The sequence below is a fragment of the Prosopis cineraria genome, unplaced genomic scaffold (genome assembly GCF_029017545.1).
Source record: "Prosopis cineraria cultivar Desert tree isolate PC_DT_omini unplaced genomic scaffold, ASM2901754v1 PC4, whole genome shotgun sequence".
Lineage (NCBI taxonomy): Eukaryota > Viridiplantae > Streptophyta > Magnoliopsida > Fabales > Fabaceae > Prosopis > Prosopis cineraria.
Genome location: NW_026555335.1, coordinates 40,446,415 through 40,589,421, shown reverse-complemented (window position 1 = coordinate 40,589,421; position 143,007 = coordinate 40,446,415). Strand labels below are relative to the sequence as shown.

General features: G+C 32.9%; 13 protein-coding genes across 18 annotated transcripts in view; 6 read left to right on the top strand and 7 right to left on the bottom strand.

The window, feature by feature from the left end:
* The first annotated feature begins 2,044 nt into the window (after positions 1 to 2,044).
* On the top strand, positions 2,045 to 3,263 carry LOC129309706 (dof zinc finger protein DOF5.6-like). Its single transcript, XM_054951388.1, has 2 exons — positions 2,045 to 2,217; positions 2,313 to 3,263. Exons 1-2 carry the CDS (start codon positions 2,191 to 2,193, stop codon positions 3,051 to 3,053), a joined length of 768 nt encoding a protein of 255 aa, XP_054807363.1. The 5' UTR covers positions 2,045 to 2,190; the 3' UTR covers positions 3,054 to 3,263.
* Positions 3,264 to 5,778: 2,515 nt separating this feature from the next.
* LOC129309701 (pantothenate kinase 2) lies at positions 5,779 to 18,526 on the bottom strand. Its single transcript, XM_054951382.1, has 22 exons — positions 18,150 to 18,526; positions 17,516 to 17,728; positions 17,306 to 17,358; positions 16,939 to 17,055; positions 16,156 to 16,275; positions 15,953 to 16,047; positions 15,773 to 15,866; positions 15,491 to 15,622; positions 15,265 to 15,377; positions 14,986 to 15,178; positions 13,097 to 13,305; positions 12,570 to 12,614; positions 12,412 to 12,460; positions 12,111 to 12,193; positions 11,857 to 11,973; positions 11,651 to 11,714; positions 11,196 to 11,342; positions 10,940 to 11,098; positions 9,849 to 9,932; positions 9,435 to 9,629; positions 9,271 to 9,342; positions 5,779 to 6,071 (listed from the first exon to the last, which is right to left on the bottom strand). The coding sequence occupies exons 1-22, from the start codon at positions 18,436 to 18,438 to the stop codon at positions 5,982 to 5,984; spliced, it is 2,733 nt and encodes a 910-aa protein (XP_054807357.1). The 5' UTR covers positions 18,439 to 18,526; the 3' UTR covers positions 5,779 to 5,981.
* A 17,698-nt stretch (positions 18,527 to 36,224) lies between these two features.
* LOC129309703 (protein TORMOZ EMBRYO DEFECTIVE) lies at positions 36,225 to 46,189 on the top strand. Its single transcript, XM_054951384.1, has 14 exons — positions 36,225 to 36,601; positions 36,686 to 36,868; positions 37,388 to 37,558; positions 37,957 to 38,174; positions 38,305 to 38,587; positions 39,977 to 40,111; positions 40,290 to 40,408; positions 41,399 to 41,555; positions 41,792 to 42,038; positions 42,119 to 42,195; positions 42,591 to 42,710; positions 43,768 to 43,898; positions 43,968 to 44,142; positions 45,625 to 46,189. Exons 1-14 carry the CDS (start codon positions 36,305 to 36,307, stop codon positions 45,961 to 45,963), a joined length of 2,652 nt encoding a protein of 883 aa, XP_054807359.1. The 5' UTR covers positions 36,225 to 36,304; the 3' UTR covers positions 45,964 to 46,189.
* A 1,047-nt stretch (positions 46,190 to 47,236) lies between these two features.
* On the bottom strand, positions 47,237 to 49,269 carry LOC129309708 (uncharacterized). Its single transcript, XM_054951390.1, has 3 exons — positions 48,824 to 49,269; positions 48,515 to 48,569; positions 47,237 to 47,770 (listed from the first exon to the last, which is right to left on the bottom strand). The coding sequence occupies exons 1-3, from the start codon at positions 49,113 to 49,115 to the stop codon at positions 47,611 to 47,613; spliced, it is 507 nt and encodes a 168-aa protein (XP_054807365.1). The 5' UTR covers positions 49,116 to 49,269; the 3' UTR covers positions 47,237 to 47,610.
* Positions 49,270 to 54,544: 5,275 nt separating this feature from the next.
* Positions 54,545 to 57,823, top strand: LOC129309707 (GDSL esterase/lipase At5g62930). Its single transcript, XM_054951389.1, has 6 exons — positions 54,545 to 54,767; positions 54,899 to 54,976; positions 55,619 to 55,759; positions 56,590 to 56,666; positions 56,981 to 57,145; positions 57,473 to 57,823. Exons 1-6 carry the CDS (start codon positions 54,669 to 54,671, stop codon positions 57,639 to 57,641), a joined length of 729 nt encoding a protein of 242 aa, XP_054807364.1. The 5' UTR covers positions 54,545 to 54,668; the 3' UTR covers positions 57,642 to 57,823.
* Positions 57,824 to 59,469: 1,646 nt separating this feature from the next.
* Positions 59,470 to 63,778, bottom strand: LOC129309191 (transcription factor MYB98-like). Of its 2 annotated transcripts, none has more exons than XM_054950607.1 (3): positions 61,087 to 63,778; positions 60,818 to 60,974; positions 59,470 to 60,544 (listed from the first exon to the last, which is right to left on the bottom strand). In XM_054950607.1, the coding sequence occupies exons 1-3, from the start codon at positions 61,719 to 61,721 to the stop codon at positions 59,873 to 59,875; spliced, it is 1,464 nt and encodes a 487-aa protein (XP_054806582.1). In that variant the 5' UTR covers positions 61,722 to 63,778; the 3' UTR covers positions 59,470 to 59,872. The 2 variants fall into 2 exon arrangements, with proteins under 2 accessions (XP_054806582.1, XP_054806583.1); XM_054950608.1 differs by having other exon boundaries at positions 60,848 to 60,974.
* Positions 63,779 to 66,426: 2,648 nt separating this feature from the next.
* Positions 66,427 to 74,116, bottom strand: LOC129309192 (triose phosphate/phosphate translocator, non-green plastid, chloroplastic-like). Of its 3 annotated transcripts, none has more exons than XM_054950612.1 (10): positions 73,618 to 74,116; positions 72,915 to 73,037; positions 72,657 to 72,809; positions 72,287 to 72,372; positions 72,072 to 72,156; positions 71,796 to 71,915; positions 71,609 to 71,677; positions 71,134 to 71,263; positions 70,938 to 71,020; positions 66,427 to 66,667 (listed from the first exon to the last, which is right to left on the bottom strand). In XM_054950612.1, exons 1-9 carry the CDS (start codon positions 74,011 to 74,013, stop codon positions 70,944 to 70,946), a joined length of 1,239 nt encoding a protein of 412 aa, XP_054806587.1. In that variant the 5' UTR covers positions 74,014 to 74,116; the 3' UTR covers positions 66,427 to 66,667; positions 70,938 to 70,943. The 3 variants fall into 3 exon arrangements, with proteins under 3 accessions (XP_054806587.1, XP_054806588.1, XP_054806584.1); XM_054950613.1 differs by lacking the exon at positions 66,427 to 66,667 and adding an exon at positions 70,436 to 70,797; XM_054950609.1 differs by lacking the exon at positions 66,427 to 66,667 and having other exon boundaries at positions 70,436 to 71,020.
* A 2,433-nt stretch (positions 74,117 to 76,549) lies between these two features.
* On the top strand, positions 76,550 to 84,164 carry LOC129310061 (uncharacterized). 2 transcript variants are annotated; one of them, XM_054951897.1, is made up of 6 exons: positions 76,550 to 77,183; positions 77,333 to 77,446; positions 77,912 to 77,992; positions 78,419 to 78,591; positions 79,240 to 79,336; positions 82,490 to 83,586. In XM_054951897.1, exons 1-6 carry the CDS (start codon positions 76,902 to 76,904, stop codon positions 82,547 to 82,549), a joined length of 807 nt encoding a protein of 268 aa, XP_054807872.1. In that variant the 5' UTR covers positions 76,550 to 76,901; the 3' UTR covers positions 82,550 to 83,586. The 2 variants fall into 2 exon arrangements, with proteins under 2 accessions (XP_054807872.1, XP_054807871.1); XM_054951896.1 differs by lacking the exon at positions 82,490 to 83,586 and adding an exon at positions 83,618 to 84,164 and having other exon boundaries at positions 76,554 to 77,183.
* Positions 84,165 to 85,159: 995 nt separating this feature from the next.
* On the bottom strand, positions 85,160 to 91,368 carry LOC129310060 (uncharacterized). Its single transcript, XM_054951895.1, is given in 6 exon segments — positions 85,160 to 85,666; positions 86,314 to 86,426; positions 86,429 to 86,455; positions 86,677 to 86,902; positions 87,154 to 88,136; positions 88,934 to 91,368. Coding segments are annotated over 6 exon segments (3,627 nt in total). The 5' UTR covers positions 90,960 to 91,368; the 3' UTR covers positions 85,160 to 85,414.
* A 9,094-nt stretch (positions 91,369 to 100,462) lies between these two features.
* LOC129310090 (uncharacterized) lies at positions 100,463 to 102,691 on the top strand. Its single transcript, XM_054951930.1, has 3 exons — positions 100,463 to 101,573; positions 102,262 to 102,321; positions 102,418 to 102,691. Exons 1-3 carry the CDS (start codon positions 100,754 to 100,756, stop codon positions 102,468 to 102,470), a joined length of 933 nt encoding a protein of 310 aa, XP_054807905.1. The 5' UTR covers positions 100,463 to 100,753; the 3' UTR covers positions 102,471 to 102,691.
* Positions 102,692 to 103,988: 1,297 nt separating this feature from the next.
* On the bottom strand, positions 103,989 to 108,489 carry LOC129307911 (anthranilate phosphoribosyltransferase, chloroplastic-like). The gene is made up of 10 exons (XM_054948864.1): positions 107,979 to 108,489; positions 107,722 to 107,865; positions 107,411 to 107,572; positions 107,201 to 107,284; positions 106,501 to 106,689; positions 105,638 to 105,728; positions 105,464 to 105,523; positions 105,184 to 105,302; positions 104,300 to 104,434; positions 103,989 to 104,163 (listed from the first exon to the last, which is right to left on the bottom strand). The coding sequence occupies exons 1-10, from the start codon at positions 108,174 to 108,176 to the stop codon at positions 104,128 to 104,130; spliced, it is 1,218 nt and encodes a 405-aa protein (XP_054804839.1). The 5' UTR covers positions 108,177 to 108,489; the 3' UTR covers positions 103,989 to 104,127.
* A 2,288-nt stretch (positions 108,490 to 110,777) lies between these two features.
* LOC129308080 (glutaredoxin) lies at positions 110,778 to 113,955 on the bottom strand. The gene is made up of 5 exons (XM_054949076.1): positions 113,661 to 113,955; positions 113,468 to 113,570; positions 112,456 to 112,544; positions 111,288 to 111,386; positions 110,778 to 110,988 (listed from the first exon to the last, which is right to left on the bottom strand). Exons 2-5 carry the CDS (start codon positions 113,566 to 113,568, stop codon positions 110,903 to 110,905), a joined length of 375 nt encoding a protein of 124 aa, XP_054805051.1. The 5' UTR covers positions 113,569 to 113,570; positions 113,661 to 113,955; the 3' UTR covers positions 110,778 to 110,902.
* Positions 113,956 to 127,468: 13,513 nt separating this feature from the next.
* Positions 127,469 to 143,007, top strand: part of LOC129308334 (homeobox protein knotted-1-like 6) — a 16,772-nt gene continuing 1,233 nt past the window's right edge. The window contains exons 1-3 of one of the 2 annotated variants that reach the window (XM_054949418.1): positions 127,469 to 127,937; positions 128,494 to 128,607; positions 128,738 to 128,867. In XM_054949418.1, the coding sequence (XP_054805393.1) occupies positions 127,602 to 127,937; positions 128,494 to 128,607; positions 128,738 to 128,867 (580 nt within the window). In that variant the 5' untranslated portion in view covers positions 127,469 to 127,601. Of the gene's footprint in view, positions 127,938 to 128,493; positions 128,608 to 128,737; positions 128,874 to 143,007 lie in introns of both variants that reach the window. The other variant, XM_054949417.1, reaches the window with a different exon arrangement.

The following is a 143,007-nucleotide window of genomic DNA, read 5'->3' as shown; positions in this document are numbered from 1 at the left end:
TTTCTTCATATATTTACATGATAATTGATAATACTCCATGACTCAGAATCCTATGCATCTTTAAGACGCGCGATGAATAAAATCTTTAATCATCTTCTGTAAAAGAATTATAATACTTATTTCCCATAAAAAGGCTCCAGACACACTTACACTATCATTAACACTGATTAATTTTATTCCTCTCCTGCACCAATTTTCCCCCTAAAAACACATGATTACCTTAACGTACGTATAGAACAAATCAACAGTTATCTAGTTAGTTCGCATGGATGAATCTTTGGCTCGATATATGTGTTTGATCCTTACGTGAATAAGGACCCTTCACCAACCGGCAATAAGGCTCATTACACAACAAAACTAAAGCAAGCATGCAAAGACCAATGGAAGACAGGAACACTAGAACTAAACATTTCAATGATATATACATATATACACCACACTTATGATTGAAACAATATTATTAATTCATGATTCATCAATCTCTGCGCGCGCGCGCGCACTCTATTCAAAGTAAATGATCGTCAACGAAGAAAAAGGAAGGAGTAGACAACTCACGCAGTACTGAGGGGTTAAACGTGGGCACACAATCACTTTATTCTCCTGGCATTCTTTTTATGCAATAATTAGTCAACAATTATTAAGCAAACTCGTAATTAATCAAAGGTCATATATACATTTAATAATTAGCGTGGATCGCTCTACAAAAATGTTTCTACGTACTTTGAGTGAATTAGTGTGATGGTCACGCCAAGTATCTCTCCCACATGTTCTCTCTTCTGAGTGGATATAAAGCAGCCTCTCCTCTCGCTGCGCTTTAAGGTGTCACTCTTCTGATGAAAGCTTTTCAGCTCATTCCCTCCCATCAATTTGCGAATATGAGCAAATAGCTGCTAGGTTCCAAAGTTTGAATTTATTCAGCAAAGCTATATATGGTTTTAAGTTTCAACTCCTTCTGGCACCAGCATCCAAGAAACTTCAAATATACATAGTTTGATCATGATAACGTAAATAATTGTATCTAAGTTCAATCTTTTTCACACAATCTTCTCGAAAGGTCGAGAGATGAAGGTAGGGCATGCATAAATTATTTTAATGAAAAAAGAAATACAAAACAATAATCGAACTCTTGTACTGGTAAGAAGTTAATCTTCTTAATGAGGGGTCTTTAGATCAAATCCTAAATTTTTATTATTGATTAAATTTTTAGTGGGACATGCCTCACCAAAAGTACTACCTTCAAAAGTTGCAAATTGAATTAGTTTAGATCAAACATCTGTATACATGATAAATACTTGCACCAAGGAATTCTTGAAAAGAATATTGCAGGATGGGAGATGACCATGAGGGCGGGGGTGTGGGTCACTAGCACCATCATGATTGGCTTTGAAAATTTTGGTCCAAATAATAATTGAAAGGAAAAATAAATTATTTTAAAATTAATGAACAAAATAGAGGCACGTGAGAAGCGTGTGAGAGAATAAATCCCTTGCTTGAGGGAGGAGGGTGAGTGGGCCCCTCAAGAAGAGTGGTTTAAGGTAAGATTTCTTTCACAAAAAACATAACTTTGATTTATGTGCTATACTCGAGTTTGAATATAGATTTCTGTAATTTTTTTTGATATCTTAAATCCTTGTATTGTTGTTTTTTGTGGTTTAAATCCCTTCATGAGTTGTTATACGAACTTATGGTACCAAAAATTAAAAATTAAAAATTAAAAAAATTAAAAAGCAAAGATATAGAGATCTATGATAAAATTAGAGTAAAGTGTAGGACCAAAGTTATGTTTATCATGGAGGAACCCAAATATTACCCCAGCTTCTCTCACTCCACGACAAAACAACGTTGTGACTTATGTTGCTGCCACACCTCATCTCCCATCCAATGCTTCTCATTCTTCCACGCTGACCATCCCCCGAATCTCACCGTCCCTTTCGCCATTGGCCATCTAATCCAGATCCCGCCATTCGTCACCGACACGACACATTTCCCTGCCTTCTTATTCACTGCCCCTCCCTAACTAACACACACAAACCGCTTCTCATCCTTCGCATTACAGTGGCACAAGAGGTTCGAAACAGAAGGGTTCAGCGAAAGCTGATACATATATACATATTATCTCTCTTATCAGATCAGTCGGGTTTTGCTGTGAAAGTGTGAACGGATTTTTCTCCTCTGCAAGAGCACGTCTGCATGGAGTCTTCGGACCACTGGCTTCAGGTGTGTAATGTCGTTTCATGAATATATTTGCTTCTGATCATTTTACGTGATTTGAGCATTTCTATATTAAATGGAGAGGAGGGTACATGTTTCAGGGAGCTGTTCAAGAGGAATCTGGAGCAATGGATTCTTCATCTTATTCTCCACCATTAATGGAGAGGAGGGTAAGGCCAGCCCCAACGGACCAAGCTTTGAAGTGTCCGAGGTGTGAGTCCACAAACACCAAGTTCTGCTACTACAACAACTACAGTCTCTCTCAGCCGAGGTACTTCTGCAAAACTTGCAGGAGGTACTGGACCAAAGGAGGCACATTGAGAAACATCCCAGTAGGTGGAGGTTGCAGAAAGAACAAGAAAGTCTCGTCCAAGAAATCCAACGACGTCGTTCACCCAGTACTGTCAGAACCCAAAGATCCTCATCTCACAGCTTCTAATTTCCCAGATCATGCAATTAATTTTCCCCACCCAGTGGGACTGATGGTGGAGAATTCGAGGCTCATGGAAACTAAGTTTGGAGGGATAAACAATGTTATGGGAAATTTTGGCGATGCTGGGTTTTCAGATCAGATAAATTGTAGCCACAATGGGTTATTGGCTCAGAATTGCCAGGGTTTTGGAGGAAATATGCGTTACTTTGATGGCTATAACATTAATGGCGAGACTTATAGCACAATGGACTCTTTTTACCATGGCAATGAGGATCAAATTACTGTTGGTGCAATTCATGATGTGAAGCCAAACCCTAAGCTATTGTCTCTTGAATGGCAAGACCAAGGTTGTTCTGATGCTGGGAAGGAGCCTTTTGGGTATATCAACAGTCTCTTGGGCTTCTTTTGACCTCACACGAATATTTAAAGAGTGTGTGAACGAGAGGCTAGAGGGTCCCAAACGGAGGGCTGGCTTGGTGCGTTACTTTTGGTTTTATATATATTCGTGTTTGTGTGTGTAAACGCATTACACATTTGAAAGGTTTAGGATTTTGTTGTAACTTCGAGGAAGATATTGATAGTTCTCTTATAAAAAGAAAACGCACTAGTTATCTGGTACCATTTTCTTTCAAAAGCTCGTATCTAACGGGATTAATATCATGTCTCTGACCAAAGCTACAGTGCATGCAGAGAAACAAACACAGACACCAAGTCGAAACCAACATTGTGCTAAAATCACAATAACGAAGGAATGTTGAAGGCATTGTAAATATTTTTGGCAACTTTCAGTTTGGCACGTTTCTGCGCAGACTAAAAGTAAACTTCGCTCAGAAAGCAGTGGAATTATGATATAAGTATTAATAATATATGGATTTCGATATGGATAGTGTTTGAAACTATTCAGTGCAAGTATTGTAGCATATTATTTCTGGCTAACTGACTGGCGACTGGCTGCGACAACAGCAAAAAGCATCAATTCAATGGGGGGCGTTCCGAGAATCGACCTCGGGACCTCTCGCACCCAAAGCGAGAATCATGCCCCTAGACCAAACGCCCTTGTTTTCCATTAATTAATTTTAAAATTTATTTCTTTATCAAATGATTGGCATGGTAACATTCTTCGTTTAACATGTTTTATAACAATCGTGGTCTATGCATCTACCATATACGTTTATCTCCCCAATTGCTGTCATTAGTTACCTTTTTTTTTCCCCTAGTGTAGTGTACAAGAGTGGAGATAAGGGTGACTGGTAGGAGCTATGATCCTCCCTAATTTTTTAATTTTTTTTAATGAAATATAGAAGTTATATATTTTCAATTCTCATAAGTTGGTGCATTATATAAATTTTGAGATACTAAATAAAATTTTTATTTCAATTATATAATAGTCTTTTACGCATGTATAATGTAATTATTTTAATAGTTTGAAGATAATTGTTATAAAATCTATTTATTTCTAATAAGATAATGTTACAATTGCCCTTTAAGCATTGATGTCATTTAATTTTGCTTTCATTTTATATTTGATGAAAGAAATTATGAAAATTATTACTAAAGTATTGCAACAAAAATCTCAATATATATTGAATGTCATATGCTTGATATCTAGCTATTATAAAATTACTTATTTAAAAGTTAAAAGGTTATGATTAAGATATGTTTTTTTAGGAAAAAATTACTTTTTTTTTTGCAATAACCAAGTTATTGAAATTTATTATATGAATAATTTTTACTATAATATATTTAGATCTAATCAACATAAAAAATTAAGTGTTGATATAGAGTTTTTTAGGTTGAACAAAACTTTGAATCTCAATTATATATTTAAATTATTTATTTTTATTTTATATATATTTAAAATTAAATATAAATATATATGTTAAAATATTTATATTATGTTAGTGATATATATATGAATTTAATTTTCTTTTGATTATCATATATGCTTTATTATCTCAGCCCCTTTTAATAAAATCCTCCAGCTCTACTCCTGATAGTATAGTAACAATAAAATTATTGTCTAAGTTTGTGTTGTTATGCATTAGTGACAGAAAAATCACCTTATATTGGATCTGTTTGTTTTAAAAGTAAAAAAATAAGTTATTTTTAAATATTTTAAAGATTTTATTTACAAAAATTATTTGGTAAAGATTTAATAAAAATAAGGCATTATTTTATGTTTGAACATAATAATAAAAAATTGATTATTAGTTAATTATTTTTAAATTTTATGATATCCTTTTTATTTTTGTTTTAAACAAATGATTTATTATTTAATAATTTTAAAATTTTATAATATCTTCATATATCCCACCTTTGTATTTTCTCTCATCTACCGTATCGAATTATTTTCAGAAACCACTCAAAATAGCTTGTTAAAATAATCAAAAATTTATTTTTTTTTCAGATTTTGATTATTTTTAAAAATTTAAACAAATATTATAAAAATTCACAAAATAAATTTTTTCAAAGAATAAACATGTCGATTATATGATTCCAAAAATCAATGCATTGAGAAAAAAAAGAACGCTAAACTAGAAGTTAGCTGACAGAGAAACAAAGTTGGCGCCAGAAGGGAAAAAACCTGAAAATAATGCCCTAATTTCTGAAGTCAATGGTGGTTGGATATAAATTACAAAGGTTTATTATATGTATTTAGTTAATTTGTTTAACTAATTAGCTCAACAAAAATTTAGATATGTATAAGATTAAAATTAGATACTACACGACAGTAAACCATGATTTTTTTTTTTCGGTGACCAAAACGACAGGATGCCATGATAGATATCTAAAATTATTCATCAAATCGACAGACATTTGTGCCAATGTTATTTAAAATAATTTAATTAATTTTTTTTTGAATAATTAGCCAACCAAATATGATTTAAAAAAAATTTTGCCCCACAAAAGTCAGCCTAACGCACGCTGCATTCAACAATATAGTATATTTCAATTTTTCAAAACAATTTCACAGCAACTTGTGTTTTTTTTTAAATTGAAAAATCCGGTAACCTTGTTGAAGTTTCAAACCAAACCAAAAAAAGTCGAGAGAGAGAACACATTAGAAGAGTTCATCAATTGCGTAAACATTTTTATCATACCGTGGTGGTAGAATGACGACTGACAATAATATCAAAGAGAAGTTCATCACCCAAGTCAAACTTATTCAAACTTAGTGAAGTAAACATTTTTAGTTATCTACTGAGAATTATTCAAAATTATTTCTGGTAAGAGGAAAACCAAATTATTACCACAAAAAAATCATTATTTATTCTAACAAAGTTACAACCGAAGACTCTTTAGAGTCAACTATACTATTAACATTGCACAAGGGAGTTCAATTGGCAGGCTCATATTTGCAAATGCAGTCGTATAGTTTCCCTTTAATCAACTTTTCAGCCAACCTCTGGTTTTTCACCATTGCAAGCTGCCAACAAAGTTAAAATAAAGAAAGAGGAAGTGTGTTAAATTAACCTCTTAATTCCACATCATTAACAGTGGCATGTATACATGTAGGAGACCAAATAATTATATGCTTCATTTTTACATATGCTTGGAATTTGGATAGAGAAGGACAAGATGGCAAAGGAAGGTTCGACTTAGATATTTTCCTCGGTTCATACCTTGACTTTTCATTCTCTTCCCTTCTCAATCCAAACACATCCTTAGAGAATTTATTGAATGCAATTATCGGTGAAAGAAGCAACAATCAACATGAAATATGTTTATATTTGGTCACACATAATTTACTGTCAACAATAAGCAACATTGACTATGATGTTTTGTTCAAGCACAACGCTTAGTAGGGAGTGGCAAAGATGAAAACACATGAATGATTGAGTGTCAAACTGAAATGAGAGCCACGGTCCAAGCAAGGAAGCCTAATGAGTTCTAAGAATCCATGTGATAACGAGTCTAACAACGAGCTAAGTGTTTAAAAGACAAAGAATAGGGAAGGTAACCAACCAAAAAGCATAAAAAGGAAGACTTGGTAAGCCCTACACTGAAATCCCAACCAAAATGCCATGTTTGGTTGGGATGAATAGAAAGTAAAGGAGAATGTGATCACGGAAAACAAGACTAGCTTTTTCCTTTTTATTGTAACATCTATTATACTCTAGTCACCTAGTTTCTATTAATTTTTAAAATTCAGGATCATTTCAGCCCAACTTTAGCTGGAAGATCACTAAATATCCTAAACTCAACTGTGCGTTGTTTTTATCCTTGGACGGTCAAGAATCTTATGTCAGTATCCCTACCGTTAACACGCTTAACTTCCGTTATGTGGATCCCACTATTTGCATTTTTTTAATATTTTTTTATCATAAAATCCACATCATCGACCTCCATAGCCACAACCCACCATCTGCAACAACCCACACACTGCCTTCTCTTCCCCTTTGCTCAACTCAGCCTTCTGCTTCCAGAAACTGCCACTTGCCAACATGCCCACGCGGTGGGGCCCGACCAGTGCTGCTTTGTCATCATCCAGTCCATCAATGCCCCTGTCAACATCATGTGGTCTGGGATCCGGCATTTCGACAATCCCTAGGCATACAAGCACATTGTGAAGAGCTGCCAGGTCGTCATGGGCAACAGCATTCCAATGAATATGCCACGAAGTGCCCAATAGTTCCTCAGCGTGGATTCTCAAAGTGGAAGGTCATGATGTGGCAGATTCTCAAAGTCGAATTAGTTTGGCCCTTTCTGACTCTGGTCCAATCCCATCTAGATTAAGAAGTAATCTCCATGAAATTGCAGATCTTGGTTTTGTTGCTGTTAATTTTTTCACTGTAAGTTATCACAAGTGGAAACTTGGTCTGTTCTTGGATTCTGGAATAAAGGTCACTACAGAGGTTGCTAGTAATGTCACTACGTCTGCTTGTAACAAGAAGGTCAACGCTTCATTCGGTTTTGGTTGCATTGTTTCAGGTTCAACATGTTTTTGCTTGCTCCATGATGATGTTTTCTTAAGTTTACCATGGCTTAATCTTGCCGAGCTATGGTACTCAAAATCCTACTGGAGAATACTCTTCGAATAGAATCCAGTAGGATTTTGAGTACCACATTCGATTCATTCACCTTCTTACTGAGCTTTTATCAATCATCAGTGAACTGGTGTATTCCTTGGTTCCTATCATCTACAAAACGAGTTCAAAACGTCAACATTTGCATGATTAGGATTGGCATTTCTCAGGACTTCAGTATTGTTCTAAGTTGCAAAGAGGAGGAAGAGGAACAAGAGAGTTTTAACTTTTAAGTTGTGGGGCATGGCTAGCAATAGAAGATCGTTTGCCACCGAGGAGAACACTATAGAGTGCCCAAGCTGACCATCTCAACTATTATGTCCAGCTCCGTCACAAGTGCTATAAGCCTTGCATGGTTCTGGGTCGTGGATGTGGGGAGGAGAGGGGAGAGGAAGGGAGAGAGAGAGAAAGTGGGGGGAGGAGAGAAAGAGATGGATGGGGAAGGGAGAGTGAATATTTTATAAAAAAAAAATTATTGTGGAACCCACTAACAAAATCTCTTGCCAACAAATGGACGAGAAAACGGCAGGGTACTGATGCAGCAAAATTTGACCGTTGAAGGATAAAAATGACTTGCAGTTGAGTTTAGGGTGTCCAAAAACTTTCGAGTAAAATTAACCCTAATTTTTATTTTTTTTTTAATCCTACCTAAAAGGATAAAGCACATAAGTCTTTCTTTAGCACTTGGCTTTGCTCCTCCGACGCTTTGCTAGGAGGAGCCTCTGCGGCACCCCCAACAAAATCTAGGGTCCAGATTTAATTTTTTTTATTTTTTTATTTTTATTGAAATAAAAAAATTATAAATTATTTTAATAAATCTTGTTACTAATGTGGACAATCTAGATTTAATATTAATGGTCCAAATTTAATATTAAATTTTTTTATAATTTTTATAAGTTGTTATTCAAATATACAGTTTGATGTGAAATATTTAATTTGTAATTTTTTAAATATTTTCCAAAAATGTATTTTAATATATGTTTGCACTGTCCAAAGAATATCTAGATAATCAATTTATAAAAAATGTTAACATTAAATTTCAACCATTCATATTAAATTTGCACTATTTAGAGTACATCTGTTTAGATAATCAATTTACGGAAAAAAAATTAAATAGGGAGAATGACAAATAAAAACCTTGTAAGAACATTAATGTCAAATTAGAAACTTTAGAACTGGAACATGGTAGAAGGAGTACTGAAATTTGGAACATCAGTGTTGAAAAGTCCTAATTTGACATTAATGCTCTTACAAGGTCCTTATTTGTCAATCTCCCCAATTAAATATTAAATGTGGACCATTAATACTAAAACTTAGGCTGTCCAAATTGATAACAAGATTTATTAAAACAATTTTTATAATTTTTTATTTTAAAACAAATAAAAAATAAATTATTAAATCTGGACCATCCAAATTAAATCTCGACAGTCCAGATTTTGTTGGGGGTGCAATAGAGGCTACTCTGAGCAAAGCCTCGGAGAAGCAAAGCCAAGTCCCTTTTTTCATCCCAACCTTACATTTCCCTCCTATTTCAGCAGCTAACTTTCCATTATACCAAATATAACCAAATGACGATAGCTATAAACCAGTCCACCTTACCTTCAAGGCATCACACTTAAACCGGGCATTGAGGTTGGTATGAAGAGCTCTACCCATCCCTTCCAAAATTATCTGCATAGTACAAAAAAAAAAAAAAAGCTTGATTAAAATATGACTTTTTGGCTTTCATTAAACTTCCCAAATAAACAGTATGAGCCTCTCACCAAGTCAGCATCTTTAGCAGCAGCAGCCAACTCAGAGCTGACCTGTCTTAAGTCTATACAAGGACTCCCACACCCATTCTCAACAACCATCAAGGGAACTGAAGTTGAACTTTCTTTAGAGCTGTCTGAAGTGCTAATCATTGCATCCACAAGTAAGCCTCCGGCTTCAGCAGCTCGCCTAAGAATGTCACAATGCTGTAGGCTTAAAAGAATTAGTTCTACTTCTAAAGCTTTAACTAATCAATAAACACCATGGATGCAATGATTAAAGTCAACAAAAGGACAAGAAGAATAATGTGGACAACATTGGGATCTTCCAACAAGCCATATAACCATATATGAGAACATACTTGAATTTTATAAGGGTTCTTTAAACATCACAAAGATCAGAGGTTGGAGTTCATGAAAACAGACCTTAGCAGCCTCAGCTATGATGTCAGGAAGTTCTATTGCAGTTATATCATTTAATGCAGGGAGGGAATTTGCGACCAGAACCACCTGCAAATATACCCTTTTTCATATCTTAAAGTATATCACAAAATTCAGAAGCAAACAAACAAGTGACTGAAAAGCAGCTGAACTGACAGCCAGAAAACATTCATTATTTTTTTAAAACTCTATCATCAATTAGAATTGTCCGCCCTCTGCATTGCATGAAGATAATTAAACATCTAAAAGGACAGAAATCAAAGATACACAGTAAAGTAAAATAAAAAGACACGAGAACATTGTTTAGAAACACTGTTAATTGATGTGACCTTAGAAATAGAGATCTACAGTAATAAATGGTGTCAACTGCCTTGTATACAGATCCAAAAAATGTCAAAGGTTGGTATCAATCCCATCAATTGTAGGAATGATTTGTGTCTTTGATTGCTAATTGTTATATTTTTTAACCTCCTAATTTTTCTGTTATCTCTTGTATTTTGGGATTTGAATAGATAAGCGTTTTATTGGAATTGAATCCTCTCTATACTTCCCCTCAATACCTTTCTCCATACATAATCTCGTCTATTTATTCCATTATCCATTTAGTTTAACGGTGTAAGATCCCTAATTATGGCATTAAACTAAATATATCATTTATTTAATTACTACCATAAAGAAACATTATGATCTTGTTTTCACAAACATTTAAGTGATGATAATACAAGCATGACAATTAAATCAAATGGATAGAGGAGATTGCTAATGGAGAGATATATTGAGAGAAAGTATCAAGAGGATTTAAATCAACGTTTTATTTCCTTTTCCTCTCTGTCTTAATGTCTTGTGTAAGCCCCTGTATCATAGAATGGGCACCAATAGAGTTAGAATCATCTTGGTATCTCCTCAATTTTTCAAAAAATAAAAGAAGGGTTAGTTAACATATGTCTACTGACTAAAAATACAACTAGAATATAATACCTATTTATTCAATCAAATACCACTTTGCGAGGATCAATAGAAGGAAAATTATCAAAACAAATAGTATAAAATATTAGTGAGGAAGAGAGAGAACTCACTTCAGTTCCACGCCGAAGGAACTCTCTTGCCAGGGGAAGCATCCCTAGAACAACATCAGCACCTGAATTATCCACAAAGAGCAAAGCTCTTCTGTGTGAGGTAGGCTTTCGATCCCCACTCCCCAACATTCTCTCTTTGAAGTCATCAAAATTATCCACCTAGATGCAAAAGATTGGTTTATTATTTTACTATCAACTATGATGAATAAATTCAGAAACCAAGTACCCTCATCAAGTGCAATTTAACTCCACATACCTGCCAAGGTCTCTGCATTTTGTTGCGGCTCATTCTATAAATTTCAATAATTGTTCCTTGATGATAAAGATCTACACATGCACGAGATCCCCAATCAAAAATGTTGGCAGCAAGAACACCTTCAATTAGTGCAAGTAGTCTTGTTTCCTGAAACAAAGGATAGTTTCAGCTAGCTTACAATGCCAATTTATGAGATGCTAACTCATCTTAAGCACCGCATATTTGCAACTTGTATGAGTTTAAGAATACGCATTGTATCTGATTAATCCAACTTCCCTATCCAGATTTACATCTATACAAGTTACTAATATGTCCAGGACATGTTTCTTTCAGAGAGGAGTAAAGTGCCAATGGGATCATCCGATCATGAATACAACAAAAGAAAGATCTGATATCAAACTCCTTACTCCTCCCAGCATTCTGGTTTACAGGATTATAGTATTATTCAGGCATACCTCATCCATACTATCAAGCTCCACCAGCAAGTCGGGTAAAACAGCAAGTGAAGCCTCATTTTCCCTGTTACATATATAATTTTAAAATTTTAAAAAAGTATAGATTATAACCAATAAGGTAACTTTTTAAGGCTAATGAGAAAATTATTGACCAGCAAACTCCAAGTAAGTATCTCAACTTCACAGCTTGATGAAATAAAAATTACCTCTGCTTTATACTTCTATAGGCGTCAACAAACTGGAATTCTCTCAAGCACTCTTCTCTCATTTCCAATAGATTCGCCAAGCCTAATTTCCCATATGCAGCAGGTTCTTCCATCAATCTATTTAATCAAGGCGGAAGTTGATCAGAGGAATAATTTTGGAAAATTATGCATTGTCACACATAAAAATAATCAAATAAAAAACCTAAGCTTCAATGATGAAAGTAAGCCCAGACAGGAAACTCATGCTAACCTACCTTGCCAAGTGAGCAGAAAATGCACGAGCAAAAGCATCACCCCTTCTTTTGGCATCATCAGTTCCACCTTCACTTGCGACTGCCTACCATAGTTTACAAGAAGATGAGCAAGGAAGTGCAACCAACAAATGAAAAACCAAATAAGCCAACAGTTTTCATCCAGTGTACACTGTGCATGGATATCTCTGATTGTACACTGTCACAGTGTCATCAATACTCACATTGATATAAATTGCCATATAAAGAACAAATATAAACACCACGCATTGAGGTCAAGAGCTTTTTAGAAAATATGATTTACCTTGTCCACAAGATCAGGCAAGTGCTCTGAAAGAATTGTGAACCAATATCTACATTATAGTAAGCAATGTGTAAGCAAAACATGGGAAACTACTAAATCTCTGCTTTAAATTAAAACGTTTAAATATAGAGCTAGACAATTTAAACAAATCTACTCACTCTAATTCACTGTGATCTGAGAGATCAATAGTATTAGGCTCATACCTGTAGAGATGAAAATTTGATAGTCAAGTTAAAAGGAAAAAAATGGTGATAACAGATAAATACCATTAAAATATATATATATATATATATATATGATAAACTACGTGAAAAAGCACACAATTGAAAGAGCAATAACTAACAACACACTTCTTAGATAGTTTCTAGTTATAATGTTGGAACTTGGAAGCAATGACCCTGTAACAATTGGAAGTGTATTTCAAAACCAAACATTTGAGTAAGAAAATAAAAGTTATCTCTGCCAAAGAGCAAGGTGATGATAAAGGGAGGGAAACCCCTCTGCTGCTGCCGACTAAGATAGTCACCAATCAGCAACTCTACATGCATGTTCACATAAGCAAAATTTCCAATAGAGTCATCTTATAAGTCAATGTTATTTACCAAAATATAAGATCATAAAAGCAGCAAATGAAGATGAGGATTTTTTACACTCAGAAGAGAAAGCGTCAAATAATCGTGCATACGTTTTAGGGTCAGCTAATAATGGAAACACCTCCAATGTTGGTACTAGGTGGAGTACACCAACATTTAGAGCACTGGCATCAGACCGCAGAGTACTTCCTTTTGACAAAGGTACTTCAAAACCCCCAAGTCCTGTAGTTCCAGGTGGAATCATTGGCACAGGTGCAGTTATCTCAGTTCCCTTTTGCAAAAACTTCTCCATCCACGAAATCTGTATTGGAACGACAAAAATCTGAGTGAAATTTATAAATAAAAATATAATATCCTAATGGATCAAGCTGCAGCCATATAAAAGTAAAAGAACTAAAAAGTAACTCAAGATTGAATATTTGTATCCAAACTTCTCAGATTTTACTACCACAAACACATTCAATCCATCAACAATTCAGGACATGGACATGGGCTTAGGAAATACGCTGAGGAATATTACAAATTAGGTATAATTTAGGCACGTCTCTGTCTCTCTTCATTCTGGTTGAAAATTAGCCTGCAACCAGTATTTGAAATCAACTGCTCCTATTGTTCAAATCATTAACCAAGAAATGGTTGCACTTCAAAGGTATAATAAAAAAACCCCTCACTAATAGATATTGCAACACAAGATAAACAAGCAACTGATGAACAAAAGCTGATTGAATCAATGTGCCCATTGAAGCAGGTAGTAAATAGCAGCGTTAGGGTCTGTTTGTTAGCAAGAAACTGGCCCCTTGGAAAGGGAAAGAACAGTCCATTCTCTCCATAATGCACTTTTAGAAGGCTGAGTCCATATATTGTAGCTTTGATGGAGGAATGAGCTTTCACCGCAATTAAAGGGAAATCCTTCAGCGACTGGAAGGAAAGGGGAGGGCACTGAAGGAAAGACAGGATAAAAGACCAAAACAGTCCTGCATCGTTTATACACAGCTGTCCAAAGCCTCGAAGCCCCAACAGGTAACCTAACAATTTGAAGGAGGACTCAGAAGCTTCACCCACTACCACAAATAAAAGCCGTTGAAATGCAACCAGAGGCAGTACCCATTGATTGAACTCAGCATCTTCAATTGTTTAGGAGGTTTGCACTAGATCCAACCATCAAATTTGTGTGGGTGTCAGAAATGGAGGCTTTCAATCAAAAAAGGAAGACCGGTCAATTTTTTATCAAGCTGTCAAACTTATGTGGGTGATGGAACACAACATCTTGGATTACCAGGGAATTGCTTTCTGGTGCTTTTTTGTTCGATCAAATATAATAAATGTCTTATTTTCCAAGGGTAATACTGATATTTCAATCTATTCCCTTTCTATTCTTACTCAATTATGAAACCAAACATTAAATAAGTACTAAATTTCTGTTCTTTTACATGACATAACAAAAATGATTGTAGTATTCGTCAATTTTTCCCATTCATTTTTCCCTTTTTTATTCTTTTCCATAAAGCCCATTTCCTACAACCAAATGGATCTCCATAGATACATTATGTATTGGAGCATTTTACATGTTCAACTTTTAATAAATCTTCACATAAATAACAAGGATGCTGCTCTGGTTAGCAACCTTCACTTCTCTCCTCATCCTACTACACAATACTTCATATTATAAGCTTTGTACAACGTTCACTTTTGATTCCACACTTTCTATCTTTAGTAGCCATCCAAATTGGTGTAGGCAATTATCTCAATTCAATTTACTACGATTCCATAGAATCTCAATAATGGGTAACTATTAGCGATTTAATACAACTTCAAAAGAAATCTTTGAGATGATGAAGTGGGACTGTGGGACCTCTTTGATTGTTTCAGAACTTATAGCTGGGGAAAACTTCCCAAGTTGACTTCCAAGTTTCTCAATGTTGAGAAAATAAGCGGAAACACCTGAAATTTATCCATTTATTAGCAGGACGCTAGCACTTGCCTTCTCGTTCAAATTACCAAGTGGAGGGCCATGAATCTTGCCTCCAGTATACGGGGCACCCATTGGGAATCTTTCAACTAACTGGTGCACCATGAGGTCATCTAGACCATGCTTTTCATAGCTCATAAATGCTCCGAATGCTCCTAGGAATCCTTCATGTCGCAAGAACATTGCTTGTGCTGTCCCTTTAGACCTAAATCACAATTTACAAGTAATTAAATCTAAAGAGTCACCAAAAGAAATTTAGGTTCCAAGTGAAGTCATCAGTAATCTATGCACCAGAACTGAACAGCAAAAGAAATAGTGTCCATGGTATATGCATGACCCCGTATAAAAAATCCTCCAAAAAAGATACGCTTCAGTCCAAATCGCAGTGCATTCAAATAAGATATCTACACAGAAGAGAAGAAAAGGATACAGATTGGTTGGGTACTCTGGGAGAATAGATATTGTAATAGAATATGAAAGCTGCTGAAGTTCCAGCTTGCCAAAAAAGTCAGCCTACCTGACCAATATTGTATGAAATCATTCGTAAAAGAGACAAGGAGATATCTTCAGGTCTATAGTCTTCAAGCTCCTTTTTGTCTGATATAGCCTTGCCAAAACTTGAAGCTATGGTTGAAGCTGATAGGCCAATCTAGGATTATTTAATGTCAGTGAGTATCCAGTCACAACGAAGAATCAAAGGATCAAATGATACAAATCTATCTAATCAATAAACTAAAGTTGATTTGAATCTGTTTTCTCCATAGGATTGCACAACAAAAAGATCAACCCCAAAGTTTACCTTAGAGTAGTCCATACCACCATAAATATCCCCAACAAGCATATCAATGGTCCTATTATCTCCTTTTTGACTCAGCTCCAGCAACTCATCAAAACTGAAATTCATTCCAACAATTACTTCAGCAATAATACCAAAATAACACTAAAAAAAAATTAAAAGTAAACAAATATAAAAGATAACCTCTTGCACTTTGTCAAAAGCCTTCCCAAGCCCCAATATGTACCACCACCAACATTCGTGCCACTAACCCTCTCAAATTTCCCATCCCCATCAACCTATATAGACTCAAATTTAACAAGTATACCACAATTCAATAGTATTTACCACATCTAAACGAAAGAGATCAGAAGGTAATTAAATGAGGAAAGAAGGGGCAAATATACCTTGATCATACTAACACCAGATCCAATATTAACTAGAAGATAAGGAAACAGATCATTGGGGTCAATTTGAATGAATTCTTTTTGGCCCTCCATATGGGTGAAAGCTTCATGACGAATTGCCTACTAAGAGGAAGCAGAACTTCTAATCAGCAATTATTGATAGCAATACACAGACACATGGATCAATCATCAATAACAAATTACATAGTATTAGCATATGTCCTTCACATGTTTCAAATTGAATTGAAAGGAGACCAATACAAGTTGCCTTCCTTCATCAGAGAAGACTTAACATGGAACTCAACCAGATCTTACTAGATAACTAATGGAAAGGAACAAACTATGTCAAGAAGAAAAGGGAAAAACAACTCTGAGAGATAGATAACATACCAAATCCAGACCTTCCTTCAAGCAATTTTTGCCAAAAAAGAGTATCATCAAGCATATACAAAATCAAATATATATTGCCTATCTATATTGGAACAAATAACATCCAAGTGCTGGCAAGTTACCTTCAGAAACAAATAAGTTGACAAAAGAACCAAGTCAAAACCATAAAAATATTATTTTCATTAATTACTTATTTCTCGATTAGAGATAAAGAAGTACTCATACACGATTAAGATAACTAACACATCAACTCTATACTATTACATTACAAAAGGACGAGAAAACCTGACATGTATCTTTCTAAACACTTGTACAACTCAGAAAATGCAAAATTTCAAGCAGAATTTGTAAAAAGATGCCAGAGAAACATATTATTTAAAACTAGGGATTCACCTTAAGCAAGAAATTTGCTCCTGACACAAGACATGCCATTTCATCTTCTTTTTCAATACTAACCCCAAGTTTTTCTTTGAAAAGGTCAGCAAACTTGTAAGCTCCACCTCCTGTAGCCTTTGTTGCAAAATCATTGCATTAATGATTTGTAGTTGCTAATTAAAAAAATCATTTTGACAAAGCCTGGTTGGCAAACAATTCATAAACAATAAATGGATTAAATCATTTCAAAACTATAGGCTCAAGCATGCAAGTGTAGAATATATTAAAACAGATATTTTAGAACAGTGTATAATTAATCCACACATCAACAGAAAATCCATCCAGCTTTTGAAAATGCTAAGATCAGTTGGCAACATAAAATTACCTTAATTATGGCATCCCGGTCAGCCACATTATCAGAGTAACGTGATTCCAACCCTACAGGTCAGCAATAGCGCATGATTGAAATCATGGAATCATGGTTAAATTTCCACAAATAAGAAGCAGATGAATGAACGTGCAGGAGGTTACAAAATTGTAAAATGAGAGCCAATTGAGCTAATTTAGAATAATGAGAATAGCAATAATACCATACCACCACAGTGAAGCTGCTTTGAATGAATAAATTCTAAGCACTCATTTATCTTGCTGGTCTCGAACTTCACAAAATGAAGTCTCCCACCGAGAATAGGATAGCTTCTCCTGTTAACATTAGAAATTCCCAGTCTCTCCTTCACGCTTTTCTTCCTTTTATCATTGACTGATTGGTTTTCGTGTCTTGAAAAATACACCAACTTTATCAGAGATCCTGCCCGTATACATCAAATAGTACTCACAATCTCAGAAGTATTTCAGATGCTACCGAACTATTTATTCGTATTTGTAAGATGTAATTGAAGAGTTACTTGTCACTGAATTGGAAACAAAAACAAAAAGAGTTGCATCTACTACATGTATTTCCTGAGGGGTTGCTGTAAAAAAAGATCGAATTTATTAATACCAATCTATTTAATCTTGCATGTCTTGTATATAGGCACCAAGCAACTGATACAAACGTGATAAACTAGCAACTTCCCCAAAACATAAAACGCAATATCATGAAAAGAAGATAAACTGGAAAAAAGTCTGCGACCCCATCTGATTCCGCCACGTTTACTAGGAAAATCCAACAACTTCAAGACAAATAATAGAAGCTCAACCTCACCCTGAAACAGGGACCTTAATTTTACCTCCAAGGTCAAGAGCCAGATGAGATATATCATCAGATTGGTTGGGTAACAAAATAGTGGGATACTTCTCCTCAACATTCCCTTGAATTTCAGCTTTACTGACATCGAGCTGAGGCCTTGAACTCGAGCGGTGAATTGAATTGCCGGATGTGGGTGCCATATTATTCTCCCCTTGACTAGCGCCCTCCTCGGAGACCACGGGCTTCTGCGAGCGCTTCTTCTCCTGCTCGGCCTCCGTGTCCTTTATCCTACGAGCCCCTCGACCTTGATCTTCCGCCAGAGCAGCCATATATATTTAAGAAACGAGCAAGCTAAGTGCCCTTGGTCCCTAGCCCCACCAAACCTTCTCTAACGTTAAGTCTTGTGCTGAAAGAAACATAAAATATACTTTTTCTCCTTTTACTATTTTCTTGATTAGAAAAATCGTCAACTACCTTCACCGCATTTGGGTAGAGGAAAGGATGATCTTTTCAAAGTCAAAACCAATAATCGTGACCTATCAATTCAAGATTCACACAGGTTCGACAACCACCCAACGGCGGCGTGTCGGTCATATTCTGTCCAGATAATTTAAATAAAAAAAATTAACAAATACAAATAACAGAAATAATAAGAAAGTAAAGAGTCTAAAATATCTTTAAGAATTTAGATTATCCTATGATAATTGGGATTGTAAGTGAAAATTAAGAAATTATCTCTGAGGATTATTCTTTATAAAAAACTAAAAATTAATTACATAATTTTTCCTTCTTCTTCTTCTTCTTTTTTTTTTTTGTTGAAAGGTGTAGATTTCGTTACAGCACGAGCATACAATACACTGAATGATAACCTTTCAAAATATTTAAATCTAAATAAATAATAATATCTCTCTCCAGATCAAAGGAAACTCGTTATTTATGGGATTTTCTTAACATCTTGAAGCCTGGCACGTGGGGAGGCTTCCAGATTAATTATTATTCATGATAATTAAACTGATCATTAAACCTATCAGAATAATTATTCATTATTCATTGGTTGAACTATAATCACATTATTTATATGAAATAATATTTACAAACGTTTTAAAACTAATTGAAAATAAAATTTAATACATTTTACTTAAATAAAGAGATAAATAAATTAAAATACAAATATTATTTATACACGTGTTAAGAAAATCTTATTAAGATTAAAAACATCATCAAAGATTAAAAAAATCTACATTTCAAATAATAATTAAAATGTTTTAGGTTCTTCTAAACTATGATCATCAAGCATTTTTTTAGAGGTAAATTTAATCAGAAATTTAAAATATTTTGAGCAAGAAAAAATATAGATAAGTACTATGAAGTGCAAGGACAAAATATATATTTATATTATTAATAAAAAAAGTCATGGAGAATAACAAAACATATCGCCAAAGATAAGAAGGGGAAAAAGGAGCTGAGAAGAAACAATGAACAACATTGTAAACTAAGTCCTACATCACTTGGAATAAAAGAGGGAATGGCTAAGGCTCACTATAAATGGAAGCAACCGGATGATCCTAAGAAAAATTTCACTAAAGACCTTTGGACCAGAAGTAGTAAAGAAGAGAACTCCTAAATTTTTGAAACTCCACTATAAGTTAAGGGTACTAAATTTAAATTAAAATTCTCTAAGAAATGATAAGATTGTCCCTATTGAAAGAGAAAAGAAATTTAACAGGAAAAACTGAATTATAAATATGAAGGGCTATAAACAAGTAAAGTAAGACAATGAATATAGCATCATAAATTCTTAATCCTGATAATAGATGTTAATTTAAGAATAAATTAGCAATAATCGGGTTGATTGAATAGTCAGAATTTTGAATGGTAAGTTGACATTTTGACTTGTTAGAATGTTAAATGACTAGGATCGAATAGAAGAATGGTAGTTTGGCATGAAGCGGTTGAGCTACAATGAGAAGTTTCTTATTATGTCACACACCACAACATACTCTGTATGCATCACAGCACATTGCACAGAAGTCTCATTAATAAGGTGGTGGATCAAATGTGAGGGTAGAGGAGAAAAGGCAAAAATGAGCACGAAGGAGAAGAGGAAGAGAGATCCTCTACTAAGGCAAGAGATCTTGAAGTATCGGGAGTCAATTGTGACTAATCACTTATTAGGCAAGTTTTGTACCGCCTTAAGCTCATATTCTGCACTAATTTCTCTTAGTTTGAGAGATAGAGAAATTGAATCAGAAAGTTTCAAGGGGTTGTTTCCTTACCTTTAAGTATTAAAAAGGTTCTCAGAGTTTAAATTAAGGATTTTACGACTGGTTTAGTAATTTTCAATTGAACTATAAGGTTATAGATTTAGTTTAACTTGAATTATAAGATTAAAAGGGTGATAATGTGCGTGTAGTTATAGAGGAGCTAATAAGAAATGGTGGAAGACTTAAGGAGAATGATTATGACCTGAGAAGAATAAGTGATAAATTGTGTAGGTTAGCATCGTTCATGTGTGTGGCTTGAGTAAAAGGAGGCTAATAGAGTAAGCAATACCACGAATAATCCTTTCTTATAACAGAAGAGTTGAAGTAATCAAATAATTCATTATGTTTATTAGTTAGATTGATTGTTTACAAGTAAATGTGTATGATATAATGCATGAAATTTGTAAATAAGGGCATGATTATAAACTTGCATATTCTATTTTTAAAAAAGGTTTTATTTAAAAAGTAAATCCTTGTGAAAGTTAATTTAAAAAGTAAACTATTGATTTATATATGTAGAAATTTAAATATGCATATATTTTTATTCACTTGCATTGAAGGGGTGGAAGTTCACTCATATTGAACAGATAAGTATAAAAAATCTATATGGATTTGCTGACACCAGGGGACCACAATGTAACCAATTTAGGGGACTGTTCCATGAAAAATCTGGGCAGTCTAGTAATTCTTTAGTGCTCGTAAGGGTGAGGATAAGAGTTAATGACACCCCTGGCGAGTGTGAAGGGGGAATTCGTAGTCCTAAAGTAGGATTGAACACCTTAGCCTGATGATTCATCTACAAAAGGTTGGATGAGGACTAATTTCTTAGGAAATAGTCAGAGTCACCTACAAATTTAATTGGGGATATACGGAGGATGGATAGACTTGGGATGGTCATAAGTATGTGAACAATGATTTGGTAAAACAAGTTATGTATATGCTATTTGCACCCTTTAAAATTTGAAAAAGATAAATTATTATTACTTGTTTACAGTTATTTTATTTAATAGATAGCTTTGGATTATCTGGCTATTGAGATGTTTATCTCACCTTATAGTTTATATTTTATAGTCCTAAAATTGACAGCACCAAGGGAAAAGAACTGGGCTAAGAGTAGTGAGACTACTAAAGGCTTAGGTGTAATGAATTATAATGTGGTAAATTAGTGTGTTTATAAGTTGTCATAGGAATACATATGTGCATGTGATATTTGATGCACTTGAGTATGTGTGCCTTAACCTTATTTTGTGTGTGTGTGTGTGTGTGTGTGTGAGATCATGTAAATCGAGGCTAAAAGGGCCAAGCTACTTGTGCAAATGCATGATTGTACATTTTGAATGTTTGTATGATTTGTTGGCCAAGTAAGTAAGTTTATGTGCACAAATGTGTAGAAAGGCTCTACCATGTAAAAGGATAGTTAATTGGCCAAAGTCATATGTGATGTCATTATTGATATTGTGTATAGTCAATTAAGTATAAAGTGTCCCATTGGTGGTGATCAAGCCCTTGAAAATGCTAATGACATAAAATGATCATTTTATATTTGAGTGTACAATTTCTAAATGAGAAATCATATTGATATGAAACCTGTGTCATTAGTTAGATTTTGAAATAAGTTACGTGTGGGTGCTTGAATCACCCCAATTGGATATCGGATGTGAAAATGACGCTCAATAGAAGTTCATATCAGCAAAGCTGTTTTGACAGCAAAATCTAATACATGCACCGCGGTGTAGGATTACGTGCCACGATGCATGACATGACGTGAGAGTTGGTGGTTCTATACCACATGCCGTAGTGCATGTAGTATAACCCATGGTGCATAGTCCTATTTAGGAGAAGATTATTATTTTACTATTTTTTTTAATATAGCAGTTATGCATTTCTGAACATTTCCATTGTCCATAACATATATACTTTTGAAAAGTTGTTTTGAATTTTGGGATCTATGTTTTTCTAAATAAATTCCTATAATTTAATAAACTATAGTTAATTGGTAGATTAGACACATAAGATGCTCTGATTACCTTAGTGTGGTTTGTGTGCATGAGTTAATAATGTCTGGGGTAAGGGCATTACAATGAACAACAGTCTGAAGGGTTGAATAATATATAATAGGGACACGAACAAGTCATATTAATAGGAAAGCAACATTTAGAATTAATTCATGTGAGAGCATTGTAATGATTAAGTGAAGCAGGATAGCAAACAACAGTTTGAAGGATATAGTAAAAACACGAACAAATCATACCAATATGAAAGCAATACTTAGAATTAATTCAAGTAAAAGTGTTGTAATAAACAAATGAAGTAAGACAATAAATAAGAAATAAGACAATAAATAACAATATGAAAAGTAATGAACAATATATAATAGGAACACAAATAAGTTGTGCTAAAAAATTTAATAGGGACGATCTTGTCATTTTTTAGAGAATTTTAATTTCAATTCAACACCCTAAACTTGTAGTGAAATTTTAAAAATTTAAGGGTTCTCTTTTTTATTATCTCTAATCCAAGGGTTTGTAGTAAAATTTTCCTATGATCTTATGTGTTAACAAGTCTCAATGATCATGCACATAAACATGGGGCCAAAGTTATTTTTTTTATTTAGCATTAAAAGATTTTTTTTAGCCTAGTTCTTAAATCGAGATTGGTATCACTTTTATCAGTTAATTCAATTGTTGATTAGTTTATTTGGTATCTGATTTTAAGGTTATATTAGATTAGACTTGTAGTTGGTTCTCGATTCAACCAATTAAACCAACGAATCTAGTTTGGTTTTTTAAACCTTAGAAATAAATGATTAATTTAGAGATGCATGACTCAATCTTCATTAGCTATTTCTTCTACAAGCTGATACATGCATGTTGGACTTGAATTGAGTGGTTCAAGCCCATTTATTCAATAAATGTCTCAATTATAATCATTAGATTTTATCAATACTTGACAATTATCAAGATATATGTTCATAAAAAATATCTTATCACTGTTCAAACAAATTACATAGTTATTATCATATCATGCAAAGAATTCAATGAATGAGTGAATATATGACATTCCCTAAATCCAAATCAATGCACACCAAGCATGTTAGCTTATTCTACATATATCAAAATGGGTAGGCTTGGCCTATATTAACATGACCTTAGTGAACTTTGTTCATACGAGTTAAAATGATCAATTCATGGTTAGGCTTGAAAGCTTGAATATTTTTTTAAAATTTAAAATTTTCATTATCGTAAAACATGTTCAAACTCAAATGAACAAATTCAAAATGAATGTCTAAAGCCCCGAATTAAAATACCTAAGGCGTTATCACTCTTGTAAAAAGATAAGCTCAATGTGGTAAGCATGTTAATGAAACATTCTAACATGTTTTGCATATTGCTTGCATTCATAAATGATATTTCCTCAAGATTTATTTTTTCTAAAATAATTACTAGCCTAACATAATAATGTATTTGTTACTAAAATATTTCAATCACTTAAAATATATAACAAACTTAAGAGTACAAATTTAAATATATGTTAATTTCAGACATCAAATTTATTGTAGCTCAATTGGCAAAAAGGCAAGCACTGAAGGTGGAGCCAAGATCATGGGTTCTAGTCTAAAGTAAGATATCATATATTTGTAAAATGAATACATGCACGACATGAAGTGCATATAGCAAGTGATGTGACATGATAGGGCTCACATGTGAAAGGGGATTGGAGGATTTAAAATTTAATTTTTAATATGTTATCTAAATTTTTCACGGAATTTCTCTTGATATATTTCAAAGAAATATCTCTCGGAACAAGAGAAAGTTCTTACAAAAAATTCTAAGAGAATATTTTTCTCAAATAAATCCAAGAGAAGGTTTTCTTAGATTTTGCCTAGAGAAGTTCTCTCAAATTATTTCATGAGAAACATGTTCTCTTAGATTAATCCAAAAGAAATTGTTTCTCTTAAAACATTTTGAGAGAAAGTAAAAATTCCATAAATTTTAACTCACTTAAATTTTTTGAGAGAAAATTCGAGAGAAATCTCTTTTCTCACAATTTTTCTTATATTTTCTCTTAGAATAATTATGAGAGAAATGTGTTGTTTTAGCTTCAAAATGACACTTTAGTTGATGATTTCAAATTTTAGGTGTAAAAATCTATGCAAGAGGAGTATAATGGGATTTTTGAGACTAAGTTTGATTATATAAATGTATGGGATGTGCTAGGGCTAATGAGATTTATTAATCTAACCTTAGAATTAGTATGGGTTTAGTGTTTAAGTACTTTAATTAGCCATTATTAGCATTTATAAATGTAAATTAGCATTATTATATTGTGTAGATTGTGATGTTAACACCATAGCCAATTATGCATTTAGGAAACTTCGATGTAAGGAGTGAAGGCAACCACTCCAACTTGTCTTTGGTGTGTGACTTGTGGTTGATAGTGTAAAATTTTGATATGAACATCTGTGTTATGAAAATGTATATTTGAAAACAAATATGTTTTAGAAAAAAATTGAGTTGGCAAACAGAGCTATGATATGATAATGGTGTTTTGGATTAAATCATTATGTTTAAAAGCATGATTAACTGTATTTTGATCAAATGTGTACATTAATGTGTATTGGACCACATGGCTTATGTGTAAGATTGAGAATATGGGTGTTAGATTATTTTACTATGTGGTAAGCCCCTATTAGGTTCAATGAGTGACACTTGTGACTTAGACTAGTTTATCTTTAGCCTGATAAATTAGAGTATCGAACATGGTGTAAGGAGGGCATAAGGCATTAGCATTCATAACTATGTAATTGCAATATAATTGTGTATGGGCTTAAAATATAAATGTGTATTGAAATGGTATTTTACTGGCCCACTTAGCAATCCATATTATTAATTGCATGCTCATGCATCATGGCATTTTAATTTGGTTAGTGGGACCTTTGTGTCTCATTTCTCATGACTAATTATTTTTTAAGGAAGGGCTCGATTGGAGAAGTACCCAAGACATATTGTTGGTGTGTGGAACACCTATTAGTTATAGGGTTTTATTTTTGTGTTTAATATACATCATTGCCAACCTAGGGGTATTCATATTGTAAAGTGAGAATGTCACTCTTCTTTTGAGACAAACTTGTTTGTGCTAGCCATAAGAATGTTTTCTAACTTTCATGGTATTGTTTAATATGTTTTTGGAACATGATGTTATATATATATAGTGAGTTATGAGGCATTATGATTAAGGATTATAATTGTGTTTCTTTAATGATAGTGGGTAGCTATAATCTAATTATGAATAATTGCATGTACTTGAGTACATTTTGTGTGTGTGTTTTATTTTGTGGGTGGATGGTGTGGTGTGGACAAGTGTCTTGCATTTTAGTTAATAGTTTTGGTAGTGGTTTGGACGTGTTAGAAAGGTTAACAATGCATTTTGGAGTTATTTGAGGTTTTAGTGGATAAAATATTTATATGGTGGACTTTGTGTGCAAAATTAAAAACTATTAGCTAGATTATTAGATAAGCTTTATATGGATATTTGAATCACTTATTTTGGTTGCATTTATGAGAGATTATGTTTATTTCAAGTTTAAGTTGGAAAACCATATTTGACAACAATTTTTGTGCTATCACTATGCTTCCCACCACGATGAGTGTCTTATTCACCATTATGAACTAATCAAACATGAGGCGAATGCCTCTATGCCATTTGCCATAGCGTGGCTAGTGTGTGCCGTGATGAACAACCTTATTTTTCCAATTTCACTTTTATGCCTTTAAACATTTTTAGAAAAGCCATTTCTCCTTTTTTTTTACCCTCTTTTAGCTTGTGATTGGATAATTATGCCCTTAAGAATCATACTTCCTTAAATTTGAGTGACTTAAATCAACGCTATGGTTTTAATTTTTTAATTAGTTTTGGGATTCCACTCTTGATATCGATATTCTATTATGTTCTGCTCTATATTATCAAAGTAGGCTAATTTTAAGAAATTGAACTCTTTTATTATCATGATAGAACATTTTCTATCATGATAGATGAATTTAGACCACATTTATATTGTAAGAAAAATTATTTTTTAGTATGATAAGCTTTTATTAAATGTTTTGATTCTATAAAAATTATTTTTTATCATGAAGCTTTCATTAAATGTTTTGATTTTATGGTAGACTCTTTTCTACCATGGTAAGATTTTAAAATAGTAATTTATGTTATTTCTATCATGGTAAGCCTTCTAATTACAATGGTAGTAATGTGAAAATATATTTTACTTTTAATTACTAATAGCTACTTTTCTACCATAATAATGGTTTAAAATCATTTATGTATTGTATTAAAATATATAGGATAGGCCAGCACCCAAGAGAAGATGAATTGGGTGATACTTAAAAACTTTTAAAAACTTAAAAAAGTGAAATGTTTTATAATGAAAGAAGAAGATGAGACACATAAGATTTATACTGATTCAACCCCAAACTTGGCCTATGTTCAGTCCTTAAGATCACACTTAAGATTTTTAACTAAATTCACAAGCTTTAATGGATGCTTGCCATCATAGTATAACTCACAAGACTTAACTTGTCTGGAATCAACTAAAAAACCTTACTACAATCTAGCAAGTTATTAAAGCTACTTGAAAAATAGCAGATAAATAAACTTTTACAAAGAAATTCTCTTAAATAGTAGATAAATTATAGCTAAAAGTTTATAAACTTGTGAGATTTTTTCATAATTTTTTTAAGAATGATGAATGAATGCAATATATTTAAGCACAACTTGAAAGCTTTTTGAATGTTTAGATAAAGAGAAGTTAACTCAAGAATTAAAATTTCTAGTTCAGATATGAATTGTATCACATATATAGTTTGGTAGTTAATAGACTAGTTGATCAATATTTCTAGATATTAGTGCAATTTTTTATAAGTGACCTATTGAATCACGCAAGAAATTGCTCTCAACATGTTCTAAACATGTGTATGTGATAAATCATACGTGAACCTCATGATCTCTCATACATGGTTTTGCATGTGTGAATGTATGATTAGTTCTGTGTATAAAAACTTGCATGCAAACCTTCAACTCTCACGTGTGGTTTAGCTTACAAAAAAAAAACACTAGTTTTGTGTAATAAATTTGTATGGAAACAACTAGTTATCACATGTGAAAATGCTTACAAAAAGTTAATCTCAAATTTATGTGATAGGACTCATATAGAACCTCTTTATTCTCACGTGTAAAATGGCTAGCAGAAAGCCAAAGCCAATTCTTGTGAACAAAACTCAGCATGAAATTACCAGCTCCAGACTTAGTCCTTTTGGGAGGATGAATCATGTGTGAATCACAACTCTACTCATGTGTAAAATTGTAGATAGTAAGACTTAAACTAGTATGGGCATAAATCATGCGTGGAAATGCAATAGACTCAAGTAAGATTTTGCATGATCAGAAATATGGATGTGTGAATCATGAATCATATATTGGAGCAACATAAACTTAGCTTGAGGTGACTTAAGACTTAGTAGAGTAATATGTGTTTGAGTAACAAGTAATAAATCACGCATGGTTACCATCAGCTTGCGCGCGTGAAATGGCTTAAGACACATAGTAATGAAACATAACTATTAAAACTTGTATGGACATTAGTGGCTATCTTGCGTGATTTTGCATATAGAAGCAACATTTAAGGTATCTTATAACACAGGTAACAAATCACGCGTGAATCACTTCCTAACTCTTACGTGATCTATCTGTTAGTGTGCCTAATATGCTGATTCTTATGAGCACCCAGGTAGAATCACATGTGCTTCTGCAGCCTACATTTAATTCAACCACAGTGATCTTTAACACGCTAGAAAGATATCACTTGTAAGCTTGAATATATTAAGATAAGTCTTAATATATATAAATGATTTATAAACTAAAAATGATGCATTTATTTTAATGATTATGAAAAATGATTAAGCTCTTAAAGTTTTCACATTGAATTTGAGAGAATTTAAATGACTTATCCTAAAGTTCTTTATCTTATCTTGATTCTTTATACTCTTAAGGTTTTGTCTTTATCCATAATTCTTCATATCTACATACATAACAAATACCTCTTCTCTTAGTTTTGTAATCATCAAAACATATAATCTAACAAATATATCTATATGTGATAAATACAGTGTATAAGTCAAAGATGTTTCAATTTCAATCTTTAATATTGAGATGGGTTTTATTTTTTGAATTTAGTTTATCTTATTCTTGCTCATTTGTCTAAATTGGTTAAAGTCTAAAAAAAATGAGTGGGTATTATCAAATTTTAAATAAAGTTATATGTTGTATAAGCCTCTTTGATTTTCTCAATTTGCAAAAGCAGAGAGATTGATGAGAGTATTAAAAGGTCAAAAACATGGGAGAATTTTGACATATAAGCATCTAAAGAAGTTGAGAATGGCTTTAAAGCATTTTGATTTTTCTTCTTTGGAATTTTCAAAGGCGTGAATTGTTGACTCATCATCTCCTTTGCCATCTTATGAATCTCTGGTTCATATTCCTTTACCACAAAATAGCCCTCCATTATCTGATCCTCCCCCACCTTTGATAGGCCTTTAATTATCACATTAATTTTTTTAGGTGGCTTTTCATTTCAAACTTATGTCTGTTAGATTAGTGCATTTTCATTTGAGAGTGTTTTATGAGATGTCGACTCTTAAACCAAGGTGTATAGTGCAAACTTTGAAAATCTCTACTCTCAAATAGGAAATAGATAGCTTAAAGAGTTTAACACAAAATGAATTAGTTGTTTGATGTGAATTATTTCTTTAAATTCATGCTCATAGCAATGGATTAGCTTGATAATTATTTTTTTAGAAGTATTTAGTTTAAAAGTAATTAATTCAATATGATTCTTTTCTATGATATACCTTACATTGATTATTTATTTAAAACTTTTGCTTATGATTTGCACTTCTCCATCGCAAGTAGTAATGATTGTGTCATTTACATTTATCATTTAATTGGTTGCATATTAATATAGTCTGGCTAAAGACACATACTAAGTGAAAAATAAATAAATAACTCATTAACGTTGTTGATTTCAAATAACAGTATATAACAATAACAATGTTTCATTGGATAGCTTATTCTACAAGAAGGTAATTTTAAGAACAAGTAAATTAATATAATTAGATGATATACCACCCCATGCATCACATCACACGGGGTAGGACACTAGTCATTTGAATAAAAATGAATATTATTACACCACAAAGGTGAAACAGACTACAAAAACACAAAAAGAAGAATTCCCACATCCTCCTTCTCTTGTAATAAAAGGTGAAGGATGATCCTGGATTATAAAATTATCCTCTAAACCTAAAATTATTATCATATATTGCTATATGACTAAAATGCTCTTATTTTATATTTTTTTTAAATAACCCATCAATCACTCTCCTTGATTTGCGGTCATTTCTAAGACCACTATCCTTTTCTGTATACATATTAGGAAGATTGCGATCAAAAGAACTTCTTCTCCCACCAACAAACTTGCCCATTGCGAAACCACCATCAAGAAGCCTCTAAGTAATCAACCCCAAATCTACTTAAAATGATTAAGTAGAGTGAAGAAATGTTCTAAGCGTCTTTCAACACTTGCCCTTTGCTCTCCTATTTCCATTTATCTTTATTCATTTAGTCATTGTTGATAACCTAAAACTTTTTGGCATTATCTCTTGTAAATCTTACTAGTCATTCATATTTTGTTTTTTTAATGCAGTTCACATCAATTACATTATTGACATTTAAGATTTTGTGGGGAAATGGGACTTTAGGAAGATGGACATTTGAGCTAAGCAATGAGATGAGTTTATTATCTCCTTTCTTCTTATTTTTAAGAATCAAAATTCAATAAAGTTAGGTCAATCTTGCTTATACAAGTACTTTGCTTGACTTAGATCAGATTCTTGAAATTTGATGTTTTCACTTTCACAAACAATAATATGAAAAAAAAAATTCTTCAAGTTGATGACATTGAACTTTTTGGTTGCTATATACAGTTGTTATGTTTAGTTCTGTAGGGACTAAGAAAGTTTGATATTTTCATTTGTAGTTTACAGATGCATTAATATCAATGTTTGTGTTAATTTCATAATTGAAATTTCTCAAAAACACGCGAGTGTATTTAAGTTGTGTCCTTTCTCTCTTCATCTATTATTAAATAACTCATTTTGCTGTTTTTATTACATGTTTAAAAATTTCAAATTTTTTAAAGCATTAAATCATCAAATTTTCATTAAGAATCTAGAACTTGAAGTAACCTTTCACGGGTGTAGTTGATAATGTTCAAGGAAGAGCAAAGTGTTGCAAGGAAGATTAGATTTTTAGTCTTTGTTCAGGAATGGGATTTAGATGGAGCTATTCCTGGCATTATCAGACTTGTTATAACATTCAAAATTTTTAAATATGGAATAAATTGCTAATTAAAAAATAAATTAGTTAAAAAATAATTAATAAATTTAATTATCTTTTTAGGTTGTTAATTGACTTTTTGGATCATATTTGACTTTACATTGAGCTAGGATGGAAGTTGAATCGGGGGGAGTAAAAGTGAGTTTTTGCTCTTTGCATTGTGAGCCACGGCTTGTGTGCCATAAGTTGCGGCACACGGCATAACCAAACGAGTCAAAAACAAAAGAGTAATCAGAAAAAGCTAGTTTTGGTTGGAGAAAACCTAGAGCTTGAAGGAGAAAGATTTCACCACTGCTAGGATTTCAATTTGGGTGGCTTTAGAAGCTAAATTGGATCCTTAAACCTTTAGGTAAGTTTACCTCTTCTCTCCTGTACTTTTTCATCTCATTTTCATCAAATTTGAGAAGTAGGTAAATTTACTTTGAATGAATTAAGTTATGAGGCTATGTTTTAAAGGCTTCAAGTGACTCTAAAAGTTTGATTTAAGTTTCTTAACCTTTGATGAGTGGTAATATGAAGCTTAGATGTTGTTTGGAATAAGTTGGATCAAGCTCTAGCTTAATTATGAAATTTTAAAGTGTGACAAGCTGAGATATCAAGTGTTATGTTGTGATAGAGTTAGAGGAAAGCTTAAAGGGATTTGTGTGAATTAGTTGTAACCTTGACTAGCATCTTTGTTGAGAATAGGAGTGAAAAGTGGGAGAATTAGTGTGATATTGATAGCTAATAATATTTGTGTTAATTGAAAATTAACATATAGTATTTATTATTGTAGATTGAGGTGTGGGAAAAATTGCTTTGACCAAAGAGGAAATCTAGTACCACGAGTAACCCTTTTAGTAACAAAAGGATTAAGGTAACTAGATAATTTACATTATTTATTATTCATAAGTTGTTTTTGTATGATTGATTATACATGCATATATAAATTTGTAAAAGTTAAGCAGTTTAGATAATATGTGGAGTATTGATTTGTGAAATGTTATGTTTTTAAAGTAAGTAATAAGATCTAATATATTTGTTTAGAAAGTGGTTATGCATGGTTAAGTGGAGATATGTAGAGAAATGTGACATGTTAGAGGATGAGATGTCATCCTAATAGAGTTAGTAGAGATTAAGTCCATATAGCATTACTAACACTTTGGGATGCCAAGTATAGCTCATATTTCTCCTTAGTGCTCGAAAAGAGTGCAGTATTGAAAAGTTACTCTTCTTAGTATTCAAAAGGGTGTAGAGTTGGGGACTATACTCTTTAGCATTCGTAGGATGTGATGTTGAGTAATGACACTTCAATTACTCGTAATAAGGGAAACTTGTAGTCTAGAAGTAGTTTAAGACGCCTTGGTCAAGGTAATCTTACCATGGATAGTGAGCTTGAGAACTATATAAGTGGTTTGATTTTTTGAAATAGCTTACTGGTTTGGTTGGGAGTATTGAAGGATAAGATGATTGGCAATCATGCATCATAATGTGGCGATTTATATATAGTGTGTTTGTTTTGCATATTTTAAAACTTGTTTATAACTTAGTATATTAATTAATAATGCAAATTATTTTAATTATTGAAATTTTTTTCTTACCTTGTGATTATTATTTTACAGGTTTTATTGCTGAGTTTGAGTAGGGGAAATAATTGAGTAAGGATTAGCAAATTTGCTACACTACAAATAGTAATGCCTGATTTTATTTGAGTGGTGTACATAAACTTAGTGATATGATATTATATGTTCCTAACTGATGATGCATATTATTTTGATTGGTTGCATTTGTATTATACTATATTATTTTGTATTTCAGCCTAATGTTGTATATGATGTATATATGTGGTGACTTTTATGGTAAAGGGCTAAAATACTAAAATAAATGCAAGGAATATTGTATATATGTGGTTGTCGCGCTAAAATCACGATCTCCTAAAAAAATCAATAAATGTAGGAGTTGTCATCAAAATTTTAAAGGATAATTTTGAAAACCTTTAAAAAAATAAAATGGTCTATAATAACTAGAATATAGTTCAAGAGTTAGTTGTGTATAAGGAAGGTATTAGGCATCCTATGACACTCATTCATAAAAATGGTTACCCTAAGTTGATTGTGTAAAATTAATTGGCTTTTTTAATAATATCTTAGTTATCTTTTATTGCACATGAAAAATAAAAATAAAAAAAAATAAATTATTTATTTACATGGAAGGACTTGACCTAAGATTAAAGCTTGGGGCCTACGTATCCTGTGATAGGGATTAAAGTCCATGTAGTTCGAAATATTATCATTTAGGTTTTCTTTTAATTTTTTTATTAATTCATTTTGTGAAGAGAAGATTATTTTGTGTTATATAATTCTATTTATTTTTAAATAAAAAATTGACCTAAGGAAGTACCTTTAGATAAAAGAAAAATAACCAGTATTGAAACTTGTAATGATTTAGTATCACTCACAGTCCGTTAGTTGATACTCTAAGTGCACATGATGATTTAGTATCATTCATGACAAACCCTACAGGAAATTTCTAAGTAAAAAAAATTTCTATGAAATAGTTTAATTATTAAATTTTGGAATGAAATTTGATACCTGCGATGATTTAGTATCATTCACGTTATCTTCTTTTAATATTTTAGGAATCCAAGGTGATTTAGTATCACTCATAGCATGACTTTAAATATACTAAGAGTTTTATTATTTTCATTACTTTTAACAATGAACAAGGAAAGGGAAAAGTAACAAGTATTAATCATGTGGTGATTTAATATCACTTACAGTCCATCGATTGACGCTCTAAGTGCACACGGTGATTTAATATCATTCATGGCAAACCTTAAAAAAATTTTCAAAATGAACAAAATAATTTAATTTTAAAAAATACAAAGTTTGATATCTACGATGACTTAATGTTACTCACGTTATCTTATTTGATTTTTTTTTTCTTGATCCACCGTGATTTAATATCACTCGTGGATCCTAAAAAAATGCTGACAAATTTTAATATTTTTCAAAATTTTTGACACTTGATATTTATGTTAATTTAGTATCACTCATTTTATTAATGTATCAAATATCCATGATAATTTAGTATCACTCATGTTAGCCCATTTTTTAAGGGAAAAAAGATTACAAGAATATTTTATCAAGAAGACTATGTAAATAAACTGTAATAACATTATTCTCACAACTTGTATCAAATAAAGAAAAAAAGTGAAATAATAATAATAATACTAAAAATAATAATAATAAATGAAGAATCAATGTCATGTTAGTTTAAAGCACTTTCTTATATACAAATTGATGATTCTAGGAGTCTAAGTACCATACCATTTTAGGACAAGCTCACAGCGAAAGATCTACGGTGACTTGAATTAATAAACAAATAAAACAAAAGAAAAACAATAAATAATGAAGAGTCAATTTGAAGCAAAGCCAAGAACATGTACAAGAAACCTAGGCTTTAGAATACTAGATGCTAACACTAGGTAAAAAGTAAATATGTGAAGTTCAGGAATAAGGAGCTCAAAGATCAATGGCTGTACGTGCATAGGGGAAAAGTTTCAATAGGGTTTGGATATTGACTCAAGAAGGTTTAGTTTTTCCCATTAAACACGCAAAGCTAGACAAATGAAAAAGAAACATTCACCTTCAACATTTTGCCAATGCTTTCTACCGTCTCCTCCCAGCCTTCCTTTCTTTTTTTCTCTCCTTAAATCTCTTCTCTATTCCCTTCTTTTCTTTTTCACAGCTATCTCTTTTATAAGTGCTAGCTAGGATTCTCTTATTTAATAATAAGATCAAACAAAAAAGGTAATTTTTATTTTGAATCTTTTTCATTATTTTAGATTTCAAATTTTTTTCTTAATTAATTAAAAGCAAATCCCAGTCAAAGCATAATTTTCTCAAATCAGATTTCAAATATTCTAAATTTTCTTTTAAAAAAAGTTAATTTTAATGGGAACATAACTAAGGGGATTTGGGGTAAAAAATATTATTTTTATTATTATCACAAAAGCCCCTTCTTTTTTATTCCTCTATTCCTTTATTTTATTTATTGTGTTTTTATTAATTTTTAATTTACACTTGAAAGTCCGGACAAAATACAGTATTTATAGTGGTGATAATGTATATGTGAGGTATTATGTGGTAATGATGAGGCCAAGTAATATTTATTTATGATTTTGGTGACTTCGACCACATTGGGTGAAACCAGCCTTTAGTGGCCAAATTTTGTGTTTATATGTTATTGTGTGTTTAAATGCTCAATTATGTGTTTATTCATCCATTGGACTTAGTTTAAGTCTCAAAATGGATTAATAGCATAAGTTTTGAGTTTTAGGTATTTAAATGCTTGAAAATAATTTTAAAATCTAACTTTATGCATTCAAGTGTTTAAAATTTTCATACGGTATCGAATTAAAATGAAACTCATACTATTAGTTAGTTTATTAAATAAGCTTTGCTTGGGCGCTTGAATCACTTCAATTGAACATCGGATGTGATAATGACATGTGTTTGAACTTTGCTTTGAAAAGCTATCATGACAGTATTTTATTATCATGAGACTTATGATAGGGACATATGTGTCACGACATGTTACATACAAGTCACAACACATGATGTAAAGGTTGAATTGGCCTTTCTGTGTCACATGCCACGTTGCATGAATCACTGTTTATGTGCCAGAATGTACAAAAATAGCATTTTTGGCCTTGCTTTTCAAGTATATTGCTTCCTAAACATTTTCATACTTTTTATATCTTTAAAAGTTATTAAGTTTGAGTTCAAATTATTTATTTAAAGGGTTTTCATGAGATCCCAAATGAGTTTTGAATTGGTTTTAAATGTTAAATTATTTTAAACCTTATGCGTTTGTGGTGAGCTTATGAACAATTTAAAGCTCTTAATTACCATTATTTGTTGTGATGAATGTTAGTAATATTAAAGCGGACATTACACTTATCTTCACAAATCAACCTTCCAAAGACCAAATTTATTTCCATTTGGAGGAGAGATGGTGTTGAGGTGGATTTGGGGTCAATCATTTAAAGGCTTCCCAATGGTGGCTTCATGGTGGGCAAGTTTGTCGATCGGAGAAGAAGTTCTTCTAACTATCATCTTCCAGTGTACAAAAATGGATGGTGGTCTTAGAAATGACTACAAATTGAGGAGGGTGGTAAGTGTGTTGTTTTAAAAAATAAAAATAAAATAAAGATATTTTAGTCATTACACATAACATATATTTAAAATAAAAAATTTAGAATTTAGAGATATTTTATGCATTTTAGGGGACGTTAGAATCCTTGTGAGAGATACTGCAGTGATTTTCTCAAAAAAAAAAAAAAAAAGTTTCATTGCATGCCATCAAGCCCAAAAACCCTCCTTCGAATAAAAAAAAACCAAAAACCAAAAACCCTCCGTAAGCCCTAGTTTCCCTTCGGAAGATGCCGTGACAAAACGCTCGAGCTGATTCCCGCAGTGGCTGATACGAGGCAGCGCCAATGGAATCTCTTTCACTAAAAAGAAACTACCGTCGTGTCCCTGCTCTGCAGCAGTTCTACACTGGTGGACCTTTTGCTGTCTCTTCTGACGGCTCTTTCATCGCATGTGCATGTGGCGAAACCATTAAGATCGTCGATTCGGCTAATGCATCCATAAGGTCAACCATTGAGGGCGATTCCGAGGTTGTCACGGCTTTGTCGCTTAGCCCAAATGATCAATTACTTTTTTCCTCGAGTCACAGCCGGCAAATCAGAGTTTGGGATTTATCTACGCTTAAATGCGTGCGTTCTTGGAAGGTAATTTTAGGTGCTTTTGAATTGGGTAGCTGGTGTTTCTGATTTATTCATTTTATCTGATGTACGGGGTTGACATCTGGGCAGGGTCACGATGGTCCTGTTATGTCAATGGCGTCCCACCCATCTGGGGGATTACTTGCTACAGGAGGAGCTGACAAGAAGGTCCTTGTTTGGGATGTCGATGGTGGATACTGCACTCATTACTTTACGGGTCACAGAGGAGTTGTTTCTAGTATTATGTTTCATCCTGATCCAGAGAAACAGCTAGTGAGTCCAAAGCTTCGATATCTTGGGGACATGTCTGGAACGAATTTACCATCAAACCGGTAACCTGTAACTATGGGTTTTGAGGGGGGATACTGTATTTACAGATGTAAATACACGGAATTTAACATTGAAACTAGTTGATCATGGGCCATTTCAAGTACTTATGAAAAGCTGGCATTAATTGAAAGAGGTGGAAACCTGCCATTTCTCTCCCATTTTTCCAAATTCCAATTCTATTCTAGTTTATCTAATGGTTATGCATGCATAGTTTTGTTAGTTGGGTATCATTTGCCTTTCACCATTACAGCTCATTGCAGTGACAGATGGTAGTTATCCTAATTGGGTCACTAATAACAATCGAGTAATGCAAATTGATATGATCGATTTCCTTTCCAGTGTTTAAATTAAACCTTTTCCCCCTGCCAATATGGCTTCTCCCCCCATACTCGTCTATAAATAACGTCTGCATTTCATCCCGCCTGAAATTGATCTTATTGATGATGAATTTGATCGCCACAGCTTTTTTCTGGAAGTGATGATGGTGGTGATCATGCAACTGTACGGGTTTGGGATATTTCCACGGCCAAGAGGAAGAAATGCATTGCAACACTAGATAATCATAGCTCAGCTGTGACTTCTTTGGCAATATCTGAAGATGGATGGACGTTGCTTAGTGCTGGAAGAGATAAGGTAGGCGCCACACGGCTCAATCTTATTGTTTGTCTTGTGATGTAACAAATAAATATGAACTATTGTGACATCAGTTGATATATAAATTAATTATTCAAGCATAATAATACTGATCATAATAATCACATGCACTATTGGAGTTGTACACATGCATATATTATGGTTTTGAAGTCTGTAAATGCTAACTGGAATCAACTTCATGATTTCTAAATCGTGTCAATCTTTCTGATTTGTGCTGGTTTACATGGGTCTTTTCAATCAAGTTCATTTCTTTTTGGTTTCTGTTTTGTTACTACTTGCTATGGGTACATATATATTTCGGATGATTCTAAAATCTTTTCTTGCAATATCAACTTGTGATATACTGCCAGCCAAATTGATCAGCAGAATGTTCTCAGGTTGTAACATTGTGGGACCTTCATGATTATAGTAGCAAGAAGACTGTTGTCACAAACGAGGCAGTTGAAGCTGTATGTGCAATTAGTCCTGGGAGCTCCTTTGCTTCATCTTTAGATTTATACCATCAACAGAATGCAAAGAAACGAAGTGGTTCACATGCAATCCAATTTGTTACAGTTGGTGACCGTGGAATTATACGGATTTGGAGTTCTGAAGGGTAATATAACTTTGTCAGTGCTTTAAGTATAATGGGGTTTAATGTAGGACCTTCATGTGATTATATCTAAAAAAGGCATCAGTTATAGGTGGAATGGTGCAATGTTTCATGATATTTTTTCTGTTGACAGTGCAGTTTGCTTGTTTGAGCAAAAGACTTCTGATGTTTCAATCAGCACTGATGAGGATGGCTCACAGAGGGGTTTCACTGCTGCTACTATGCTTGCCTTAGATCAAGGATTGCTTTGTGTGACTGCGGATCAGCAGTTTCTTGTTTACTCTCTAGAATACAGCGATGGGTACTTGCAATTAAACCTAACCAAAAGACTTATAGGGTATAATGAGGAGATTGTGGATATGAAGTTTTTGGGGGATGATGAGAAATTCCTTGCTCTTGCTACCAATCTTGAACAGGTACTGAATTTTGCATTTGCTATCTAGAAAATTTGCAAACTGGCTGCGTTCAGGTAGAACTGTATTTTGTATTAAAAAAGTTACAACTGCGTTTTTTTCATCAACCTAGTTGTAGAATTACATGAATTTTCAATCCATTTCAAGTAGAACATACCAGTGCTGCAAAAGACTAAACTTTCCTGAACTAAAGGACATTGTGTCTGCGTTTGGTTGTTTATACTTATAGTGTTTAGGTGATTATTTGTGACACCACCTCAAGGTCTGCAATGCAGAGTATCTATCAATGAATGTACCCAGTGATGTGCGGCATAAAATTTGTGTTAATGACTCTTCTGATGATGTACATATGATTTTCGGGAAAATAAAACATGCTGTACAGTCAAGACTAAAAGTATTACCATATTAAAAAGGATTTAAAGGAGAACCAAATTTTAGAATAGACTCTATTTTGTGGAGTTACTTGGTAATTGGTTCTGTCAATTTTCATGTTATGATCGTATTGAAACCTTCAATTTCTCAAAATGACAATGGTGGGTTCATTCATGTATGCACATCAGAGATGATTTTGAATTTTCATGATGTGATGAATGCTATGGTTATGAAGAGTTAATTTGTATCGATGCTTGCCTATATTAGGTAGTACTTCCTTTAGTCTTATTTATGAGTCACTTCCAATATTTTCACCAGAACTAAGGAAAGCCTTAAACCTCATTAATTTTGTTTAAAAATTCAGTAAGTTTCTAATTTATCCCTATTAAATATATATACTTTATAACTTTAACAATAAAATATTCTAGCATTTAACCATCTTCTTAACATTTAATAGGAGCAAAAGGGTAAAGATATACGCAATAATCATTGGGATGCCTTATAAATAGAACTAAAACAAGTACTCTCTTTCTCTGCCTATAAATAGGACTGGAGGAGTAATTGTTACAACTATCTCATAACCTTAATTACATCAATGTTTTATCTTTATATAAATTAAATGTTAAGCTGTTTATGGCTTCTAAGAGAAATGTGATTTGATGTACCGTTGAGCAAGAGAAAAGAAAAGGCCAGAAATTTGAAAATTTCTCATAATAGTATTTTGCAACAAATTGCATAATGCCCCCAATCTAATTTTAAAGTGACAATTAATGATAATGTAAATATTTCATCTATGCTGTAGTGTCAAGCTATTAACCAAAATTCCAAAATAAAGGATAACAGGAATAGAATAAAATTCACATTGATGTTAATGGGATTAAAATGGTTGATGAATGTAAGGTGTTTGAGTTTTGATTGACCCTTAAATGTGTATCTTTGTTCTTAGGTAAATCAAAGTTGATGTTTAACTGTTTAAAGTTTTCATGTCATATCTAATGTATACCTAACTTGGAATTGCAGGTACGGGTTTATAACCTGGCATCCATGTCATGTTCCTATGTCTTAGCTGGTCATACAGACATTGTTCTATGTGTTGATACCTGTGTATCAAGTTCTGGAAGAACAATGATTGTTACTGGAAGTAAAGACAACAGTGTAAGTTCAATTTCTTCTTTGCTTCCAAGATTATTGTGAAGAGTTTTCACTTTCTTCCATTAAGTTCATAATATGATTCCAGTATACTTGTGTTTAAGTATTTTGTATTAGTCATATGCATGGAGGATTTTTAATAAAATATGCATAGTGAACTTTTGCATGTTCACTTCCCGTGTAGGTTAGGTTGTGGGAAACAGAAAGCAGAAGCTGCCTTGGAGTAGGCATAGGTCATATGGGTGCTGTTGGAGCAGTTGCCTTTTCAAAGAAGAAGCGAGACTTTTTTGTTAGTGGTAGCAGGTAAGTGTTCATGCATTCACTATGAAAAAAAAATATTTCATCTAAACTTGTTCGCAATAGCTCCTACATTCTAGATTCCCTTTTTCTTTTTCGTTTTTGTCATAAATGTGATAAGAAATGAACATTTAAATATCTAAGGAATTGAATTACACTAGTTGCAATGGGTTTAACTTGAGAACAGAGGAAGATAGTTGGTAATTTATGCTATCTGTATATATCATGTCCTGCATTGCTTTTCGTCGCACAATAACATTTTATTTAGCTTCATTAAACAAAACAAAAGAAATCCTTGCTCTAGCCGAGGAGGTACTGTCTTCAAGAATCCTTTTTAAGGTCGATTGATGTCTAATGTCTGGAAATTTCAAGTCATAATCCTATTTGCCGTACTGCAGCTAATTTATTGTGTCTTTACATGGAGAAAAGTATATTGTAATATTGAGGAAATGCTTTGACTCTGGATTATGACCAGAGCTTACATGTTAGAACTTGGTCCTGGGAAATGTTATGTTGTAGTTTAGATAGCATCATTTAAAAAGGCTGAATGCCAATCATGTGAAGTAAGTGGAGTCGATCATAGTTGGTGGCGTTCTCTTCCCTAAAACTTGAAAAGAAAGAGAGATTAAATTACATTTTATTAATGGTTTGATTATATCCTCCTCTGGCTCTCCTTATTTTGATTTTGGAATCAATATCTGGAGAACCCCTCTTGTTAAATCTACACTTCTTGCCCCTCATTTTTTGTGCCCTTGACTAATCATGTTAGAAGGCTTCTTTTATCTTATGCCAAAATCTTCTACCAATTAATTATTCTATGAAAACATGAAACTTAATTACCTGCTTCTTTCTGCCATGTTAACTGAATTTTGCGGTTTGTTGCTGGAGTTTATGGTAGAATTTTTTTTAATATTTATATAATAAGCTTTCATGCATTGTATCTTTATCTAAAAATTTATCCCTTACCAATCCATTTTACCATGTTTCGCTTCTTAGTGATCATACTCTAAAGGTGTGGAGTATAGCTGGCCTCTCAGACAATTCGGCACTGCCTATCAGTTTAAGAGCAAAAGCTGTTGTGGCAGCCCATGACAAAGATATTAATTCTGTAGCTGTTGCTCCAAATGATAGTTTTGTATGTAGTGGTTCTCAGGTTGGTATTATTCTTATGAAAGCTTTGTTTTGGCCTTAAGTATTTCTTATCAAAAAAATAGGACTGCTTCTTGAGTTCTTTATAGTGTTTTTTATTAAGTTTTAATGCTTCATGCAAAAAAGAAAATGCAATAGCTACCAAGGTTCTTGAATTTCTTAGTTTTCAGTTTTTGAATAGAGAAATTATGAAGTTACTGCTTCAGTTTGCCACGACTTCCTTTCTTGTTCACACATCAGGATCGCACAGCTTGCGTTTGGAGACTTCCAGATCTAGTATCAGTAGTTGTTCTCAAGGGGCACAAAAGGGGAATTTGGTCTGTAGAGTTTTCTCCAGTGGATCAGTGTGTCATAACAGCATCTGGTGATAAGACAATAAGGATATGGGCTATATCTGATGGCTCATGTTTGAAGACATTTGAAGGGCACACTTCAAGTGTGTTAAGAGCATCATTTCTTACTCGTGGGACACAATTTGTTTCTTGTGGTATGAAGCCCTCTGGAACCTATTTAGCTCTCTTCGATCATTTTGATAGCATTTGTCATTTAGTTTAATCAATGTTTTAGGTGCTGATGGTTTGGTAAAGCTGTGGACGGTGAAGAGTAATGAATGCATTGCCACTTATGATCATCACGAAGACAAGGTGCTGGTCAATGTTTTGCAATATGTTTTGTTGAATTTATTAGTCATGTAATATAATATTTGCCCTAGTTTCTACCTCCATATACATTATACAGTGGGAAATGTTTCCATTATTCGTTTTTATGCTTACTATTCTCCAAAGGAATTGATAATCCGTTTTTTGTTGACCCGCCAATTTCATTAAAAATTTCACCTGGTTGAATCTTTGCAATACACCATTATATTCCAAGATGCTTTCAATATTACGCTTGATTGCTCCCACGTGCAGCTTTATTCATAGCTGTTTAATATCAGCTTCTGTTTTTTTTCCATCTTCCCTCTAGAAATCTACATAAAGACATGGAAGAATCCAAATGTGTTTGTCCTATATTTTTTCTGAATAAATGTGACCTGCAGGTTTGGGCCTTGGCTGTCGGTAGGAAGACTGAAATGCTTGCAACTGGTGGCAGTGATGCTGTTGTCAATTTGTGGTTTGACTCCACTGCTGCTGACAAAGAAGAAGCTTTCCGTAAAGAGGTGAGTCAAACTTATCCTCTATTTTGGTGCCTGCAGAGGTTAAAGTGTGGGGAAATTTCGTTGCAGTGATTCTTAATATGTTATGTCTCACCACAAAAAGTCTTCTGTTCCTGTTGTCATGAATTTAATTTTAACAATCAAAACCAGTTGCATTCTACAAATTTGACTGAATGAAGTATTAATCAATCAAAATGTTGGAACTCAAACAAACAATCAAGAAAATGCAAGAGAAGTACCAGAATTTATAGAATTCAGAGAGCAAAAACAGGGATAACTGGCAATCTACCATATAATGGCAGAATGCCTTCACAAAGAAAACATGAAAATATGCTGCAGAGATAAAACAATGGGAAGCCTTTGAGATGCTAGCTATCTCCCGTATCCACTGCATAATTTATTTCGTAACCTTTTACTTTCACTTCCTTCACTCTTCTTATGGAGCGTTTCCTGACTAACTTCTAGAAACACTTAACGAGAGCCTCCCACTAGATTCTTCTTCAGCCAACCTTCGTCCTTGTTGGTTACACAACCTTCTCCCTTACCCCGTGCATATATTTTCTAGCATGTATTGGGGGCGCATCACGAGGTTCTATTTTTCATGCAGTTTGCTTATACTTTCACCAGTCTTGATGTTCTTGTAAAAGGTGGAATAACTAACACTGCATAAGAAGTATGTTATAGAAAATTCACTAGTTTTCATACCTCACTGCCATCTGGAGGTTGAAGATTAAGTGATCTATCCTTCCTTATGCTTGTCCTTGTTTCCATAGTTTATGTTATAAGGTTTGAATCTAGTTCACTCTTACTCTTTAAGGTTTTAGAATAGATCTCCAAGTCATTGCAACGTTTTGTCTGCAAAATCTATATACAGTAAGTACAATATCTTTGAGTTTTGTTCTACTCCAGTTTGTCCCCAAGTAGGGGTTCATCGTCCAGATCCTGTTTTTAGGCGTTGCTAAATCCTTTTATATTTGGCGGCCCCCCCAAAACAAAAAAACAAAAATCAAAAAAACAAAGTGCCCTGCTTCGTCATAGATGATTTCTGATGTTGATTCAGGAAGAGGGAGTTTTGAAAGGACAAGAACTGGAGAATGCTGTCTCGGATGCTGATTATGCTAAGGCAATCCAAATTGCTTTTGAATTGCACAGGCCCCATAGACTATTTGAGTTACTCGCAGAACTTTGCAGGTTTGCATTGGTTTCTCTTTTTGTTGTCTATGCTGTTATTGATGTATAAGTAACACAAGTTTTATGCAGGAAGAAAGAACCTGAAGATCACATAGACAGAGCCCTTAAGGCTCTGGAAAAGGAAGAGTTGCGCATACTGTTTGAATATATTCGAGAATGGAACACAAAACCAAAGCTCTGTTATGTTTCACAGTTTGTGCTTTACAGAGTTTTCAACATCTTTCCTCCAACGGATATTGTTCAGGTTGCACTTTTCCATTTTCTATTGCTGGTTTCTTGCAGCTATTAATTTATCTATGCATTGGTGACTTGTCGCAATACTTAGTGGCTAAATTGCTTTACTAAGCGTGGAATAGGGGATTGATTTGAAGAACTAACATTTGCTGGTTTTACTACCTTGGTTGATAGTGATTCAGTTGGATGTTTGATGGGTTTAAATAACATTGGAAATTATGTTGATTGCTTGTCCGACTGTATTCACTTCAAAAGCAAATTGAAAAAAAACTAAATTGTGTTTCATGCATTTGCAAAGAGGCTAAGATGGGTTATACTATTCAATATTCATGCCTTGCGAATAGTGTAACTCTACTTTTTAATGCTCCCTCCTCCCCATTTTATAAGATGTTTTTTTGGTAAGATTGTGAATGCCAATGAAGTTAATTAATTACAGTTTGGAATCTTATTTTCTCCAAAAGAAATATAAATTGCCAAAAATATCATTCATCTAATAAGGGGAAGAGAGAAAGATATTTAAGGAGTGAAACAATGAGGGGTAATTTTAGAATAAATTTTGTTACTTAATCTTTATTTTTCTCAAAACATCTTATATTACGGAAAATCAAATCACTAAAAAAACATCTTATAGATTGGGGCAAAGAGAGTATATATTATATTTAATATTGTTACTCATAACTGTATTGGATGATAGACACAAATTTTAGTTGGTTATATATTAGTGTTGTCAGGCTCAGGCATTGGAAAGGTAACAAAGAACATGAAAATAAGGTAGCGGTGATGAGGATATTTAGATGGCTGTTTGATTAGCAAAAAAGGTAAGATCTGTTGTGATTCTATCGGAGGAAAAGTTTGTCGTGGCATCTATTCAGGAAAAAAAAATGGTAGAGAATTGTTTAAGAGGGTTCCGTCATGTGTAAAGAAGGCTGACGGCGAGGGTTGAGGATATATAATCTTTAACTTTATAAGGAAATGTAGGGGACACCAAGAAGAATACCTAAGGTTATCAGCTGGGATTTATTGGTGAACGGTACATCAGAAGGGTTTGTTGTCAATGGAGTATAATGGTGTCTTGTGATGCATATAGTTGACATCACATAACGGGATAAGGCTTGTTATTCTTGTTGTTGTTGTTATTCTTGTCTTGTTATTCTTGTGATGCATATAGTTGACATCAGCAGTACCTCCAAGATTTTCATTACTATTATGTAAGAACTTAATATAAAATTTCACTGCTCTCTTCTGCGGCTTTTTGGTGTGAAAGCTATTTCAACACGAGAACGTTGCAGATTCGAGACACAGTTGGGAAAATGACATTAGAAGGACCCTGACGTAATAATATAAAATTTCTGTTCATTTTCTGGCCTCTACAAGGCGGGTAGATTTGAGCTGTGATTCTGTACTGTTTCCTATCCTCCTACCTCTCATATATATACCATGCAAAATAAATTAACATCCATGCTTGACTGACTTAGCTGATTGGATGTTTCAGATGAAAGGCATTAGGGAACTTCTTGAAGGTCTCATTCCATATACTCAGAGACACTATAGCAGGATAGACCGACTTATTAGAGGCACATTTTTGTTAGACTACACTTTAACAGGAATGTCAGTTCTTGAACCAGAAATTCAACCGACAGAGCTGAAAGTCCATTCTTTGTCGCATACCGAAAACAATCATACTGACGAATATGTCATTTTGGAGCAGGATCGCACTCAAGAAAATGCTGCTTCCAAGAAAAGGAAGTCAAACAAATCGAAACAGAGTTCTCGTAAGAAAACCAAGGGTGTATCTTACACCAAGGTTGGACCTATTGAAGGACAGGCATAATATGAATGTGATCATCCCCGGTTGTTTTGGATGGATTGATCAATATATGGGCTGTTCTGGTAAATTCTAATTTTAAAAATGCAGCTGTCGTTCTCCAGCTTAGCAGTGGAAATATTTTGTCGCCGGCTTCATTCTTGTAAATTAATTTGAAGTTTTGCTCTCTATGCGAGTTAGAAAAACTTCTCCAGCTTGTCAAGAAACTTGTCAAAAGAACGATTATTATTCATTATTCTGTGTCATATTCAATTATATCATGATCGATTCAGCCGAGTTACGGAGTTATTGGCTGCACTAAATACCACACAAGGCATTGTTGTGATGTTGAAGATGCAGTTGCTTTATATGTATATAAGTACATACATATATACACATATAAAGGTTAGGTGAGTTGGAAACAGTTGCTTTCTTCATTTGAAACATTATTTACAACTTTCTTAATTAAAGTTAATTATAATTTAGCTGATAATTTTAAAATGCAACACAACAACACTGAACAATTATAGAAATTAAAAGTTGTGAAGTTGGGAATGGAGATTAATATTTAATTTCTAATAAGTTAGTATAATGATAGGTTATAATCGTACTCTGGCATTGACTGATGCTTCCAAGGCTCAAGCAGAGCAAGTTTATGCCAATGCCCCTCACAATTAATATTTCTTGTTATTTACCAAAAATAAATATTTCTTATTGTTGCCATATTGTTGTATCCGACTAATGAGTTTAATTTGTCCCGGAATTTAGTTGATTATGAATTCTCTCACGTGTCTCCTGTTTGCACCAGAAAATTGGATTCCTAGGCCAGTCCTACTCTTACATCTGAGAATAAATTGGAGAATTTTCAGATTGCGTTAAATTTACTATAAATTGAGAGAGAGATGAATTTAGTAAGATTGTGTTAAACGTTTTTCTAAATTAAGAAAGAAGGAAAAATTAAAAATTATTTATTTTCATCATCTGTCTAGCTTAATAAGACATTTTTCATGTTACTGACTTCATAGAACCTTGTTTCCTCTAAAATTTATTGTTCCAATGTTTTCAATATCATAAAAAGGGCAGACAAATCAATCCAACAAGGTATTAAACTCTAAAATCGTGTCCAAATTTTCCTTCAAATGTTATCTTCCTTCAGCCAAACAACTAAAAATAATACACAGACGCAAACAAACGCGGTGACTCATCGTAAGTGAAACCAGAACATGAATCATATGAATCCCATTTTTATATAATATCAGAGGTAAACCATACACCGAAGACTTTCTTGCGACATCCCATAGAATTTTTAATCACATATTGATATAGAGCAATTGAAGTACTCAATTGTCAATTCTCAATTTCAATACTCATTAATCAATTACAGCATTGTTGTTTCAAGACCACAACATAAATCTCTGTTAATTCATTCACGCAACCTGACTTTTTGTTGAGCTGTTTTATTTCATGGGCAGCGAGTTGATTATTGATTATTAACACAATGCTGAAAGCCAAAGCCCATAAAGGCATCGAAGCATAGACAGCACTAAATTATTTACTCCATATTAAGATACCTAGCTGACTAGCTCCCATACCTGCCAAGAAACACAACCTACTTAACACTACTAGAAAGCCACTAGTATGGCTGTATTCATCACGATTCTACGCGTGGAATAATCAAGCAGGGGCAGCCTTCTCTCCAGAAGCAGAATTTTTACCACCATTTCCACTAGCACGCCTAGTTTCATAGTCTTTCACAGCTGCTTTAATGGCATCCTCAGCGAGCATGCTGCAGTGAAGCTTAACTGGCGGAAGTGAAAGATGCTTCGCAATTTCCCTGTAGAATATCAGTCATTTGGAACATTTCAGCTTTCAACATGACAGTAGACCAGAACCGTTAAGAGAAACAACAGAGCTAAAGATAGAATCAATATTCATGATTATTTTAAGGTCCAAAACCAAAACCAACTATAGCAATCTCCCGAAAAGTCAATGTATTTGAAGAAATATAAAAATCAGATATGAAGGGTGTACTCTTCATGAATTCCATAATTTATATAACCATAGATGATCCACTTTCAAAACCAACCAGGAGACCACATCAAAACTTCATCTAAAATAACTAATCATACATAGACGTGGCGAGCGCAGGTATAGGTGAAAGAAACCTCTTTATATCTTCCACACCTGACATTTTAATCAGATGAACACACATTCCAATCATCAATTGACCATTTTAATCAGATGAATGCATATTCCAAATATTCATCAATCTCTTGTATAATTAAATTCAACTTCCTCTATGCTTGTGGCCATCTGACTTTGCTCACTTTTGTGGAGGACCAAAGGTCACAGACCCATTACTGTACGTGCAAACAAATATAGAGTGGCAAGGAAAATTTAGAAAAGGAGCTAACCTCCAGCAAGTAAATCATAATCACAAAAAACCTCAGATGGCAAGAAACTCAGAGCAGGTTACTTTTATTTGATGACCACCACCCAGTACGTTTGATGTCTCATCTTGACGAGGAACATGTAACAAATTTCATGTCCTTTCTAGAAGTCGGAGTTAGGAACTTACGAGTTTTTAATGGAAAGAGCTTCTTCCATTTGCTTTCCCTTTACCCATTCCGTAGCTGAAACGTGAGAAATTAAAAAATTTGAAAATTCTTCAATAAGGATTAAGCTACAATAGGATAAATTGACAGGCAAATCAACGGGAGGAAAAAATAAACTACAGAATTTCGGAAAGAAAACATCATTCAAAAAGGTAGCGTCCCAAACCACGAAAACACGGCCTAGAAAAGTACCTATCCAACCGGACTCGTTTCAATTTCTCAATTATACCAAAACTGCGCAGTCCAAAAAGAAATTTCACAAGAAAAAGTACCTAGAGAGGAAGAGGCAATGGCGGACCCACAGCCGAAGGTCTTGAAGCGAGCATCAACAATCTTACCGGTCTCTTCATCAACCTTAATCTGAAGCTTCATAACATCCCCACAAGCCGGAGCACCAACCAAGCCCGTGCCCACGTTGGGGTCATTCTTATCGAAGGATCCAACATTCCGGGGATTGTTGTAGTGATCAACAACCCTCTCGTGGTAAAACCGAGGCAGAAGCTGGGATGTCGGCGCCTCCCGCAGCGCGATTCCGGTAAGTCTTTTGCAAGCGAGCCTCAGCATTTTGTCCCCGAATTTGATTCAGCGTCTTATTCTGGCCTTTTCACTGATCACTCCTCAATTCCTCTTTCATGCCAGGAACAAGAAAAAAATAAAAATAAATAGGGTTCCTCCAATGGCGGTTCCACTCATCCTCCTTCCTTGGTTTGGGAATCTTCTGGGCCGCGGCTACGTGTCAAAAAGGTTTTGCAAATGCAACCGATATAAACCTAGGGAAAATTACACATAGGTCCCAATTTTTTTAGCCAATACTCCTTGGTCCCATAAAAGGAATTTATCTACAAATAAATTCTGCAAATTTCATTTAATATTTATTGCTAACAGCTTTTAAGGGATTTAGGTGTGATTTGAATTTTAGATAAAAGGACTTGTATACCCTTAGTTAAAAAGAAAAAATGTTTTAAAATTTTTTTTCTCTACAACTCAAATTTTATGGTTGAGTATTTTAAATTTTTGCTCTCTCTATATACATACTGGAATTCTAATGTTACCTTTTATCTTCATTGTTGGACCTTTCATTGCTATAGCTCTTCATCACCTTCATACAACCTCTCCATCGCTCCCAACATCAAAACACGGGTGTAGTATTGCTTTTCAACTTTTCCCTTGTAAGTTTATTATGCGTCTTTCTAATTTTTCTTCTTCTTCTTTTTATTCTCAATAAATATGCATTCACATCTTGACACTAGTAAGGATATTAACACCTCACCCTTTTGCATTAGGTGGTGTTTTTTTGAAGTATATTCTTAGATGCCCTCATGCTTGCTTTTCATCATTGAATCAACAAATGTTGGTTTATGTGTGTTTATAATTTTTTTGCTCTCATGTACCCGATAAGTTTATCATATTTCTTTTGGCCCTCTTCAAGGTAGATTAATAAAAGACATCTTAATTTTTTGACTGATCGGAAACTTATTGCAACCAAGTAAGAACTAGGGAACTAAAATATTTATCTACCTAATACAATCTAATTAGTTATGTATTAATTATATACAGCACAGAACGCGCAACAATTGTATAAACGCATATAATTGCAATGTAGGTATGAGATTATGTCTCTCTGTTTTTTTTTTTTTTGGAAAGGGGAGGGTGGGATGACAATGAAAATGGAGCTTTACTTGAGAGTTTAGGAGAATGTGTTTCATTCAATGTATGATTGAGGCTACTTCTTTGATGCTAAAAATAGATGTAGTGTTTTGATGGTACTGCACTATTTTGGTGTAAAAATGAATTTTCAACTATATTAACTTTTGACATATGTGAAAAGGAGATGTTTGTTTGAGAAGTTAAATTTGAAGGTTTACATATTATGAAGAGAAAGTTGTAAATAATTGAAGTAGTTGATGAGGTGATTGTAAATATTTAAAAAGATAATGTTAATGTTGTTGAGAAATTATAACAAAATTTTTACTTGTTTTTTACAAGCATACGTGAATGATAGTGAGTTTTTTGCAATATTTAGAGAGCTGAATCAAATAATTAAACTGGTTTAACCGTTGATCGAACAAGCAAGTTGCTTAATGTGATCATTTATACTTTTTTATAAATTGAATTAGGTTGAATTGTTGTGAATTGAAAACCGAAATCAAGCGGAGCACCGGCAGGGATTTTAAAAAACTGAACGAGTTTTAGAGATTGGTTGCTACTGAACTGAAGAAGAAACAAGAAGAGGAAGGAAGAAGCATCAACGGAAAAAACCAGCACATACCTTCACGATGATTTTACAACAGCAATGGAAATAATGAAAAGCCTGGAAACAAAGTCATAAAGATGAAGCACCTACTACACCCTTTGAAATGGAATAACTGAATGCAACAAAGAAGAAAGAAAATGAAAACTTCGCATTGAAGCAAGAAGAAGAAACGTCATTCACCACGAGAGAAAGGGGTACTGTAAAAGTCTTATAAAATGTGCTTTTTCAAATTTAAAACGGCTAACTCCTCACGTTTTTTGACATACTGATAAATGAGAAAGTCAAAAAAATTACTCTTACAACAATATTTTAAATATTCTAATAAAAAATAAGAATTTTGTTCGACACTTTTATTTTCCAATAGAACTTTTTTAAGATTTTGAAAATATATATTTTGTTTTCCTCAAATATAATATTAATTCATAGTTAATTTAATGAGAAAAAAATAAAATTATTTTTAAATTTATTGTTAAGTTCTTTAAAAATAATATTTTATTTCTTATACATATATTATGTATATATGTATATAATATTATTTTTATTTAATTATCATATTATCATTTTCACTGACGGTTTAATAGGTTGGACTATAAAAATCATGATCCATTGTCCCTTTCAACTCAACATCTAATTCAATTTTTAGAACATTTGGTTTTTGTTAAAACAAGTAAATTGTCATTGTCGTGTGACGGTAATGAAGAGGGAAGGCAACCTTGACCAACGGAGATGAAGACGATGAAGCTCTCCGGCAATGGCATGCAAAGAGCCTTTAGGGTTCAAACGCAGAGAAGGGGAAAATTGTGGGATATTCAGCGATGATATTGCATTTGAGTTGTTTTGGAGGCTTTTTTTTTTTTTTTAATTAAGTATGGGGAATAAAAGCCTTTTCCCCTAAAATCCAAATCACACTTCGGCTGTTTGGGACCTATCTGTAATAAGAAAAATTTGTGAGATTTTTTTTATAAATAAATTATTTATATGGGATCGCTACATAATTTTTCTTATAATATATACCCCTTTGCTAAAAAAAATACAGAATTTTATAACTGTATCTGATAATTGAAAAAATGTTTAATGGTTTATTTGTTAAGAGTATTTTTTTAAAAAAAATTCATTGATCATAAATTGAAAAAAAATGTTTTATATTTTTTAATGTTTAATTTAAAAATTATTTTATATTTTTAAATGAAACAAATATATAAAAAAATGGAATGAGAATATTATTATAATTTAGTTTTAAAATTTACTATTCATTCTTTTTTACATTCTAGAACTAATTTTTCTTTTTATTGAATGATGTTTGGTTCAAGTGATTGAGAGAATTAAATCAGTATATGATTCAAACAAGAGATCTTAATATAAAATAATTTAATTCTTTTGATCAGTTGAATTAAGCATCCTTTAATTAAAGCTTTAATTTTTTTTAAAAGGTTGAATTTCACTCTTTTTTATAATTAAAGAAGTGCTTCCTTCATCCCTATTTATAAGATATTTTAACCAAATTACGCAAATAAATAAAATTTAATTATCTACTTAAAAGCATAGTAATATTTTAATTTTACCTTTAATTATTGTAAATAAAAAAATAATTCTTTTTTTTGAAAACAAATTTAGAAGTACTTGTCTTTTTTTTTTCTAATGTAATAAGGGTACAATAGTTTATTTATTAAAAAATATATTGACAACCTCTTATATTTAGGAATAAAAATTATTTCAAAAAATATCATATATATATATATATAAGGACGGATGGAGTAATTTACAGAAAAATTAAGTAATTTCCTCTTTCTGCATTAAAAAATTGTTTCCTCCCATTCCTTTGAAGTTATAAAACATTTTCAATAAAATTATACATACTAATTAAGTACATTAAATATAATTTATGATTTTAACATTTCTATAAACTTTCGAATTACCTTTCATTAATAAGAGGGTGGAAAAAATTTATTTAAGGAGTGAAATAATAAGGGTAATATTAAAATAATTGAATTAATAAATTTTATGTTCATCAAAACATCTTATTTTTTGAGACATAGATAGCCTTTAAAAATATTTTATAAATGGAGATAGAAGTAATACAATATCTAATCATTTATGACATCATAAAAATATTAAAAAAGCAAGCAATTATTTATTATGGAGAGGGGCAAACTAGTGAAGCTCGTCAAACCTGCCTATTTAAGCGTTTAACTTGAAGCTTAGGCTCAAGGTTAATAGGCTTTAAAGATTATTTAAATTTAAATGAGTCACTTCTAATGTGCTAAAAAATAAATGAGTTTGCCTTTTAGAATTGATGGTCGACCTGTTTAAATCTTTTATTATTTTTGTATACTCTAATTTTACATGTGAGAAGATAAAAGAAGAGGGCGGGAACATAATATGAAAAGAAAGAGATCGGAAACAAATCTTGAAAAAGAGTGTCATTTTCACTCGTGCTCACTATAATTTTGCTGCTGCTTGTTGGTTTTAATTTTTATGCTCTTGCATGTCGCACTGTGAGCCATCGTTTGCTCCAACATGTCTTATTAGAATTATTTTTTAAAAAAAAATTATTGATTATGTCTAAAAATTTAATACTTCCTTTATTAAAAAATGTCTTGAAAGGTTGGATATTAAAAAATTTAAGATATTTTTAATCTTTCAAGATGTAATTATTATTTTTTAAAAAAATCCTTATTGAATAAATTATTTTATATTTATTTTAAGGTAAAATAATCTATTAAATAGAGATAAATATAAAAATATATAGTTAGTTTGATGTTAAATAATTACTTTATTAAAAAGTAAGATTTGATTAAAAATATTTTATATTTTTAAATAGGAAGTAATTTTTTAACTTTTTTTCCACTTAATATATATCCATTAACAAATATTTTTTTCTTTCAAAACATTTAATGAAAAGTAAAAAAAATTATAATAAAAATTGAATAGGACAAAAAAAATTTTTACCCTATAAACAAGAGCAAAAAGAGTATATTAGTATCTAAGTATGCAATTAAACTTATATATTTATTTGAAAGAATCTTTTCTTGAAAATATATAAAAATATCTAAAACCAACAGACCGATCCTAGGCCCGCAACCGCAAGTTCAAGGGTTCAACTTTACTGATGAGATCTTCTCTTGATAAATAAATTTTTCAAGCTCAACTTTTTTAAGCCAAACCAAAAAAGGTCTGCTTCCCTTTTAATTTAATTATTTTAAAATTCATCATTTTCTAAAATTTGATTTTTATTTAAAAGATTCAAGGTTAGATTTATAAGCTCACTTTTATTATTACCTTTTATTTTTTTTGAATTTTTTAAAATAAAACTTTCAACTATAATATTTTATATTTTTTAAAAATACAAGTTATAATATTTAAAAATTAAAAATAAATAATAAAATTTTTTATATTAAGGTATAAATATATATTTTAAAATTTAAATTTAATTTAATAATTAAATTTTTTTTCTTAAAAGTAAAAATGAAACGGGTTTAAAAAGGTCATCTTAATTTGAGTCCAATTTTTTTAAAAAAATATTATTTTTTTTTCAAATATCAAACCCTTATGAAAATAAATTTAAATGGATTGCTCATTAGGCTCGGCTGTTATTACTCACTTTAGTTAGGATATGCAAGTAGGCCTGTTTTTCTACCTCAAAATTCTGTCATAACCTTTTTTTTTTTTTTTGAAAATAAGTTAACTATTGGAAGATCACAATAAGTTGAATTCAAGAAACGCCGTGTGGCCAACTAATCGATTGGTCGTCAGTTACCTCATCTGCAGTACAAGTCAGAAACATGTTGCTCAATTTTTCGGACGTCTGATTGGTGATCAAATCGCTGGCCCGAGCGAGGAAGCTTGGGCAGTTGTAACTTTCAATGAGGCCTCAGATCGTGTTGTTTGGAGATTCGTTAACGGAGCAATCCTTCCGACCTGGTGGATGGGGTGCTGCTCTTGCCAACTCCTATTCTCGCAAGGTTTTTTCCCCCCTCCTTTTCTTTTCTTCTTCTTTGTTTTTCTCATTTGTCCTTGTCGTCATCAGAGATCCAAAATTGTCTTCGGATATGCTTCAGAAATTAATGAGCTTTTATATTCTCTCATTGCGAAGGCTGATGTCCTCATTCGTGGATATGGTGGATACAACACAAGATGGGCTTTGTTCTTGCTGCATCACATATTCCCTCTGGTAATTGGCTATACTCATCTTTATTTCTTCACTAATATGTAAGTTTACATCATACTTCCAGCTGTTAAACTAGGGTATGGTTAGGCATTGATCCTTTTGCCTTGTGTATGGATCATTCAGCTGCCATTGTTGGTCATTACTAAAATCACTTAACTCAAAGTAGCAGGCATGCAATTTTCCTTTTTTGGGTGTTTTTAAAAATGGGCAATCCTTTTTTTTTTTTTTGGGGTAAATGGAAGAAAAATTTTGACTTGACATACAGCTTTTGTTAAGCACGAGACAAAATGAAAGAGGCTTGTTTAATCAATGGGCTCCTCTACAACTGCTCTGATTATGTACATTTGGTAGCCTTTGAAGATTAGGCTTAAAGATTCAACAATCTGCTAGTTTTGGCTGCGTTCGTTGTGATGGATTGATTCAACATTGGACCTTTCATCGACATCATCTGGATTTCATATAATCTTTTGACACTTGCTGCAACGACGGTGAAGTTTTATTTCCTCGTGATGCATAATTTGCCTAAAGAAAATCATTTAGTCTGTGATATTGCAATGCAGTGCTTGATAATGTATTGGAGGTTTGACAAATCGCTACATTAATGGTTGAACTCCCAATGTTTTAATGGCATGGCTTCTTTCTCAGGTCTCGACCAAACCTCCTATTGCTACCACAATTTTCTTTGGCGCTAATGATGCGGCTTTGTCAGGAAGAGGTAGTGAAAGGCAACATGTACCTATTGAAGAGTACAAGGAAAATCTTAGAAAGATTGTTCATCATTTGAAGGTCAAATTTTGTTGTTTCACTTCTCAACAATGTAAATCAGTTTGTTAACAACCTGTTCAATTCTTTCAAATCATTATCTGCTAACTTGTGCCCCTTTGGTTAGATTTTGCCTGTAATCCTGGATAGTATCATTTAATCTGGAGTTATGATTATCCTAAGTTCCACAGATGGTATATATCATGTCTAGGCGTACCCATTTCTTATTCTAGATTTACTAATTTACTCGTTCAAAGTGTTATGGTAGATAACTTGCTAAAATATACGGCAATGTCTTGAAAGAATAAGAATATCAGGAATTGACTCACAGGAACTGTATTTTAGTGGAGTTTTGAGGAGTTATTCATTGTATAACTTAAAGATTTTATCTTCTTCTCTATGATATAATTTTGACTTCCAGGAATATTCTGTAAATTGAATTTGAACTTTTAAAGTAATTTTTACCCTTTTCATCTCGTTGAATTCAGTATAATGATTTGGATTTCTTTCCATCTTGTTACTTTGCCTCATTGGGTTAAGGAGTATCCTAATGTTGATTTGAAAACAATCGGGGCATAGCATGAATCGGACCTGTATTCCATTAGGTGCCAATCATAAGATGTGGAAAGATGATATAGAGATGAAAGCAAAGAGAAAGAGAGAGACTTAGACAAAAAGAATCTTCATGAACCATTATATATGTCCTCCTCACTGGTTGGTGCATTGGTATATATTGAGAAAGTGGGTAGCCAAATAGCTCCAATAAACTACCATGGTAACGTCCTAACTAACTTCTCATCTATTGTTCATATCATATGATCTAAACTATTTCATCACTGGGAAAAAAATTGCAGGAATGCTCACCAGCTATGCTAATTGTGCTTATTAGTCCACCACCAGTTTGTGAGAAAGGCCGTGATGCTTATGCAAGGCATGATAGATTCTTCCTTTCATTTTAGATTCAATGTCCAAAATCTGCATTTTTTTATGGTCACTATCTCACTGTACCATGCATGTGTATTTGCTACACTTACCAAAGGCATTGAATGGAACTGTTCCCCGTGACATCTATTTTCTTGCAATTCCTGGAGGAAAGAGTCATGGGTGAACTTTTAATTTGTAATTTTTTTGGCCTCTAGAGAAATTTGAATGTTTAGTAGAGCAAGAGAATCATGGGTTACATGAACTTCTCATCATTTTAATGATTGTTAACTTTATCTGTAAGGGGCTTTCAATGTCTTGCAGATCTCTCTATGGCGAGAATGCCAGAAAACTGTCAGAAAGAACAAATGAAGTAACAGGTGAATATGCAAAAGCTTGTATTGAGACGGCCGAGGAATTAGGTGTTCGTTTTATCAATCTTTGGTCCAAAATGCAAGAGACAGATGGCTGGCAAATGAAATTTTTAAGGTTTGTGATGTTTACTTCCTGGACACTTGAGAGAACAAGTGAATATTATTTAGGTTTGACCCTGTTCTCTTGTTAAAGCGTCATGGATTTTTTTTTTTTTTTTTACTTTTTAGTCTATTAGTGTTGAAAAAAGTGAGGGCAACCTTGACTGTAATACACAAGAAAGGAAATATTCAGTCAATATGTTCTCATGAAGAACAAAAATTAAAGGTTATAAAAAAAAATGAGATTCATTTAGAATTTAGACGCATAATTTTGGGGTCAAATTTAACTTACCACTGCATTATCTGTAGCCATATAAAGATTTCTGCATCGATGTTTTTCCAGTGATGGGTTGCACCTTACGCCAGAAGGAAACGAAGTAGTGTACCAAGAAGTCACAAGGGTGTTCAATGGGGCGTGGCTTTCTGCTGAAGAAATGCCATACGATTTTCCTCACCACTCACAAATTGATGGCAAAAGTCCTGAGAGTGCTTTCCAGCAAAAATGTTTGTGAATGGTGACATCCACAGACCCTTTGGGGGTCGAACTTTCAATACATTGTACTGTGCTCAATTTGGTTGATTCCGTTGGATTTTCTTCCTGAAATAAGATAGGTTTTTGTGTTGACATAACAAGATTGGAGTTTATTCCTGACCGAAGTTGCACCATTAAGAAGCATTTATAGAGTTGGCTGCATGGCTGGTGTTTCATATTCAGAGACAGAGCCGCCAGTTCCGTAAGCTCTCCAAATGGGCTCGGTGGTTGGGTTTGACGAGGTTGGGTTGAACTGAAGTTTCATCTGTTCATTTTATGTTATACCTGGGCTTATAGTGTTAATTGCAGTAATTTCCCCTTAAGTTGATTCACTCATTTAAACACGCAAAATTTTCACTTTGAATTCATGAAGATGGAACTTATGAACCCTCCTAAACCAATTCTCTATCCCTACCATTTCTTTTCGATCCAATTTTTTTTTTATAAAAAAAAAAGAAACTTCTTTTTCCAACCCCCTATTGAAAGGTAGAATTAACTTAAGAAAAATGAAAGATAAAAAATATAGTTGATTTCTAAAATTAATTTTAAGTAGTTTATGATATGGCTTTGTAGAATTACAGTATCAATAAATTAGGCTATTCATTTTGATGAAACTACTTTATGTCTACTACCTTTGTTGTTCGTAAACAACCAAAGTCATAAATTATTCAGTTACACTTTATTTTGAATTTACGGTACAATACCAATTAAGTAGAATTCATTGCTTCAATTAGTCTTAACAAAAAGTAAACTCATTAATTGTCATAGTTAAAGCGTAATGAGCGTACTATTAATTTTATTCTTAAGACAAGGTATATCGTTAACTAACTCCAGGGAGACACAGACATTATTAGTATCTAAGTTGATATTCCATCCGTTTTATAAAAATTGTTACAAAAACATTTTTCACACAAAAAAAATCATTAAATAATCTAATCTAAGTTTTTATAAAATCAATATAATATTTTCCTAATTTATCACTAATATTCTTTATAATACATACTACTTGACCACTAATGGGTGCATTAATAAGAAGGAAAACATGAAATAAAGCTTGCATGTTGATTGTTTGCTAATAGTGTCTCTTTTGTCGTGAGATACATTCTCTATGAATGGCAACCATTATTTGATTCGGTAGATCCATTCTCTATTGCATAGAGGGTGACAAGTTGAGACTACCGAGAGGAAAACAAATATGCTGACTTCCTTGTGTCCTATGTTATTGCCATGGATAGGGGTGTACATGATTTGGATCATCCATCAAATGATTTAAGGACTTTCGAATTTCCTGCAACACAACGCCATAGGCATTGGCTAGATTCGCATTTGTCATAGTAGACCCCACTTGGGTCTCCCCCCTTTCTTAACCAAAAAACATGAAATAAAGAATTTATACCTTGTTAGAATCTGAAAATGACACTTATTATAAACTTTTGAAAGGAAGTTTTTTGTGTCACTTATTATGAAAAAATAGGATTAAAGTAGTATTACATTGACTCTCTCTCCGGATCATAATATATGTTGTTGGTAACTAATTTATGTTTTATAAAAAATATTAGTTGAAATCTCATTTTCCTAAAAATGTTTACATCTTTATATTTTTACTCTTGAGTTAAGTGAGTTTTTTTTAGTAACGCATGCGTAATCTTTAAATATGGAGCATTTAAAGACAAGAAATTGAAAAGGAAAAAAAAAGCAAGGGTATAAATGTAAAAAAAATAAATTTTACCTAGTACCCTATATTTTGAACCAAGGGATATTTTTATAAAGTGACTTATATTATGGTCTAAAAGAGTATATTCTTACAAAAGTTTACCATTTGGCCCTTCCCCAAATATCATCTCTTGTGCTGCGGCTGACGTCCCATGGTGCTCTGCCCCAGAAAAAATAAACAAAGATAACCTACAGTGCAAAATAGAAATGTATCATCCCTTTGATTGGTCGTATCAACATCACCTGTACATAAACATAAAATTATGCAGGAGTACATAGAATATAGAAGTGGCTTCAAAGCTACATGCATATCTTTTCCATTCAAACTAGGAACCAGATCAGAGTACAATCCTTTTTTCGCGAAAAGGTCAAAGTACAATCTTTATTTAACTCCATATATGCGTTAAATATATTAAATAATTCTCAAGATTGTTTCACTATTTATTTATTGTTGTCTGTTTCATCATCCTTCAAAATTTGTTCCTCCAAGACAAAGAGCTAAACACAACCAAGAACATCTTTGATCTGAGACATCATCTCCACCAAATCCATCTCCTTCTTAAGTTCCACCTCCTGACCCTGTGACTTCCCTAAATCAAACTGATCATCCTCATCAAAATCAGCATTATTAACAACATCGTCACAATATTGCAACTTTGCTTCAAAGTCTCCTCCGTGCACAGTATGATCAGGAGCACAAGGCATATCATCAAGTAAAGTATCAAGATTGCATACTTCTTGAAACAAATTTATGTTCTCATCGAAACAAAAGTCTGGGACGTCGTTAAAGTCATATGTAGGAACCAATCTGTCATTGTCGGGACAAAACTGCTCACTTGCCAGTCTTGCTGATGCTTTCCTTGTACCAGTCATACGATTGTTGTTGTTGTTGTTAGGGTTAGCAGAAGAAGAGGATCTCTTCCTATAATCTATAGGCGGGTTTTTGTCTAAGTTCAAGCTCTTGATGTATTCCTGAAGAAGAGAGGGTTTAGGGTACTTGGAGCGACACTTCCTTTTTGAATATTGCCTTCTCTTGGTTGCATTCCAATGGTTTTTTATGGAGTTTTCAGTTCTTCCAGGCAACTTCTTGGCAATCTCTGCCCATTTATTTCCTATCTCTATGTGGGCTTCGATCAGGATCTTATCCTCTTCATTACTCCACGTGTCCTTCTGCAACAAAACAAAAAGGCAAATTAAAAAAGTTAAAGGCACTGGAAGATATATGCCTGCAGATTTTTAATCAAGGCATCACTGACAGGAAACACATAACTGGATTGTGGTTCCATAATTCTGTATGTCCTACTTTATTAATCTCTTGTGTGAATAGTGTGATTTATTAATCTCTTCCATAATAATATGACTTTTTTATAAAGTGTGTGCGTGTGTGTCATATTAGATGTATATATATTCCATATGAAAACTATTTTTTGAGAGTATTAATACTTGGCATAACAGACTCAGACAAATTAGAACCTTGATGTTAGGCCTTAAATGATTATGCCAACGCTCTCGACATTGTTTGCCTATTCTCCCAGGCAAACTCTGAGCAATATGAGACCACTTTCTCACTCCGTACTTTTCAACCAGCTGAATCAGCAGCCTGCAATTAGCAGAAAAGTGGGAAAAAAATATGAACATGATCAGAAATTAAAAAATAATGTGTAGTTAATTATCCTTAGGAAAAAAAAAATTAATTTGCAATATATATGCACCTATCTTCTTCCACTGTCCACTGTCCCTTCACCACGTTGGACTTGTTCCGAACTTTGCATGCCCTTCTGATTGAAGCTGATAACCTGCTATTCCTATTACTCAAACCAACCCTCCGGAGAAAACTAAGATCTGAAGATATGACAGAGACTTCATCATCTGGTACTACGAATTTGATAGGCTTGCTTTCTTGAGAGTCAAATGGAAAATAATAATTGCTCTGGTCTGCATCCACCACCTCCATTTGATTCCTCTCATGAGAGACATTGAGGCTATAATAATTATTACCTCCGAACTGGAAATTCTCCATAACATGTGCATGCCCTTCATTGCCATTGATATTTTCAATAAATGGTTTTGACTCATAAACATCAAAATCTTCTGATGAACAGCCAACGGAGAAACTATCTAAAGGGCTAACAAAATTTGCAGTTTGGACCCCAATAACTGAATTTGATGAAGATCCATATACTTGAAATGGATCAATATGGAGTAGATCTTGCAAGAAATTACTCTGTGATGAAGGAGCCCCAAAATTAGGAAGCTGGAGATCTTTTACGTTGGATTTCACGTCCATTGCTGGCATCTGCATTGGCTGGGAAACATATTGTTGTCTGATCTTTGTATCCAAATCCATGGCAGAGAGTGTTCAACAGAAAATGAGGGAAATGTCTAAATGTTTCACTTTCAAGGACATGTTCTTCCTGGTTTCGTTTATAGTGGAGGGTTGGAACGTAGCATTAATTAATTTTTGAAGCATCAAATGGCTGGATATAACCTATTCTCAAACTTCAAATGAGTTAATTAACCCAAAGCAAGCCTTTTTTCCCCCCGCGATGCTAGTAACTGCTATCAAAATTATAAATGAAGTTGAAGAGTAATACTTCCGTTATGTTATTTATGTAGTTCATCATTAATATTGTCAAACCGAATATGGTTTCACTTTGCTTTATGCCACTACCTTTATTTCATCTCAACTGTAGTTCTAGGTTGTTCAGAACGAATTTAAACACACAGATTTATTTATTTATTTATTATTAAATTTAAACTATTCAAATTAATCAAACACTTTAAACTTGAAGTGGAAGTGATATAGAGAGAGAATAGACTGGAGAGAAACCATGCTCTTTGTCAGAGCTCGTCTCTGTGGGGTAAATCCATTAGCATACATGCTACTTTACAATGCTATTTTGTTCTTTTCGTTTCATGCCGTGTGGTTACAATTAGTTTTAAGGAAACAGAAGCAAAGCTGCGAGCCTTTGCTGGTTGTGGTGATAAAATATATCGAAGATATATTTACTAACTACTAATGTAACAACATATCATTTATTTCAGTGTGTAACCATCACTTCAAAATTAGAATTAGAAATTTGAGCCAAACTGGATGCTGATTGGGGAGCAATTTTACTCCTTGCTTGCTATTCATTGTTCGTATACTCATGCACTGATTATGTGTTCGTCTAGATGCACATTTTTGCGTATGTAAACTTATAATTTTGAGATGCAATTAATGTTGCACTTCAAATAATACTTATGAAAATTGATCAAGCTTGGATGAGGTGCAAGACATTCAGCAAAATGTAGTCCACTCTCTGTTTCTCATGCCTCCTTTGGTATAGGGAATTGTTTTTGGTGGAAGTGAAAGTCGAAATAAAACTAGAAGTGGAAATAAAAAAAGGAGTGAAGTTTAAAAATATGTTTGATATGCAATGGGAGTGAGATAAAAGATTTGTTTAATATTATATTTATATTTTGAAAAGATTAATATAGCCTTGAATATATAAAAAAAAAAAAAGCCATTGAAATACCAGCTCACACATGAAGCAATTGCTGTGGGAATACAGGAGAACAAAAAAACCATAATCCAAGAAGAAAATTTGAGGAAGGTGACAATATTTAATCATCAAAGCATTTAAACATAAAATAATAAGCAACCCAAGTATGCTTGCAACTTTTGCTTGGAATCACGATTTTCTCGATGTTACCTAAGGATTGAGCATGATTGTGGCTAAGGACTCACTCTCTAATGGGGTATAGAGGCTAGTTTGCCTAGGTTTCGTTTGTTCATTAAAAAAAAAAAAAAAAAGAAGAAAGATTTGCAACCCAGATCTTCTACTCGACTTGCGATGCTGAAGACGAAGATATGCAAGTCAGTTGATTTGCTCCACCCAAGTCGATCTGCTCGCTTTTGAGCTCATTAATGCCTTCGATTTGTTAAAGCTTTGAGCATTGCTGCTGTCGGAGCAAGTGTTCTGGCCGTGCGTCGATGCTTGTACAAGGCGGTGGCTTCGTGAAGGATGAAAGTCATTGCTACGCAGACGATTGTATGCATTGCTGACCTAGGACGACAAAGAACCATCATCATCGTTGTTGGCGGAAGGCCACCGTCACTAGCAGAGGGCCATCACTATCGCTAGTGAAGGGCCATCATTGATCACAAGATCATGGCAAGGGAGGGAGGGGACACGGGTAATTGAGTCTAAAGAGCAGACGGAACTGAGTCACATCAAGTAAGCATAGAACCTAGTTCCATCGATTTTTATGGGACTGAGTTCAAGGGAGGACCGAGTTCTATGGTACCAAATGGATAAAAATATTAGTTCCACTTCCCTCACTCCAATTCCTTGCTACTAAACGGACCATTAAGTTCTAATAGAAAATTTAGTTGAGTTTTTTTCGGCAAAGGAAAAAACCTTGTCAATCTTTCTTGTTTGGTTTCTTTTTTTATTTTTTATTTTTAAAAATTATTTTATAATATAGTTTTTAAAATTATTTTTTAAAATAAAACAAAATAAAAATTCATTTGATTATGTTAATTTAAAAATAATTTTAAAATTAAAAAAATAGATTGATAGTAATAATTATAGGTAATTAATCATAAAAATTTTGTATAAAAATTGATTAAAGTAATTATAATTTTTAATATTAAATATAATATATTTTAAAAACAAGAAAAATATTAAAAAAAACAACTTGAACTTGTTTATATTTTTTTAAAATTAAAATAGTTTTAAAAACAATTAAATCAAAAACACTAATTTAAACAAGTTTTTAAACTTTTTTATTTTAAAAACAAAAAACAGTTTTTAAAAATAAAAACAAACAATTCCTTAATGCCTGCTTGATTTCTATTCTCATTTTTTATTTTTAAAAATAAAAATTGATTAGATTATATCAATATATAAACATTTTTAAAATTAATAAAATGGACAAATAGTTATGGTTATAGGTAATTAATGATAATGATTAATAACAAAAATTAATTAAGATAATTATAATGTTAAATAATCAAATGTAGTATATTTTAAAAATAAAAAATGAAACGAAAACAACTTGAAGTTTTTTCTATTTTTTTGTTTTTAAAAAAATGAAAAAAATTAAATAAAAAATACCTAATCCAAACAAGTTTTAAAATTTCTATTTTCAAAAACAAAAATAAAAAAATAAAAAACAAACAGACCCTAATAGCCTGTTTGTTTACTGTTTTTAAAATTTATTTTTCTATTTTAATATTTTTAAAACAAAAAAACTTACTTGGATCATGGTTTTATAATTTTTGTTTTAAAAACTGTTTTTAGTTTTTTGTTTTTAAATACAAAAAAATAAAAACAAGTTTCGGCTGTTTCTATTCCTTTGCTCCCGATTTTTTTATCTCACCGAGTAACTCATATCTCATTTCAGTTTTTTCTTCTCCTTCGAGTTTGCTTCTAGTGCAGAGGAGTTCATTCTCTCGCCGGCGTCGCTGACTCTCTTCTCATCGGTGTCGCTACCTCCCTTCTCATCGGCATTGCCTTGGACGGTTTTCTCTCCTTTTAGCAAGTCTGTTACTAGCTAAATTTTTGAAAGAGGCATAAGTTTGTTCCTTCTCATCCATTGCTTTTCATCTTCACTTTTCTTCATCACATTTCATCTTCACTTTTAGGTTATTGCGGATGCTCAAATTTTTCTTCTCAATTACTTTACCTATTGCTTTAATTTGTTAGATCTTATATTTGAACTTCATTGCTTTTCATCTTTAATCGATGCACATAGATCTAGCATTTGAATTGTTATAATTTTGTTCTTGTTCTGCTGTTTGTGTTGCTGATTCAACTAGTTATTATATTATTCCTTTTGAGTTACACTAACGTAGAGGTAGATTTCGCTAAATTTACTTTTCATGTTGTTATTATTATGTAGTTCCTTCTGGTTCTGGTGTTATTTTAATTTTGTTTAGTTTCAAACTCATTCTTTTGATTTAAAGGAAGGTAGTGATAGTAGGGAAGTAGATTTAAAGGATTGAAAATTGGTATGAACTCAAACATAAGCACAGAAACTTCTCGGTGGTGCTTGTTTTTAAACTTCTCCATTTTCTTTGAATTTAAGTTGAGTTAGTCTACTTACTGTAATATTCACTTATGATAGATGGAAACTAATGTTGACTTGAAGATGTGGACTGACCTAATAGTTAAAGCTTTGATAGACATTTTAGTTGAAGAAGTCCAAAAAGGAAATATGCCAAATGGTGTATTTCACTCTAGAACATAGACTTCCATGACTGTAAAGTTGAATTCTGTAACCAATCATTCATTCAATGTTAAGCAACTAAAATAAAAGGTGAATCGACTGCGGAGTATGCATCGTGAGTTCACTTTATTACTGAAACACACTGGATTTGGGTGGAGTGCAGAAACAAATACTGTTACTGCAAGTAAAGAAGTTTGGCAAAACTATCTTCAGGTATGTGTTCATTTAGTATTTGTCCTATCAAGGGTCTTATATTCTTATAATTGTCTCCGGTATTAACTATCTTATTTTCACTCATACGATATTATTATTGTTTCAAGGTTCTGATGTTTTGGCTTATATTCTGACCCCATGAATCTTGTTACCTATTGTATACTTGCTGAGTTGACCTGGAATTATATTTATCCTCCAAGAGAGTGGTTATTTGAATTGAATAGCTATCTTTTGAGATTTTTTTTTATCTTTACCCTGTTTTTTCATAAATGTTAGACTTGATTATATGCTTGCACGTGTGTGGAATAAAAACTACTATTAGGAGAACTATATATACACCTATGTGTTCAATTAGACTTGATTTAGATTAATTAAGGACCAATATGACTTTCAAAACCTATTAGACATTAAAAATATTAACATTTGTTAAGTGGCACAAAGCATGTCAAGTTTTTTTTTTCAATTGATGATGATAACGAAGTGCGGGCAACAAGTATGTCTCACATCATCATCATCATCATCATTATTTCTAGTTTCAGACGTTCACACAACCATAGAAAAATGGAGGTGAAGCTTCTCTTCTATTTGTAGTAATCCAGAAATGTTGATTAAAAAAATTGTGCTTAGCTATTTGATTGTATTTTTATTAATTTTTGAAACAAATTTATCAAGAGAGAGAATTAGCCTAATGGAAATTGAGTCCACACCCTATTTATCAAGTTCTGATTCTAATTCTGAGTTTGAATTCCAATAGCCTAACAATCCTTTCTGTGTTCTGGCCAAAGAGAGAGCTTGAAAGTTTTCCTTCCAGAAGCTTCAAACCTTCAAGCCAGCAACCTTCCAAGAGCAAATAATCATAAATGCCTGTTTGACCAAAGAAATTGAAATCGGTTGGTTCTTGAAGGCACGTTCTCAATAGTGGTTGATAATTAGATTTCTTCAAAGATACACACTAAAAACATATCCTATATAAAATTTTAAAATTTGAGAAGATTCTGACAATGCTAAGCTTTTTTTGTATCAAACACACACACTCTCACGCGTGTATGGAAGTGAATGACAACCATGTATGAGTGTGAGTGAGATTTATGTGGAAAGATTAAAAAGTTTCAACTATTATTTTGGGTTCTCTTATTGCTATTAGTACATTTTCTTTATTACTTGTTACCAATAAAATAATTACTAATTCTTTCCTTGATCTTTAGGCACATGAAAAGGCTGCTCAATTTTGAAAGAAAGGATGTGACCACTATAAGCTGTTGGGAATCATATTCAACAGAAGTACTACAACAAGAGTACTCCATCACTCTTCTACCCAAGACCCACCAAATAGTGATGAAGAAAATGAACTGGAAAATCAATATCTTAACAGTGGGGTTCATAGAGATGATAAAGATAGTTCAGGTGATGACATTCAAGAGGTGGAGCATATCACACGAAGTGGAAAACGCATAATTCGAACAAAAGAGCGCAATTCTAAGAAAGAGTCTAGAAAATATCAAATGGCAGAAGCACTTGCAGCATAGGCTGAAGCTTCTAAGGCAAGAGCAGCAAAGTATAAGGGTGGTAAGAGTATGGAGGCTAATTTTGAATATACTGCAGCTAAATGTGTTATTGCTCTTGAGGAGATTGAAGGCATTCGAGCTGACATATTTGTCAAAGCTTTGGAAAAATTTAGGGAATATGATTGGAGGGAAATGTTTCTTACTATGTTAATAGGAAAAGGAAATGGTTAGATTTGTTTTAAAAACATATTTGTTGATCAATTAGAAAGGAATCTCCAGTAATATAGTACCATAGGCTATATTCATGCGGATTATGTGTTACCCGTGCAAGTATTGTCATTTTCTCTTCTTTTTTTCCCCTTTCAACGTTAGGTTCAGAACTTGCAAGCTTATATGTTTACACACACATGCCCCTTTTATATGAAATTGAATAATCATTTGAAATTGAATAGTGTTATATGTGTTTGTAAAGTTGATTTTGTTCTTTTTGAAATTGTATGACAAGTTATAAATAGAATGGATGTTGATAAAATGTCAAAGGAAAGTGATGAATATGCTTCTGAATCAAGTGATGATGACTTGCCTGAGTTATTGATAATTGATATGATTTATGATTATGACAAGGACTTTTTAAATAAAATAAAGGTTCGAACATCTATATTATCCGGTCATGACTTTGTTGCTGAGGTATTAAATGGATCTGAAACAACTTGCTTTGACTTGTTTCGAATGGAAAAGACATGTTTTGTTAACTTTTGTACTGAATTGAGGGGGAAGAGCTTCTTAACAAACTCAAGAGGTGTGCTTATAAAGGAAAAAGTTGCAATGTTTTTTATTCATAATTAGTCATAATGTTCGTCACAGAGTTATTGCAGATCGTTTCCAACATTCAACAGAACTCGTTGCTTCAAAGAAGTGTTAACAGCAGTATGTCAACTTGGAAAAGAGTTGATAAAACAAGAATCCTTGGAATTGCCTGACAAAATTACAACCAATGCAAAATACTACCCTTGGTTTAAGGTATGAAATTTTTCATTTACAATATCATTTATATGTTAGAAGTAATGTATTTTTTTTTTGTTTGGGTTTTGTCGTAGAATTGTTTGGGTGCAATTGATGGCACACATATTAGCGCATATGTTCCTGCTGATAAGCAAATTTCATGTCAAGGTAGAAAGTCAACAGTTACGCAAAATGTCATGTGCGCCTGTGATTTCAATATGATGTTTACATATGTGTATTCGAGATAGGAAGGAAGTGCACATGATGCAAAAGTTTTTATGGATGCACTTACCAATCCAAATGCACATTTTCCTTAGCCGTCTAGAGGTGAGCACTAGTATTATAATTTTGTTTTGCTTTGAATAAATATTTAAATTTTAATTTAACATATTTTATATTGACTTAGATTTTTTCTATCTTATTGATTTTGGCTATCCATACACTGGAGGTTTTCTTCCCCCTTATAAGGGTGAAAGGTATCATGCGCAAGAATATAAAGGCGAAGCTAGACAGCCCAAAAGTCGAGAGGAATTATTTAATTATAGGCACTCATCTTTGAGAATGACAATTGAGCGTTGCTTTGGAGTTCTTAAAAACATATTTCCTATTTTGAAGTTGATGCCTCCATATAAACCTACCAGGCAACGATTAATAATTATTGCATGTTGTACAATTCACAATTATATATGCAAATGGAATTTGCGTGATGAATTGTTTAAGATTTGGGAAGAAAAGGATATAGAGATAGTTGTTATGAATGAAGCTCTTCATGAGATAGGGGGAACAAGCTCAAATGATGATATCTTGTTGAGATTATTTGATCAAGATGCAGCAGATATGGCAATGCATAAAGATCATCTTGCAAATAGGATGTGGGCACAACATAACTAATAGATTAGTTAAACTGATTTGGCAATATTGAACATCTTGTTATAATAAACAAGATTGAAGTAATAGTTTTCAAAACATTATTCCATTTATCTCATCAACTTTTTATTATCTTATGTCATGTATATTACTTTTATTTGTTGTTTGTCTTTGAAGTAAATGTCACTTTCAAATTGAATTTAATTCATGAATTCTATTTTTTCTTTTTAATATATTTAGCTGTTTTGATTTATCACCCACAAGCAAATTATGAAAGTATACCATCAGTAAAATATGTTAGTAATAATGTATAATAAAATTTGTATTCTTATAAATGTTACTCATTTTGTAAATTGTGGGGGGCTTCCAAAAAAAAATTGTACTTTACTGGTGGCAACATATAAATTAATTTTGCTAAGCAAAATAACAGTCAAAACAATTTTAGCAAAATAACAGTCAAAACAATTTTTATCAAGCCAATTTTGTTGTATTTTAGCATTCAGAACTTATTTTTAGGATTAATTTTGCCAAGCAAGTTTTTTTGTTTTTTAAATTCTAAAACTGTTTTTGAATTATTATTACCAATCACATTTTTTTTTAGTTTGTTCTCAAAAACAGTTTTTAAAATTGTTTTATAAAACAATTTTTAAAAACAAAAAATGAAAACAATAACCAAACAAGCTATAAAATTCCTTCCGAAATATCTTAAGTTTTTGTTTTTTGTTTTTTTGATATTTTATGTTGTTCCATGTAACTGCATGCAATAAATAAACTCAGTATCAGCAATTTGTCAATTGTTACTTAAAACAAAAATTGAAAAGTACCCTCAATAACAAAAGTTGACTGGTCCATCAGATTTTTCTATGGTAATCTACTATGCTAATCAACTAGTTTTATATGATGAAAAACAAAGTAAATATACATTTTAATTAAATCAAATCAGCAAAACAAGATGATGGAGGCTTGTTTGGCACAATCCTTATAACTATGCTTATTTCTTTTTTTCGGTATAAACCATTCGATATCTTGGAATCATTGCCCGCCCCAGATTAATCCAGACCCCTCGTAAGGAGACCTTACAGTAGTAGCGAGGTACTGATAAAACAACCTCTATCGCGTTTGTCACTCCCTAAGGTTCGAACTCTCGTCCTGAGGAATGCCGGTAATAGCCCTTGTCAATTTTATCGAGCACCCATTAGTTATAACTATGCTTATAAACATGAACAATAGTGATTTAACTTGGGGCTCAGGGACCAGATAAAGAATAAACCTTCTCGATTGATTGTAGAATAGAATTTTTCTTCACATATGGAAATGAACCAAAACATATTTCATAATCTTATTTTAAAAAAAGAAGAAACATGTTATTAGTACCCTAAATTTCTTCCTGTGGCGTTGCCTGCAACTGGCACAAGTAATTAGTGTATGGCTACTATTTTCCTAGTCCCCAAAAGGGGGGGGGGGGCGGGAATTAGTGATGAATGATAGTATGGCTTGCCAAGCCCCAAGACGATCATATAACCATAAATTCTCCCTTCATATCTTTTGGCTTTGCCAATTTCCGAAGTTGGGGAATGGTGAAATGGAGAATTAGTTTGTGGGTGCATATTGCAGCACATCCTAACAAACCAAGAAGACTATTTATATATACTCGTCTAAGTGAAATTGTATTTGCACACTCGAAAAAAAAAACTAAGGTAATTGATAAGCAGACGAGACATTTTCCTTGCAGCAGAACAAAGAAACTAGCACAATTTTACCGAATATTAAGCTGTCTTTGGCTTTGGCTTCATTCGCTTCGCCCTTGAATAAAGGAACACTCCGGCAAGAGCAATACCAGTGCCTGTAGAAAAATAAGCACATGAAATCTCATCACTACATGTCTCGGCCACCAGTTAAGCTATCGTTAACAAGGAGCTTTAACTGTTGCGGATTGAAACAAGAATGTAAATTTACCAAAAGCGTTAACAGGTGATACAGGTGTTTTGAAGAAGAGGACAGAGCTCACAATGACCACAACCCGCTTCACACAGTTACCCACAGAGTGGGTAACAGGCGATACCCTTTGCAGTATCATATAAGAAACCTGCAGAACCCACTCAAACAAAATCATTTTAGCGTGCGTTAAGAAATACAGAACCACGTGTAAACGATGAAGTACGGCCAACAGAATTACTTGCTTTGCACGAGACTGTCATAAGACTCGGAATATGGAGCATTCAGAATGCCCTTCCTAATTGGCAAGACATATCGTCTCTCAATTTTTTAAAATGAATTCTAACTATCTCAAGCAAGGTTTTAGTGCACCAAGTGAGGATGCCCATGAGCTTAATCTATAAGGGGGAACGGGGAAAAAAAAAATCACATCAAACCATTGGTTTCTTTTATTTCAGAGAAAATCTACAGTTATGCATAGAAGAGGAAAACTCACTTGTTGATATGCATGGAAACAGAGTGCAGCAACAAGAGATCTGATGTATAGTTGTCTAACATTTAACCCCTGTTAAAAAAGAAGGCAGGGTAACAGATTAACAAGCTCAACGCCAGAGAACAGTTTTTGACATATTCCATTACTAACGGAAAATATATATATCAATTTTAATCATCAAGATACTCACAGCAGATTGCAGGTATGCAGGGGTAAATTTGACACCTTCCATGAAGATAGCCACAGGTGCTAATAAAAAGAAGGACAAAACAGTAATTATTGAGAAGAGGTTTATATTGTCCACTGATTCCTGAGAAGAACAAAATACTTGTTATTTTCTCCTCTTCCTAAAAAGCGCACAGTAAGATAAGAGTGTGACAAAATGCCAGCATAATTCATAATGCAAATAATTAATATCCAATGCAATAGATCCAACACTCTTGCATGTGCTCATAGAGCAAATTACCTCTTTATTAACCATGACCTTTTTGCTAAGAACATTACGAGACTGAAATGTCAAATTAGATGCCATCGCACTCCCAAATCCAGCCCTTTAAAGTATTCCACAGAATGAGCCGCAAATTAGAAATCAAATCCCAATTATTTTCCTCTATAATCATGCTATGCTCCCTCTCATTCTCTTCTCCTTTATGATGCAAGAACTGAAAAAGGAGATCTTACCAATTAAACGAGGCCTCAGTGACAGATGCCAGTGCTACTCCACCAACAATAGGCACAAGTGAAGCGACAACCAATGCAGTTGGCATCTGTAAGACAGTAAACAAGCTACTAACGTTGGAAAAAGTTGATTCATGATTCATTTCTTCTTCAAAGGAAATACTTACTATACTTAAGTAATTAAAGTCAAAGACCAGTAAATGATAAATACACCAGCATGCTATCTGTCACTAACATGATTATTGACCATGAAATGTTAGATGTTTACCTCTGACTATAAGAAATCACAAGACCAGGCATTAGATTATTCAAATAAGCAATATTAGGGGTTACGTTTATAAAAGAAAAACTGCATGCAACAATGTATTATCACCTCTCCGAGGAATATAGCAGAAAGGACCACTGAAAAGAAAGGCTCCATTGCTTTGATAGTGTGAGTGAACGACACAGCTACCTTTCCAAGGCTCATGTTAGTGAAAAGGTTCCCTAAAGTATGTACCACAGCCAGAGGCAGTATAGCTGCAAGCTGCCAATAAGTCACTTAGAGTCGATTACTAAACATGCACGCACACACAAAGGCCCAAGTAATGAATAGAAGGCAGAGTAAATAATTCAGCACAAAACCAAATACCAGGGAACCACTTATTTTAGGCCTTTTATAGAGGTTAAAAGTCCATAAAAATAAGACAAGGAGAGTCCCAACGGCAAATTGAACTGCAGTGACAGTTAATGGAAACTGGTACACCTTCAAGACCTGTGAGCATGGAAAGCAGTAAAAGTTTAAATACTAATCCAAAATCTCGTGGAACATAGACATCTTTCAACAACAAGAATTAATTCCTCATTCATATGTTTTTCCAGCCAGCGCCATTTGTAATTGAAAGCTTAAAAGTTTCAACTGCAAGCCTCTGAAAACTAACACCATCTGCCTTCAGACGAATATTAAGCAACAGTATGAGAAACGTTTTCAAAGATAATTTATCAGTTATCGCGACAGAGAGAGAGGGAGAGGGAGAAAGAGACTATTGACCAAGAAACAAACGGGAAACATTACAGCATATAGGAATATGGAATCAGACGTTCAATTAATATCGCATAATTCAAAAAAAAAATCGCAAAATTCTAAAGCACCAACATCTGACGCGTTCTCGTCAATTCGATCGTACGGCGATATTGGTTCACAATAGCATAATTTTTCGGCCGTTTAATACCAAAAGTAATGAAAAGAGAGACAATAATTCACCGCAAAATGTCCATAATTTTTTCTCAGATATATTAAAATGGTAAAATAGAAAGAACAAAGTAGTTCTGGTATAGGAATTGAGATTGAATACCTGCTTATTGTAGATATTAAAGTATATATTGAAGAGGTACCAGAGACCAAACAAGGATCCGAGCTGCAGAGTTTTGAATAAGGCGTTGGAGCTCTCGTCGGCGCTCTCAGGAACAGAAGTGGCCCGGGCCTCAAAGCGAGTAGCGTCAGAATCAGAGGAAGCAGGAGTAGGCAAGGATGTCGAGGGCCTGAACTTAAAAGAGGAGGAGGAAGAAGAAGCAACGGCCCAATATCGGCGATGGAACGACGAGGAAGAAGAGGAGGAGGAGGAGGAGGAAGAGCTTTCATTGGGCTTGGAAGAGGACGCAAACAGAGGAGAGAAGCGGTTGGAGGTAAAAGATCTGCGAGATTTATGAAGAGGCAGCGAAGGGGAGATAGTGAAAGCTGTGCTCTGCATTTTCGAAGTTTAGGAACGGATCTAATTCGCGAACACTCTCTAGAAAGAGGGAAGATGGGTAGACTGCAACTTTCTCGGCAGAGTAACGGAAACGCGCAGATTTTTTTCTGAAATGTAAATAGAATTTATGGCTGCAATGGCAACTAATGTAAATTCAAACACATCGTTGGATATTCCATTCATGGTCATAGGTACTAAGAGTTAAAATGAAAATTGAGTTACGGTGCAATTTTATATTGAAATATAAAATTATTTTTAAAACAGTAACATTATTTTTAAATTATTTATTATAACAACGTTTTTCTTAAATTAATTAAATTAAAACAATATTATCTCACCATTTAAACATTTTTTATTGTAATAAGTAAGACCCATTTTTCATAAAATGTAATTTTATCTATAAATTATTTTTAAAAAAGTAATATTACACTCACCATTTAAAAATTATAAAAATAAATAAATATAAAATTACAATAATATTAATTAAATGAGAAAGAATGCCACTTAAACTTTAAAAATTCACTTCATATAGGGATATCTAAGTAAAATAAAAATATAAAGTAAAATTATTTCATTGTCCCTTGTATCCTTTGATTATTTACTGAAGTTATTTATTTCTTTACAAAAAATTATTTATTGACTAGCAAGAGTTGTTTATATTATTACTAAACCTTAATTTTATTTTAAATGTTGTAATCATGGTAAAATAAGTTGTTCATTGCTTATGCTAGAAATGTTCATTAACCTACAAGAGTTTTTATGCCATTACTAAATATTGATTTTATTTCATATTGTAATCATGATAAAATGAATTGTTCATTGACCTACAAGAAATATTTGTACAATTACTAAATCTTAATTTTATTTCATATTATAATCATGATTAAATGAGTTGTTTATTTTCTTACAAATTGTCCATTGATCTGCAGAATTTGTTTGTACCATTAATAAATCTTGATTGTATTTTAAATGTTGTGATCATGATAAATATGGAATCAATCCAATTCTAAGGAACTGTTGTTGCAAGAGGAGGAGATTCTGCAAGAGGAGTTACTCTGGCTTGGTGAGCAAATAAATAGACCCTTGGGCGACAACTGGTGCCACCTGTGATGGCAAGGTGAAGCACAATGAGAAGAGCAGCATTATGGAGTTAGAAGGATCAGTTGACTCAGAGCTTAGAAACAAGGGACCGATAGCCTGAGAGAGCTACGGCAACAACATTAGGAGGTTTTAGTGAGGCAACGAATATCACGAGCTAACAAGCAGCTTGGATCATGCAATTGGGGTTATCAAATCAGAGGAGCTAGAGGGATCGCCGGACGGCAAGGGGTCTGGGGGTGTTAGCACCCTCATTTTTTGTTGTTTGGCGGTGTTAGCACCGAGCTCGCAGCTTCACAAAGTTCCCCCCACTGTGGTTGTCGTTGACTCATGCATGGAAAGAAGAGGGAAGAAGGCAAGTGACAAAGTCTTTAATCTTGAAAATAAAATAAAGAGAGCGAGGATATTTTGATGTTTTCTTATTTTAAATATAAATATTTATTAAAATTATGTTAAGATTTTATCTTCATATCAAATATATTTTTAAAATTTAATTTTATTCTATTTTTTATTTTGATTTTAATTTTATCCAAAGCTTTTTTATTATACCAAATGAAGCCTAAAAGTGTACACCTTATGGGAGGTTTTGATTGATTATTGAAAAGAAAGGTCCAAACAAGATTGTGATTTTTTCATGAGGGACCGTCGGCATTATTTCAACATAAACGATTTCGATCAGCTTGTGCAGGTGGTACATTGATAGCTGGTTCCCAACAGTAACGTAAACACCTTCGGTTATTGCTCTAAACAGAGAAGCCAGTCCCCGCGTGTGTAATTTTAATTAATGTAGACAAAAAAATAAAAGTCTTCGAAATATGCCAATAATGGAAGCAAGTCGAGGAGCATATATATCTCGCGCGAAGTCCCATTCGACAAAACAATGTAATACCACCCCCTTTTTTTTTTCCCGAGGATCACATATAAATCCTATTCCATGTAATTAATTACCCAATATCATTGACAATTGAATGTAGAAACATGACAATATATTGAGAGGTAATTAATTATGTTGGGTGTGAATTTAAAATATTTTTTTTTTAATTTTCTAACGGACCCCAAGCCAAAAAATTTAAGAGAATGACAAATAGGCTGTAAAGGAATTAATTAATTTAAATTAAATTTTAAATGTTAAACTTTAAAAATTTACAAATTTTTAATTTTATAATTTTATTGTAATAAATTTATAACTGAATTTTTTATTAAAATTTAAAATAAAAGTTATAAATTTATCATAATAAAATTATAAAATTTGTAAATTTTTAAAATTTAACATTTAATATCTAATTTGAATTAAATTAATACATCTCGGCAAAAATATGTCATTCTCTCAAAAAAAAAAAAAATATGAACCCGCCCGATTGTTTGAATTTCTGACCGCGAAACTTCTGTAATAATCACAATTTGGCTATTTCAGACGCGATTCGCGCTAAATCCTATCCTTTGCCCTGGATCCCATGTCTTGTTTAGTTATTTCAGTTCCCTATCTGGATAATGCTTTTAAAAATTCAGCATCCAGACAGACCCAAAAGCACGGCTGCTTGCCCCATCGCTGTCTATAACAGAAAATCGCGCAACAGACAAAACGTGCTCCCATAGATCTGAACCCACACTTGTTCAAAAAAGGGAACGAAAAATCTATCTATTTAATCTTGATTTTATACACTTGTTCGAAAAAGGGAAAAAGTCCATTTAATCTTGATCATGATTCGACTGGATTGCTAGCTGTATTTGAAAGTTGCTTGCGCTATTTCTGGGAAAATTTTGATTGTGGTGGGTCGCGGAATAGGAAGATGCAATTATTAAGTGTCCAGAATTTCTTGGATTTGCGGATTCTGGGTCCCGGAAGCTCGAGTTTCGGTGAATCTCAGGCGGGGTTGAGGGTGCAGTGGGTGGATTCCAGGAACATCAGAAGAAGAAATGGGGTCGTTTTAGCGTGTGCTGCTGCAGAAAGAGATGGGAATGGCCCCAGAGAGAGTTGGAGTATGAATCAGAGTCCGACGAGCTCGATTCTCCCTTTGTCCCACGCCTACGCCCTATTGAAGCACCAATTGGAAGTAGCTGCGAGATCCGAGGTTAGAGTCTTTGGTGAAATCAGTCTTCCAATTTGTGCAATTTGAAAGGAAGATGTAGAGAATAGGAGTGTTGTGTGTGGATTTCGATTCTTAGGATTTTCATTCTCGAGGTATGGCGATCATGAACGATTTGCGTTTAATTTGTATAGGATTACAAAGAAGCGGCAAGGGTTCGAGATTCACTAAAATTGTTCGAGGAGGAGGAGCCAGTTCTGCATCTGCGAAGATTGATGAAGGAAGCAATTGCTGATGAAAGGTTTGAGGTACCTAATTTGCTCATGTCACATGTAATTTGGTTGTTAATAGAAAGTAAATGTTGCAGGGAAGCTTGTGTGTTTGGATTAGAATTTGGAAAATTAAAATTTACACCAACTAATTTGTGTAAAAATCAGTTATTATGGCATGATTTTTGTTTGGACATATATATATATATATATATATATTTTAAAAAAAGTCAGTTCGCAAATTGAAATTTAACCAAAAGCAGGTTAAATTGGCTTGTGATGTAACTTGGTTTTGCAAAGCAAAAGTCATTTAAATTAAAGCTTATCTAAACAAGAAACAGGTTCAACTAGCTTTTCAGGTTCCTAACTAAGGTTTGAGCTCTCTCAACACCAAACCAATCAGGCATCATTTGATACAAAATGGCCTAATTTTCACGTCCTAATATAAAACTCATGCAATTTTTTTTTTTTTTTGACCACCTTGTTTCACCTTTTTCTTGTCAGGATGCAGCTAGATACCGAGATGAGCTAAAACAAATTGCCCCCCACTCTTTACTGAAATGTTCCAGTGATGCCACAACCTTGGTATGTCTACTATAATTTTCTAAGCAGAAATTGTTATCCGGACTAGAATGAATGAAATCTTTACTAGTCTCTTAGATAGTTCTTTCTTGAGGGATTGACGTTCAGTAAAACAAAAATGAAGCTGCTTTTGTAAAAATGTTTTCCATGCTGATGGATTCAGATCTGTATAGCTCCTTTCTTCAATTGATTTCTCTTGGATTTTCATCATTGGGTTGAGGCATTTGACCCCTACTACAAGAATGTGTGTTTAATTTTAAGATAAATGTTTGAGACTGCTAGTTTGGTTTGTGGTGGTTTGTACGGTAGGATTTATTAATTCCTTTGAAATCCAAGGGAAAAGTGATAAAATCTGTATTGCGCTGGCAACATCAAATGCTTGTAAACAAACAAATCTCTAACTCTAATGTTAAATCTCTACTTATTCAGGGAATAAGGGTTCAAGTCAGGAGTACATACGTAGAGGGCAGAAGTCAACCTTCAAAAGGGATATACTTCTTTGCATACAGAATAAGAATTACCAATTATTCAGACTGCCCCATTCAACTTTTTAGAAGGCATTGGATTATAACTGATGCTAATGGAAAGACAGAAAACGTGTGGTAAGTAAATTACTTTTGTCTATGCTTTATTCTTATAAACTTTCCAGGTGAATTTTATTTTGGCAAAAGTAGAAAGAAGTCTATCAACTTGGAGAGCTGTGTAATTTTTCTTCCCTATTTTAGTTTATCACAGACTCTTCAGACTTATAAAATAATATATATCCTATCAGTTCATGAAGGTTAAAATAGACGGAGTCAACAAAAATACATTCAATCAATCATTTCAGGCGGTAAATAAGGGTTTTTTACATTACGTAAATGTTGTGAGGAAATGATGGAAAAAAATAAAAATCCTTGTTTGCCACTTTTTCACCATTGCCCTTGTTAGTCACTTTTTTTTTTTTGGGGTCTATCCCTTGCTTTGATTTGATTTGATTGGAAAGTCAAATGTATTTTCCGTTGATTCAGTCTCTTTTAGCCTGCATAAAACAATGATATTATGGTTTCGGACAAAAATGCTAGTGAAGAGGACATTTGGCGTAAAATTAAAAATTTGCATGGTTTGCAATTAAATTTTTAAAGTTGAGGGAAACAAATTTCACATCCTTTTAAGTTGGGGGAAGTTTTAGTATTTTGGTGTTTTATTATCTTTTATATTTAGGGGATTTAAGTTCAATAAACCTCTGTACTTTGTATACCTTATGACAGGGGGATTGGGGATCTTGGTGAACAGCCAGTTATACTTCCTCGGACTGGTTTTGAGTACTCTTCAGGATGCCCATTAAACACCCCAAGTGGTAGAATGGTAAGACAGCTTTTTTTATTTCTATTTTTCTTTTATTATTGCTTTGATCTTTAGAGTTGATTTAGCTTGAGTGTCCTTATACTATTGGTGGTGGTATATGGTAAGATCAATCCTTTTCCATGAGAAGACATCAAAAGTTCATGAATATTGATTACTTTGCTTCATTCGATCTTTTTTTTTCTTTTGGGACAATACTTTACTTTCATTCGACAAAACCATTAGAATAGTAAAATTGTCAAGTGTCAGTGTATTTGTGCGCGTGCGCGGGGGGGAGTTAGTATCTTTTAGTATTAAATTTTCTTATAGAAACATAATAAATAGATTTATTTTACAGTTCGACGTCAAATAATTGATCTTTTTCAAATAAAAAATATTATATATTTTGATCGAGTAACCTCATTACTGTTGGAAACGGTGGACCTCCAGATCACACTAGAAAATTACAGGATGCAATTCTATCTTAATGAAATAATATGACTGCATTAAAAGAAAATAATACAATACAACTAGTATTTATACCAAACCGAAAAAGAAATAAACGACAAGTGGTTAAGACTAACTTAAACTGCACAACTAAACGAGACAAAACAATACTCAATACTCAAATACAAAATACTCATATATCATCAATACTCCCCCTCAAGTTCAAACTATGTACATCCATGGTTTGCAACTTGCTGAGGAACTTGTCATGAAACTTCTTCCCTAAAGCTTTGGTTAAGACATCTACCTCTTAATCCTCTTAACGAACATGCTGTAAGGAAATTAACTTTTGTTGAAGCTTCTATCTGACAAAATGGCCATCAATCTCTATATGTTTCGTTCGTTCATGAAACACAGGATTGTTTGCTATATGTATGGCTGCCATACTATCACAAAACACCTTAATAGGCTCAATATTCTGTCGGCCTAAGTCTTTCATTAATCCTGATACCCACACTATTTCTAAAACAGCAACACATAATGCTCTGTACTTAGCCTCTGTTGAGGATTTTGAAACAGTTCCTTGCTTCTTAGTTTTCCAGGAGATTAAGGAGTCTCCTATCTTCAAGAGATAGCCAGAAACTGATCTCCTTATAGTATGGCACGCAGCCCAATCAGAATCACAAAAACATCTTAGCGTTGAGGTTTGTTTTGGAGCCAATTAGTATCCCCAGTCTTGGTTTGCACTTCAGATATCTTAGCACGTTCTTACCTGTAGCCATGTAGGCTTATGTTGGATTTTGTATGAATTGACTCAAGTTTTGCACAGAAAGGGATATATCAGGACGAGTCATAGTCAAATAAATCAATTTACCTATCAGCCTTCTATATTCCCCAGGATCTTTCAACAGCTCTTCCTTTTTATTTCTCCCTTCTTTATACACTATGAGTCTCAGGTTGGGAGCCATAGGTACTCTCAATGGTTTACACCCACTCATACCTATCTCAAACAATAAATCTAACACATGTTTTCTTTGATTCATTATTATTCTTTCTAGATTGGGCGACTTCTATTCCTAAAAAATATTTCAAAATTCCAAGGTCCTTTATTTTAAACTTACTATGCAAAAAAATCTTTGGTTTGTTTAATACCAAGTTCAGAACTTCTAATGATTAGTAAATTGTTCACATACACAAGAATTAATACAATTCCATAATTAAAATCTTTAACGAACAGTGAGTAATCATGCAGACTTTGATTGAAACCACCAAATTTAAGGGCTTGTGTTAGTTTATAATTCCATTGTCTTAAGGCCTATTTCAATCCATATAAAGATTTATTTAGTTTACAGACTACATTCTCCCTCTTACTATTAAGACCTTGGGGGATAATCATATAGACATCCTTGTTAAGATCTCCTTGCAAAAATACATTATAGACATCCATCTGATGCAAAATCCAATTATGTTGAGCAGCTAAGGAAAGCACATTTCTAATAGTGACCAACTTTATGACTGTTGAAAACGTCTCTTGATAATCCACCCCTTTCTTTTGACTATACCCTATAGCTACCAATCTAGCCTTATATCGCTCGATGCTTGCATCTACCCTATGTTTGATTTTATATACCCATCTTGACACTATAGGCTTCTTACCTTTAGGTAACTCTACTATATTGTAGGTCTTATTATCTTCTAGTGCTTGTAACTCTACATTCATTGCTTCTACTCATCTCTTATCTTTAACAGCTTCCTGATAACTTCTATGTTCCAAGTTAGAATCAATGGATGAAAGAAAGCACTTATGGAATTTAGATGTAAAATCATAGGAAATTTGCTTCTGTAAAGGATACTTAACATTGGATGTATCACAAGTAGAACAAATATAGTCCTTGGACCAAACAGGCGGCTTTTTATCTCTAATAGGTCTGATCCTTTGTTGCTCCTAATTATTGAGTTCAATTATGTCACTATTCTGAACAACATGTGGCTCTCCTAATTCATTTAATTTAGGACACATTTCAGGCATAGGATCAGAAATATGACAATTATCTTTTTCATTTTCAAACTAGAGAGAATCAGAACCATACCAAAAGGTTTTATCAAAGTATTGTTGAGCCTCATTTTGTTTAGAATCCTTGACATCCTTAAAAGGGAATTTACTTTCAACAAATCTGACATGTCTAGACACAAATAAATGGTTAGTTCTTAAATCAAGTAGAATAAATCCCTTTTTATTCTTGGGATAACCCAAAAAAACACAAGGAAAAGATCTAGATTTAAATTTATCAGTGATAGTTATCAGTGGCAAAAGCAAGAGAATCAAAAATCTTTAATATACTAAAATCAGGTGGCTTTTCCTTCAATTGGAGATGATTTATTGTATCCAGCAATAGTCCTCTGTGTCTTATCTCCCATGATCATATTATACGCTTGATTCACAGAGGGGAGGGGAGACATTAAGAGAAACTGACTTCTTGCCTGTCTATATGACTCACTGAGCCCTATAAGGAATGGGAGGAGATGTTTTTGCTGGATTAAATCAGCATATACCTTTGAAACATCATACTTGCAGGTTGGGATGGCAATTAATGCCAATTGCTCCTCCCACAATTCTTTCAACTTTGTATAGTAGCTTGAAACAGACATAGAAACCTGAACTAGGGAATTAATCTCACGATGCATAGCAAAAACTCTTGATCTAGTGACTTTATCAAATCTCTCTTTCAGATCTGTCTAGACATGGAACGCATTCTGTGCATATGCAAGTGTGTTTCCCAAATCCTTTGACACAGAGTTCAATAACCAAGACAATAACACAACATTGCATTGTTCCCACTATGGACGAAGTGACACCTCCTGCGACTCCTTTGTGCAAGATCCATCAATAAACCCTACTTTATTCTTTCCAAGCAATGCAATCCTCATGGATCTACTCCAGATTGTGTAGTTTTCTGGTCCAGTGAGGATGTGAGGCACGAGTGACACTGCCTGTGTCTGAAGGGTGTGAGTAAAGGTGATGGGTGAAATCAATAGTATTGCTGCCGTTCTTCTTCTCTTCAGCCATGGTTGGATTTTCTCAATGGGATCAAGATACTAGCAGGTGATGTGAAACGCAGAGTTCTGCGTGTGTAAGGAGACTGCAATGGATCGGGTTTCTTGATTGCCCGGTCCAGTTCTTGTAACTTTAATGAATGGCCTTGAAAAGGAGTGTGTAGCCCATTTCTTGAACAAAACAATTGAAATCTTTATTTTCATGGCCCATACTAACCTTGCTCATGATACCTTGAAGAAGGCGGACCTCCAGATCACATCAGAAAAATACAGAATGCAATTCTATCTTAATGAAATAATATGACTGCATTAAAAGAAAATAGTCCAATACAACTAGTATTTATACCAAACCAAAAAAGAAATAAACGACAAGCGGTTAAGACTAACTAAAACCACACAACTAAACGACACAAAACAATACTCGATACTCAAATACAAAATACTCATATATCCCTCATATATCCTCAATAATTACAATCACTTCAGGAACTTTACTGTCTTGGCTTTTGAAATAAACACAACATAAGCTCGAGTCTGAGTTTGCATTGATTTTCAAACAGTTCAAAGGGCTGGTCCTGAAAATTGGGACCGGATAGCTGAAGAAAAAGCGGCCATTGAGTGCATAATGTTCACTGTTTGTTTGATACAGTTGAAACTGCTATGCTGCTATGTTGTTCAAGACCGAAATTTGGATGCTTCTCAGCAGTTTAAATCCATTAGTTACATCTGTTTTGTTTGTTTCATGATTGATGTCAACATGCATTCCAATCGAGAGCCTAATGTTTCTGTTCCATTATAATGCAGGAAGGTGACTTTGAGATGATCTGCGTGGATAGAATGAGCTCATCACCATCATTTAATGTGGCAATTGCTCCCTTTTCTCTCTCTCTTCTCGGAGATGATGAGTGGTGATATTATTTGAGATTAGAACCCTAGCTTCCGGAGCATGAAATGGGTAGTAATTTTGCCCAACGCTCCTGAGCGGCTTAATTATTTACTGTTATTTTTTTTCCATAATTATTTTGCATTATTTAAGTGTAAAGTTATCTAGTGGTGGTGAATAAATGCTCAGCAAATGGTATGCGGAGACTACTAAAGAGGATATATAGTAAGATTGTCTTGTCCTGCAGTTTCTCCAACTTAGTCGCAGGAACTCTTGAGAAATGAAGAACAAGTCACATGAAACAATCGCGGGGGGCAAAATTGCGACTGCTGCTTTTTACACGGATTGTATTGTTCTGTGAATTGCGTTGGTTGACTATGTTGTTGATCCTTGTACAAAAAGAATTGTCCATTACTGAATTGATTTGTTGGAAACTCAAGGTTGAAATCAATTGTAAAAATTATATTATAGGGTGGTTAAAGAACATTTTTTCTTTCAACTCTTTTGCAATGAACACTATCTAGTTGTCTTAAATTATTCATTAGACGGAGTGGATAAATCTTGTCTTGTGCCTTCTATAAATACCAATTGTTTCGTTAAATTTCCATAGTATAAGGCCTTGGGTAGTTGTCTTCCTACATTCAGACATTCAGTTGAGACTTCTGACTGCCTTCGAATGGTCTAATTTGTTAAATCCATATGTTAAATTCTCCCTGTTGAAGGCGACCATCGATTTGCGCTCAGTCAATGCTTCTATATTTTCGTGCTAAGTGATGCAACTTCCAAAGCCCTGCAAAGTTTCTGTGTTCGATTTCATTTACTGTAATATTCCAATGCGTTAACGTACCAAATTTCTCGCCCGATCTGGTTTGGCCATCTTCAGCAATTCCCTTGTTTTGATTAAAATTGCTTCATTTTCCAATGGATACTAACACGTGCTTCTTCAGTGAATGATTCATGCTGAACATTAAGGAATGGGATGGAATAGCTAAAAATCTTATATCATTGTTTAGGAAAATTAAAAAAAAAAAAAGAAAAGGTAGAATAGTTTGAGGTGATCTTCAAAGTCATCCTTTGCTGTTATAAATCCATTTTTCTTGACCCTTCAATTTGAAGAATTGATGATGAAATGATACAGTATAAATAACATTATTAAAAAATTACCTCCATACTTCTCACCCCTTCTCACTTTTTCACTCGCCCTCCCCATAAAATAGAAAAATATAATAATATCTAATTCAAATTTATTAATTTTAAAATTATTCTTAAATAATGATTAAGTAAAATCATTTTTTTTTTTAACAAAATTCTCAAACAATGGAATGTTCCATTTTGTTCCACTCCGTTTCACTTCATTCCATAATGACCACTTCCCTTCCATCATATGCTCTCAAACAGTTGCTCTCAACAACCGGCCACAGGCACGCAGGGAAGGAAATAAATGGAAGTCCAGTATGAAAATCTGATAAAAGGTAGAATTTTATTCAGTAAGGAATTTAAACAAAACAAGCGAGTAGGGTCAAAACTGGAAGCTGAGATGGATAAAGCTGTACATAAATTTTATGTTACAAAGAATAACAATAACAAAATTCAAAAAGAAAAAAAAAGAGTGGAAGGGCAATTCTGATCATTGAACGAAACATTTTTAGATGTAAGAGATGCGAATGGCCAAGCAAATCAAGATGAGATATAGACAGAACCCATCAACGTACAGGTGTTCACAGAGAAGTGCTTGGTAAGGAACCCATCAAGATAATGTTTTCGTCTTTATGATCCCGAGTCTTGTGGGGGTTTTCCTTTGTGAACAAGCCAGATAGGAATCCAGAAGACAGACCCCTCCCTAACAAGTCCGAGCTTCCTCTCGTTTTATCCAATCTGAGGAGCGCCCCACAGGTACAATTGGATAGCTTTCTGAAGCATCGCTTATGGAATACTGACTGACAAGTTTTACACCTTTCAATCTCATCTTCCTGCTGATAAATTTGATCTCAAATTAAGACATTTTTCGATAATTCAGAGAAACTCATTCACAACAAAAATGAGGTAAAGAAAAGGGTGGGGGCCTGAAGAAGGAAAGCATGGACGGGACTGAGTATTGAGCTCTTAGCAAACAAAGGAACACTTCAATGAAGAGAAAATGTGGGATACATTCGAACGAATTTTCACAGCATGCATACGAAATTGAGGAACTGGCCAGACGAGCCCCAAAAAGCAAAGATCTCAAACAAGCACTGCCAAGAGGGACCACTAACTCGAGAAAAGCATTCCCTGACAACAACCACACACAAAAAAAGGCCCTATTTTGAAACAACTTAGATCCCGTAAGAAGCTATCCACACTTTAACTGTCCACTAGCCTTCACTCCAAAAATATCTAAATAGATAGATTTTTCGGACAACCACCACCACTTATTATCTAAAGCACACCCTGCACTTAAGAGGTGCCACAATACAATCAAAAGACAGGTGATTTCTTGCAAACGTACCAAGTATATTTCAATTTTGGAGAAAAAGGGGGTTTTTTTTACCAACCACAAAACGATGACAACAAACTTTATCCTATTAGATGGAGTTTTTTACAATGTTCAATATTGTCACAGCTACAGACAGAGACACACCTGGAAAGGGAAAATGAGAGAAGATGGATCGCTGCAGTCTTGTCGTGCACTGCATGGAACACCGACATCACAACATATGAGGCATTGATCAGTGATGTGTTCCAGGATTTTGATGACAATGTTTCAACCATAACAGGCAGTGCTGCATTAACAGAACATTACATCAGGAACGCTTAATGCAACAAAACCACTTCAACACTAATTATTGATCAGATAAATTATCGAGTTATCTCCATTAAACAAGAGAGAAATATGCTAAACATACAACAGTGCGTGTATGTGTGTATACTGTATACGTATAAGGTAAAAAAACAAAAACTTCCATTCGAGGCACAAAAAGCTGTTACTCAAGTAAAAGCTAACCGGCAAAGGCTCCTTTGGACAGATCAATAAGATCTCTTAGAGCAAAAAAGTCACTGCTCTCAACAAGATATCTCCGAGTTCCAAGTCCTCTGTAGATAGACCTCCGAAATGGGCAACGAACAAATGGAAGAAGACTCCTTATTTTTTTCCTGACATTCATAACATGAAGCAAGGCTGGGACCTTTGACAAAAGGAATGGATTAACTGCAGTGACACATAGCATGGGCTGCAAGAGAAAATTCATTTAGAATATTGAACAAGCCCAGGAATAAAAACTAGAAAACAATACAAGTAAGAGAGTACATGCTGCATTCTTTCAACCTTTTGATTTCACATTCAGAAAAGAGTAAAAGTGAGGAGAGAAAGAAGCAATGGCTATTTCAAGTTAGCTTATTCATAGAACCTCTGGATATAAGCATATATATTAAAGTTTAAAAAGATGTTATCTAAAATGCAGGTGATAGTTCTTAACATTACCTGGTCATGTATAGAATCCAGATAAGATTTTGCCATCTGAGAAACTGGATACTGAGTAAAATCCCATTGATGTAAAACTCTTGCTGGCAAAACAGCAGTGTCGTTTGTATGGCAAGAAGAGCAGAATAATTGACCAGTGTATTCACAAATTCGGGGCCTTCCCCATCCAAAAGTCTCTACAAAACCCCGAATCAAAGTTTTTCCATCACCAAAATGCTTATGACATCCAGCACATGTGTTATGCTGAGCTTCTAACATCTGTTTCAAAGATTTGTTTGGTGGAATTTCAACTATTAGTGATATGGTCTTCCCTAATGTGGAAAGGTTTCCATTATCTGTCCCTCCCATTGAAGAAGCAACCAGTGGACTTGATCCAGGCGCACTAGGATATGAATCTTGAGGGGACAAAAACCAAATTAATGCACTTGGAGGACTTGAATAAAACCTGGTATGGAGAATGGACTGTAAGCAGTCTTGAATGATAACACTTCTCTGCACAATAACATCAGGAGATGCACTTCCAAATATCTTCTTGGATTCTTTTTCAACTGAAGACCATGGCAGAGGTAAAACCAATCCTTGACCAGCAAATAAGGCTTTTATCTGATGATGGAGAGTGAGGAAATCACGGTATCGTCTTTCAACCTCCCACTGACCTTTGCTGCTCCACACTTTTATTTTATAGACAGTGTATTCCTTCACCCCCAACAACCTTTCACTTAACGAAACATCTCCTCTCTTCTGCCTGGCACCTACCACTTCGATCCTATCTATTTGCACAGGGTGCTGAACTAGAAGATAAGCATCATCAGTGCCAGAAGTAGATGCTGTCAAGCCACCATCTCTCAAAGGCATAGAAAAATTTGGCTCATGAAATCTACTACCCTGAGCAAGCCTAACCCCAGGAGAATCAACAGAGTCTAGTAAAATTTCTTCCATTTCATGGACAACCTCATCATAGAATTCATTTAGCTCAAAATTCTCTACCTGCGATATTCAGTGAAACACTAGACCCATATTATAACCATTTGTAGTGAATAATTATTGCCCTAACATGCAAATGTTGAAAAGAAAGGCTTTTAATTTTCAGAAAGTGGAAATTTTAAAAGAAGCGTATATTCATAAAACAAACAAACTCCAATTCCACTGACAACTCTAGAAGTACTAAAGTACTTGTAAATAAAGTCATTTACTTATAAAGGCAACGTAAAATTGTTTCAGATGGTACAACTACAATTTAAATAATCAAAATCAACTATGACTACATTACTACTATTATTGCCGCTGCTGCTAAGCATGTCTTGTTGAAGTCAAAATTAAATCTACGGATCTGAAGAGAAGGCCTACAAACTAGTCCATCAACAATAACAGAACCTAGAGCTGATTCAGCTGAATGGCTAAACTAGAGCTCAGGTAAATGGACAACCAAGCTACAAGTCCAAAACGCTTCTCAACAATGAAAATAAGAACTGAGTTCCACAAGTATATTAAGAAAGCTACTAGGATGATTCATCCAATGCCTTCAACATTGAAAAATTATTTGATCATACTGAGTACATCTTATCAAGTTAACTGATAAGTTCAAAATTTTATTTGTCAGCTAAAACGTCTTCCAAAATTTTCACATGTTTAGCTTCAATTAGAATTTCTGTATGAAGATCCACGTCAAGTTTCAAACTAAGTTGTATACTGAACCCGATTGAAGTGGAAACTGTAAAGATATTGGCAATAATTCAGGAAAGTGGAAGGGGATCAAATGATAGATAATGACACTAATTACTTGCCTGAGATGTCAGAGGACTTCTCTCTGAGAGATTTGTTGAGGTGGAGAAGCTCTCTATTGATTCCTTCATTCCATAATCTGTAGAAATCCCAACTCGTTCTAGATTCTTTGAGGAATCTTCATTTATGTTCCCAGGCTGTTGGGCTAGACTGGAAAGTTTATGATCAACTTTGCTTTCAGAAACATTATCCAACTTGAACTTAGACTCATCCAACTCTGGGTTTTTTACATGTTGAACATCACTAATGCCAATAGATTCTTCAGTGTCCATGCACTCATTCTCCTTTACAATTTTTCCACCACCAGTAGCACTCAAATCCATATGCTGAGAAGCCTTATCCAAATCAACTTCATAAGCCTTGGTGCTTGAACCAGTTTCAGAAAAACTATTTTTGGCAACAACAATCTCCCTCACATCTTCTGGATGCAATATGACTATATTTGGAGACTTGCTTGAGGCATCGGAAGAACTTTCTACTGTGTTAGTAACCTTATCAACTCCCTGAACTGGACAACAGGCTGCAGGAAAGTCTCTGGCAACCTTTAGTTCTTTGAGTTCACCAAGATCTTTTACTTCTTTAACTGTGTCACTAAACATGACTGAGTCATTCTGATATTTCCCTTCTGCATTTTGACCAGCAATTGAAATACCCGTTGAGCTCACAGAATTTATTGCATTTTTGTCAATTTCAGGATTCTTTTCTTTTTGACTCTGAAATACATTAAAAAACCGGGGGACTTGACTATTTCCCTCATTTTCTAGCAAAAAGTCATCCAGGTCTTTTGAACCAAAAGCTACAGAAGAGTTTATAAGGAGGGGATTCTCATGTTGTGCTTTTGACTCCTGATGATGATAAATACTTCTTGATGAACAATAATCATTTTTATTGTCACCACCACTACCATAGTTGTACATTGAGTCCTCACCCTCTGAATGCTCACAAATGGATGAGTTCCTGTCTTGTTCCCTTTCTATCTCCCCCTCATCATTTTGTAACTTAGATTGAGCATCAAAACTGTCTAATTCACACCTTTTATCAGCTAGACAAGATAAACCACCTTCTCCAACTGTTATTTCACAACGTGAACCCTGGTCATCCACATTACTTAATGAATTTTGAGTATACCCTGCATTATCATCTGCATCACTAGACAAGTAATCCTCAGCACCTCCAAATTCATTACGTCCTTTAAACCCTTCAGAAACTTCTACAGCATTTTTGTGAACAAAATCCAGGTCCAAATTCTTATCTGATTGGTTAACCCTCATTAAACTTGATGCATCTAGCATAGTCATAGTCAGTTCGTCATTATCATCACCATAGAATTCCAATCCACTGGAAGCATAGTTTGAATTCTGTTGGCTTCTGATATTCTCACTGCCAAACCCAGTTCTGAAATCTCTCTTACCATCTAACACTTTGGGAGTCGAAAGCCTCTCAACTTTACGATTCATCTCAATTCCCTTGCGTAAATTGAAATTCTCCAAGCCATCACCACCCTCCGAATTGTTATCTAATTGGATGATCTCCATTGAACTCGATGCATCAAGCATGGTCACAGTAAGTTCATCATTATCAACACCGTAAAATTCCAATCCACTTAAGCCGTATTTTAATTTCTGCTGGTTTCTACTGTTCTCGCTGCCAAACCCAGTTCTGAAATCTCTCGTGCCGTCAGACACACTAGAAGTTGAAAGCCTCCGATCCCTGTGATTCATCTCAACTCGTTCACCTAAACTGAAATTCTCCAAGCCATTATCACCCCCAATACCGAAACTTTTCGCGGACCCGAAATCATATTCTGGAAAATCGTTGAAAACTGTGATCGCACTACACATACTCGGGGTACCCATGACAGAGTTCGCGCTACAGTAGCGGTCGAACTCAGACTCTCCGCATGACGAATACCGTGGTGATGGAAGAGAAGCATCACCATGGTCCGATTGCCGAACCCGCAAGGGAGGGAACGAATCTAACGGATCGGGAGAGGTGGCTTCACGAGTCCCCTCCCCGTGGCTCATTTGAAACTTCACTGATCATATAATTCAAAACTCGAAAATAAGCATTAAGAAGAAAACGAAATCAAACCTCCGACATGGCTTCACGGAAGCACAGCGCAAGATTCGCAGGGTTCAATCGATATGTCAAAATAGTAGGGACGCCCGAAGTCTTTGAACAGTAGGCAGCAACGAACACAGAAGTGAGAAGAAGGAAAAGGGGATGACGATTCTGAGGAAAAGGGATTGAGAAACTTGTTGCATTTTTTGTCTGCGTTTAATATAAGGGTTAACTGGGAAATTTTCAAAACTACCCTCATATGGCTTTCATATAACTACCAATCAACTCCGCCTCGCTTGTCTGAAACCAGTCAACAACGTTCAAGGAACACAGAGCCAGGATAAGAATCATGGAGATGCCCGCACGACCAATTCATCTTTACGAAACACATACGACACATCAGTTCAAATACAGATAAATAAATATAAAACAACCCACCCACCTAACAAAACGATGGTCAATAAAAAAATTCAAAAAATCCTTCAAAGGGATAGCTGATTTCTCTTGTACTAAAAACTGCTGCCACTCTGTTTTTTAAAATTTTGATTAAATAATAGATTAATTTGAATCAAAAATAAATTAAAAAATAAAATCTAAATTTAAATAGTAAAAACACAAAAATAAGAAACAAAAACAAAAATGATAAAAATAAAAGAAAAAGAGCTAGAAAGTATAATTTCTCACGGAGTGGATGACTTGTAATTAAGCTGTAAACAATAAATTGCATGGAAAAAATATATTCTATTCATGACTTTATATAACATTTATAAATTTAATAAAAAAAATTTCTCAATTATCATATACAAGTAACAAATTAGGATAATTTTTTATTTTTTATTATCAAGTATAAGCAATATTGCAAAATTTCTTAAACGTTTAGTGTCATCTTTACAAAAATGCTCCTGACCTAATTATTGACGCAACTATGTAGCTTTACTGGAGTACAATAAGAAAGAACAAAAACATTTACGAGCTGTTTGTTTTTTATTTTTAAAAAATAGAAAATTTTTTATTTGGTTTAATGTTTTTCATTTAATTATTTTTATTTTAATTTTTAAAAAAGAAAAAATTAGAAACAACTCTAAGTTGTTTTTGTTTTATTTTTCTTGTTTTTAAAATATATTAAATTTAATTATTGAAATTTATAGTTACCTTGATCAATATCACTACTATTAACTACCTATAACAGTCACTATCAATTCATTTTTTAATTGACATAACTAAATGAATTTTTATTTTATTTTGTTTTAAAAATAATTTTAAAAACTGTATTATAAAATAATTTTTAAAAGCAAAAAATGAGAGCAAAAACCAAACAAGTTCTTACACTACTATTCCTTAATATATGATATTTAGCTTCACTTGTTATTTATATTCTATACTCTTTCATATCCTTATTATAAGATGCATTCCAAAAAAATTTAATTTTTAATATAAAACACTTGATAGGATATTAATTACATTTTTATAATGTTACCCATATTTAAACCCATTAACTATAAGGAAAAATGTAATGTAAATTTGACAATTTTTCATTTAAAGTAAAATTGGGAGCTTATTCTATTTTTAGATAAAGTACTTAACCACCTCTTCTTAGTTCTCGTGAGATAATTAAAGGTGTTTTATAATAGGGAACATTTGTTAAAAGATGGAAAGACTAAAAAGCATATCATATATGTTAATTCATTCATGAGGATGCCATATTTTTATTTAGGGTTCGAACGGTCACTGAATATTTTAAACTCAGCTATAGGCTATTTTTGTCCCTCGACATTAAAGATTTCATCTCTTATCATATTGCTATTTTCTCACCATAACAGCTTTATTATGGTGCTGATGTGTACGTGTTGTTTGACTATGCATTTACAAGTGGATTAGAGGAGAAAGATAGATGAAGCTTATCAGAAAATGAAAAAAAAAAAAAAATTGAAGTCATCCTTTCTCCTCCATTCCTTCTCTCTACAATTCATCATAAAACACCCCCTTTGGACAACCTTCTTACTTTCTCCGATTGTCCCTTCTCTCTCCTCCATTCCCTCTCTCTCATACGTTTGATAACTAAGATCTTTAATGTCTAGTAGCCTCTACAAGAATTCATCAAAGTCATCTCCCGTGGCCAACATGTTGAAAATACCTTTTCTCCATTGTCACTACTCCACACTCTAATTAACAATTGTAAGGTCTCCTTTACTAAATCATAACTTTATTATTGACTCCTGGATAATTATGGAATTAACCCAGATGAGTTACCCTACCATGATTAATCATTTTCAAAACACTTTTAAAATCTAGTTGTATTTTTTCACAAATTAGGATCCCAAATTTTTGAAAGCATTAAAGGAACGATAGCATATCTATTTAAATATTTAAAATGAATGGAAGCATAGGATATCACCTTACACTAAAAGCATTGCAAGAAATTTGAAAAAAACAAGACAGCAAGAAATAGAGACAGGCATCGTGGTATACTCCTCTCTGTGTCACGTGCAACTGCAAGCTGTACATAACCGATAGTAAAGCTGCTATCAATTGATAGTAGCAGAGGCCAACTTTCAGTGTGCCTCATTTCTCCATCCGACGTCCAATTGAAGTAAATTATAATTTTCTTCGCATGACATCTTATCTATTTTCCTCTCTTCTATATGTGTTTTCTTCTAGTTCTTGGGGTTGTGGTAGTGTTGTCTGAATTTCTAGCAAATTTCTACCCATTTTAATGGAGTCTATGGGTATTATTTTAAGCTTTTAATCATTGGTTGTTGTTAATGGCAATGGCTAAAATTGTTCATAATGGGTTTGAGATTAGCCCTAGTACAAATTAATCAAGTTTAATCTGATACAGTAGATTAACAAGGTTAGTTAAGCTTAATAGAGGTTAAATAAAATAAAGGAATTAAAAATGAGGTTGTTTATTGTTAATATTGCTAATTAAGATATTAGGCCTTGATCACAATTAAGATCTAGTTAGTGATGATTAGTCATTAATGATGTTTGTCAATTCTAAATTTTATATTAACTACTCCTGGAGCTCATGGATAGTTCGTGAGCTTCCTCAAAATTCAAATTATACTTTTGGCATGGTAAATCAAGAGTTGAGGTAATCGAGAGTTAAATTATAGTATATGTGTATGTCTATATTTATGAGCTTTGATTATGTTATGTGAATGAATGGCTTTATGGTATGCTACTAAACACTCATATGTAAACATGGATTGATGGATATGATGTGTGTTAGGTGATAGTATGAGTATGTATCACATGACTAAATGGATTCAATGTTAGTTGTTTAAACTTGATTTGTTGATGATAATGTGACTGGATGTAAGTTGTTGAGTATGACTGTATGATTTAATGAGCATGAGAGAGATTATTAGATGAGTTAAGTATGTTTATTGTTATGATATCTCATGGCATCTAAAATGATGAACATGAATGTCATACCACGAATATGTGTAGTATGATATGATAGCGGTAATGTGATCTTATAAATTTATAATTTATGAACATAAGTATGATCATTTAGATGGATGAGTATAATCATAACTATGAACATGTCATTGTATAGATTTGCATGATCACTGATGGGTGGGAGTTCACCTGAGAAAGTAAGGGATTATAGAAATCTGTGTGGTACTCACCAATATCACAAAGCGTTAATGTTTTGGCTCTTGATTATTGCACCGGATCAGGTGAATTGACATCCCATGAGTTCAAGATAAGGAAATTCATGATCTGAGAATGAGTATGGGCCTTGGTATGGTCACCCCTCATAATTAAGAGCTAGGTTAATTAAGTCACATAGGATAATCCAATATAATTTAATGGCCCATGGGTTCAATAAAAAGTTATAAGGAATGTAATAAAGGTAGATGCACAATCATGCATAATTATCATCAGTTGTCTCACTTGTTTTTGTAGTCATGAATATATCATTGAGATACATGTTGAATAATTGTGAAATATATAAATGTGAATACAAGCCTTGATTACTTTTATGTGCCACACATCCATATGCTTGAATTTATGTGTTTGGCTATTGAGATTATATAATCTCACTCTTGTGGTTTCATATTTTCCAAGAGACACCCAAATTTAAGTCAAAAGGAAGCAGGCAAACCTAAAGACACTTAGCTAATTGTAATGTCTCTAATTATTCTTAGTGTGTAATTGAATAACTTATTACTGGCATTAGGAGACATTTGCATAGATTTTATTGTCTCTTGCTTGTAATATATGATGTTGATCTAGGCATCATGACATGAATTTTTATATTTCTTTAGAAATGAGTCAAGTGATGCATGCGGGTGCATGTTATAGGTTGCTCAATTTAAGGATTGTTAATTATCTCTAATTTGATTAGCCTCCTAATTGACGGTAAGCCTTAGGAGGTGTATCTTGAATGTTTATAACTTATGGATGTGAGTTAAGTGTTATGCATGTGGATCTATGTGTGATGAGTAAGTTTGGCCTAGTTGTAGATGCTAATGACTAAGAGTTAGAGGTTTGGGGACACTTGAGTGATGTGATGATTGTAGTTGTATACTTATAATCCCAAGTGTCCAAAATTCTCATATGATACCGAATTGTTATGAAACCAAAGTCATTATCTAGATTATTTAATTATCTTCATGTGGGCACTTAGATTACTTGCATTGGAGGTATAAGTAAAAGTTAAGAGCATCAAAAGTTAGGTCCCAATTGCTATAATATCTAATGCTGAGATGGTAAGTTGGCCACTATAGATTACTGGCCGTATCGTATAACATAGAGAGTGTCAACTATGGTGAATTATGTAGTTGGCCATGACGAATGTCCTTTATGAGGCAAGTTATGGTGGATGGTGCCGATGGCTGCTATAAGTGTTTTCTGTACCATGAGCCATGACGGATGGTCTTGTTTTACTAAAATGACTCTTTTGACCCTGTTCTAATTTGTTTTAATGCTCAAGCATTTTCCCTTGTTTCCATAACTAATATTATACTCTAACCTTAAACTATTTTAAGAGCCTTTTATAAAAGTATTCAAATCTAAACTATTTTATTTTTGGGATCTCACTTAGTTAAAAGTATTCTCAATCAATCTTTTAAGTGTTAAATAGTCAACGTTGATCTTATCTTCCTTTGATATATCCTTAATTTAGCTTATTGGCTATAAGAATGGTGGCTATATGTGATTAATGCTAGAGGACATTACAAGACTTATGGGATCATCAAGCGAACTACAAAAGTTACTCAAACGTAGACCCAAATCCTTCTCTTATTTAATGAAGTGCCTATCAAAAATGGGGAAAAGAGAGTGTGCCTATCAGAATTGGGAGGAAGAGAAAAAGCAAGTGGGGTTTGTCGCTTGGTTTGTTAAAATAAAAAATAAAAATATATATTTTATTATAAAAAATTATTAAAAATGCCAAAATGGTGGAACCAACAATCAAGGAAATGCATACACATTAGCACGCTAACGATATGGTGAAGGCAGGTTGACAGCCAGAGTATGGGGTAGAGTATTTTGAAGGTTAAAGGATAAAAATAACTTGTACTAAGTTTATGATGCTCACAAATTCTTTGGATAAAATTGAGGAGTACCTTAACATTTTTATTTATGAAATATGTATCTACCCAGACTAGTGTGAATAGTGTGACCATCACTTTGGATAGAGAAATACATAACTCAAACTCAACCAGAGGGAAGCTCCATTAATGTGTGTCCCTCATCATACTTGTTCAGTCAATTACAATTCATGGGCGTGGCCTTCATTTTCTTCCCATGAATAACCCAACTCGCGTTCCAATCCATTATACCTATCTTCTGCTTTGGTGAGGATGGCGAAATTAATGAGATAGGGGGGTTTATAAATTCATGGCGTGTTTCATTGAAAGAATAGAAACAAATTTATCAAGTTTAAATTTAAAACCGACAAAATTCAATAAAAATTTGATTCATAGTTTATAAAATTAGGGAATCAAATTTCACAATTAACATGAAAACCTTGTCGTTGAATAAGCTATAAACACATTTATAAGCACTATTTGAATTTAGAGGAATACTTTAGCTCTGGTGAATCCTCAAAAATTAACTCACCTAAATTTTTTTAAAACAAAAAAAGTTTAATTTTAAAAAAATGGTCAAAACATAAATTTTATTGTAATTATTAATTTTTTTAAACTGACTTTTACTAAGTGAACATTTTGATGAATCAATTTTTGGCCTACAAAAGGTCAAAGAGCCAAAAATAAACACTAGAAGAAAAGATGACAAACAAAAACAGGATCCTAATCCATTGTACTGATTCCCCTTACCCAAACCCCCAAGGGTATAACTAAAGTATTGACACTTAATTTAAATTAATTAATCTTTTTAGGATTTATTTATCATTCTTCCTAAAAATAATGTATAAAGATTGAGAACATGATTATTTATTATTAAATAAATTGTTGATGGAAAAAATATATCATTTGATTTAGTGCCCATGGTTTAGTATTATATGATTTAGCGGCAAGGATTTATTTTTATATTTAAGTATTATATCAGATAAAATAAGATATATAATTATACAACCTAGTTAAATATTTTATCATCATTTATTGATTTTAGGCAAATTTAAATTTAATTTTGAATTTGAATTATTATTTTACTGTTTTGAGAGCACTATTAATGGAGTTAAGGTTATTCGTTTGTATGTAGATTAGATCAGATTTTGAGTATTAAATAAAAATTTTTTATTTTTCTAATCTCCTTTTCCCTTTCTCTTTCTTCCTCCTCTCTCTTCTATTTCTTTTCTTCTTCTTCTTCTTTCCTTTTTCGTTTTACATCACTCATTCACTTGTAACATAAAAAATGTTAATCATTTTTTAACAAAATGTTCTTGTATAAAAACTGATCTGAACTTCTCTTGTATATTTTCTCTAATTCAATAAATTTAAGAGTAAATGATGAGTAAAAAAAAGTAATTGATACTTTGTTAAAAATAATCATTTTAAGATAAATAAAAACCCTAATCTGCTCTTGTTAATTATTTAAAAATGTTCTGAAAGTTCGATTGAAATTGTAGCAAGAGAATCAATCCTGAAGGCTAATTGAAGTCTCAGAAAACTGTTGTTTCATCTAAAATCTTGTCCGTATTTAATGCTACTGACAAATTACAAACTCGCATTTGTGTTCCAAAGGGATCCAATATGAAACAACGTGAACGTATCACGTTCTAATAAAATCAAATTGCGTTTGCCGTACTACTTCTCCTTTGACTTTTTTGCATTGTCGTAGTTTTTTGGTACTTTGATTTTCTTATTCTCCACCTGTCAATTCCCTGATTATGCTCTGGCTTTCATTTTTCTTACACGCAGGACTGTTAAATGTTACCAAGCCAAGATGACACTATCAATTTCACTGGTCATCATACATATCTAGTACAAAATTTATAATAAGACTCATTCAGAAATTGCAAATAATGTGACGCATTTTTTTAAGCTCGGTATTATGAAGCCATCAAAGTTGCAAGCAACAGGAAAGAAAGAAAGAAAGAAAAGAAACTACCTAAGTGAAAAAAATCCTGTTCAGAGAAGCAAAACCTATCATTGTGATCTCTATATCTCGAAAGAAATTAGTCCTTTAACGAGGATACCTTGATGTGAAAAAATAGTAAACCGTTAAAATTAGATGAACATGTATGCTGTTTGGAATTTGATAAATGAATCGCATTAATTTTAATTTATAAAAATTATGCTATTATAAATGTTATATTTTATATTGATAAAAAATTAATAACACTGGCATTAATATCAATAATCTCCTCTTATTCCTGATTGGAGATGTTGGCGGGAGGCATCCAAAGATAAGACATGGCATTTTTTTTATATAAAAAAAGTTAGGTAAATTGGATCTCCAGGTTCATTAACGTGAAAACATGTATATATTATTCACTAATAAAATTCTCACATTAATAATTTTATAAATTATAAGTCAAATCTTTATCAATTAAATTAATATTTGTTAGTTAAGACAAATTTTTTTTTTCAAAAACCAACAAAAGATAGGACAGTTCAAAATCTCACTTTGTGGCCCAAAAATAAGCCCGCCACTAGAATCAGTCTTAACCAGCGCGTATTTTGCTTACTTACGGTAAATAGATGGGCCATGAGGCCCGAAACAAAGAGATAAAACTACAAGTTCACATAGGAAACTTAGCCTGGAGAATTATCAAAGTCCAAAGACTTCAATTTGAAAGATGACGTGCAAAAGAAGAGGCTAAAATGGAACTGTCCATACCAGATCCACGCGTCTAGTACGTAGCTGTAGCCTGTAGAGTAAGGCTCTACATGAAGAGGGAAAGAACCGGTACGCAGACGGACTCGGTTTCAGTGCTCAGCGCCAAAGCACTGCCGATTGGCAGTGTTTTTTTTTATTTTTCTTTTCTTAAATCACAAATTTATTATTAATTTATTATTATTATAATAAATAATTGTTATAAAATTATTATTTTAATATTTAATAAATTAATAAATATTAAGATGTTAAAATTAAACTTAAATAGTTTAAATAAAAATTTTGATTTGAACATTAAGAACTGTAGTGAAATAAATAAAAAATGATCTGAATAATTTAAAATAAGGGTTGAATTTAATAAAATAAGTCAGTTTCTTATACTGTAATAAATTAATATTTGAATTTTTATTAAGAGAAGTATCTATATTTAATATCTGATTATGCCTTGAATAATATTATCTCTACTAAATAAACAACTGTCCAAAATCAATAAAATAAAAAAATATTTTAATGAATTAATTTGTTCATATTTAATCTTAACATCTTAATATTTATTTGTTATTTAAATATTAAAATAATAATTTTATAATATTTATTTATTATTATTATAATAAATTTGTGGTTAAAAAAGGTAATTAAAAAAAAAACACTAACAAACGGTAGTGCTTCGGTGCTGAGCATTATAGTGCTTATCTTAGAATGAGCACACTGAAACCGATTCTGTATGGAGACTGGGAGATTTTTCTCTTAATACAACGTGCAGTCACAAATCAATTGGTGTTAAATTTAACAAAATTTTCACAATTCTCAAATGTATCTCATTTAATATTCAACAGTATCTCAAAGATAATTAACTCTAATAAGAATATATTTATAGAAAACTAAAAAAAAAAAAAAAAGTACACAGAATACGTGAAGCATGCCCCAAACCTATGCCACCACGATTCATGACTCTCAAAGAATTCTAAAAATAAAAACATTTTATAACTTTAGCATTCTTTATCGACTCATTAAAGAAGGGTTGAGAAATCTTCGACGAGGAAGGATCTAATAAATTTTGGATGCTTGAGCGTCACCCTGCTTGCCCATTTCCAATCCTCTAAAATCCTTTTCTTAGCACTGACGGCGTTCTGTCGTCCTTCGTGTCCTTGGTTGCAAGCTCTCTTTAACTTTTGAACCTCTTCACTGCTATATAGTCATCAAGAAGCAATCTCATTATAATATTCGATTTTAAAGCTGCCTAACCAACAAAGCTATCAATATCACCTTAAAGAACTAATTATACTTCCGACACACCAAAAAGTGGAAGGAAAACCCATAAACAATTCAACCCAGATTCCTCAACACTGCCAAATGAATCATGCGTGTGTGTCTGCAGTGAATAAAACCACCCAACAATTAACACTTTTCTCATCATCAAATTATAACCAAGGCAAGTATATCTTCATTTTCAGGCAAGTGTTCGGTGCTTTGTCCCTTCCATCCTCAATCTCTCTCAGTCATGCCCATTTTTTTCCTTATACTCCGTCTCATCTTCTCGTCCTGTCTAATCCCGTTAAGCTCCGGCCATCCTCACTCATGCCGATCATACTGTGGAAACATAACCATAGACTACCCATTTTCACTCCAATACGGTTGCGGCCACCCCGGCTTTCGCGACCTTCTCTTCTGCATCAATGACGTTCTCATGTTTCACGTAAGCTCCGGATCTTACAGGGTCCTGGACATAGACTACGCTTATCAGGCACTCACTCTCCACGAGCCACACATGTCAACGTGCGACAAGATTGTGCTTGGTGGCCGCGGCAATGGGTTCGCAGTGGAGCCGTGGCGGCAGCCCTACATGAATCCGACGGCTGACAACGTGTTCATGCTCATAGGATGCGCGGCCGAGTCACCTTTGTTCCAAGGTTTTCCAGGAAAGAACCTGCCTTGTCGAAACGTTTCGGGGATGAGCTGCGAAGGGTTTTATGGGTGTCCGGCTTGGGACATGTTGGGCCACAAGCGGGTTGGGCCACAAGCGTCGTTCTTTGCGTCAGGCCCACCGGAATGTTGTGCAGTCCCGTTTGACATTATAAAGGCTATCAACCTTAGCAGGCTTGGGTGTGAAGGGTACAGCAGTGCCTATAATCTGGCACCGTTGAGGGTCGATGGGCCTAAAGGATGGTCTTACGGGATACGTTTGAAGTATTCGGTGCAAGGGAATGATGGGTTTTGTGCAGCGTGCGAGGCCACTGGTGGCACGTGCGGGTTTGGTTCGGACGGAATCAGACAGATTTGTATGTGTGGGAGCACCAATTCAACGTCCAACTGTGATTCAGGTCAGTTAAACAAACGAATTGTGAAAGAAAATAGTACCTGGTTCTAAATGCATCAATCCAACTCACCGAAATCAAGAAAATATAATTAAATTATTAATTTTGTTAAAAAATAAGATAAATTTTTTATTTTACCCAGAAGACTTTTATATTTGTATGAAATTTTCTCACATATTTAATGATTTTATATAAAAATAATATTAGAAAAACTTAATTAATACTTCACAAATTTTATCCCCTCTAATAAAAGGAAGAAATTCTTAGATGAATCGGATATATCATTTCATTTGTAATATGTCCAACAAAAACATGACATTTAGATTATATTAAATAAAAATTAATTTTAATATTAATGATAGTAAAAAGAGAAAATATAAAAAGCTAAATATAAATTATGTTATGAAAGTAAAATCAATTAAAATAATGTTACATAAAATTTTATTTAGATAACTTTGGTCATTTTAATTAAATAGATTATAAATAACATGACGTACTCAATCTATTTAAAAATTGCTTTCTAAAAAATGCCTTGTAAAAAGGACAGCAGAATACATATGAATATATATGATTTATTTGTTTTAAATTTGAGGGATATTTTGTAAGGTTTTAATTTTGAAGAGTATCCCTTTCTTGCCGAGTTATTGTTGATCATAAGTGTAACGTTAAACTGGCTCTTTCTGCAAATTTACAGTCAGCTTGTCGTCGTCGGACACAGCAACAGCAAGGTCTATGATGATGAAAATGTTTGCAGGTGAGCATCTAAATGAGAGTGAGGTTTCATGTTTCAGCAAAACTATCATGTGGCTCTAATTAAGGAGGGATCTTGTTGTCTAACAACTTTTTGCAGGATCATGGACGTATATGCTGCTATTGATGACAACTATCTGGATCTGGATTTGAATAATTGCTTTTTTTTTTTTTTTACCACCGATTTCAATGTTGACCACTACTACCTGAGAAAATCAACAAAGAGTGGAATCGAAACTCATTTTGTAAATAAATTTTTGGCTGAAGCACAGGAACGGATAATAGGAGTTTGGGAGGATGGGGGTGAATGAGAGTGAATTATATTACTTTGTTTTGTATTATGTGTCTTCATTCTATCTATTGCTTTTCATAAACTGTCTCCATTCTCATTTTCCTCCCTTAATACGCGACAACAATATTCCAAAGTGAAGGTATAGCAGGGGCCAACCAGTTACTTCACAATCATGGCCAAAATTAAATAAACAGATTCACCTTTCTTTACTTTTGTTAAAATTGAAGAAATCTCTCGTTTATTTTCAAAATTACTAATCTACCCTTCAAAACTTAAAAACACTCAATTACTATTCGAATAACCAGCTCCCTTTGCCTGAACTTCATCATTGACGCTTAACCCCTCTCATGAAGTCAAGCAGAGAAATATTAATCATCCTCCATACTCGGAGAGGTTTAAGTATATTTCTTCTAAAATGGACAAGAGAGCTTTATAGTTAAAGTTTGCATATAAACCAACACAGTTACTCATCTAGCATAGCCTGATAAAAAATCAACCAGCCCATCCCCAAAAGAAATCAGACACCTTTGAAGCGTGCTGAAAATCGTGCAATATATATTAACCTGCTCCTTTGGCCCAACACAAGGCATATAAAATGACGTTTTATTAAGTATTGGTTTGATGAAATTTTTTTAAGGTACAAATGATATTTATATTTCTTTTCTTTTTTTAGCTTGTTTATGTGAATTTTATCTTGCTTCGCAAGCAATATACTTTTTTATAAAAAAAAATCAAGAGTTTTCATCACGCCATCTGTCATCATGAGGAGGATAACACTACTGCTTAGACAAGGTAACCCAATGCTACCAAGCCTGAAACACTAGGGCATCGCATAGGCAGGGTTAGATTGCAAGCTTCAACATTCAACTAATTAAGCCCAACCCTACCTAGCCTTACTCATTGTTCAAGCCCATACACCAAGCGTGGTCAGTCCGTTCATAAACTTTAAACCCAACTTCAACAAATACACCGGCCTGTTGTTTTGACTGAAGACTTAATTTAGCCCAATAGAACCTAGCAGACCTACTCTAAGTCAAGAACTAGGTTGATTAACCATCAAATATTGATTCAACTAATAATTTGACTTATAACTTACAAAATTATAAAATCAAATCTTGCCATTAATGTAAAAACTTTTTTAACAAGTGACCTATAAGCATTCTTTGAACTTGAAAATATATCCAACCTGAAAAATCCCAAAACCTAAATCATCTAAATTTTATTGTCAAGAAAAGAAAAGAATTAGGTTGGCTATAGTATTTTCTTTTTAAAACAAACAAAAACCTACTCTAAATCAGCTCCCTACTATAGATAAATCTTAATTCCCTAAAGCGTCACCTTTCCTCTTGCTCTCCTTTGCGTATTACTGAAACCTCCAGTGCAGAGAAGAATAATTACTTTTACATATTACCAAAACTAAATTTCTCATCCATGATAATTATACATCTCTTGGCTCATTCATATTCAGCGAGGCCTTCCCTGCATATATCCAGTGATTCTGAAAAATACAAAATTGATTCAAGAAATCTTTGTAACTCCATCGTCTTGTATTCTCTGCAATTGTAGAGATGTGATGGGCAAATGAAATTAGCAATACGATTGGCATGAAAAGTAAATAATAATAATTATAATGATAAAAGCCGGTCTCAAAAAAATAAATAATAATAATAATAAGGATCGGTTTACTTACACTTGAGACATCCTTCCATGTGTTCAGAGTCTTTAGAGCCTTCCCAGATTCTTGCGTCTCACGGGCCAAAGACACTCCTTCGCCCAAGTTCTTCGCATGGCCACTCACCAGCAGAGCTGCTGCTGCATTGAGGACCTAGCCATTTTTTTTTTTTTTGGCGTAAGTAAAACAAAATAGATCTTTCAGTTCACGTGCATTCAGAGTGCAAGATGAGAATCGAAGTACTATACAAGATGCTATGATTTACCTTGCTAAGAAAAATGAAAAAGGAAAAATAATAAAGAATAAACGTTTATTTCAACATCAATAGGTACACTGAAGGAACATGAGGGAAGGGTAGAGCGGTCAATACTAAACCACCACTACGTTTCTTCTGGTCAGGATGTAAGGTGTTTCATGGTGGGAGTTCGAGGAAACATTTGAAAGAAAAGCAGGATTTCAACAAATTCTGATGCTCTAATTTGTTTCTGTGGTTAACCTCCACATGATTTCTACGGTGAAAGTTTCAGGGAAACATTTTAAAAAAGAACCCACCAAGATAAGTTATCAACAAATTATAATGGTATATTACATGTTTTAACAATCAATTAGGGAGCCGAGTTTCACCACCTGACGTTTCCGAGCCATGACAGGAAAAGGATGCTCAACTTGAAAAATGTGCAAGAATTTTCCAAGGGAGAAAAGAGCAAACTAAGACAGAATGTAACGAATTCAGCCTCAGTAATAAGTATCCAATACGGAAGCCTGAGGATCATGCTTATATGCATGTGCATACATGCAAGCATGTATAATGTGTGTGTGTGTGTCCGAGGTTAACTTCTTATCAGTTAAAGTGGTACCATCATCTCAGCTGCTTAAAGATTAGGAAATTAAAAGCTACTCACAAAAGCATCAGCTATGGGCCCTCTCTCTCCAGCTAGGACACGCTTCAAAATCTCTGCATTGTATTCTGGGCCACCACCTTTCAAGTTATCAAGGTTGCACCGAGGTATATTGAACTCCACTATTCCAGGGGGGAAATAGTTCTCACGTGTCAGTGCATTCAACTATCTATTGTAAATAAAAAGATCTCCCATAGCACACTAATTTAGACGCTAGTGTATTGTATCAAAATACTTCACAACAAATAAGATGTAAAAAACCATTAATCTATCATATGCTTACATGGATCAAATTGGAACTTGTCAATCTTTTCTGGAGTGACATCAAGTATCAAACCAGGACCTGTGGGAAACACACAAGAATACCAAAATACAGGTGTCAGGAAAATCTGATTCAAATACCTATAGCTACCAAATAAAAAATCATCAAAATTGCAATGAAAGCAAGAGGAATTGCCAAGGGGACTCATTTCATCCAAGCCTTCAGAGTGGACAACCAGAGCCCTTTTCATGCCAAATCTTTGAAGTGCCTCAGCCATTTTGAAGACCTAGCCAAAAAGCCAAAACAAACAGCTTATTAGATGCAGCATATGAGGATGAATAGATATCAAATCCATCAATTTATACCGTTAGTTCCTGTACAACTGTCAAAAAGCAGTAACTACATAATCCACTAAGTTTTACTGTCAACTCGCTAAGAAAATGTCTTATATACTTGGATTGGTGCCAGCCATTAAATTAAATCATGGGCTCTTCTAGGTAAACTAAATTTTTAGTTTGACTTTAAGAAATCCTATTCCATGGAAACCTTATCACAGTAGGATAAATAGATATTAACCTTGAGTGAATCAGCCAGTCTTAAGTAAAAACGATCGTAGGATTTAATCAATAGTTTACATAGTACCCAGCAAAACATGCTTGGAATTCTATCTTACTATATGGCAAAATATGAATTCAAGTTAGTGAATCAGTTGTTTTGGAGGCCAGTGTTTTTGGAACCTAGATTACAGATCAATTGAGATAGTTTGACACTTTTTTTTTTTTTTGGGTGGGGGAGTGGGGCTAGCGGAATGGGTTCTAAGGGCGATGCATAAGTTCATAATTGATAAATCAAGTTGTCTGCCACTATTATTGTTAGTATTTAAGATATTATGAGCAAATAGTATTCATATATTGTATGACTTCATAATCAGGCATATTATATAGCTGCAAATCAAATATGTGAAGGAAAGATTCAAATAGTTTTCTACTGCGTAAATGATGTCGGATGCTAATGAATTTAATTCTCAGTTAGCAGTAGCAAATAATTAATGAACGTACCAGATCTTCCGCATATACCCCAACAACTGCATAAGGTACTCTTGCTGGATTTAACATGGGACCCAATATATTGAAAACAGTTTTTACTTTTAGCTTTTTTCTTATAGGACGGACAATCTTCATGGCAGGGTGGTACTTTGGAGCCATCATAAAACCAATTCCAGCTTCATTCAGGCACCTTATTATTCCCTAATTTGTGCTCACAAAAGAGAACAATAAATTCAAATTACTACACACATTAGTCAATATCAAGAATATAGCTTTGCTTCATTCTATTAACTAAATAGAAGTACATAAGGTTCAATACCCTCCTTCACTCTTAAGAAATCCACACTTTGAAATGGATTACCTTGTCTTGTGATGCACTTTATCTTAGACTTCAAGTTGGAAGCTCATGAGAAAACCATCGAAAATTTTTATGTCCAGAAAAGCATACCCGTGAGCATAATTTATTATTACCACTTAAATAAGAACAATTCTAACACTATTCTACCAAATTGATGACCAGAAATACATCCAATGTCCTAGACAAAGAACCTCTCATTTGATTATTAATTAATGATTAATATATTAATATTACTGCCAAGTTCTGTTCGTATATATTTATCCCCCAAATGACAGAGGGCTAGAATGAACTGATACAAAAGTCAAAATCCTAAACTAGTCCAAATTTACCACTCTTGATACATTTTGCACTAACCTCAGGATCTAAGTCAATAGCCACTCCCAATGCTTCTAGTACATCGGCACTTCCACACGCAGAAGAACTCGAACGGTTTCCTTGCTGCAGTAAGAAAAAAAATCAATTACACTTCGATACTCAATATATTACAGCTCCATCAACAAATGCTCCCATTGTAGAGTAATTTTCTGCCTCTCTGTCAATATGCGCACTAAAATACATCTTCACCTTCGCAACTTTAGCACCACAAGCTGCAGCAAGTATCGAAGCCCCAGTTGAAATGTTTACAGTGTTTGCACCATCGCCTCCAGTACCGACTATGTCAACCGCATCGACCAATCCTTCGACCTTCAGGGCATGTTTGATCATCGCTCTTGCTAATCCCACAATCTATTTTTTTGGTAACATAATCCCACAATCTATTTAGATAATAGTAACAGTAATAAAAAAAATACAATCCTTAGCCAGGGAAGAACCCGAAAGCAGCAAATTTTTATTTTTATTTTTTTGGGTGGAAGAACCAAAAGCAGCTGACTTACTTCTTCAAAAGTCTCTCCTTTGGCTCTCAAAAGCACAAGAAAAGCACTTATCAATGCCTCATCCGCTTCGTTCAATAAGAAGTCAAGGGAATCTTCCGCTTGGGCTTCCGATAAACTCTCCCCATCAATCAACGACTCAATCAACTGCACCATTCAGGTATGCAAAATAATTGACGATAGGAAAATAATGAATGAACAAATTTACAACAAACAAAACCCAAACAAATAAACGATGAACAAAAGACATGATAGTAAACCTGGCTGAACGACTTGATCGACGAGCCTGTACTCTGAGCAACGTTGACCTGAGCAGGAATCACCAAGTTCTTATGCTTTTGGGGAAGAATTGGATGTGAAGAAGAACAATGTCGTAGATTATGGGTCGGGGAGAAATACCGATGACTGAATAAAGGGGGAGAAGCAGAGGAGAAAGATGTAGACAAAATCCTAGCCATGGCTAGTTGGCTTGGCTCTGGTCTGAATTCTGAACACAGTGGAGCTGAATATTTGGCGGGTTCTGAAGCTATAGCCTCGCTCAAAAACAGTGAATCCGAACAACGTTCAGGGTATATCTGCTTAGAAATCACTCAGAATCCTCCATAAGATTTGTATAGTAAAAAACTGATGGCAAAAGATGAAAATAAAGGAGAAGAAAGAAGCGCTCTAGCATTTCCCAAAAATAGGCATTGCTAGTACTCGCGCCCGCCTGCTCGACGCTGTTAGTTGCTGGAACCGGTTTCGGTGCTCAGCAAGCTGCCGAGCACCCTGATGCTCATCATCCAGTAAGATCTGGATGGTCCAGGTTTTTTTATTTTTAATTTTAATTTTAATTTTTATAAAAATAAAATTTATAAATTTTTTTTATAAATATATTCATCATCAATCTATTAATTAAATTTTAAATTTAAAATAATTTAATTTAATATTATAATTTTTATAAATTAATTATCTAAATATACTCTAAATAAGAAAGGTTAAATATTAAATTTTTTAATAATTTTTTATTTTATTAAATTTTTAATATTTTTTACTTAATAAATATAAAATAAAAGCTTTAAATCTAGACCTTAAAAATAAAAATTTAATATTAAATTTAAACCGTTCAAAATACATTTAGATAGTTAATTTATAAAAATTATAACATTAAATTGAATCATTTAAATTAAATCAGTACCATCTAAATTAATGATGAATATATTTATAAAAAATTATAAATTTTATTTTTATAAAATATAAAATATAAATTGAAATTAAAATTAAAATTGAAAAAAAATGAACCATTCAAATTAAAATTTGAATGATTCAGATCTTATTAGACGATGAGCACCACGATATTCAATAACTTGCTGAGCACCGAAACCAGTTCCGTTAGTTGCTTGATTGGTGAGCTTATTGCGGGGATAGTTCTAAAAAATTTGGGCAAAGAAAGTTATACCCATTCGCATAAATTATGTTGGCCTCTTATTTTTCATGTTTTCTTGATAACCATATCAATTATTTTGACATTTCCCAATGATTTTTCTTGAAAAAAATTCAGGTTAAAGCTAAACCAACCTGACAGCCAATTTAGCTACTCACTAAAAGTACTTTAACCACATCCTAAAAGTGATTAAAAGTATATTTTCATTTTTGGAAGTGTTTGGTTTATTTTCAATTTCAATTTGCTTAACATTTTCATGAAATCCAAATAGACTTTTGCTTAACTCTCCAAATAACTCTCCCAACAGGCCAGCATGACTTGATGACGTGAGACCAAGCTGGTGTTTGTCTTAACATTTTCAAGTATAGGATTTGGCTTTGCTCCTCTTAGACTTTTTTCAAAGGAGCGTCCGCTGCACCCTCCAACCAAATCTTTTAGACGATCTAAATTTAATTTTTTATTTTTTATTTTCATTAAAATAAAAAATTATAAAAGTTATAAATTTTTTAAAAGAACCTTGCTACCAATTTGGGAAGCTTAGATTTAATATTAATAGTCTAAATTTAATATTTACCAAACAATACACTCTAAACAGTGTAAATTTGATATGAATAGTTTAAATTTAATATTAACAATTTTTATAAATTGGTTATCCAGATATCCTTAGAACAATGCAAATATCTATTAAAAAGCATTTTTTAAAATATATTTAAAAAATTATAAGTTAAATATTTTATATCAAACTATACATATAGTTAACTTATAAAAATTATAAAAAAATAAATATTAAATTTAGATCATTAATATTAAATCTAATCTGTTCAGATTAGTAACAAAGTTTTTTAAAAAAATGTATAATTTATAATTTTTATAATTTTTTATTTTAATAAAAAAATGTAAAATATTAAATTTGTCTAAATGATTCAGATTTGGTTGGGATGCACAACGGACACTCATCTAAGGAAAACCTCAGAGAGCAAAGCTAAGTCCATGAACGTATCGGATATCTCTCTAACTTTATATATAAATCACCTTTTAAAATAAATTCTTTTTATAAGTCCCTATGATTCATCAATTATTTTTTAAATTTTATCTTCGTAAAGAGTAGAAAGTTACATAAAAAAGAAAATATTTTTAAAAATGAAGCATTCAATAAAAATAAATTAAAAAGTTTCTTTCTTTTTTTTTTTAAGACAAAGTAAAAAATGTAATTACATCTCTTGATTTTGATAAGATGGTAAAAATTAACTCATGTATAGGGACAGGACCAAGAAGAGTAAAATTTGCTGTGTTTCATTGGCCCCAAGGTTACGTGGATAGGAAGATTGAAGAGTATACTATTTCATTGTTAAACTCAACAACCCATGATGACGCCCATTTGAGATTTTCCTGTGAACGTGGCTTGGCTCAGCAGCGGCAGCTGGTGACTGAAAGCTTCCACGATCTTGAACAGTCAGAAAAGCTCCAAAACTGTCGCTCTCCTCTTCTCCCACGCCGAAACCAGTTAGTATCAAAATTTCTTTATATTATTGGTTTTCGTAACTTGATTGTTACACATCCATATTACGCAGTTTCGATAAAATTTAGAGAGCATAAACTGTTCGTAAATATTTTTTTTGGGGGGGGGGGTGGGGAGTACACAGAAACGCCCAATTTATAAATTGGTTGCTTTGAAAAAAGCACCACTACATAATACAGAGTAATGGCAGAAGTTATTTATTACCCAGTCATATTATACAAGCCAGCATTCTGTACGGCTGTTTAGAGCTGGGCAGAGTTATTGGCGATGGCACCAGCACCAATGAGAAGTGGAGTAAGTTGACCTGCTTGGTATTTCGCCATGACAGCTGCAAGATTCAAGGGATAGGATGTTAAACATGGGAAGAAAGCAAACGAAATATGAACATGCTCACTAAGCGTTTTTTCATCATGTTGGATAAATAATCTAAATGGATCTCATGGAAAGAATTACAATTACAATTATATCAAAGACTCGTATCCCATTTATATAAGGCTTCTAGTAAAAAAAAATTATATAAGGCTTATATCCCATTAAACTCATTTTTAAAATTTCCCTTCAAATATACTATGAATTCACTCATAAATTGAGAGGGTCAGCATGAAAGAAGCTTAAGTGTCCCCTTACAGTCACAACCACCGATGTGCTTTCCTGCTATAAACACATTAGGCACGGTCCTTTGTCCGGTCCATTCAGCCAGAGCTGTCTGAATATCACCCCCGTCACCTTCAAATAGTGAAAAGCAAATCTTTAGATGAAACTTCATTTTTTGAATGAAAACTGAAAAATTCTATTCACTAACGGAAAAGAAACAAGATACAAGGTAAAGCATACAGAAAAGCCTAACTTTCATCATACCCCAATCTCTTATGAAAGACGAAAGATGGTTTATGATCAAAGTTTCTAATACAGCATGACCATATGTAGCCTAGAAATTCATAGCCATTTGCTCCTCTATACATGAAATTAATAAAAACGTTCTAATCCTAACTCAAAAAATTAACAGTGTCTTGAATGATATCTCTTCAGTGGAATCTGGAAATAACGAAATACTAGTAGTTAAAGCCAGCAGCATGCTTCTCAGTCAGATGCCATTTAACTTTAAAAAAGAAAAATACAAGAAAAAATGCACAACGTCAAAGATAAAACATCAATCAATCCATAGAGTCGTGACAACCAAAGCCTAGGTCGTAACTCAGAAGATCAATGAGATCAATAAGATGCTATTTAACTTAACAACCACATAGTAGCTGATTCATGTATGTAAATGTACTGAAGTCTGGATATATGTGGATCGATCACGTATATGAAGCAGCTCAAGGTCTTCAGAGCAAGCAAAAATACATCCAGAAGCAAATTATCTTCCACCAAGGTTGTGGTTTCTTTGAAAATTTAAATGAAAACTCCATTGCAAAGGGTCAATGCCTTGACATTAAAAGAAGGCTTAGTAGCTAAAAGCAAGGCGGCTCTCAAGATAATGTTATAGCACAGCAGTTTATATAGTGGATGATCAGGTAGGAAAAAGACGTTCAAAGGAAATCACTGAACAGCCAATCCGCCACAGTTGTGAATGTAATAATTAGGAATTAATTAATGGGCAAACTACAAAAGACAAATGGGGAGAATACCTGAATTATGATCAAAAGACAGCTACAAACTACAAAGTAGTCCTCAAATCAACTTGTATAAACATACGAAGCTAGGGAGCTCTCAAGGCAGGTTTTGAAAATAACAATATTAATGTATCGAAAGTATAAAGCTTGATGATTTATCAAGAGGATCCAGAGAAACTTACTTTCCTCATCTAATTCAATGACCTTAAACGCTGCCCCTAGCTGATTTAAGAGATCTTTGACCCTCTTGCAGTAACCACAGTATGTCTTACTGCCAGTAAATTTTCAATTTTCAAATGAATCATAGATATGACAAGCAGAAACAGTATAAGAAAAGGCACCAATTGGAGGAGGGGAGAGTAAGAGTGCAAAATGAAAAAGCAATGAATGCTTCGCTAAAAATCTACTAAACATAGCAGCCATATTTGAATTAAAAGGCGCGTACATGACACAATTAAGTTAAAGGAAATTTTTTCCAAACGAAATCATTGAGATAAAAAGGCGCATAAATGCACAATCACGCAAAGGAGCTCATATCAGTTTCCTAACAATGTATTAGGATCTATGAAATCAATGCTCAATAGACAACAAATATAAAACCTCGCCTGAAAACTGAAAGTGTATTTGAACAACTGAATCAATCAGAAACTCGAATTGGAGGTGGACTTATCCATTCTTTCAATGGCCAAAGAGGGACATCTTGCTTCTCACTTTAATATCAGGTTTACCGAATACTACAAACTGACCATTTCTAGCGGCCGTTAAGGATAACAAGAACCATAAGTCCATAACCCTTTCGGTTATAATTTTGTCCAAATCCCCACAGTTCACGCTCCACACTATACAACCATTCCCTTTAATTTCTATAAGGCCGAGAGCTGTATAAAAAGGAAGAAATAAACACATAAACAATATGCCTCCAAACTATAAGCCTGGCTGCAAAATTTCCCTCTGACAAGGAATTCGCTTCTAGCTGGTCACTGTAAGTTTCAGGTGAAATCAACTAGTACGAAAATCAAATCTTCACAACAATTCCATTTATATGAACCCTTCCACTGCCATAACGTTTACACAAATAAAATCATAGAATGCTCCCCTCCTGTCCCTCCTCTTCGCCAATGATTACAAGTCCAATTCGTCAATTCCCAGCCCCAATTAACCAAGATAGGCGATTAAGAGGCAGAGATATAGTACCTGAAGACAACGACGGGAGAGGAGGATGCTATCTCCTTAGCCTTATTCAACGCCATTTCCAGTTCTTCCTTGCTCTTCCGAGTGCTTAGAATCGATCCCATCCCTATGTTTTTATAACAAGTATAATAATATAATGCGAGAGAATGAACACAGAGAAAGAATGCGACAGGTGTTAGAAGCTCCTTCAACCTACCTTCTTGCAGGCACGATAGCACTAAGCACGTAAACTTGTCAGAACGAGAGAGAAGGGGAAATAGAACAAGGCCAAAACAGGGAACAGGTGTCGTGATTCGCAGCCGCTTGCGATTAAGAAGAGGGGAGTTTAAGAACAAAAGAAGAAACAACAATTCTGCTTCTGTACATCAGCAGTGATCATATTCATCGGTGATCTCTTGCCGACGTTGCGCTCTTCACTTTCGTCTTCAACTTTGACCTTGCTTAGACATGAAGCTGGGAGGAGAATCACAATTAGGTACCAAGAAAGAGAAAAAAAGAAAAAGGAGAAAAAGGAAGTGATAAAAAAATTCCACAGATTATGCAAATGACAAAAAAAGTTTTCATGTCCTGACCCCACTTTAGTTCCTGAAAATTTTTTTGTCATTAGATTTTAAAGTAAAAAAATATTCTTACCTCTATAAAAGAGGGACGGCAATATGGCTCGCACATTCTCATCTCCATCTCTTCATTTCAAGCTTTTTGAAGCTATCCAAACAACAAATAGCAAGCTACATTTAACTAAAATCTTTCCCTACATTTATATATTTTAATGAAATTGTTCCCATTTTCTCCACAAAAAAACTGAATTAATGATAATGAAATGATATAAAATTTTGTAAAAAATAATGAAATTTGGTAATAAATTTTCCTCATAATTATTTAAATGTTTATAATTTATTTTTAAAAAAATTTATCAAAGATTTAACTATTATTAGTTTAATGTACCTCTTTACTGAATAAAAAAATTTACTTTAATCCTATTTTTTATTTTTTTTAACATAAAAAATGGGAGAATTGCATTTAAGCCCTCAAAATGAAAATATTTGCAAAAAGAACTAAATGATTCTGGTATTCTTTGGCAGCCCATGGACTTCATTTGCAATTATATTCCTTGACGACATTACCCAACTATCCCTCGTTTGAAAAAGGAGCTGTCTGGAAAATGCTCTTCGACTCCTCCTCTTCACTCGTTCTCTTTCTCCTCCAACACATATGCCAACAGGTCACTACTCCATCCCATATGAGAAACAAAGACTAGAATTGGGCAGAAGAACAAATTGTAGACGGTTAGCCATTAGAGGCGAGATTTCTCTCAACTGAAGGACAAGCTAGACCAAGTTTGTACACCCACCGGAAAGTTTTTGGGTTGTCCCATTTCTTCATTGACTAGTCCTATGGGTCCTCCATTGCTGAACTCGAGCTTAGAACTCGGGGTTGGAATTAACGAGTTTGGTGGTATGAGCATGGCGCCGTCAACATTGCTTTTAAGGCCAAATTTTGGGATTTTGAGCTAATTAGCCATAATGCCTCCGACAATGACATCGACGACGACCACGATGATTAGAGCAGTGGGGAGTTTGGTCAGCAGGCTTGACAGGCCGCTTGCCTTGGCACCCATGGATGAGCCGGTGAAGATGACGCACACTGACTAGCCTCTTTGGTTGAGAAGCTTAGAAAAAGCAAGAAGAGAGATTCTGGTCAACACAAATGAAGTAGTGTCTTGCTGGCATCTGTGTTGAAGGAGGAAACGGAAAAATGAAAGGGAGAAAGTAGGGCTGTAAAAAAGTCTTTCAGTCTTGTTTGATTTAGTCAAACTCAAGATGATCTCAATCTTATTCGGTCCGCATAGATACTGGTCTTTCAAAATTAAAAAGACTGAAAAGACCAAACTGTTTTCTTGGGTTGGACTGAATAAGACATTAGGCATCCGAACCACTTGGTCCAATTCAGTCCTATTAACTTTTTTATTATAATTATAATTTATTTATTTTTAACAAATGTTTCAAGTGTAATTGATGCTAAGGAGATGATTGTATCAAAATCTATTAAGTTTGTTTCTAAATTGTTATTGTAATACAGTATTGTTGAATTTTGTTAAGTGTTGTTTTTATTAAAGTTATAAATTTAAATTATTTGGATTATAACAAAAATATGTTTTTCTTATTGTTGAAAATTATTATTATTATTATTATTATTATTATTATTATTATTATTATTAGTGTTTTTACTATCTTAATTAAGTTTATTGGGTTGAAATGGATTATTGCCTCTCATAGAAAAAAAAAACTAAGTAAGTGCTGGACTGATAGGACGAGTCTTTCAATTTTATGGACCAAGTCTGATCCTATTAATCTTTTAGGTTATCACAGAATAAGATCAGACTACGAGTTGCCTAACCCAATTCTTTTTATGAAAGAAACCAAACTTTGAATTAGGGTGAAATCCAGTGCCGTTCTGTCCTTTGTACAGCCCTAGGAAGAAGGAGGGAAAGTCGAAGAGCATTTTCAAACAATTCCTTTTTAGGACAAGGGTAATTGGGTAATTTCATCAAGAATTCTAAATGTGGCCTTGAGTCTTCCTAAGAATATCAGAATCACTTGTAGAGCTAAAAATTCAGACAACATAGGCCTAATAGGTTTAAACTTAAATAGGCCTGACTTATTGAAAAATTTAAATAGTTAAGCTCGGCTTAAATTTTTTTAGGCTTTGGGCGACCCCCTGAATTTTATTTTTAAAATAATTTTTTATCAATGTTTATACTTTAAAATTAATTATTTTATTTTATAAAAATATAAAATATATATTTTTTATACTTAAACGATATATGGGACTCAAATATATGGTATTTTAGCATAAAAATGACCTAAAACTTAGAAAATTAATTAATATTTATTATATTTTATATATTTTTAAAAATAAATTTGTTTATTCTAGTATTAGCCCGAACTCGATCTAGCTTGACCCTAATAGGCTCAAATATAAAAAAAATTATATTTTTTTCTAAACTCAATCTTAAATTTTTTCGAGTGGATTTGAGTTAGCTTCGTCGGACTTGACCTAAATTATCAACTCTAATCACTTGAGCCAACTCTTACACATATAGTTCGACCTTATAATCCAGTCAAAATTTACCGTAGATTAATAAAAAAATTTATCAATTCCTCAGAGGTCACTGCAAATTACTTTTTTTTTTTTACCATCACTGTTAAATTATTTATTTAACATATGTTGTTTCTGAGGAATTTTTAAATTTTTAAAGGGTTAGATTTGTTAAATAAATTTTTTATTTTTTAAGTGAGGGCAATTTTTTTTTTTGGATATTTGTCAATATTTTCATTATGAGGGCTCTAAATTATTCTCTCTAAGGAAAATCTCGCCGTATCTATCGGCCAAGAAACATGTGATTCTTTTTTTTTTTTTTCTTTGAAAATTACTTTAACGTTGATCATCTGTTTGACGGGGATTCGGTTTTGCTTCTGGGCTTGGATTTGTCAGGAAAGACCCAAACTGCACACAGCACACAGGCTTTGTGTCTTCTCTATTTTTTTTTTTTACCGTTAGATACTGTTTCATAAGGAGATGTCAGCCCAAAAAGCAGCATCAGTGAGATGAGATCTTGTTTTCAAAAACTAAAAGTGAAATTATATATGTGGTCCAAAACCTAAATCAAGCTCAAGGCAAATGGACAGACTCTGGACCAAATCGTGTAGGGGGATTGAGGAAAGAAAAAACTTTGAATCGTCAATTCAGTTTAGTGTGAGTAGGGATATATTTTTTTAGACAATCAAATATCATTAACGACCTATTATGGTCAAGGAGAAGATTCTTGACATTTTTTACATAGAAATATCGTGCATGTTTTGAAAGCACAGTTATAAACTGCGAGAGAAGGAGAATAAAAAAGGGTAGGAGGTCAAAAGAATGATGACTTTGTCCCTCCGTCGTAGTTGTATGTAATTCAATGAAAAATATTAATGCTTGATCAAAGCATGTCTAAGTCCAAGATAGTGACTAGTTTATTTTTTGAATTTCGTATGATACATGGAATCCACGTAATTCACTAATTATTATTTAAAAAAAAACAATTGTTTGCAACGATTTATAAAGTACTTTCTCCCGACTCATGCATGTATTGCTACTAGTACCTATTCCATCATAATCAAAGAAAAATAGTTCAATTATTGTTTTACACACACACACACACACATATAATAATTTTAACAATTTATTCCTACAAAATGCATTGTTAAAAAAAAACTTTCACATGTAATATTTCACTCTACTTAAAAAATTGTGAAAAGATAAAATTGAAAAAAAAATTAATGATCCATCTTCTCACGTAAAATGATTTATATAAAGGATTATAAATTCTTTTTAGATCAAGGCTTATAAATAGGATGGAATTATATTGAATCTATTAGGACTTGTTTGTTTTCTGATTTTAAAAATTATTTTTTTTGAAAATATAAAATGAAAACAGTTTTAAAATTCATTGAATAAAAGTTACTTATCCAAACAAGATTTTAAAAATTTTCTATTTTTAAAAATAAAAAATAGTTTTTAAAAACAGAAAATAACAAGGCTTTAATCTCTGCATATATTTTCATCTTTAAAACAATTTTTAAAAAATGACACTAAAATCCCTCCAAATTATGTAAATAATAACTTAATCTATTAAAATATTATAATTTCATTAAAGTCCTTAGATACCTTCTAACATCCCAAAATTTAACCCCTGATTAACTAAGCCTAATTATGATGAATAAGTAAGTTGCAGTGGTGTGTGGTTAAGGAGGTCTAATGACTAATTTCAATTGTGTTTCAGCCCTAATTGTGGGTCTGGTATGAAATTGGGCCACTCGGGCATTAAATGGATAAGAAAATAAAGAGTTAGTGTTGCTGTGTCACACGCCGTAGCGTGAATCACATCCGTCGCAATGCATAGACCAATACTGGAATAAGAGGGGATCTCTTTGTGCCATGTGTCATGGCAAATTATGATGCATTCAGTGTCTGCCACAGCACACAGCCCCTCTTTTGTAGAAATAGGTCGCAAAATTGACATGAAAACTAGAGAAAAAGAATGAGAAAACGAGAACAAGCAACTAAGTTTTGCTAGAGTTTATTTTTGGACGACGTTGGGAGTATTTTGAAAACTATAAACACTAAAGGTAAGCATCTTACTTACTTATCTCTCATTATCTTCCTCATTTATGAGTTTTTTTATTAGGATTTGATAGTGCAAGATGATTTTTCGGTCCATATAAGTTATGAGTTCAAATCTATTGACTTAAAGAAGTTAATGAGAGTAAATTAGAGTATCTAAATCTAGATATATTAAGTTTTGCCACTTTTGATGGTTGGACCTTATTAATATATAAAAATGACATTAATGAGGGTTGTTAGAAGAGTTGTAATGGTATTAAGGAGAGTTTAATAGTTTGTTAATGTTATTGGGTACTAAAGACAGTTAATAAACCTAATAGGTAGGCCCAAACTTATATAAAGTGGGCATTGAGTAATTTAAAAATGGAAGATAACAGTTGAAATGTGTATGTTGGCAATGTCGATGAGTTAAAGAGTTGATAATTGTATATTGAACTCTTGGACATCATTTTAGCTTGGGAATTCAAGTTTGTAAGCTATAATACTGAGAGGTAAACTTTTAATTTTTTAAAGGTTTATGGTAATCAAGGGAACCCTACTTTGGATAGTTATATATTAATTGCTATATGATGTGAATTATATGTTTGGCACATGAATTATGACTCGTGATGGGTGTAACATGCAATGAAATCTTATGTTTATATGATTACTTGATTGGTGTTAAACATACAAAAGTGATTGTGATATGAGTTTTGAAGTGGAAATTGTGCTCTTCGAAATGAATTCCTCTTTATAATGTGCTTTGATTGACTAGTTGATGATGAATATGATAAAGATGAGTGTAAGAGGTTAAAAGCGAGGTGTATATGTGATACACGAGAAAATGAGATATCATGCTCACTTGGATAGTGCACGGTCACGAGCCCAACATGTTGATTTATGTTAATGAGTAAATGAGAATGTGAAAATGAGTAAATATCATACATGGCATGATCAATAAGTGAGAGTTCTCCTTGGAATTAGAAGTAGAAAAAAATTTATATGGTATTTAGGCTACTCTTCGGTGCACGGGAGTATAGCCTTATCTTACAGTTTGTCAAGAGACTGTCCCATAGTTTATTGAGGGATTGAAACTTAGCTTTCTCCATAAGTTTATCAAGGAGAATAGCTCAGAAAATATGACACCTCAGAGATTTGAGAGCGGGGGAAGATGTGGTCTAAGAACGAGTCATGCGACCTTTGATTAGGTCACACCTTACAATTGGTGAGCTTGAATAGTCTAGTCACACAGACGGAGCCCTATAAAGTGTTATAGCCTATGATTTCAATTAAAGAAAATAAGAAGGGTAAAAAGCTGATTGATCATTACCTATTTAAATTTATGATGTCACATAATTGTGATATGGTAGGTCGCATGGGTATCGGGTCATGATCATATGTTTAAGTGTCTTGTGATAGTGTACCTAGTATATGTGAAATGAAAATGAGTTAAAGGTGTAATGATAAGTTATAATTTGTGTGCAAGCATGCTTTAAGGACTTGGTTTCACATGCATGTACCTTATTGCAATTGATATATATAACTGCATAGGGTAGGTTTTATCTTAGTTACTAAGTAGCTAGACTTACCCCTCCTTCTTAACATTTTATAAGCTTTAGCTTTGGTGCAGAGAAGGAGAATGCTCAAGAGGTTTAGGAATTAGTTCATTCCTACTGTATGCCTTTAGTTTGTATATATTTTGTGTGATATAATATTATTGCTAATTCTATGTTGCATTTCATTCACACTTGCACTAATTGGTTGTGTCAAGTATTTGAATTGTATTTTGGGCCCTAAGTGATTGTGTACGTTAAGTTATATGTGTTAATAGGACCAAAATATTGGTGTAAGTGTAAAAATATTGTTTTGTTCATGAAACGAATTATTTTTGAGGCAATGACAATAGATTACCCCCTTTCTATTTTTAGTGGAAAAGAAGTCGAGGAGTGATTTTATTGTACTAGAAATTGGGTGTGTATGATAAGTTGTATTGACAGTCCTAGGTCTTATGGACATGGTCTGGGTGTTAAGAAAGGTTTTTGGTACTTATTTTGAGTTTTGGATGCCCTTTTGTTGTGAAAAGTTGTGAAAAGTGGTGAAATTGTGTTTAAGTGACTAACTTCATAGTGTGACTCATTTTAGAAGTAAAATCCATTCCATTAACTAGTTTATGACAAGAGCTTTTCATATACACCTAAATCATGTACGTCGGATGGAGAATTATGATGCGCTATAAGTTCCCCAATTCTTAAAATTTGCTGTCATTAACGTGGAACATGCCACGACGCATGGCTGCCTGAGCTGCAGGTTGTGGCACAGAGAGCAGCAAGCCAGAGCACCATGCCATGTATTTCAATAAACTTGACGTTTTTTAACTATTTCGATCTCTTTCACTCCTCTGAGGTATCATATGCTTCCCCAACTTATTTTTACTCTTATATAAAAGTTTATAAATAATTTAAACTCATTTTGATTATGAAAATTTGGGATCTCTTGATTTTAAAAATTGAATTTTTTTAATTCTTGGTGAGTTAAACTTTTGATTACCATGAGTTTAATTGGTTAATTATGATTAGCAGTGAAGGTTATTTCATACCTCTTTGTCGACAAATTTTAAATTGAAAAGACTATTTTACCATTATTAATATTTGTGATTTCTTGTTCAGTTCTTATCATTATTTGATGAAAAACTGTGATTCTTTAAATAAAAATTATGAACAAGGTTTATTTTTAATAAAAGAAATTACATTTGATAAATTATAATTTTTTATTCAACTATTGCAATTTACAAAATAAAAATTATAATTGGAGTTTGTTATTTTCAGTAAAGGTAAAATGATATATTCACTAAAAAGTTATTCACAAAGAGTTTCCTAAAAACTTTATTAAAATTATGATATTTTGAAAAATTAAATTATCATTTATATAATTTGGAGAAATTTTATTATTATTTTTTCAATAATTATCTCCACAGTTTTTATATTTTTATCAAGTGTCTTACATTGCTTATAAACTTTTCAGTCCCAAAATGCTTGCTTCCATGTTGAAATGTCGACTCAAAGAAGGCCTCTCAGGATGTTCCTTTCAGGCATATTGAAACTGACCACTGTTTTAGGAAATTAGTGATTGTTTCACTAAAGATTCGTTAACAAATTGATATTCGTATTCCATTAATTACTTTATACTGTTATTGAACTTTGAGTCAATTCTTTTATATAATATATTGTATATAATAAAATATGATGAATTGTTAAGCAATCAATTTTTAAGTGAGATTTCATATTTTTATAATTTATGTTATAGATTTTTTTAAGTCAGGTTAGTGAATTTTTAAGTAGCGTTTTTTGTTAAATAATCAATTTTCAAGTGAGGTTTTGTGTTTTCACAACATGCGTTAGTAATTTTTTCAAATTAGGTTAGTGAATTCTCAAGTGGCATTAGTAAATCTCGCCTCACAAACTATATTTTTTTTGTCCTAATTAAGGACTATGGTCCTTAATTGAGATTTCAAAATGTTATAATCCTTAATTGAAATTATTATTTTTAGAGAGTCCTTAATTATCATTTTTTCCAAAGTTTTTCTTAGCCAAGCACCATATCAAGCTTAAAAAGTGGAAGACATTGGTAGACGTGGGTATAACCAATGGACTCAAAAACAAAGAGTTAAGATTCAAAGCCCATGGGATCATGCATATAGAGTAAGCAAGAAGATAAATAGAGCATTCAAACTCAAATTTTAGATTGAAAGACAGGAGGCCAAATCAAATGATAATTATATCAACAATCAAGTTTCATTTAAAAAATAAATTAAGGAAAATAGAGTGTGGAAGAATAAGACCCTAAAGTGATCTTGTAATTTCTATTCAACTCACTAATGTGCAAGCATTTATAACATTTAAGAGAGATGGGCTTACCTTTAGTTGTCCTTATCAATAAGATCTTTTGTTCCACTATTTTTTATTGTGCTATTTTACTCTCACTATTTTTTGTTGAATTTCTCTCTAATTGTTACATGTTTTACCTTTGCTTTCCTTCATCTAGATCCATGCATATAGGATTTCTCTAACATCTCTATCATATCGTGATCAATATTATTATTTTATATATCCTTATATTATTATTATTATTATTTAAAAATTAAATATTAATTATTATCTTTCCTATTATTATATCTTGATTATTATATTATTTTGAAATCTTCAAATATTAAATATTGCATTATTTTGAAATCTTCAAATTATAATATTATATTATATTAAATTTTGATTATTTGAATTATTATATTATGATCTAGCTTGATTATATATTTTTTCATTATCTTCATATCCAATACCTTTTAACTTTTTTTTTTATATTTTACTGTTATAAAATATTGTTCTATTTTCATTCTTATTATTTCTATTTTTATTTTATTATGAATATTACCTTATTTATTTATTAAGACCCAGACAAAATGCGGTGTTCACATATTTTATAATATATTTTTATAATATGATATTAATATATTTATATTTATACAATTTTCAATTTATCTTTTAATTTTTCACAATTTATAAGTTCAAAAGTAAAATAAGATGTTTATATTAGCATGTTCAAAAGTAAAAAAAAAATTGTAAAAAAACTAACAAGTTATTGTTAAAATAATAATTTTTTTTTAAAAAAATGCAGCATTTTCTTTTCAAAAAGCCTTTTTCACTTGCTTGTCATCGCAATATTTAGCTTAAAAATTCATAAATCGCAAAAGGTGAAATTTAAAACTTCCGTGGAAGTAAAAGTACGTCCATACTTTAACACGAGAAACTAGACTTGTTTTTTATTTATATCAAGTGTGTTGTGTATAAACATATGCAGACAGAATGAATGAGTTGTGTTTGATTTCACTTTCAACTTCATATTCCACAGGCTTCATTGTTTTGTTTCAAATTAGTTTCATATAAAGCTTTACCTTATGTAGTTATTAATTGTGCATTAGGTTATTGGAATATTAATGCATGATGATGATCTACTCAAATATTTTGTTTAATTATTTTCGGAGTATTAATACAATAATATGCCTATCAATTCTAATGTTTGGAATTTTCTAACTGTGACTTTACTTTACCTCCCACAAGAGAAGTGGTGATGTTCATGTTAGATAAAATTTAACCCAGCCTGACTCAATCACACGGCTAAAAGTTATTTTGTTTTGTTGGTTTGTTACAAAGGATTTTTTGGCCATGAACATTATTAAGGTCATGCATAGCAACGAGATAGGTTATGGATACTTTTGTTTTTTTGTTTTTTTTTTCCTTTTGTGCACCCACGTTTTCTTATTGGAAACAACTTTATTCAAGACATGATCGGACACTAAATGTACATAAATCTCTAATGAAATTCAAATTTTGTTCTATTATACTGTAATGAACTAACTTATTCTGCGTGCACGTATTGAAAAGAAAATATATTGTTAATCAGTTTGATATAAATTTTTTTATAAATAATTTTAATGATATGAAAAAGGAAAAGTTAGGTCTCGTTTGATTACTAAAATGAAATAAATTAAAAAAATTAAGATAAAAATAAATTTAATCACCCTTTTTTCTATAGTAAGCATGATAAAAATAATTAATATATTACAATTGTGAAAATCATTACACCTTCTAAAAATCTCATGATTATAATTCAAATGTTATAAATTAAATTATTCTTTTTTCTTATAAATGTGACCGTCTATCTTCTTTGATAATTTTATTTTTTACTTTTTTTAAAAATTTATTTCATTTCATTTCTAATAAGCAAACAGGATCTTAAACTTAAAAGAAAGGCTAACCTTTGATATATCATCATATAATTTAAAATATTATTAGCTAAATACTTAAATGTTATGTCTTTTTTGTTAAACATTTGACTTTTAGGATTTCAAGCAAGTTCTGTCCGAATACGAGCTACATTCTGTTAAGCAAAAGCTTCTCATGAATATACACATTCATATAATATTCAAAGACAAGCCAAAAAAATAGGAAGAGACAGGTGAATTTTTTTCTTAATCCCATGCATTGCATGAGACATTTTCTGGTTTATTTGAAGACAATAAAATGCGCGCGCAGGCATTCGGGGGAAAAAAAACTGTCATATCCATGTAAAATTGAGAACTCAGCTCAACTATCATGTAATATTTGATCGGCAAATAGTTTTTTTTTAAATAGAAATGTACTTATTATATTTTTTAAATACGTTTTTCTTTTTTTAATTTCTAAAAAAATGCTCTTCTCAAATATTGCGGTTAATATAATTCAACCCATCATTATACTAAAAATTTAAAGATGCACCAGCTGTGTCACTCAAATTAAACTCGATCCAAACACTACTGAACTTTGAAAAGAGAGAAAAGAAAAGACCGTATCATTGTTCATTGTGGAATGGGGCACCTTCTGTGGGCGTGAAAGAATCCGCATGATCTCTGGAGACATAAACTCGTGGAGAATCTGTTTTATTCATTGAAAGTGACTAGTTTATGTTTTAGTCACATATCTGAACAATGATTCGGCAGTATCATTTATTTAATCACTTGCTTTTTCTCCAACATCGTAATTGTCAGCACATTTATATTTTGCAATTTGACAAAAAGTCTCTTGTAATTGAAGTATTTGCATCGTCGTAAAATATTTTTTGACTTCCTCAGATCACGTACCTGAACTAAAGTGCATCATTAAATATTCAACACGAACATGCATCACTCCTTTTATTGCCCTCGTTTTGGTTCCTTCTCGCCCCACTCAACTTAATTTTTTGTTCTCTCCAATCACCCCCCAGAGGCTAGACTGATCATCAAGGTTGTTGTTATTGTTGTTTTTTTTAATGTAACTGTCTAATTCCAGCATTGTCAAATTCAATTAAGAGCAACTCTTATAAAAGTACTTTTTACGTTCACACATGTTTCAGTTTGAGATTTCCTTAACGCTTTTTTTTTTTGTGTTAAAAAAATAAAAACTTGTTGCAAAATGATTTTAACTTTATGCTACATTTTTTAAAAAGGATACAACAGTGTACAAGGCGGACAATAAAACCTAATCTCTCATGGGATATACTACTGCTTTATTTGATTGGGAAGAAAATATAAAAGGAAAGAAAATATGGAGAGAAAACAGATTTTTTTTCTATTTAGATGGGAAAGAAAAAATGACTGGAAAGAAAAAGTAAAAGAAAAATAAGGGGTGGGACTCATTGTTTTTTTCTTCTAACTTTTTTCTCCAAAAGTTAAGAGATTTTGAGAGTAAATTTTTTTTTCATTATTTACCCTCTCTCTCTTATTTATTTCGCACTTTAATTTTCAAGAAACTACTTAATTACATTAATTTAATTTTAATTAAACAATTGATTTATAATTTTTAACTTTTATGATTATGAATTACATTATTTTAACTATTTAATTAAATAATTTAGTCATTGACTAAATCAAGTGTCCAGAATTACATTATTTTAATTTTAAAATATAATATAAAAATATATTTTTAACAGATAATTTGATATTAAATTAATTTGATTATGTAAATTTTAAAATAATTATGCTTTCAATTCATTTTCACAAACATAATTACATAAAACATGATATATTTTAGTTTAATATAAGGGCATTATAGTCATTATAATATCTATTTATTTTTGTCTCTCTATTTTCTTCTGTCCATCCAAACAAGAGGAGTGATAATATTTTAAATTTTTCCTTCTTTATATTTTCTTTCCTTTCAACTTTTCTTTCCATCCAAATGGAGGGTGAAGATTAAGGGGATGTAGGCTTTTTTTCAATTAGATTTGTTAGGTGTATATTAACTCTTTTAATACTTGAAAAATATGTATATAATCCATATATCAATCTCAAGTTATTAAGACCAGTCGATAATATATCACTAATTCAGGTTAGCGTGGCTTGTTTGTATTTTTAACTTTCAAACAAACGGCATGATATTTTGATTCTTAAGTTCTTAACAACTATAACAAATGGTTACATATGAGGATAATGTTAAACATTCGAAATTTTCAAATTATTTTTTAAATATTAAATATTTTTATAGTCAATAATTTAAATTATTATTTATAAATATTCATTCCAAATTATTATAAATTTTGGATAAACATGTACAAATAATATTTAAATTATTAAATATTAAAATATTTAACAATTTAATGATATTTATTAAATTGTATTTTAACAAAAACTTTAGAGTCCTATTTGTCAGTGTTAAATCAGTACACTTCGAAGGTAAATTAATACTAAAAATATGGTCAGAGTCCTATTTATTAATGCCCATGAACCTCATGTGCATGCTATATTAGTAGAAAACTAAAAAGTTAACAGGTCAATGGAAGGAATTTTTTATTAAAAAAATAATTCAAAAAAAATTATTTCATTTATTTTTTAAACAAAAGTTATGATTGAAACTTATTTTTTAATAATAAAAATTATATTTCATAAATTATAATTTTTTATTCAATTTTAACGATTCAAAGAACAAAAGTTATTGTTTCTTAATCAGGAGTTGTGATCAGGATTTATTTTTAATCACAAACATTATATTTGATAAATTATAATTTTTTATTTAACTTTTATGATTTACAAAATAAAATTTTTATTTTTTAAACAAAAATTATGATGGGATTTGTTATTTTTTATAAAAATAAATTGATATTTTTATTTTAAAATTTATTAATATAAAAGTTTTTTAAGATTTTGATAAAATTATAATATTTTGAAATATTAACTTATTATTTATGTAATTTGAGAGGTTAAAAAAAGTTGATAATAGTTATTTACACAGTCGTTTTTAACACATGGCTACAAGTATTTGTTATTTTACCCTTCTCGAATGCTTTGCACCGCACTTTGCCGAGTCGTGGTCTCTTGTGTGGAAAAGCGTTTAGACAGGGAGGATCCTGTCTTCTCTTTCCACCGCTTTGCTCTTTGGCTTATCGCACAATTCTCCATGAACTTGAATTTCTATTCGCTGACATAGAAATGGAGAACCCGTTTGAGTTCCATTCTATCGCCGGTTACTCTGAGCAGTCACCAATGGCTCCATCATTGCAACCAACTGGTTTCCAGGAGGAATTGACGGCACAGTCACACCACGTGGTTCCGCTTAGCGGGACATCGTCAATCGGACAGGAGCAATTAGCCTGGTCCTGTTCTCCTTCATCGGCGCCAATATCCGATGCTCCGTCGTCAGTGATGGCGGAGGTTCAGAGAGTGGAAGCCGGATTGGAGGAGGATGTTTCTAAGAAGCTTCGCGCTAAAATCTTCTTTCATCCTTTGTATCCTAAACTCCTGGACGCCTATGTCGAGTGCCAAAAGGTATAACTCACGTGAATAAGAAGTTAAGAACAACTATTTTCAGCCGATTTTCATTCTCTTCAAGTCTTCCTGGCCTGTTTCCTTTGAAAACGCGAAATATGTTGAAGTTGAGAAATCTTTGTGGTGTTCCTGGTTTTGAAAAGCGAAGAGAATGATATCCTGCGCATCCTGTTGTTTTATCGTTTCGTCAGTTTAAACAAGTAACATTTTGTAAAGCGGAAGCGTCATTTCCGGAATCAGTTTTTTCCACTCTTCGTTTTGTTGTGGTTTTCAGCTTAGAGTTTTATTTCGTTTCAGGCCAAAACTCCTTAATTCTTGCACTTGCAAAATTTCCGTACCCAATTCTCCCGCCTCCGGCACTGTCTTCGCGTAATCTGAAAATTGAAAATTTATGTTCATAGTTTGTTACATGACACGGAAAAACTCAACAGACTCTGTGTGTTATCTGAAGGCTATGTTTGGATGTAGTCATCACTATTTATGTTTGTTTTTTATTGATTTCAAGTCCATTTCACGAAATTAATTTTTCTTTCTACGTTTGCTCTCTCGATTTTAGGTTGGAGCGCCGCCGGCGATAGCAAAACTGTTAGACGAAATCGGACGAGAGAATGGCGAACTAAGTCAGAGGTCTACTTACGTGGGTGCCGATCCCGAGCTCGATGAGTTTATGGTCTCTTTTTCGGACGACTCACGAAAGTTTCAATTTTCAAACCCTAATAGTGGCTTTTCAGCTCTTTCTTTCACTCTTCTTTCTTAAATCGTATTAATGCATTGGGATTTTATTTTTGGTTAATCTGAAGGAAACGTATTGCGATATATTGGTGAGGTACAAATCGGATCTCTCGAAGCCTTTTGACGAAGCCACCGTGTTTCTAAACGACATGGAGATGCAGCTTAACTCCCTCTGCAACGGCCATTCGCGAAGCAACAGTTCTGGTTTTTCTCTCCTCTCTATGACCTTTTCTCTTGCTTGCTGATTTGCGTTGATAAACTTATATTTAATATCCGATGCCCGTGGAAAACCCTTTTGCGTTATCTGATTTCTGAAATCGAGACGAGGGCTTAGAACTTGTAAGCTTAGACTCCAGGATTCTCCGTTCAGAAGCACTTATGAAGTTATGCAGAAAGCGTTCATAAAATAATAAAATAATGCGAAATTAATGACCGCTTGTTTGCTGATCTTCCTTCCTTGGTGGTCTGATCTGTCTTTCTGCACTTTCTTGAGGACCCTGGAGTCTGTACACTGCTGACCAAGTAGTCTTCATCAGCTTGGAAATTTAGCACATATACATAAAATATACATGCATATGGTGAGTATGCATGTATGAATATACTCTAATGAGAAGAACCTGTATGTCATTTTCAATAGGGGATTATAGATAAGTCGCAGCTTTAATTAAATCTATTAGATAAGTTGCAGCTTTAATTAAATCTATCTTTTGATGCTAAGGTTGCCCCAGACAGTGAATTATGGTACACTAATTAGCAGCCATGTCACATGAAACAGGAGACTTGCAATTTTTTTACTTTTATGTTTTTAACATCCTTTGACTAATTAATCTGGATTACTGTTATATTATTGTAAGTATAGGCCTTGTTTTTGGTAGGGGTTTTGGCTTAGAACTGACGTCGCGATGAGGAGGTTAGCTCCTCTTCCTCCTCCTCCTCCTTTTTGATAAAATCGGTTTAGCTTCTTTACCATTAGAGTATTTTGAGATTTTTGCGAAACGGCAATAAAATAGTGCGTTATATATATAGTCTTATACAAATATGGTAATTATGAAAGAGGTCCTTCTCGCGAGAGAATGAACTGCCCGTAAGATTGCCGAAGTAAACGAACTTTCAACTCTTGCTTACTGCGATGACGTGTTGGGGTGAGATTCGGGTTTGAGTCTGACTTCTTGCGCTTCACGATAAAGCGCGCGTCGTCATCTGTGAGAACACTAGCTAGAAAGATGCAGGTTTGCTATTATAATAATTATCATTGGAAAAATTAGTAGTAATGTATTCCTGTGTTATTAGTACATCCAAGAGCTAGGGCAGCTAGCAGGTCTTTTAGTAAGGAGTAAATTTTCGTTCCAATTGCAAGCCTCATCCCATTCCATCGCTCAACAATCCACAGAGAGAGAGAGAGAGAGAGCTATAGAGCTGTTATGAATATATTATCATTACTTGATAACTTTATTTGCTATTTTTTATTCCCAATGTATATAAGACATTGTATATTTATAAAATTATTTTTATTCTATTCAGGTTAATAATATTCTTGTACTTCTTCTGGTCCCTTGTATATGTAATATGGTGCTTCAAAAAAAAAAAAATAATAGTGGGTCCAAATTATGAAGTATCTACTTCTAGTCAGATATTTAAATGATGTTCTATTTTTACTCATAATTTTAGAATCTTTTTTGTATATGGTACAAGGGCAGGATGAGATTCCAAGAATTAGTATGTTTTAATAAATTAAATAATTTTTCTTAATCTGCATGAAAAATGACTGAAACAACTTAGCTTATACAACAGATTGAGGGTAGTATTGTTTTATGAACTATTAATTATTACTGTCACTAGACTTGATAGTGATGTCTTTCTAGACTCAATGACTGTATAAAGTGCCTGCGTTGGTGTTTAAATTTAGTTTTTAGACCCTTTCAATGCCTGGGGTAAAGTCATTGACGTGAAGAGTTGTTCACTTTTATTTTAAAAACACCCAGCTACAGATAACGGTTAGCTTTCAACGGTTATTTTAAATAAACATTGAATTGATGAAGTCAGAAGCACCAGCTTTGATATTGATGATCAACATACAAAGATTCTGGATAGGAAATAATCCTTTTGTGCGAATGACAGAGTGAAGTACACTGACTACTGTTCCAAGTAGTGTGGCTGCACGTGTTAGGTGTACTGATCTCATCTTCCTTTGAAATCTAGTTAATACTTGTTTAATCAAACTTCTTGGACTTTCGAGACTATCTAGGTAATTCATAAATAACCAATGCATTATCTCCGATATCATTCATGAGTCACGTTTTACAATTTCTATTTAATTTCATTTATAAGTCTTAATATAACTTTTTAAATTATATTTAAAAAGTATTTTTAAAATTATCTTTTATGAAAAAAATAACATGATATTATTTTTTAAATTAGTTATACAGGGACATATTTAAAATTTTACACTTTTATTTTTTTTTACTTTTTTGACATGGATATTGATAAAATTGATAGAAATGAAAACTAAAGGAGTAATGCTCATGCTTTTGTTTCCGTAGGGTTTTAAGCAATAACTTATTTTCTTTATAATGATCAAAGGAGCAAGTATAAGACTAAGTGTTTATAATACATTTATTCATAGGCTATTTTGGCTCTCAGTTCCAGATAAAGCTGCTTCCTTGAGAGATTTTCTTGTCTGAAGGCTATGTATTTGGTGGAAAATAACAGCTGTGAGCGTGGAAAAGTGAGTTCTTTCAGGATTGTCGGATTCGGAAATGCACTTAAGCCAGACCTTTTGTTGGCTTTTTCAAATGACTTTCATGTGCTTTCTATAGTTTTTTCCAGTTGATTTCATTGCATGCTTGCGTTTTTTTTTTTCTTTTCAATTTTTCAAGGAGAAAACTGATATCAAAAGGTTGCTGAAACTATACTTTAGGTGTTTATGTCTTTGTGTAAACCTCATCTGAAATTCTGAATAAAAGTCATTGAGCATATATTTATATATTGTTTAGAATCTAATGTTAACGGTCAGGCTACTGGGAAGAAAGACAACTTTTTTTAAGCACGGGGCATCCCTGGGTGCTTCTTTTAAGATTTTGTGTTAAATCATTGCTATCACACAAATCAATCTCAAATTTTGTTACAGTAAGGTAGATATTATAATATTTTTTAAGTATTGTTAGCCTGAAGTTAACTATATATTTGAAGGGCTTGGTGGAGTGGTATACATAAGAAACTACTGAAGGCCAACAATCGGTAGCCTTTCCCTCCTTGTGTAATGTTGGTCGTTGCTTGATAGTTAATTTTCTGCTTTGAACCGTTGACGCTGAATTGTTGGATATTGTCAAGGATGAGGTACTGAGGGAAAACAGTGAGCTGACTGTTTGTTAAAACAAAAATCTGAGGCGCAAATATGACTTGTATGTTATTGCCAGTTCGGTTTAAGCATTAAGAAATGGACATTGTTGATCTGACTAAGTGACAGTGTTAAGGAAGAATCTAATAACATCAAGGTTGCCTTGTGAAATTATAATTCTAAATAGTTCGTTGCTTGACATTTCTTTTGAAGTTGATGATGTGCGGTATTGGTAGCATACATAGTTCTTGATAAGTTGATGTGTGACTATGTGTCAAGATTCGTGAGGAAGAGTTGTGCCACTTTCGATGGTTATCATGCTATTTCTCGTGCTCTCCAGTTTTCGGTATGAAAATAGTGGATGATCTGTTCTTTCTGTCTTTTATTGAATTGTAAAATCCTATTCTCAATTATTAGGTTTTAATACTGATGATACATGCACGTGAGAATTATGAGTATGCCTCTTAATTTTCCCCCCTCTCCAGACTCCAGGTTTTAACTTGCCCAGTGAACCCTTACTGCCGAAACCCTAGAAAACGAGACGTGTGTGAACAAGTATTTTATTTCTGTTTAACTGCCACGCAAACTGTAAGTTTCCTAATGATGTCTTGCATGTTTAATTTCACTTCCTTGAATTTGTCCACGCGATAAACGATATAATTGCCACGGGGGTTTGTTTTTCTCATGCGATTATAGTCGTGTGTATTTTTAGCTTCTCCAAGTTGATTTCATATTTTGCTGTTCATTTCTTCTTGGCTTGCTGTTTGAAAGGGTGGCTGATCGTTTGACTATGTATCACGAGCCTGCCTGTTTATTTTGCTGAAGTTTTATTTGGTTCTGGCTCTGGATTTTGCATGGATTTTCTTTTATATAGATTTATCACGTATTATCTGCATGTATATATATCATCGATATATCAGCAAGTATACGTGAAGTATAACTTACTTATTGAAGCCGGAGCGATGCGTGACCCTCAAATCTTGTTTTCACTAATACGAACTGGTGAGTTTTTAGAGTCTTAATTCTTTAGCATGCGATTTATACATTATATGAATTTAATAAATAAGTTGTAGTTGGCGAGCATTTTCTGTTAATTAATTATATATATTGATATTGATACGGTAGTCAATTAAATATTTTTATGTTACATGAACTTTAATTAAAAAAATAGTTAGTTAAAATTTAAAATGATATTTCTCTGGTTCTATTTATAAGATAGAAAAAGAGAAAAAGAATTTGGGCTTACTTATAAGATATTTGTTAATTTTTAACGTTCTTTTTTACATTTTTGTCTTTTTTTAATATTTTAAATAAAAATAACAATAACGAGAGTTAAAAATATTTATTAGAAGTAAAGTTGAAGATTTATTAAATTTTAAGATAAAATTAATAAAATTTTATTTGTTTTTTTTGTTCTTTTGATAAAACATGTAAAGAGTAATTTATAAATAGGATTAAAAAAATAATAAGGTATTTTTTGAGAAATTAGAGATTAAAAATGTAAGGTTTTTTTTAATCTTTTGAGAAGTAATTATTGTTGTTTTTGAGTGTTTTTATTAATAAATAATTTTATATTTATTGTATGATGTTTAATAAGAAATAAATATATAAGGATAGAATTAGTTTAAAAATGAATAATTATTTTAAAGGTGTGTTTGGTTGGGGGGAGGGAAGGAGAGAGGCTCTCTCCTTCCCCTTGTTTGGTTAGGAGGAGGGGAGATAATTTCCCCTCTCCTCTCCTCCCCGTCCCTCCCCTTATCTCCCTTTGAACCACCAAACAGGTCCTAATAAAAAGTAGGGTTGAATTAAAAATATTTTAATATGTTTTTTAATTTTAATACTGGATGTATATAAACAGCGATATATCGTCAGACATATTTATCAGCCGAGGGAAGGGCGTTGTGGGATGGAAGTGGGTCTCCCGCCTCCATCTATTTCCTGATAAACAAGCGCGGGGAGCCGTCTGACAGAATGGACTCCCGCATCTGACGTTACAATGTCAGCTACTCAGCTCCTTATCGCGGAGCAAGCTGGCCCTTCTTTCCCTGGGGTTACGTCTCACCAACTTAATCCCTTTTTTTCTTTTTTTCGGGCATCTGACCTCTTGAGCTGTCTTATCATGGTGTAGCTCCTAGAAAAGGAACGTGCCCATGTAACGCATTTTCATAAACAGTCGTTGGGTGGAAAAGGGTTTGGGGAATGCTTTCTGGGGATTTCCTGGCACCGGTGGGGCCTAGTATGGGGGAATCTGATGCATAATTGATATCGTCGGAATTAGGAAGCTCTTGGAAATCTCACAGAAACTGAGTTGACAAGTGCTGCGTGTTTTGCGGGTTGTTGCACTGCAAACACAACCTCACTGACAAATGACACCACCGAGAAGACGGAACGCTCTGCGAGTTTTGATGGTCGTGGCCGCGCTTCACAGACAAATCCGCTGACTGTGATTCGACGCCACAGACTTTTGTTCAGTTTTAGTCTCTCTTGGCTGTCTCCTTGCTCACTCCTTATCAGGACCACGTTCTTGTGGGGTGCAGTGTTACGTCGCCTCCTTGTAACTGTGGCCCAAAATATCTGTAGGACTTGCCCTTTGGGGCAGAACGGATTGTTGGGGCGCATGCGCCTAGCTGGTTTTTAGGTTAAACTTGGTGGCTTATATGTACGGATGAGTGGGCGCGCGCGCTTTACATGATTAGTTTAGGGTTATCATTTTATAATTAAGCAATATATTTAACATTTAAAAATACATGACAAGATTGTCATTTGCCAGTGATTAAATTAAATTAAATTAGTATTAAAAAGTTGTATCATTTAATTTATTGATTTCGTCTCTGCTGACGTGATTATTAGACTGGCAATTTACAATCCGTTTGGGTTTAACTTCTGAAACGTTTTTTTTATGACAGTAAATGAGCACACGTACACTATTAATGTTTATTATATAGTAGTCGTAAATTATAATATTTTTTAATTTTATATTTTTATTTTAGCATGTTTCAGATGGTTTTCATCTATAACTTTTATTTTATTTTCATTATACGTGTTTCATTTTGTGACTGCTTGTTAGTTAGTGTGTGTGATAAACTGTCATTTAGATGGGAAAATTGAACTGCAGATTTTAGGAGTGTTAATCAAAATATATCTTATAGAAAAATTGAAGCAGTAAATTATCCACAAGAAGGTCGTTGGAAATAAACAGAGTGAAAAATTATCAAGGTCTTAACAGCTGTAATAATTAGCGATTCTTCCTCAAGCAATTGCGGCCAATAAGTTTCATAAGAAACTAATATAATTTAAGTTAATTGTAAAGTAACAGCAATTCCGGACCTGAAGAAAAATAAGGCTAAAAATGGATTAGGATAATGAGAAATATTTAAATAGATCAAGTGTATTACGTCATTTGTGATTTGTTTAATTAAAATATTTTCAGTAACCAGAATAAAATCTTGTGTGATATTTTTTAAATTAATTTTATTGTTATGATAGAATGTATATTTGATTTTTTGCTTTTTTTTTTCATTTTACTATTATTAATATCGTAATTAATTTACATTTAATGTCATTTAAATATTATATTTTTATTAAATAAATCACAAATGATATGATGTAACTAATCATTTTTATTAAGTAAAGTGTTCGGTAACATGTTGAGGTCTGTGTAAGCTTTAAGCTTTATATCAGTGTTTGGTAAAGTGAGAGTATACTGGTTAAGTGAGAGTATTCATTTGTCCCCCCGAAAAAAAAAAAAAAACAGAGAGAGAGAGAGAGAGTATTCAGCTTAAATGGAACACGCTGAAAAGCAAGAGTGTACTTGTTGGGGCAAAAGCAATATATATAAGTTGCTTGTCATAACCCAATGACCAAAATGCCGCTGTCAGTTTAAGTAAGATCACTGATAACATATATGCTGAGTTGGAGTCTCTTTCAATATTTAAATTGGATATTTCAACCTGCTATGGTTTATTCAACAAGATTTAATCCATTTTAAAATAATATTCAACACAACATAGAAATTACTTAATGTTCACAATAATATGTTGGTTATAATTTATAATTGATTAATGCAAATTCATAAGTATTCCAACAATTTCTCACTTAGATTGCATAAATTAATTTTTAAATTAATATTAGAACTAAAATAAGCACTAGTTGATTGATACATGTTGAGTAATCAAGCACCATAATATGATTAACAAATGAAGACACAAAACAAAGGCATTGAATCCGATAAGGTGACAATGACATGCCATTCAAAATCTTCTTCAAGTGAAACGGAATATAGGATGATATGTGAAATATCAAGATGTATTGAGTTTATCATGCATAAATATACTAGATGCGCTTGTGATTGGTTTTCAACCAATAATTTAGGCATGAAGTAGACATAATACCATTGAGTCCGATAGGGATACAAGTGATATTTAAAATGCATCAACAAAATTTCATTATCTAAATATAGAAAGAGATCAAGTAAGAAATATTGTTCAAAATAACATAATTCAAACTCTCATTAAGCTAGGGAATCATCAAAGGAGTGAACAAGTCCAATATTGGTGATATGATCACAAAATATTTCTACAACTAAACCTTTTGTTAGTGGATCTGCCAACATTTGTTCACTAGGAAGGTGAATTATGCGAGTTTAAGGTTCTGCAATCATCTCTCTTGCAAACAAGAGTTTAATATCAAAATTCCTCATGCGGCTAGAATTCTTGTTATTCTAGGCATAATGAATAGTAGAAGTATTATTACATTAAATGGTTAAAGGTTGTGATATAGAGTGAACTAGACTCATCATATTGCTTTACAAGGGGCATTAAAACAAGCAATGTACTCTACTTTCATAGATGAGGCAGTCGTAAGTGTCTGGTTGATACTTTTCCATGAGTAGCTCCTCCACACATCATGAAAATGTATCCAGAAGTGGATTTATGATAATTGATAATAGATCCATGATCTAAATCAGAGTACCCAACAATCTAGAGTGAGCTAGATTTTTTATAAGTCAACATGTAATCTTTAGTACCTTGAAGATACCTTATGTCCTTCTTAGCACCTTTCTAATGAGCTGTTTTAAGATTTACTTGAGTATCTACTAAGTAAATTAACCATAAAGGCTATATCTAGCCAAGTACATATACTTGAGTATGCATTAAATTGCGAACAATGAAAGCATAAGGAATTTTTGCCACCTTAGCTTTATTTGAAGCAATTTTAAGGCATTGGTTTTTTGTCAATTTCTCACCTTTTTGAATAGGAGCATTAATAGATAAACAAGAGTACATATTAAGTTTCTTGAATACTTGTTCAATGTAAGTTTTTTGAGACAATCCAAGAATGCCATGTGATCTATCACAATAGATTTTAATACCAATCATAAAGGAAGCCTCACTAAGAACTTTCATATCAAAGCGGCAAGAAAGCAAGTTCTTTGTCTTGTTTAGAAACCTTAAGGAGTTACTTGCAAGAAGGATGTCATCAACATATAGCATAAGAATGATGAAGTTACTCTCTTTAAATTTCTGATAAATATAATTGCTTGAATGATTTTCTATGAATCAAAGAGAAGTCATTATCCTATCAAATTTTAGATCTTATTACTTAGATGCTTGCTTTCCCATAAATTGATCTTTGTAATTTGCACATTAGTCTTCCTTACCAGGGTCAACTAAACCACCTGGTTAGGTCATGTAGACTTTTTAATATAAGTTGCTATGTAGAAAAGCAATTTTTACATTCATCTAATGAAGTTCAAAATTAAAATGTGCTACAAGAGCCATAATTATTGTAAACTCATTCTTAATAGACACTTAGAGAGAAAGTTTTTGTATAATCAATACCTTTCTTTTGATTATAGCCTTTAGCCACCGGTATAGCTTTTTATTTGTCCACTTCACCTGAAGCTCCTTGTTTAGTCTTGAAGACCCATTTACAATTAAAAGGTTTATTACCATGTGGTAGTTCAACAAGTTTCCATACATTATTGCGGTACATAGAGGAGATCTCATCTCTCAGTGCCTCCAACCATTTAGATGCATGTTCACTAGATATGGCTTGTTGAAATGATATAGGATCTGAGTTATCAACATCATCATATTCAAATTCCTGCAAGTAAACCATTTAATCATTTGGTATTATAGGTTGACATTCTCTTTGCAATCACCTCATTCCAACAACTATTCCATCATCAATCTCAATTGGATTATCAACCATAGCACTATTTTTTATAGCAATCGGTAAAATAGGTATTAGTAAAATAGTGCTATTATCACAAATATCAATGTCTTGAGGTATATTACTCCCATTATCCAAGTCATATTCAAAATAAAGGCTTGATTTGATTTGATGACTTTGCTAGCATGAGTAGGACAATAAAACTTGCAACCTCTTGAACGCGCATAATATCCAATAAAGAATTCAAAGATAGTTTTAGAATCAAGTTTTTTTTTGCTGAGGATCAAGAAGTCTTACTTTTGCTTTACAACCTTAAACTCAAAGATGGTTCATGTGAGGCTTCTATCTCGAGATTAGTTCATATGGAGTCTTTGGCACAAATTTACTAAGAACTTGATTTGAAATATAAATTGTAGTCTTTAAACATCTCCCTAAAAAAATTCAGGTAATGAACAGTGATTGAGTATGCATTTGACCATATCTATCAAAGTGTGATTACGCCTTTCGGAAACTTTTTTTTTTGATGTGTGTCAAGTATGGTGTATTGTTCCTTAGTGCCATATTCTTGTAGGTATAAAGCAAATGGACCAACATTTTTTCTAGTTTCTATATACCTATCATAATATCCACCCCTTCTATTAGATCTTACACATTTAATATGCTTGCCAGTTTCTAATTCAATCGTAGTGTTAAAATTTTGAAAGCATTCAAAGACTTCACTTTTCCATGCAACAGATCAACCCAACCATATCTGGAATAATCATCAATGAAAGTGATATAGTATTTGAGTCCACCTATGGCAACTGGAGAAATAGGACCACAATGTCGATGTGAATTAAATATAAAATACTTTGACTTTCTTCCTCCATTTTATTTCTAGTTTTAGCAGGGAATCTACTCTTAATACAATCAACATAATAATCAAAGTCAAAAAAATCAAAAGAATGTAACACGCCATCCTTCACCATTCTTTGAAGCCCATCTCTTAAAGAAGGAGAAGGAGAAAGAGAATTCAAATTCAAAGCATATAATCTATCAATCAACACAACTATACCAATGAAGAATGTATGAATTCATAATATATATTTGTCTTTCCATTTCCTTTCCATAAGCAATAACCAAGTTTATTTAGTATCGTATAGTCTAGTATAGTCTTGGAAGAGGGTACATAAACTATGTTGGTTTATTTAAGTGCATGTCTAGAAGGAAATTTTAAACTAACTATGCCTATGCTATCTACTAAGATGGCACCACCATCAACAGCCAAAATATGTCTCTCTCTTTCACTTGGTCTCTTCTCCCTTTTGAACCCTTACACAAAATTTGTAACATGTACCATAGATCCACATTCCAACCACCAAGAGTTAATAGTGATGTCAATAACATTGGATTCAATACAAACCAAAGATAGAGGGTCAATTATGAGATAAGTATCTCATTTCTCACATTTACTCTTATAGCAATCTTTCCTCATGTATTTAGCTCTCTTGCAAAATTTGCGTTTTCCTTTAAAGATCTTCTTGTTGGATTTCAAATTTCTTTCTTGTTTGTCATTCTTCTTTCCCTCATCTTATTGTCATGAACAAAGGTTTGAAATTTTTACCTTTTTAATGGCTGAAGTTTGGCTTCCTGTTGCTAGCCATATGATGAGTCATGTTCATTGAAGGAGAAATTTTGTTTCTCCTTTTCATAGATTCTTCTTGCTAAGTGATAATGGAAATCAATTGATCAAAAGTCCACTAAAAATTTCACCCAAATTAACCTTTCAAGATTTCAACTTGTTGTAATATTTCTTAAGGTTCATGACATGTGCACGAATACCAAAAACACCATCATAAAAGGTGTAGTTCAGCAATGATAAATACTGGCCCTTTTGGGGTTTGTCAAAAGTCATGAATTTTTGACCAACAACATTCATGTATTCAATTGGCTATTGCCTTTTTTGGGACTTCCCATCTCTGATGTTCTTGTCCATAGTACATTTTATTGCCACCAAACAAACCTTATTGGATTTGTGCCAATTGTAACAATCCATGATTTTTCAAGAGTTTAAAATGGTCCGGAAAGCTCTAGAATCTTTTAGAAGACTTCCAGGTAACTTTTAGAAGGCTAGAGGGTGCAAGACAATTTTAGAAAAATCTAAGCATCTCTAGCATGAATATTTTAATAAAGATTAAAGAGAATTCGATGAAAATATCTAGATATTTGTTATGAAATATCTTGTATAAAATTTTAGAGAATCAATGTGAACTGTAGAATTGAATTAATTTTCACCATCCATTAAAAAGGTGAGAACATTCTAGATATAAGAGAAGGTTTATAAATACCTTAACCATCCTTATTTGTAAGCATGTTTGAATTCCAAAAGCTATATAAGTCTCATATTCCCACAATTCTCTCAATCATTCTTTGCTCTTTAGATTTTCATTTTTCAACTTGGTCAAGCATCCACTTTCTTAACAAATTAAGTTTATTTAGCATCTTTTAGTGAAAAAAATTTGAGTGCCATGCGGGTTGAAAAATTAGCCTTATGATACAATGCTCATAATGGGCTCTTTAAGTAATAGTGGATCTTCCATCCAACTCAGCAGGAACATTAGATATGAGAGCCAGATCAATTTGACAAAGAACTAAATGCATGCACACCAACTCTTTCCATTCTTCAAAATTTGTGCTATTTAGATTTTTAACAGAGGACAATTGTATAGGGGCTGAAGCTGGTGTAAACTAAGACTAGGAAACATTAATTATATGTGCATCATAATTATAACAAGAGTTTCCTTAAATCCAACTTACACAATTGTACTTAAGTTATCATAATTTTGCTCAAAGGTCTCAAATTACAATGAATTGAGTAAACTCATGCACCACCAATTTATCCCAATAACAAAATACTTTAATTCCTTTATATGGATGGGGCATGGGTAAGTGTTGAGATATTAATTTTAATATATATGAATATAGAATAACAAGTGACACTAATGCTACACTGAAAGGGCTTATCCATTATTAATGTAATTTCATAACCAAAAGATTATACAAGGATGCCAAAGTGCATAAGAGAATTACTCTCTTTGTTAAAAAAATATAGTGCATTTTTAATTAAATTTTATCCTTCAATAAAGTAATTATTTATTTTCAAACTAACTGTTTTTTTTTATATTTATCCTTATAAATAGTCTAAAATAAATATAAAGCTATTTATTCAATAGGGGTATTTTTAAAAAAAGCAATGATTACACTATTTTAGACTAAAAATACTTTACATTTTTTAAAATTTAATTTTTAAAAAGATGTTTTATATTTTCTAACGAAGAGAATACAAAATAATGATGTAACCATGTATATTATAAGAGTTTGAGAATTTATTAAAACATCTACACACATAACTATGGAGAGTGACTCTTCACCAAAGTCAAAAATATTATTCATATTATGCATCAATTTTTCTAGCTCAAAAATATTAAATATAGTATAATTTTACATTGTATAAATTCTAGAAGAAGCATACTCTCTTTGTTTAAAAATATAAAGAATTTTTTAAGGAGTCGGATATTCAAAAATGTAAGGTATTTTTAATATTTTTGAAGTATAATTATTGTTTTTTTTTAAAGTGTTCTTATTTATGGTGACTTTATATTTATTATTGGATAATTAATAGGGGTAATTATAAAAAGATAAGATTAGTTTGAAAGTAAGTAAGAATTTTATTGGAGGATGAAATTGGTTAAAAATGTCTTATATTTTTAAACGGGGGGAATAATAAATATTTACAGGCTTTAAAAAATTTTGGAAAAATCACCATTAAAAAGAGAATAAAAAATTGAGTGGGATAGGCCCAAAAACCGGGCAAAACGGAGCTGGCACATGGGTCCACGTGCTGGGGCCCGGGAGTGGGCTTTGCTGGAGCAAGGTTGAAGACCATCCATGGCATATGGGGCTCAAACCAGCGTCGGAAGAGTTCAAAAAAAGACACGAGTTTGGACCATTGGACACTGGAAAAACAATCTAAAAGCTTTCCAAAAATAGGATTCAATTTTTAAATGAGAGAAATCATACATGCAAACACCAAAACGAAGATCTGAAAATTTTTGAAACTTTGGGTCCAGATTTGAACAATGCAGCCAACAAAAAAATAATAATAATCTAAGACTACCGAGAGGTTGACAATGCTTCAAAAAACAACATGCATGTAAAGATAGAAACATGCAAGCTCAAAATATGAAAAACACATATTCAACTTTGAAACATCTAGATCAAATTTCTAACACTACTGAGGGTTTTATCAAGCATTTAATATACCTAAATGATGCTTGTGAAGAGAGGAACAAAACATAGTGATTCATTTTCAGAAACAAGCCAAAAAAATTTGTTGGTCAGAATCAAAATGCATGCGATTTTAACCAGCTCTGAGATCATTTGAAACAAAAATAATGCTAGAAATGGATTAGGATAATTACCTGGTAACATGTTGCGGTTGATGAAACCTCTAGATTCAGTGTTTGATAAAGTGAGAACGTACTAGTTAAGAGGGAGTATTTAGCTTAAGGAGAGAAGCAACCCACATGAAGCACACTGAAAAGCAAACATACACTTGCTGGGCAAAAGCAATGTATATATATGTATATGTGTATATAAATTGCTTGTCACAAAACCCAATGATGAGAATGCCCCCATAGGTTTGAATAGGATCACTAATAATATATATGCTTTGTGAGTTGGAGTCTCTTCCCCGCATACTTAAATTGAATATCCCAACCTATTATGTTTTATTCAGTGAGACTTAATCCATTTTAAAATATTGCTTAATATAACATAAAGATTACT

Excerpts from the sequence above, each read along its gene's own strand:
- LOC129309707 (XM_054951389.1), top strand. The coding sequence starts at position 54,669 with ATGAGGCCTCAGATCGTGTTGTTTGGAGATTCGTTAACGGAGCAATCC. Across the intron at positions 54,768-54,898 it reads CCAACTCCTATTCTCGCAAG|GCTGATGTCCTCATTCGTGG; the intron begins GTTTTTTCCCCC and ends CTCATTGCGAAG. Across the intron at positions 56,667-56,980 it reads GGCCGTGATGCTTATGCAAG|ATCTCTCTATGGCGAGAATG; the intron begins GCATGATAGATT and ends AATGTCTTGCAG.
- LOC129310090 (XM_054951930.1), top strand. The coding sequence starts at position 100,754 with ATGCCCATTTTTTTCCTTATACTCCGTCTCATCTTCTCGTCCTGTCTA. Across the intron at positions 101,574-102,261 it reads AACGTCCAACTGTGATTCAG|TCAGCTTGTCGTCGTCGGAC; the intron begins GTCAGTTAAACA and ends GCAAATTTACAG. Across the intron at positions 102,322-102,417 it reads GATGATGAAAATGTTTGCAG|GATCATGGACGTATATGCTG; the intron begins GTGAGCATCTAA and ends AACTTTTTGCAG.
- LOC129309706 (XM_054951388.1), top strand. The coding sequence starts at position 2,191 with ATGGAGTCTTCGGACCACTGGCTTCAG. Across the intron at positions 2,218-2,312 it reads CTTCGGACCACTGGCTTCAG|GGAGCTGTTCAAGAGGAATC; the intron begins GTGTGTAATGTC and ends TACATGTTTCAG.
- LOC129309192 (XM_054950612.1), bottom strand. The coding sequence starts at position 74,013 with ATGCAGAGCACAGCTTTCACTATCTCCCCTTCGCTGCCTCTTCATAAA. Across the intron at positions 72,373-72,656 it reads CTGCTATATTCCTCGGAGAG|ATGCCAACTGCATTGGTTGT; the intron begins GTGATAATACAT and ends ACTGTCTTACAG. Across the intron at positions 71,678-71,795 it reads CTGCATACCTGCAATCTGCT|GGGTTAAATGTTAGACAACT; the intron begins GTGAGTATCTTG and ends CTTTTTTAACAG.
- LOC129308080 (XM_054949076.1), bottom strand. The coding sequence starts at position 113,568 with ATGGGATCGATTCTAAGCACTCGGAAGAGCAAGGAAGAACTGGAAATG. Across the intron at positions 111,387-112,455 it reads CATTGAATTAGATGAGGAAA|GTGACGGGGGTGATATTCAG; the intron begins GTAAGTTTCTCT and ends CACTATTTGAAG. Across the intron at positions 110,989-111,287 it reads GCACATCGGTGGTTGTGACT|CTGTCATGGCGAAATACCAA; the intron begins GTAAGGGGACAC and ends TGAATCTTGCAG.
- LOC129309701 (XM_054951382.1), bottom strand. The coding sequence starts at position 18,438 with ATGGCTGCTCTGGCGGAAGATCAAGGTCGAGGGGCTCGTAGGATAAAG. Across the intron at positions 12,194-12,411 it reads TGCCTGATCTTGTGGACAAG|GCAGTCGCAAGTGAAGGTGG; the intron begins GTAAATCATATT and ends AAACTATGGTAG. Across the intron at positions 11,715-11,856 it reads TATAGAAGTATAAAGCAGAG|GGAAAATGAGGCTTCACTTG; the intron begins GTAATTTTTATT and ends TATATGTAACAG.
- LOC129309703 (XM_054951384.1), top strand. The coding sequence starts at position 36,305 with ATGGAATCTCTTTCACTAAAAAGAAACTACCGTCGTGTCCCTGCTCTG. Across the intron at positions 37,559-37,956 it reads TTAGTGCTGGAAGAGATAAG|GTTGTAACATTGTGGGACCT; the intron begins GTAGGCGCCACA and ends GAATGTTCTCAG. Across the intron at positions 41,556-41,791 it reads TTGTATGTAGTGGTTCTCAG|GATCGCACAGCTTGCGTTTG; the intron begins GTTGGTATTATT and ends TTCACACATCAG.
- LOC129307911 (XM_054948864.1), bottom strand. The coding sequence starts at position 108,176 with ATGGCTAGGATTTTGTCTACATCTTTCTCCTCTGCTTCTCCCCCTTTA. Across the intron at positions 107,573-107,721 it reads AAGGAGAGACTTTTGAAGAA|ATTGTGGGATTAGCAAGAGC; the intron begins GTAAGTCAGCTG and ends CCAAAAAAATAG. Across the intron at positions 107,285-107,410 it reads GTGGTGCTAAAGTTGCGAAG|CAAGGAAACCGTTCGAGTTC; the intron begins GTGAAGATGTAT and ends TTCTTACTGCAG.
- LOC129309191 (XM_054950607.1), bottom strand. The coding sequence starts at position 61,721 with ATGGATTTGGATACAAAGATCAGACAACAATATGTTTCCCAGCCAATG. Across the intron at positions 60,975-61,086 it reads TGGACAGTGGAAGAAGATAG|GCTGCTGATTCAGCTGGTTG; the intron begins GTGCATATATAT and ends TGCTAATTGCAG. Across the intron at positions 60,545-60,817 it reads GTCTGAGTCTGTTATGCCAA|AAGGACACGTGGAGTAATGA; the intron begins GTATTAATACTC and ends GTTTTGTTGCAG.
- LOC129310061 (XM_054951896.1), top strand. The coding sequence starts at position 76,902 with ATGCAATTATTAAGTGTCCAGAATTTCTTGGATTTGCGGATTCTGGGT. Across the intron at positions 77,447-77,911 it reads TTGCTGATGAAAGGTTTGAG|GATGCAGCTAGATACCGAGA; the intron begins GTACCTAATTTG and ends TTTTCTTGTCAG. Across the intron at positions 79,337-83,617 it reads ACACCCCAAGTGGTAGAATG|GAAGGTGACTTTGAGATGAT; the intron begins GTAAGACAGCTT and ends ATTATAATGCAG.
- LOC129309708 (XM_054951390.1), bottom strand. The coding sequence starts at position 49,115 with ATGCTGAGGCTCGCTTGCAAAAGACTTACCGGAATCGCGCTGCGGGAG. Across the intron at positions 48,570-48,823 it reads CATTGCCTCTTCCTCTCTAG|CTACGGAATGGGTAAAGGGA; the intron begins GTACTTTTTCTT and ends CTCACGTTTCAG. Across the intron at positions 47,771-48,514 it reads GCTCTTTCCATTAAAAACTC|GGAAATTGCGAAGCATCTTT; the intron begins GTAAGTTCCTAA and ends GATATTCTACAG.